The sequence below is a fragment of the Pocillopora damicornis genome, chromosome 5 (genome assembly GCF_964200805.1).
Source record: "Pocillopora damicornis chromosome 5, jaPocDami1.2, whole genome shotgun sequence".
In the NCBI taxonomy this organism is placed as follows: domain Eukaryota; kingdom Metazoa; phylum Cnidaria; class Anthozoa; order Scleractinia; family Pocilloporidae; genus Pocillopora; species Pocillopora damicornis.
The window spans coordinates 25,994,145-26,136,571 of NC_142674.1; the positions used below are offsets into that span (position 1 = coordinate 25,994,145).

The 142,427-nt window shown below is 38.2% G+C and overlaps 10 protein-coding genes, 3 long non-coding RNA genes and 1 pseudogene across 15 annotated transcripts; 9 read left to right on the forward strand and 5 right to left on the reverse strand.

The window, feature by feature from the left end:
• Positions 1-1,108: 1,108 nt before the first annotated feature.
• Positions 1,109-8,339, forward strand: LOC149046186 (neural cell adhesion molecule 1-like). The gene is made up of 8 exons (XM_089206025.1): positions 1,109-1,175; positions 1,451-1,624; positions 2,342-2,611; positions 3,404-3,727; positions 5,338-5,601; positions 5,736-6,017; positions 7,253-7,501; positions 8,029-8,339. The coding sequence occupies exons 1-8, from the start codon at positions 1,109-1,111 to the stop codon at positions 8,337-8,339; spliced, it is 1,941 nt and encodes a 646-aa protein (XP_089062151.1).
• LOC113677754 (vascular endothelial growth factor receptor 1) lies at positions 7,966-20,300 on the forward strand. Its single transcript, XM_089206957.1, has 15 exons — positions 7,966-8,274; positions 10,548-10,820; positions 11,004-11,285; positions 11,608-11,730; positions 12,271-12,298; positions 13,076-13,263; positions 14,761-14,877; positions 15,391-15,575; positions 15,819-15,938; positions 16,407-16,483; positions 16,877-16,917; positions 17,341-17,437; positions 17,746-17,842; positions 18,335-18,935; positions 19,413-20,300. Exons 2-15 carry the CDS (start codon positions 10,745-10,747, stop codon positions 19,796-19,798), a joined length of 2,418 nt encoding a protein of 805 aa, XP_089063083.1. The 5' UTR covers positions 7,966-8,274; positions 10,548-10,744; the 3' UTR covers positions 19,799-20,300.
• A 1,673-nt stretch (positions 20,301-21,973) lies between these two features.
• LOC149046187 (melanocortin receptor 4-like) lies at positions 21,974-24,716 on the forward strand. Its single transcript, XM_089206961.1, has one exon. It carries the CDS (start codon positions 22,054-22,056, stop codon positions 22,993-22,995), a length of 942 nt encoding a protein of 313 aa, XP_089063087.1. The 5' UTR covers positions 21,974-22,053; the 3' UTR covers positions 22,996-24,716.
• Positions 24,717-26,408: 1,692 nt separating this feature from the next.
• On the forward strand, positions 26,409-28,620 carry LOC149046188 (uncharacterized). The gene is made up of 2 exons (XR_016186751.1): positions 26,409-26,586; positions 27,886-28,620. It is a non-coding gene; the product is annotated as an uncharacterized LOC149046188 (long non-coding RNA).
• A 678-nt stretch (positions 28,621-29,298) lies between these two features.
• On the forward strand, positions 29,299-36,682 carry LOC149046189 (uncharacterized). 2 transcript variants are annotated; one of them, XM_089206964.1, is made up of 6 exons: positions 29,299-29,616; positions 30,259-30,476; positions 32,120-32,457; positions 33,506-33,908; positions 35,211-35,439; positions 36,321-36,682. In XM_089206964.1, the coding sequence occupies exons 1-6, from the start codon at positions 29,412-29,414 to the stop codon at positions 36,491-36,493; spliced, it is 1,566 nt and encodes a 521-aa protein (XP_089063090.1). In that variant the 5' UTR covers positions 29,299-29,411; the 3' UTR covers positions 36,494-36,682. The 2 variants fall into 2 exon arrangements, with proteins under 2 accessions (XP_089063090.1, XP_089063091.1); XM_089206965.1 differs by having other exon boundaries at positions 35,211-35,456; positions 36,321-36,438.
• Positions 36,683-36,823: 141 nt separating this feature from the next.
• On the forward strand, positions 36,824-40,045 carry LOC149046190 (uncharacterized). The gene is made up of 5 exons (XM_089206966.1): positions 36,824-37,537; positions 37,880-38,004; positions 38,135-38,537; positions 39,314-39,576; positions 39,816-40,045. Exons 1-5 carry the CDS (start codon positions 37,352-37,354, stop codon positions 40,024-40,026), a joined length of 1,188 nt encoding a protein of 395 aa, XP_089063092.1. The 5' UTR covers positions 36,824-37,351; the 3' UTR covers positions 40,027-40,045.
• A 1,462-nt stretch (positions 40,046-41,507) lies between these two features.
• LOC149046191 (von Willebrand factor A domain-containing protein 7-like) lies at positions 41,508-47,184 on the forward strand. The gene is made up of 5 exons (XM_089206967.1): positions 41,508-42,989; positions 43,623-43,892; positions 45,066-45,344; positions 45,940-46,191; positions 46,334-47,184. Exons 1-5 carry the CDS (start codon positions 42,167-42,169, stop codon positions 46,903-46,905), a joined length of 2,196 nt encoding a protein of 731 aa, XP_089063093.1. The 5' UTR covers positions 41,508-42,166; the 3' UTR covers positions 46,906-47,184.
• Positions 47,185-47,916: 732 nt separating this feature from the next.
• Positions 47,917-48,597, reverse strand: LOC149046192 (uncharacterized). Its single transcript, XR_016186837.1, has 2 exons — positions 48,464-48,597; positions 47,917-48,065 (listed from the first exon to the last, which is right to left on the reverse strand). It is a non-coding gene; the product is annotated as an uncharacterized LOC149046192 (long non-coding RNA).
• A 2,992-nt stretch (positions 48,598-51,589) lies between these two features.
• On the forward strand, positions 51,590-55,919 carry LOC149046193 (von Willebrand factor A domain-containing protein 7-like). The gene is made up of 5 exons (XM_089206969.1): positions 51,590-52,464; positions 53,098-53,367; positions 53,788-54,066; positions 54,675-54,926; positions 55,069-55,919. Exons 1-5 carry the CDS (start codon positions 51,630-51,632, stop codon positions 55,638-55,640), a joined length of 2,208 nt encoding a protein of 735 aa, XP_089063095.1. The 5' UTR covers positions 51,590-51,629; the 3' UTR covers positions 55,641-55,919.
• A 732-nt stretch (positions 55,920-56,651) lies between these two features.
• On the reverse strand, positions 56,652-57,354 carry LOC149046194 (uncharacterized). Its single transcript, XR_016186758.1, has 2 exons — positions 57,200-57,354; positions 56,652-56,800 (listed from the first exon to the last, which is right to left on the reverse strand). It is a non-coding gene; the product is annotated as an uncharacterized LOC149046194 (long non-coding RNA).
• Positions 57,355-58,055: 701 nt separating this feature from the next.
• Positions 58,056-68,381, forward strand: LOC149046195 (uncharacterized). Its single transcript, XM_089206026.1, has 10 exons — positions 58,056-58,131; positions 58,887-59,168; positions 59,574-59,726; positions 60,096-60,123; positions 60,947-61,134; positions 63,251-63,435; positions 63,683-63,802; positions 64,276-64,352; positions 65,647-65,743; positions 66,215-68,381. The coding sequence occupies exons 1-10, from the start codon at positions 58,056-58,058 to the stop codon at positions 67,802-67,804; spliced, it is 2,796 nt and encodes a 931-aa protein (XP_089062152.1). The 3' UTR covers positions 67,805-68,381.
• Positions 68,382-70,449: 2,068 nt separating this feature from the next.
• LOC149046196 (uncharacterized) lies at positions 70,450-72,976 on the reverse strand. Its single transcript, XM_089206972.1, has one exon. The coding sequence runs from the start codon at positions 71,863-71,865 to the stop codon at positions 70,816-70,818; it is 1,050 nt and encodes a 349-aa protein (XP_089063098.1). The 5' UTR covers positions 71,866-72,976; the 3' UTR covers positions 70,450-70,815.
• A 148-nt stretch (positions 72,977-73,124) lies between these two features.
• LOC149046197 (DDB1- and CUL4-associated factor 1-like) lies at positions 73,125-92,625 on the reverse strand (annotated as a pseudogene). The gene is made up of 27 exons (XR_016186759.1): positions 92,466-92,625; positions 91,728-91,804; positions 90,908-91,098; positions 89,997-90,066; positions 89,339-89,406; positions 88,515-88,776; positions 88,173-88,369; positions 87,465-87,578; positions 86,520-86,678; positions 85,770-85,949; positions 84,810-85,016; positions 84,077-84,166; positions 83,113-83,192; positions 82,717-82,857; positions 82,417-82,519; positions 81,617-81,881; positions 80,916-81,058; positions 80,227-80,308; positions 79,591-79,685; positions 78,402-78,515; positions 77,987-78,129; positions 77,239-77,314; positions 76,994-77,055; positions 76,462-76,528; positions 75,462-75,533; positions 74,108-74,188; positions 73,125-73,810 (listed from the first exon to the last, which is right to left on the reverse strand). The product of XR_016186759.1 is annotated as a DDB1- and CUL4-associated factor 1-like (transcript).
• A 1,296-nt stretch (positions 92,626-93,921) lies between these two features.
• Positions 93,922-97,008, reverse strand: LOC149046198 (uncharacterized). The gene has a single exon (XM_089206027.1). It carries the CDS (start codon positions 97,006-97,008, stop codon positions 94,069-94,071), a length of 2,940 nt encoding a protein of 979 aa, XP_089062153.1. The 3' UTR covers positions 93,922-94,068.
• Between the last annotated feature and the right edge of the window lie 45,419 nt (positions 97,009-142,427).

The window sequence follows — 142,427 nt, forward strand, 5'->3', positions numbered from 1 at the left end:
GTTGTTTAACAGACAATGACCCGAAAGCCAAAAAAGTTTAATAACAACGAACTTTAGAAAGTAGGTTAACAGAGTACAACCTCACAAGAGCACTCCATATCCTCAGTGCCTTCCTTTTGGGACATTTTTCTTCTTTTTCTTGTTATTATCTTGTTATTATTGAACAATGGGTCACACTAATTTTGTCTTGGACTTCGGAGACACTATTTGTTTGTATTTGCATATCTCTCTCTCTCTATTTTTTTTTTTTGACGAGGGGAGATGTCATGTCACCGTTACGTCACTCGCGCATGATTGCATCACATTCTAAAGTTCCCGTATCAACGCGTGCTCGGGGGTGTGAATAAACTAGTTCATAATGTCTGCCCACGTGTTTACGCATCATCAATCTAGATAGTATACTGCTTAACAAGCACACCTATATTTTCCACCTATTTTATTTGCAAGTGTATAAATAAGCTCTTTAAAGTCAGAAATCTCATTCCTTTATTTGGCTATTTTGTCACTGTTATATTTTATAATGTTCGCCGAGTGCTTTCCTTTGAGCGGTTGCCTATTCACATGTTTTTCTCTTGAGATGTCGTTTTCGTCTTCTTCACCAAGACTTTGTGTTAGGTATTCCGGTAGAGAATTGTCAAAGGCGGAAATTGGTGCAACTGTTTATAGTGGCTACAACAATATCGACGGTTTCGACTCTTTATGAGTCTCTTCGGCAGTTGTTTGAAGATGGTGTTGCAGTAACAAGGTTTTTCAGGGAAAGGTAGAGTGGTGTTCTCAGTTCCGTTCCCGAGTGGAAATTGCTTCTGTGCCCTTTTTATACGTAGATCGTTAGGCTTGAGGATCGAGTTTTCATTATTCCTATTGGTCCTTGATGTTGATCAGGGAACCAATAAGGAGCAGGCCATCTTACACGATCCGAAGGTGAGAGTGAGTTTTTTAGGAAGGCCTTTTCTGCTGCATAATTCGCTTGAAAAGCTACCTAGACTCATAATTGAAATTTGTTACGGTTTCCCGTAGTGTTTGTTTCCGTTCCTCTTAAAAAGGAGGGGCTTAAAATGTTGTTTTTAAGCTATAGTTTATGTATTGTGCATTTGTACATTAACTGATCATGCACTCCAGAGTGTTTGCACATCAAGGACGGGGTCTGTCTGGAAACTATCAACATGGGAATAAAGGTAAAGACAGACTGGCACGGATTCCCATCGCATTATTGCCTTCAAATTATGTTTTTGCTCTCATAAGCGTGTCTCGATACGTTCATTGCAAACCCTACGGCATCGCGCCAAATACCAACTTAATGAGATGACCGTAACCAAATGTTGACATAAACATTCAAAGTAATTATAGAGAAAGGTAGAAATATAGACTGCACCACTTTCCTACGTACTTTATTTCGTTAAATGATCCAAATATGTCGTTTATCAATTGTTTTTGTTTACTGCATTGTCAGTGGATGGTGGCTGGAGTGAGTGGAACTCCTGGAGTATCTGTACCAAGACAGTTGGTGGTATACAAACAAGAAAGAGAGACTGCACCAACCCAGAACCAGGACGTTGTGGGAAACACTGCGATGGGACCGGAGCGCTGTTAAGAGTATGTAGCAACATGTCCAGTTGCCAAGAAGGTAACATACAAATTTTAGCCTTTCTGATTTCAGTTGATGAAAACTTCTTTGTTGAAACAAAACTGAACAAATTTAGGAACAAAAGCTAGAATAACAACAAATGAATGGAACTGCTGAGTTTGAACTTTAATCACATAATCATCCAGGCGAAGTATGTGAAATGCACAATTTATCAAAAGTCAGGAGTTCATTTTAAGTCAGTAATCCTTCATAAATGGACAAACTCTGTACATGTACGGAATTCACCATGCTTTCTTGAAAGAAATAAAACAAATCTCCACTATCATTAGCACTGAAATATAGGTACTAAAAGATTTCCCCAAGCTTTCCCTGATATTTGTGGTTGCTCTGTAAGAAGTCTGCTCTATCTGCGCAATGGCGATTACGAATTTCGTTGGACTGCCCGTAAGCAATACCTTCTTAGCTAATCCGGTAATGCTAACTATCATCTAATGATAAGAAACATGTTCAAAAATGCAAGGGCCTCAGTTACTATATAACGTTTTGGCATTGACCTGCTGGCAAAGAAAATCATGTTAGCTAAACAGGAAATTCTTCCACCATAAACTGAAAAGAAATTTTTCAACGATGCAAGGACTACTGTTACTAGGTAATTATATGAGGGCATCATCAACACAATAATTTACCTATGCTGGAGTAGTTCATGTTGTTTATCGTTATTCTTATTTATCAATTCTTTTTTTTGGATATTTGAAGAATTTCCCCTGCGTTTTGAAACAGAGAAGAACCCATCTGTCGGTACAATGGAGATATTCTCAAAGAGCAGCTGGCAAAAGCTTTGTACCAGTCAATGGGATGAAGCAGATGAAAATTCAACCTGCATGGCCATGGGCTACTATAACAACGGTGCTAATGACACATGGTACGCAGAACGTGGCAATGCTACAGAGATGTCCACCCACTACAACTGCACCATTCCCACCAGATGTCAAAACGACTTGGAAAAGAAACAACAATTTTGCAAAGGTAATAATGAATTGCACTCATGTAATATCCATATGATCTCCAGAGATGGTAACTTGAGAGATTTACTTACACTTCAGATATGAAAACTTTTCCGAGATCAATGATTGTTCATCTTCGGGTGTCTTTTACGTTCGGAAAAGGTGTCTATCGCTAAAAATCTTGCGGGTTTCTACTATTTTCACCCTAAGACGATTATAGTTGAATTACTGCCGAAAGAAGAACCTAGCTGCGCAGTTATGCATTTGGGTTTCATGAACTTCATAACCTCCAAACCCTTCACCAGGTCTCCTTAAAACTATTGCATCCTTCTAGTTTCCTTTTTCTCTCTCTTTCGTGTAACTAGGGAACTTCACGATTTTTCACTCTACTTATACTCAACTAAACGCCTTTTTCTTGATTATTCCGTGGGAAATGCTTCAAAATGACTTTCTAGTTTAAAATGTAAATCACCCTTCAGTGTTCTCCGAAAGCAAAACGTTTTCAGGAAAAGAAAACACGTCTTGAATGTTCCAAAATTATGGAAAAAACATCTACTTTTACAATTTAAAACGCAGTCACAAATCAATGCAAAAGAGGTTTGTCGTAAAACATTGCAGCAAAGAAACCACTTTGTGACAACGAACGATGCGGCCAACGTTCGAATACTGAATAATTTGCACCCAGAATTTCCCTTAAAACAAAACACTTAGACTGGCATGAACTATTTATCATTTCGTGATTTATAGGCATTCTTGATTCTTGATAATTAGTGTTTTCTATCTTAACGGATTGAACTTTTTGTAATTTCATAAGTTCCTGTTCGCTTGAATGGCGCAAATGTGGAGTATGGAGGAAGAGTGGAAGTGTTTTACAAGGGGAAATGGGCAAAGATATGTAGGAATAAATGGGACTTTGACGACGTCAAAGTTATTTGTCGTCAACTTGGCTTTGAAGAGGCTTTGGCGGAATTCATTGGGTCAGACATAAAGGCTGAGGGAATACCTTTTGCAATGTCCGATGTCTCTTGCACCGGAGAAGAGTTTGAACTTGCATCATGCGATCGCATTGATGGAAAGTTAAATATTCCACCTCAATGTCAATCGGATGACAAGGGTTCTCAAGCGTTGTGTCAACCAAGTAAGCAACTAAATTTTTTGGTCTGATTAGTGATTCTGGTTTTCGTGAGCTGTCTTTCTTCTTCCTATGGACATTCGAAATCAGAGTAAATTGAGATACACAGATGACCAGAAAACATTCTGCTAAAGTATGACTCGCGGACAAGCATATACCTGTTCTCAGATTTTACGCTCAAAATGGCGACATGACTTCGACTGGGGATGAAATGACTTAGTTTAGTTTAGGATAAAAATGTCTCGGATGATTTTGATTTTATCAATCGAGTTGATAATGTAAATTTGCCCCCGTAAAGAGTTTCAAAGCTGAATTTCGACGGTTAGCCCTTCGTCATGGCGGGTATTATACTCCCCCACCGACGCAGCACCACAGTTTCTTAAGAGAGGATGTCGGCATCCATCGAACAAATTTGAAATATTAAGGCAAGTCGCCCAAAATTCGTTTTCTCCCCTATTATCATATTTTTTAGCCTAAATTTGAAATATTATGGCAAGTCGCCCAAATCATTTCTCGAAACTAAAATACATTTTCACAAATGATTTTTTTAATTTTTCGTTCGACCGCTCAAATATGCAAATTTTCACCGTGAATATTACCCGAGTTGTGTGACCTCATGTAACGAATTTATTTGACCTCCGATATTTCTGTCAACATAATCCTTTGTTTTATTATCTAAACTTAATCCCCTGTCATTATTGAAGCTAGAAAAGAAATACTTATTTTTTTGGTGAATATTGTTGTCCGACATGCTTTTCTATGTCGAAAAGTAGCACCACAAAGATTTTAACAATGACCACTATAACAGAATGGTTAAAAAGTTGCTGTAAAAATGTCCTTGTGTATTTGCGTTGTTCTATCGTGAGGACGAACTCAAAGTCACTAAATTTAGTGTCTGTTTACATGGAGGTGGAGGGCCTCAGGTCGCCTGTCAATATAATTTCTTATTTTTATTTTGATCACGTTTACATGATCATCATCATTTCATTGACAGAAATATCGGAGGTTAAGTAAATTCGTTGCATGAGGTCACACAACTCGGGTAATATCCACGGTGAAAATTTGCATATTTAAGCGGTCGAACGAAAAAAATAATTTCTCGAAAACTAAAATACATTTTCACAAAAAAACTACACCAAAATTATTAAGACATATTGGGCTACAAAATATGAAAGTAAAAGTGAAAGGAAATTTCGGGTGACTTGCCGTTGTTTGTCTAATGCATGTTGACATTAAGTCTCACGAAACATACCCTCATCATTGATGATTCAGCTTGGCATATCTTTCATGAATGTAATCTGACTGCTCATAAGATCACTTGACTTCAGTTAAGGGTAACCTAATTTCTTTTAACTAATTTCTTTTATTTTCTTTTTTTTTTTTGAAATGCGATAAAATTCTATCGAAAGGTTACATTACTTTAATAATGCCTGACACGACTTTCTTTGGAGTAATGTAACTTAGTTTTAAGTACGACAAAGTTAAAAAATTTCTCAAGTTAAGCTTTAGTGCAAATAAATATATTCAACTTTTTTATCTCTTCTTGTGGTGTTAATTAAACAAAATTTGACTTATTTGGACAACATCTTCCAAACCGAACCATTTTTTTTTTGCAGAGAACAAGAATGTGTTGGAAAGAGTTGAACTCTATTTTGATGTTGGTAGCGGAGAAAAGCTTCGCTGCTCTATACACAATAAAACCAATCATGCTAGATGGGTCATCAATGGGGAAAAGCTTGAAATAACAAACTCTACTTCTCAAAGGATCAGGGCTGGAGACAATGGTGATCTGTTCATCGATGATGTACAGCTGTCTGATGGAGGAACATATGAATGCCAGAGATTGGAATATGTTCAATATTACATTGTCTATATTAATGGTATGAAAACAAATCTTTTTAGAATGTAGAAATAGGCTTAACATGCATAACAATGTCATGTAAGACAAGTACACCTCTGACTTTTCAAAAAGTGTAGCTATGATATAAGTACTTTTCATTACTCCTTTCAACAGCAAGATTTACTGAGAAGACGTTGGACCAACAAACCGTTATTGCGTACGAGTCTGGCATTATAAGCTGCAGTGCTGATGGAACACCAAGTCCACAGATTTCTTGGAGTAAAAAAGGAAGAAAGTCCTTAGACCCGAAGCGATTCACTCAAGTATCAAACGACAGCTTGCGTATTGGTTTTGTAAAGCCTGAAGACGATGGAACATTCACTTGTACCATGAAACAAACTAAAGGAGCGAAGAGGGTCACAAGCAAAGATAAAGACATACGAGTGAGAGTTATAAGTGAGTGACCAATGAGATAATATATAGAAAGTCATAAACGCAGTTCTTTAAATGTGATTAATTTAATTTACTCAATTTCAAAACCTTTTCGCTGTTCATATTCGCAGCCATGTGAGGCGACATTTTATCGTTAATATGTTTGTTGATTACAGTTGTTTGAAAGTAGGGTATCATGTTAAAAGAAATTATACTTAGGTTATTTATCAACAATGTAGTTTCCTCGTCATAACTCAAAGTGAGTGCCCTTTGATGAAGTTTATAGTTTCTTTTCAAACTGGTAATGAGCTTAAATCGACTTCGGTTGGTCGTGGTGACAAATTCACTTTCTGAATGCAGTATAATAGTTTGTCTCGCCATGAAGGCATTGGCTGGAATCCCACAAAGGCTTCGATTGGCACACTTTGACCAAATGTTCATCCGGAGTCCACTGTTGCAAAGTTATCCTGTTTTTGTGGTTCTTGTGGTCAGCATCCATGTTTCTGGGATGTCTATCCCAATGTCCAATTTATGCTGTAACAGGCAAAGTCTTATGTGGATGGCTTCTTTTACCCTGCGTTTATAATAATAGGATCACTATCAATATACTCTACTTCAGTCCAGAGCAGGTGGTTTCCAGGTGTCTTCTGAAACTGCAGAGGCCTTTGTCTTAGCATGTCGTTTCTCGATCTGCCATATCCCTCGTTTAACCTTACTTCCATAGGTCTGCCTGTTATCTAAACTTTGCCGCACTCACATGGAATCTTGAAAACCATGGGCTCTTGTTTTAAAGATGCAGTGCCATGGATGGCGGGTGTGGTGTTACTATTTGTAACATCAGTGAAGTGAATGGAATGCTTTCGGTTCTTCAAATGCTGTAGGAAGCTATCAGCGTTTTCGCGAACCAAGATTGTGAATGTGTCATATACATAGCGTTTCCAGATCCTTCGCTGGTAAGATGATAAGGTTATCGATTGCTCCTATAACTCTATATGTGGAGATTAGCAATAACGGCGGAGACCAGACTCCCCATGGCCGCGCCTTCTGTCTTACGTAAACTGGTGGTCCGAGATAATAGGAGTACGTAGACCTCAATACGAAGTTCGAAAGGTTCGCGATCTGACAAACGATTATACTTCATATTAAGCGCTACTGTCATCGTCAAATGTTCATTTAGTTACGGCGTCTAATGCGTTCAATGTAAATGATAAAGGAATACCTCCAATTTTCCTGTAATATGTTACTTATTTACCTTTTAGTTCGACCAGATGTTTATATTTCTGGAGCAAGCAATCTCATCATAGAAGGAAGCAGTGTAAACTTGACGTGTGAAGTTGTGGCAGGTCAGCCTGAACCACGGATCACCTGGCTCAAGAATATTACATTGCAAAGAGAGAGTTCGCCTCTTTTCTTTTCTGAGATAACAAAGGAGGACGAAGGATGGTACACTTGTAAGGCAGAGAATGAAGCAGGCATTTCTACCAAAGACATTAAAATTTCTGTAAAAGGTGTGTTTGTAAAGCTCAACTGTATTATAAATCAATCATGCATTTGATATGCCTACGGAAAGCGAATCAATAGCCAGTGGACCTGACTCTAGATCAAGGTTTCTGGGTCTGAGCTAAGGGTAAGGTAATTGTAGAAAACTATCAGAAAAATTTTAAAAATGCAAGGGCTTTCAGCTATATATTATCTGCAACTGATTCACCGGTGAGGACCAGGTCCTCGATGAAAAATTTTTTTCAGAACGCTTCATTAGTTATTTATTGCGAAGAACTGGAAAGTCTCTACAATTGTTCCTTTGTTCCCGCTATAACAATTTGATGATATCATGGCTAAGTTAGTAAAATAGCCTGACCGACATGGTTTTGGAAGGATATGTTTGATATGGTAAAAAAAGTGGCTCATTGTCTTCTCCTTCTTTTTTATTGTTATTTACTATTGTTTTTTTTTTCTTTTTGCGGGTGGGGGAGGGGGGGGGGAAGGTTGGGTAGCTTCTTATTTTGTAATTTGTGTTTACCTGCTTACTTTGCAGTTCCACCCCATGTTCGTAGTGAGTCTAGAAATCTCACCATTGCGTTTGACTACCCATGTATTAGAGAGTGTTATTTCAGAGGTGACCCACAAGTATCTGTCAACTGGACCAAGGATGGAGTGCTAATTAGTAAAAACAACACCTTGGTTATAAGAAAAGCGACGTTTAAAGATAAAGGCTATTATGAATGTACTGCTAAAAATGATTATGGCGAAGCAAAATCTTCCTTCTGGATCGATGTCACAGGTAAACCCAAAATTGTAGTTTATGTCATTTATCAAACTTGTAACTCAACAGAACGTTTGTTTTAAAGTTTAAGCCAAATTTAAAAACACCAATTTTTTCCTCTTTTCACCCATTTCCTGGTCACTTAGAGTTGATTCTGACTTACAGACACCCAGATTGTAAATGAAGATAAATCCGTAACCAAAGAAATAATTAAAAACACCTCCCGCTATTAAGGAATTCCAAATCCTGTGGTCCACTCTAACATTTTTATCCGTGGACGCATGTTAAAATACTCAATTTGGAGACGTCAAATGACAGATATCTTTTTTTTTTATCACAGAATGCCAATGTTTTACCTTGTTTTGGTCATCATTACCTAAAAAATTTTTCAAATTCGATATATACTGCTAAAAAATAAAACTGAAAGTCATTAAACATATATGTTTTTAACATCACACTCAACAACCAGAAAGAAAAAAGTGAAGGTTATTGGCACAACTGGGACAACTTACGGCTAAACAATATCTTTTTATGCTGAACGCGAAGAAAACCTTTGAAAATATATTTCCAAATAGATTAAAACTATTTTTCAGTTAAAGACGAAACAAATATGGGTCACCTGACCATCTACATGAAAATACTCAATACTCAATTTGGAGACGTCAAATGACAGATTTCCTTTTTTTTTATCACAGAATGCAAATGTTTTACCTTGTTTTGATCATCATTACCTAAAAACTTTTTCAAATTCAATATATACTGCTAAAAAAATAAAGCTGATAGTCATTAAACATATAGGTTTTTAACATCACACTCAACAACCAGAAAGATCAAAGTGCTCTGTGAGCAAACTCGGGAATTGACACATGATTTTTTGGATTATGTTATCTGGTTTAGGGAATTTTGTGGTTGATTGTCATATCTAGAGTACGAGCAGTAGTTCAGTGTTCGCTAATGTAGCAAAGAAACAAAGTAACGTTGGGATAAGAAGGCATTACAGTTGAAATGATCATGCTATTACATTTGACAAGGGTGGATGATGTCATGTGTTTTAAACGTATATCATTTTTTTTCTGGTTCAAAAGAAAAGGTTGGAAGTAAATGTGGCTGAAAAGTGAAATTTACTGTCTATCATTGTAAATATTAGAAAATCAAGGCAATACTGTCTTAATGAAAACATTAACGATTCCCACTTTATCAAATGAGACAAACGGGAACGAGTTTTTGAGTGACAGTCTTGGCTTAGTTTGATATAACTAAGCCAAGACTGTCACCGTCATTTTGGATCTACGCCTGGGTAGATTTTAGTCACGTGCTAGGCAACGTATAATCAATAACAAGATAGAATTTCATTTCAGGCCTGTTTATCAATTTTGTGGTGTATAACTTTCACATTTTAGTTCGTAAAATGTATTTTGAATCTTCAAATTGTCTTGAAACTTAAAAGAAAATTGTTCTTTAAAAATTCACTGAAAATCGGTAGCTAAAATTTTTTGTTTAGGTGTTATTTGATTTTCGTGTTAACTTGTAATTTCGTCAGTCGCCGGCACCTTTTGTTGCTTCACACAGGAAAAACACACGATAAGAAACGTAATGATCAATTTTGTCCTCAACTCACGCCATAACAGAAAAAGCTTTTGAACATCTGTAAACTCCGAGCGCTTCGCAGTAAGTGATATTTTCAATGAATCTTCGGATTGTTTTCAAGTTCAACGATTATAAATTACAATTTTAAGAAAAACGAAGGTTGTCTGTTATTTCAGGGTAAATCCTTGCATGCCTGCCAGTCGCTGGCGCCGCTTGTTGAAACTAAAACGAAAAAAAAAACTCCTTAAAGATTATCATTGGCTTCTTTTTCACCCCACCACTATTCTTAGCAACAAAGGTCGCCATTCCGTTTGTTTATTGCTCGCAAAAAACTATCAAATGCACTCAAAAGCCTAAAATCGAAAACAAGTTTACAGGAATCGACCAATCGAGCGAGCGAGTGCCATTCTCCACATCGTATCTACAACTCACTCTTGCGCATACGCGCAATTCACGAGTTAAAAAAAATGAAGGTTATTGGCACAACTGGGGCAACTTAAGGCAAAACAATATCTTTTAATTCTGAACGCGAAGAAAACCTTTGGAAAAAAGTTGACCTTGGTTAAAAATAGACTTGAACATCGCGTTTCTTGTCTTGATTTTGTTGTTGTTGTTGTTTCGTCGTTTTATCAAAGGTTAGATAAATGGGGTTAAAGTGGATTATACAAACCTTATTAATTTTGGATTTTTTTTTTTTATTGAAGTATTTCCACAGATTATAAAGCCTCCAATAAACCAGTCTGTTACTGAGGGAAACTCTGTGAACTTTAGTTGCCGAGCCACAGGTGTGCCAACACCAACATTAGTCTGGGTTTTTAATAATGGTGACCTGCCATCTGGTATCAATCAATTCAATGACAAAGGAGAATCATTCCTGGAATTTTTAAGCGTCACAAAAGGGATGGAAGGGACTTACAAGTGTGAAGCGAAAAATAAAGCAAATACAACTAGTTCCTCTGCAACACTGCGTGTATACGGTAAGTTTAATGATAATGACGATAATGATGACGATAACGATAACGATGACGCTGACTTTGACGATGACGCCGACGATATCCATGGCGATGAAGATGATGTGACGCCAACGCTGAACTGATGCTGATGATGAGGGTGACAAATGTGGACCAGGATTTTAATCAGTTGCCTTTTTCTTAACGCAGGAAAAGCCTCTGTTCAAGTTTTTCCAGATCAGTATCCAGCAATCACAGCAGGAGACAACCTCACGTTGACCTGCAACGTCAACGAAGAAACAATAAATGTAACTTGGAAAAAAGATGGAGACTCACCACCTGAAAGAGCAAAGATTGATACACGATTCGATGACAAAAAGAGTACATTTGCTGTAACTGAAGTTGTGAAGGAGGACAGTGGTGTGTATTCTTGCGAGGGACGTAACAAGCTCGGTTTTGTTGACCGTTCCTTTGTAAAAATAAACATCAAAGGTAAGCTGGTGTTACTGTTGTGTCCTTAAAAGGCATAAAACTTTGCTAATTGAAAAATATATTTCCAAACAGATTAAAACTATTTTTCAGTTAAAGACGAAACAAATGTGGGTCACCTGGCCCATTTGCATGAAATTACCTTGCATCGCTCTGTGAATTTCAGTTATTTTGCTTCTAAGAGCAGGCGTCAATCAAGGGTTAAAGAATGTGCTAAGCTATTTCAAAGCTATTCCAAAGCTATTCCAAACAACTCGAATTTTATCAGTACTTTTACTACCGTCGAGATTTGTCTAATGGCCATATATTTATCTTACACAATTAGCGAAGCAAGTGCCACGAGCTATGCAAAGTTTCAACACTTTGTGGTTTTACATTGGTGGATCAGTGGCGGCAGCGATTGTCATTTTGCTAATTGCCTGGTATTTCTGCAAGCTTCGAAGAGCAGGTGACGTCCATTTTTCTGTGTTATTTCAGAGAACCCTGAGCTTAGAGTCTAAGAGTAGAGATATTTTTATAAGAATTATTCGTGTCCGGCCAAAAAATGCTAAATTGTAGAGTTTTTTTCACATCTGTATATGTTTTGATAACAATTACAAATTCAGAAAATATCACGTCACCCTTCATTTGTGCAAATCCAAATTATACTGCCATTACACAGAAATTTTATTAGAATTTTATGTCAGTGTTTTGGGGTACGAAAGAGCTATCATAGCAGGTCATATTGTGCATTTCCAGCACTGATTTTGAAGGTCCTTCTTTAGTCCCGGAAGGTCCATTAACCAATCAAATTACAAAAAGGTTAAAAATTATATCCAGCTGATCACCATGACAACCAGCCATATTCCTTCTCTCGTTGTTGACAACAGAGTCAAATATATGATACACGTGGTTTCTGAGTCGCAAGCTTTCACTAAGTTAATGATGTCGTTCTTACTTACAACGAAGCTATTTCTTCGATCTTTTTCCACATATCCTTTGATAATAGCCCCACCTGAGGTGCCACCTAGGTTGAAGTAAGTAAATTCTCTCTTTTTGTGAATGCTCGCTGTTTCAACGTGTCGCTATATCCGAAGTTTCTAACTGTTGAATAGTCTCAGTAGAATAGTAATAAGCGCCATTGCTGAGCAAATACGTCTTTTCTCCAGTTTGGACCTATCATATTCACCATCAAGAGCTCACAGGCCAAAAAGGGGTTTTTTTCTTTCGAAGCAGCGGCATTCTTCGAAGCCGTTCTTATGGCAGTCAAATGTTTCCTGATGTTCTTTCTGTTTTGGTTTCATCCGTCTTTTACTTGTCTTGACACCTTGTTTAATATATATATATATATATATATAGGTCGATTTAAAATGCCAGTCGATATATCGACTGTAGACAATACTTCGGATGCTTTCAGTTAGTATTTCATTTCTCGCGTGGGAGAAACGATATTTGTATGAGGTAAAATGCCGAAAAACGCAGTCGGCGCAAGGTTATCTTCATGCGAGGTTAAATCAATCCTCTTTTTTTTTTTCAATAAAATCTCCTCTTCTGGGGCGATGCGTCAACAAACGGGTTCAGCAGATTAGTATCCAAATTTCACCTATCTCAGTAATTTTTTCATTGGCAAGTAATAATTTTCTGACGTACTCTGAAAAAAAATTATCTTTAAATAAAAAAAAAAGAGAAAAAACTCTTAAAGTGAAGATATAGAGAATATATTTACCACGTTACGTTTAAACAGATTCACAGAAAGAAAAGATAGATAGGTAACAAAGATAGTTAAAGTCCTGTTTTCGTCTGCAATTATTCAGTGAAGGGGAAGATGAAGTTGAGATGGATCAGCTGAACTTAAACACAGATGGATGGGAGATTGCAGTTGACCGCCTGATCCTTCGCGAGCATATTGGCAGAGGGGCATTTGGTTCAGTGTGGCGAGCGCTACTGGGTCGTTCCCGTGGTAGACCTGGAAATCGTACAGTTGCTGCCAAGTGCTACTTACGTAAGTACTTTTTTTTTGTCTTTCTTTCATACAAAGCTTGATCAAACTATTCTTTATTAATTTTTTGTGTTTCATCTTAATAGAGAGCATTTTTCTTAAAACACGCTTCATTAACCTATTTGATACATAACAATTATAGCTTAAAGCTATGCGCTGTTAAAATGAATTATCAGCTGGCATGTCAAATAGTTAGCGGATGGTTCTCCGAGAGACCAGTCGTTAAGTCTTTTGTCATACAACGCCACAAACATTCAACAGAACACGAGTATCATTTGGAGTACTAGAAGCTGTAGAGGCAAACGAAAATTTATTGATCAAATTGCATTCAAGGGTATAAAAGCGGAAAATACTACAATATTAAAAATTTTGGTCCACTTTCGCGCCACCTCCAATCACCCGCTGTTCACCTGTAACCTGATGTCGCATATTTTGCAAAGTTGCCCGCTTAGAAACTTTTGATGTGAAATCATGACTAGTGACCTCAGAGAAACCTAGAGAGGGTGAGCCTTAAGCGAAAAAATTGGAGCCATATGCCCATCTGGTGGTGGTAGTATGATCTTCTTCCGTTGGAAAAAGCTGGAAATCATAATGCAGTCGAACCTGCATCAAGCGGCACCGTATTAAGCGGTTACCCTGTGATAAGGGGTCGGTTTTCAATGCCCCAAAATTTTCTTCACTACTCGTAGTACTTTTTATACCAAGCGATTTTGGTCACCCATTACTATGTCCCAACAGCCTATTTGTAATGTTCCCTACCTGCACTGAACGGTCAATAAAGCGGAAGTACTCAAATAAAATTAAGAATAATTTTTCAAGTAAAATTTAATCCAAGTTAATCTCCCGAAATCAATGTTAGAAGTATTTTGGAGCGAGGTCATGTATGTTAAGTGGTCCGTGATGGCATAGAATGGCGATTTTTAATTTTTATCAATAATACTCCTATTCCGTGGAACCTTTATTAAACGGTCGACCCATGCATGACCGCTAAATACAGGTTGGACTGTCTCAAGTTTACAGAGTCAAATGAATTTACAATAACTCTGGAAATGCTTATGAGTCTATGTAACATTTAATATGATAAAAGCAAGGATTATGTACCATATGAACAGTAGGGAACAAGAAGGCGCAAATGGAGGATATTCTAAAAAAACCAATGGTCTCAAATGTCTATTCGACCGATTAGGTATTATAACAGGTGCGATTTCTAGGCTTAATTGCGTCTCTATTTTTGTCAGTTGTCTGTAAAATAATTGCGCGGTTCTATGAGCTTGCCAGATGATAACAATTGCTCGGGATTTTCGGTAAGTATGGATTTTATGGGGTTTAGAAAACGAAATTTAATTTGTCTTATGCAGACCAAATGCATTGTAATTTGGGCAGATAGTTTAACACCAAGTATACAATACTTGCAAAAGTGGATGTTCACCACATAAACAATTGTGGCTCTCATGACATGCAAATTTTTTTTTGTATATTTTATTTTTCGTGGTTTCTTAGCAATCTCCGGAGAGAAAGGAAGGAAGGCCCTGCTGAGAGAGATCGAGTTATTAAAACTCTTTGGAAGGGAGGGCCATGAAAATGTTGTTAAGTTCATTGGTTGTGTTACAGTTGGAGGTAATCAGCTATTGTTATGATTATAATCAGCTAATTCACAGTAACGATAAAAACATATCTGACGTCAACCAGTATTGCTTAGATGGTGCACTAATTCAAGGGTTATTTCCAGTTTTTGTCTCATCTTAAGAAATTTACTTCGCACTGTATGTAGGCCATTTTACTTGGAAGATTTAATCTCTAAAATGTACATGCTAATTGTGATAATAGCTTTAACTTACGATGGCAAGTCTCTGTCTTTTTATCTGCCATCCCTATTTTTTTGTCTTTCTGTTTATCTGTCTGTCTGTCTGTCTGTCCATCTGTCTATGCGTTTGTCTCTATTTCTCTCTCTGCTGTGTGTCCATCCGTTTTCTATCTGCGTTTTTTCTTCTCTGAATTTCCCTCTCTGTCTCAGATATAACCTAATGTAAATGTAAAATGTAAAACTAGATAAACCATGTACATTTCAAACACATTTTGGAACTTCTGCACTGCTTGCCATATAACAATTTTCTTGTTTTTCCCTCTTAGCTCAGCCAATACTTATCATGGAGTACCTGTGGCGAGGTGACTTGCTGGGCTATCTCAGAAAATCCAGGGGTGTTTTCGACCAATATCATCATGGAGTCGGAAGGGTCGACCACTTGACAACGTATGACATGGTGCTGTTTGCTAAACAGATCGCACATGGTATGACTTTCCTCGCGTCCAGAGGGGTAAGTGCTCGAACTCTTCCGGGTTGTGGTCCTGCATGTGTTAAAATGGCATGACTTGCAAATCGTGAGTAGAATACGCTGTACGGCTAAAAAGATCCAGCAGATTAGAATCACTATTCCACAGAGAAATGGTCTGACATTAGCATGATGTTAAACTTTCTACCTATATTTAATTTTTTTATTCTATGTAGTTTATCAAAGTCCCTTTTATCAGATCATATCATTTTTTTTTTTCGATTTCAGATAATTCATCGCGATCTTGCAGCTCGTAACATCCTTCTTGATGAGCATCGTGTCTGCAAGTTGACTGACTTTGGGCTCTCTTATCAGGATTTCAAATACGGCCCAGGAAATGCCAAGGGGGTAATTTTCAGAATTTCTTCATCATTCTGTCAATTTGTTTTGGGGCTGCTGGTATGGAAGATAAAAATGTGAAGAATTAAAATATTACTGTCCTCACAAACCTTTCTTTTCAGTTATACAGTTTTACTGCAAAAAAATATTTCCCTTCAATGGGAAGCCGTTCTAAGCGTATCGAAACTTTCACAGAAAAAAAAATTGTGCCCAGGGAGTGAACACAGGAAATAAGAAAGCCGGAAGAGATATTCTTCTCTGAATAGCAAAGATACAAACTCGAAGAAACACAGGAGATTTAAAGGAAAAGGAGTGTGTAAATTATTTATACAGAATTTGTACAGAGGTGTCTACTGCTCTTGACTTTCTCATGAATCCTCACATCACAGTTTTAATCTTATATGCAAAATATTTTAGAAGTTGTATACAAGCCTCTTTAGATTTCAGATGTTTATAGTATTTTGGTTACTCATCTAGGGCTGTATCCCAATCAAATGGACTGCACCCGAGATTCTCTTTGGACATGTGGAACAGCTGTCAACCAAAAGCGATGTGTACGTACTATATTGGTTAATATCTACATATATTCCAAGAGAGAACATTTTTTACGATTCTACCTTAACTTAGCGAGGAAAACTAGAATATTCAGTGCTCTATTGATTGGAGGGTCATTAGGAAACGTCAAGCTGGGGAACAGCTGAGGTTACGGCTGTAGTAGGAGACTTTACATGAATATTAAGTTTAACGAGCAATATCCAAAATCTGATTAGGATAAGAACAGACGGATGAAAGGATCAGTAGATAATCAAACAAATAAATATGGCGTTTTCTGTTAAGGAGGTTGCCTACGTCTTGATGGCATGTTTTTAAACATCCCAAGTATCTGAGTGATTATTATCTTTCTACCCTTGTTGAGATATATCATCATCCTTTTATTTCTTTGACAGGTGGTCCTACGGCATCGTCCTGTATGAAATCTTCACTGTCGGTACTTAACTTGTTTGTTACTTTACATTCAGGAAATATACCTGCCGAGATTTCACGCACAATTACTAATTGATGGGTGGTACCGAGCGGACAAAAGAGCATTGTGCGATAGAGAAGTTGAAGCAATACTCAATGTCGCTGATAAATAAGATCATGACGATGCATAACAACTTGACATAAAACTTAAGTTTAAGTAGAACCGAAAGTATTTAGTACATTATTGAAAAAACTTAAACCATCGCTACACTTAAATTTATTTTTTTTACAGTACTCTTTCATCTGATGTAAAACCGAAATGAATTTCAGTAATTAATTGTCATTTTCACAGAAGAATCATTTCGATCGCGCTGAGAGGAATGAAAGTGATTACAACAAAAAAGTGTGCTTTTTTGGGGAACAGAAAAAAAACATTATTTTTCCACAGGAGGCATTCCTTACGAAGGATGGTCTCAGTCCACGACAATGAAAAAAATCGAAGAAGGTTATCGTCTGCCAAAGCCTGAACATATCGACGACAGTTTGTAAGTGTTGCTTCCTCTGTGCGGAATGTTATTTAAGTCAAGAGCAATATCGATTGCTGCTGTGGTCAGGTGTTTTTGATGCACTCGGTCTGAATAAGAAGCCTTCCTAAAAAATTAATTTTATCTTGTCAATACACGAATTAAAATGAAAAGTTGTTGAGTCAAGTAAAGAATACGGTGGGTTTTCGTCCCAGAATTCGTTTGAGCTGCGATGTAGTGAGATAAAATTAGCATTTCAGGTATTTTTGTAACTAGTCGTATCCTATCGCGGAATTACTGTGATCATATGTCCCTCTGTTTTTCTGTAGATACGCGGTGATGTTAAACTGCTGGAAATACGAAAGCGCCAGCCGGCCACACTTTGTGAAGCTCTACCAAACAATGGATACGTATATTAAAACAAAGGTATGCCATACAGCGTCTAATTCAGGATATACTTCAGCAATTGAAATCGGTATCCTAACAAGTCAATTGCGAATTTATTTTCACGTCAATGTGATGTCAAAACGCATTAACTACCCAGCCGCTAACAATTTGTGAATTCAGTTTCATCATGAACCAATGTTACTTTTAGACATATGTAAGTGTGGTTACGTTATGTCAGTCTGGATCATCCTTCTTTTCCCATTGTTGTCTACACACAAGAAAGAACGGAACGGATCTTAAAATAACACTTTTGGAAAACTTTGACAGAAAGGAAGACCTTACCTGACTTTTATTCTTATCAATTCATGCAAGTACTCATGGTTCTTGTCTTTGTGATCGATATCTGATCTGCTCTTTATTTGTCTTTTAAGTGACTTGTTTTTGGAATTTCTTTATTGAATTTTTGAAATTCATTCGTTCAAGATTTTTTAACTCATGCGGTTCCTGATTACCTTCTAATCTTTTTCATAGACATATGTAGATATCTTTGACGATGACAAGTATGATCAGGATAAGTACAACTTTGTCGATGACCGTGGAGCTGTTGCAAACCCAGAAGATGCAGGAGCGGACGAGCTAGGAGCAGCTGCAGCAAATCCCATTGGTGAAAAGGGTGAACACGGTGCTACGGCACATTCCTTTGTGACTGCAATAGACGATGGTGCCCAAGCTTTCCCTTTCGCTATTAACGTACCGGAGAAAGGGGCAGCTGCAGCAAATCTCGCCCATGAAGTGGGTAAGCACGGTGCTGCTGCACATCCCTTTGTGGTTGCAATTGACGATGGTGCTACAGCTTTCCCCTTCGCTATTAACTTACAAGACAAAGGGGCAGCTGCAGGAAATCTCGCTTGTGAAGTGGGTAAGCACGGTGCTGCTGCACATCCCTTTGTGGTTGCAATTGACGATGGTGCTACAGCTTTCCCCTTCGCTATTAACTTACAAGACAAAGGGGCAGCTGCAGGAAATCTCGCTTGTGAAGTGGGTAAGTACGGTGCTATGGCACATCCCTCTATGGCTGGAATTGACGATGGTGCTACAGCTTTCCCTCTCGGAATCAAAGTAGAAGAAGGAGGTTGCGCAGCATACCCTTTTGAGAGTGATAAGAAAGATATGGATGCCCAAGCGTACCTTTTGGAGAGTGATACTTTACCATACCTTAGCGAGAGCGAGGAAGAAGATGTTGATGACTCTGAGTGCCCTCTTGCGATTGAGGAAGAAGAAATTGACGACTCCAAGTGCCCTCTTGCGATTGAGGAAGAAGAAAATGACCCTTTACCATCCTCCCTGGTGATGGACGAAAACGGTCTAGCTGCTTCAGCATGTCCTCTTGTGACTGACGAAGAAAATTCTGATTCTTTAGCATGCCCCCTTGTGGTTGAGGAAGAAGATTCCAATAACTCAGCATGCTCCCCTGTACCCGGGGAAGAAGATTTGGAAGCCACAGGATGCCTTTCTGTTACTGAAAAAGAAGATCCTACCTCTTTCGCACGCTCTGCAAATGAGGTGAACAAACCCGATGCCTCACCATTCCCTTGTGTGATCGAAGAAGATCTTAATTCTTTAGAATACAATCCTCTGATCGAAAAAGAAGGCCTCAGTGATTCCGTCTTCCCTCCAGAAATTCAAACTGATGACGAAGAAGGTGTAACAAGTGAACCTGAAAATACCGTTGGTTATGAAGGTGCTGTAGCAGTTCAATCTGAAAAGGAGGCAGTAGAAGAAGAACCTAAGACCTGCCAACTAGAGTACACGAAGGATAAACAAGACGATCTTGGAAACTATATGGACGACCAAAGTGATGCTGTAGACCTTCTTGACGGTGAGGCTAGCGTACAAGAGTATGATGGTAATCAACTTACTGCTGCGGATACAGACGAAACCGGAAGGGACGAAGACGAGGAGTCATCTGAAGCAACTCCTCTTGTGCAGGACTGAGGCTTTACAGCAGAATTGCTGAACCTCTAAGGTTGTTCTCTTATAACACTCTGTGGTAATTTGTAGTTAGATTTCGAGAACTTTTGCCTCAACATTTCATACTTTTTGATTTTAAGACGTTGGTTTTATCGTACTTTTACTTTAGTAATGCTTTGGTAGTGGTGATAACCATTTTCATAGTTTATAAATGGAGGTTAAGTGGAATTTCCTTCAAAGAAAAACTTGTTTATTTACTTCACTTTTGCATTTCTTAGTTTACCGTTTATTCACTTTGTGCACTTGTCAGTGCTTTGTTGATGTTATTGACTGTAGGCTGGTAGAGACAAAAAAAAAAACAAAAAAAAAAGAAATTGCTGTTAACATAATTTTTATAACTGATCAAGTCAGAAATGCTGCGTAAGTTTGTGAGTGTTGTTCCTAGTATAAGTAATATTTCCTAATCTAATTAAGAATAATTTACTTGTTGTAAAGCACTCCCTAAATGCTTCAATAAACTTATATAAGCTAAACTCGTTTCGTTTACTCCATTCATTGCAGCAAAATTGCTGGTCTGGATCTAACTGTAGATTTGAAGGACACCATAAACTAAAATGACATTTAATTAGGCTCCTTCAAAGAGTAAGATTGACGAAGATCCAGTAGCGCTGCGTTAGTTCTGATTAGTGTATATATTTTTCTATCCCCAGCTTACGCTCGCTTAGCAACCAAAAGTAGCATATTTTTAGCGTATTATTAACCCAATACATTTTATCTTTTTTGTAGACAGCTACTGACTCACGGGCCTTTTCAATCGAGTTCTCTACTCCAATTTGTTGATTAGATGGGCGGTAGTAAGCTGATTAGTCTTGAATGTTAAAATTTCACATCACTGCTTCTAATCATTGCCTGAGAAAGTGTTTTAAAAAGTTTGAAACATAGATGAACCCATTCTGATGATACTGCAGAAGTTGGCCTAAAGAGATATTTCAAGTGCCAGGATAGCATTCTTTTCTATTTGAATGTTGTTGATACTAATCATGCCTTTCTGGTGCACTTCGGCGGCAAATCTGTCGTGGTTAATCGAGCAATGGATTGCGTTTTCGAGAAACAGTCTAGCTAGTATAATAATGGATTCTCATTTAATCATTTTTCAATTTTGTTTTTGCCGCGGGAACTTACATATAAAGCTAAGATCGACCAACCCATTATTTAAACTTTCATCGTGAAAAGTACTGTGCTATGATTCTACGAAACTCGTTTTTAGAGAAATAGGCAACGGTGGTTATTTTCTTATTGTCCGTTGTTGTGTTTCTTGACACGAGCAAAACCTTTGAGAAAATAAACGAAGGCATTTTGAATGAGAAAATCATGGAAAATTAAGTCTGGCCTTCCGGCGTGGCTTTGTTCATCATTAATCTATCTGATAGACAACAAGTAGTGCTCATGAATTCCGAGTTCTCTGACCCTCTGCTCTTTGAATCCGGAGTGCCACAAGCCGGTATTCCACGACTTGTTTTATCCAGAATTTATGTAATAGACTAGTCATATGCTCATCAGTCTTGTTTAACTGAACATTATTGGATGATACTAAACTTCAGATTTCTTTCCCAGTTCGGCATTTATCTTTTTGACTGTTCAATATACGTAGTAGTAAGCATTTATCGTTAAAATAGGGTTTTGAAATTTCTGCACACGAAATTAAAGTGCAGGTGCAGGTGGCTAGAGGTGAATATTTACATCTCCGCTTCGCAGCTTGTTAAATATCCACCATAGCCAATTCCACTTCGATGAATAGTTAAGAAATAATCATTTGATAAACTTCCAATGGAGCGATTAGCACCGAAATTTATCGTGATAATACAAACATTTCACAGATGATAACAATAGTAAATGGATCATTTTTCTATCCATATCTTGTAAAATTAATGTCAATGAAGTAAATTTAAATAAACTTGAAAGGTCTTGGTTGGCCATCAAACACCACCACGTGCACAACAATAACTTAAGTGCGTCAATAATCATATATTGTTGCCCTTTGTGCTATCAAAACAAGCAAGCTGACATATCTGTTAACCAAAAACGGGTTATTTATGCGACCAAGAATAAAGTATTTGAAAGCCTGATGACCCAATTTGCAAGTCGTTGGCTAAATACTATAACAGGTACTGATAAGTAAACACGTAAAAAACCGTCAGGAGAAGGAGACAGATTGTGCTTTTTTGAGTGAGCGAGACCGAGATTGCGATCCTCCCAAACTCTAATTCTTAGGCTGAGCAATGGAGGGCTTTGCTATGGGAAAAAATTTCACAAGAGAGCTCACGCTAAACATAACAAGCACAGCCTTGTCAGCGTTGGGGAAACAACGTCACGTTTTCATTCCAGTTTTGAACATTGTTCTCTCCATAACAGCAACACTCGGAAACGTTTTGATTCTTGTGGCACTCCGTAAAGTTTCTTCTCTTCACCCTCCAACAAAGCTTCTGTTTCGATGTCTGGCTTTCACTGATCTTTGTGTTGGCCTCATCTCACAGCCTCTCTACGCTGTGGCTGTGATGCCTCGGTCAACAAAAATGAACAGAGATCTTCTGAGCTATTTCATCTTAGGAAATTATGTTTCAAGTTACATCTTATGCGGAGTATCAGCTTTAACATCCACCGCTATAAGCCTAGACAGGCTTCTTGCTCTCTTATTGGGGCTTAGGTACAGACAAGTTGTTACCCTGAAACGTGTCCGTGTAGTTCTGTTATGTCTTTGGTCAGTAAGCGTCTTTGGTGGATCAATGTATCTTTGGAGTATTCGTGTGACGTGGATTGTAGTTGCTTTTTTTCTGATACTTTGCCTTCTTACTTCTATTTTCTCTTACATAAAGATTTATATCAAGTTGCTGGAGCATCAAACACGAGTCCGAGACAGCGTCAATCATGGGCTGCCCAACGGGGGAGGAATTCCGCTAAATGACATGACAAGGTACAAGAAGACAGTTTTTAGCATATCATGGGTGCAGTTGGCACAGATTTTTTGCTATGCTCCTTATGGGATTGAATCTATATTATGGATACAAGGAGTGACATCCGAAGGCGCGGTTAGCTGGCTTTCCACAGCAACTTTGGTTTATTTAAATTCGTCTCTGAATCCCATTCTTTACTGCTGGAAGATGAGAGAAGTAAGACAAGCAGCAAAGGACACAGTAAAACAATTGTGTAGTTTCTTGAATTAAAAACTATCCAAACTACGCAAACTACAGAAATTTTTCTCTTCTCTTCGTTATTGAGATTTAACGCCTAAAGGTACAGAAAACTTAAAGGCAAGAGAAGATGCTTCATTATGTTTAAAAGAACTTCACAGATGTCATGGCATAGAGCTCTCTAATTTTTTTTTTCACCACAAAAGGACAAAGTGAAAAATATCATCGGAGAACAAAGAGGATTTCTGCCTTCTGATTCCCCGCAAGCAGCCTTAAAACTGAGCTCCAAAGAATTTGCTAGAGTCAGTTGATCCTGAGGTTGAAAGCACATTTGCAGCCTTATGAGACTGAGAAAATCATTGGCAAATGAGGTCATAATGAAAAAACGAGCTTGTTATATAGTTATCAATTCCACAACCTCAGAAACGTTTGACTCCGCACACGAAGCAAAGCTAAGCAACCCACCTGAAACAGCAAGAAAGGGGGTAAATTTCTAAAGAAACTGTGGTGCTGCGTCTGTGAGAGAGTATAACAGGGTAATTTAATATTATCAACTGATTTGATAACGTAAATTGGCCACCGTAAAGGGTTTCAAAGCTGAAGCTTCGAGCGTTAGCCCTTCGTCAAAGCAAATGATTCCTCTGATATTACGTTAGCAACTTGAAATGTAACCTGGATACTGTAAAGGCAGTACACTAAAAGTTACTGTTGACAACCAGGCATGTGGCCTAGCGGCGCCCGGTCGCCAGAGGCGACTAACGTTTGGATTCGGGCGACTGAAAAAAATTGCTGTGCTCGGTCAGGCACTCTTGTCTCTCGGTTCAGTTCTTTAGTATTCAAGACGGCGGAAAAGTGTGACGCGCTGTTGTCCGTTTATAATTATTGTGTTGATGACACATCCCTAAAATTTCGTTTGACACTAGACACGCAAGCTTGTTTACTCTCGCACGCTCGGATCTGAAGTTTCGTCGTACATGAATTAACAAATATCAACCACTATAATCTCCGACAAAAGACGTGAACGTTCTGAATCTTAGTACCATTTCCCGAAATATCATCTCAGTTTTCCATTTGGATGTTTCATCATCGTTTTCGCAATTGTTTCAAATAGTTATTTTGAAAAATGCAAATTTATCGCGTTTTCTGGTCGGCGTAATTTGATAGCTTGTTTGCACAGAGTGCGCAGCTTTGGATGATTAGTTTCATTTCTTCAGAATTCACATCTTGACAATGAAATGGTCAATGCCATTTTCATTCATCGAAAGCTTTTGCTGAACGAAATGCCTGGTATCTGCCTATTCCTTTTTTAAGCACACCATCTAATGGATCTGAACGGTGCTATTTCGCTAATTCCACTCACTTCCTACAACTTGGTTTGGGCGAGAGAGGTTATTACCACATATAACGAATGATTTCTTACTGTTTTTATCATAGCACTAGTTGAAATTTTTTTGCATTGTTCTTTTAATAGTCCTTCGTCTGCTAGTTTCCTCTTATGCATAACAAAAAAATGAATTATTTTGCCGCGAGTGTGTTCCCTAAATTTAGAACTCATTAGCTAGAGTCAATTTGCCGGCACGTCGTCAAAATATGTTAGTGAGTGGTGGTACTCTTAAACTTATCAAGAAACATAAGTGCAAGGCTGAAAAATCTTTGTGAAAATCTTAGCTCGATATTAATTTTTCCTCGGAATGAATACGATTAGGAACTGAAGAGGAAACACAACTTTAAAAATTAATGAAAATTGCTTTGCAACGAAGAGGCTATAGCGTGCGGGAAAACAATGTTACCACCCCAATTAGCCAGCTGAAAAGAAAAAATTACCTCTATATTTCGTTGAAGTAAAATGAAAAAATAAGCCACAGGAAATATTGGAAAATCACCATATGAAAAGATTACCCGAAAAATAAATGATATTGACCGAAAACGCTTAAACTAGATTTTTGTTTTTTGAACAGAAAACCCCCCTTCCGCATTTGAAAGTCTTGCACTGCTCGAGAGACTTACACATAATCGCTTGGTCATTTCGGAAACTAGATTCGTTCTTTGAATGTTCAGTTTGGTGTTCAAGTATTCAAAAAGGGAGTTCTCGACGCCTTCAACAGTGAGAGAGTGGTAACTGCAATAAACCAACATAGAGAACCTAACAGGAAATACGAACCAAATCAGAATTGTTCAATTTCGTTGCTTCACGGGCGTATATGATCGAAGTCTGCTGATCAGTTTGTTTCATTACGTGATCTTGTAATTTCCATTGCAGCCATTGTGGGAAATGGTCTCATTCTTTTCCCTCTCTGCAAGATTTCTTCCCTTCATCCACCATCAAAATGTCTGTTCAGTAATCTTGCATGCACTGATGTTAGCGTTGGACTCATTTTCCAGCCGTTTCATCTTGCTTACATAATTTCCCAAGAACACTCTTCAATTTGTTATTGTGCCTCACCCATGAACCGAGCCTTGGGGGTCATTTGTGGCGTGTCTGTCCTCACACTAACTGCAAAATGAGTATAGAGACGGACTTTTAGATGTTTCAGTTGGGCTAAGATATCGACAAGTGGTAACTCTGTGGCGAGTAAGAGTAACTTTAGTCATTTGCTGGCTTGTTTGTATTACAAGAGGAATAAGAAATCATTTCATCCTTCCTTTCGAAAATTCGAGAAATAAGACAAGCCGTAAAGGAGAAGATTAAACCGTTTTACTGCAGATCGGATTGGATTCAGAATGACTCGACCTATGTGATTTCCTGCTGCAAGACGAAATAGTGAAACAATGAAATGTAAAAGATAAAAGCGTTGACAACAAGTAATAATGATATAACAATTAATTGTGAATCTCGCGAAAACAACGGCAAATGAGTTTTTCTATGGCACTGAACAAACCGGGATCGCTTCTTCAATTCGTGTACAACCATCTGATCCCACGAGAAGAAAGAAAAAAACTAAACAAGCAAACAAACAAGCAATTTTATCTCAAGGGATTAATAATTAATGATACTTTCATAGGATGATTCATAAAATTTTCTTATTATACAGACGGTATAGATATAATTAGCGAACAACTCAGAGAAGATACTAATTGTCAACTGAAATTCATTAAAAATTTCTGAATCGGTTTTATAAAATGAAATAAAGATTACAGATATCACATAGTATCGTGAAACATTTAGAGAAGATGGAGCACTCGAAAGACATAATTTCACAGTCAGGACATAAATGTAATAAGATTTGCTTTTACAGTCAGGTTGCTTTTTCAGTGAAAACTAATAACTGCTGTCTGAATGATACGCGACTTTTTAAGCGAAACGTACGCTCAAATTAAAGGTAGTGTGTACTTAAGTCTTAACAATAATACCCTCTTTCGCTCCTTTTGTCATAAAACAATGAAACAGTTGACTTTCGCTCGATAACAGTATTTTTCCATGCAAATTCATTCTTCATTCGACTGACTAAATGAATACCGCCGTTGCTAAGATTATCTGCTGTAATCTGCATTGGCTGCGCTTCAAAAGATTTGTTCATATCGAAGTGAGAGATTTCCCGGCCTTCTTTTCGCAGATATAAGCTTCTACATATAGTCTTAAATTACTTGGAAAAATTAATTTCGCCAGGCTAGAAACTACAACAGGTTTGTAAAGATTTTATTTCCTCGCGTAGAGGTTATCTCAAAAACGAGATTAGTATGTTTAAAATCATATACGTAAACCGTTCCTCACTGTCCTTAACCCTTAAAATTCTAGACCCAGTTTATGCCTATACGCTATTCTTAAATAATTTTGGCAAATTTCGCTTACTTCCCCCAAATTTTCTTAGATAATTATCCATCTAAAGGCCAATGACAAGAAAACTAATGTTAATGGCGCCGTTTCACGCGGTGGAGCTGTCTGTTTGTTTCGGCATTTTAACAGTGCATGCGCCGTTAACATGCATTTTGGTGTGTACGAAAAACAAAAAATTTAGCAACTTTTCAAGATGTTTTCCGACGATACTGATTTATACCATCGGATAGTCAAAATTAATTTTGGCTGAGATAGATAACGTCCTTTGAGGAAAGCGGAACACAAAGATCGATCGCCGATCTAAAGAATCGAATCGTGTTTAATTTTTTTGTTTTGGTCTTTCTAGTAAATTGTCTAAGGTACCCAGTAGGAAGCATTTCTGATCGGTTTGAATAGATTTTACATTTTCTGCAAAAATTTCCCAAAAACATAAAAAATTCAATCGAATTCAAAATGACTAAAAGTCGCCCAAAAGTGACTACTAAATGTTTCATGAAGCCGGCATCAAATTATTTATGTATCCTTTGTTTTTCTTCGGAACGAGTCTGTAAAATTTAATGGCACGCTCCAAAACATCTTCAAAATACAGTAAAGATTCATTTCAAGATCTATATTGTGAAATGAAAGCAGAATAGAATAAATGGGATGATGAATAAGACATAAGGTGATAAAATTCGCTATTCTTTGATCCCCAATGAAATTCAATCGACGTGATTTTCTTCTTTACAGCTGGCCTCGATATAATATGGTAGCATCACACAAATACGTTCATAGCATAGTGCAGATTGATAATCAATTTTTTGTTCTTATCATCAAACGCCCTAGTATTTGTCTAGTTCCTAATGAAAGTATGAAAAAGCTCTCAACTCAAACTGCAGCAAGGTTCTCTCATCTTTTATTTTTGCCAGAGTTCACGATAATTCTCGTCTTGCGAAGCCATTGCCCTAGGAATCGGACTATTCTGTGGTAAATAAGGAGGAAAAAAAGAGGCTCAAGTTGCTATTTGCACTAAACAAATTTTAATTATTATTGTTATTTAAAATTTAGATCTACTGGTCGACAAGTAAATCTAAATTTTCGATACCCTTAATCTGAACGCTGATTACGGTGTCTTGAAACCACTGATTAAACCTTCTTTTCATATTTAGGACATTTTCTCGACATTACGCGACTCTTCTCACCCAGACTTCTCCAATGTACTTGGCAGCGGAGGGTCTGGGCAAGAAAACATACCTGAGAAGCCTGTATGTTTCGTCATTTTTTAGGCGATTATTATGTGCAAATTCTTACAGTTTTCCTTTCTTAACTACTTTGCTTGGGTGTTGTTCCAGTCAGTCTTACAAACCACAAGATGACGAGCGAGAAAAGAGTTGAAGTTGAAGAAATGCTGGAACGCATCCAGTCTCATAAAGGAGTTGTAGGACTTGTCATTGTTAGCGAGGATGGAAATCCGATCAGGTCTACACTGGACAACTCGACCACCCTTCAATATGTGTCCATGTGTAACACGCTCTGCGGGATTGCGCGCGGGATCGTGAGGGACACAGACCCGCGAAACGATCTGAAAATTTTGCGCGTGCGCACCAAGAAGCATGAAATCATCATGGCGCCCGAAGGAGGGAAACATTTGATCGTGATTCAAACAGGAGAACAAACGCAGCAAACGTTAAAAACCCTAATGGACTAGTTTTTATTATTATTGTTATTATCATTATGATATTATTAATATTGTTATTGTTGTTATTATTATTATTATTATTATTACTTTTAAATTATATCTTGTTCAGAATCATTATGTGTGTTTGCTTGTTTGTACGAAATATTGTGCTTGTAACCGAGGACGGACATCGACAATACCAAATAAATAATTTGACTTACTGTTATTAAGTGAAAAAATGATGAATTGTCGTTCCATAATAGCACTTGGTATCAAATATCGCTGCGCCACGAATAACCGCCGCTATTTAAAAAAATTAGAGGCTGCTGTGGTCATTGCGATGATAAAGGAGTCTATGATAGGTTATAAATGTTTATCTGAAAAAAAAATACGTAACGTAAGCTGACGCGACAGCCAGGTCTCTAAATTAAAACAGTGATTTTAAATGCGACGGAGCAAAAACTGTTAATCCTCTACATATTGATTAGCCGAAAGATTCATTTTCATAAATAAACTCTGTTTTCCACTGCCCTGGTTTACGACATCGGCCTTAAACAATTATAGCTTATCTAGCATTTCATCAAATACTGCTTGCAGCTTAGTTCAAGGGCGTGAACTGAAGCAGAGTTCCATGTGGACCCTCAAGCTTATCGATCAAAAATTTCCCTCGACCTCGAGCTAGTCCGATATCTTAGTTTGGATTTCAAAATTGAAAGAAAAAAAGGTAACTCAGTTTTTCAATGCTATTTCTTTGAAAAGGTCGTGACTTAGCGAAGAGCACCCTAATAGAATCCTCCGAAGTCTTGACTTGAAGACGCTGGTCTAAACAGAAGGCCTGCGCGTTAAACAACAGTGATATATTGGGGAGGGGAGGGACAGATCACACAAAGCGTCCATAGCAACACGTAACAACAGTTACTCACAAAGTTTCCAAGATGGCGGACAACATTGACTTAAAGACTATCTAGGTTTAGGGCCTGGAGCACTTTTATTTATGTTATCTATGTATCGTAGCCAATGATTATGAAAGCAACAGGTTCCGAACAATACGAAGAGCATGGAATTAAACCGCTAAAGGTTCGAAATCTCTTACCTTCGAAGAAATTCCGTGACAACGTTAGGAAATGGGGCGAATCGTCGGAGTTGAGTAGAAGACGAGTTATAATTGTGCCCAGCATAAAATGTGCGGCTAGAGAAGTGAATGTGACAGCAGAAGATAAAGGTAAGGACATGGATGATACAGGATATTTGGTCAGTCTTACGCACATAAATGCATCATTTCTCTAAAGAAGCTTTTAAAAACATTATCTGTACATGTGCATGCATACGTGCTTCTTTTTGAGAAAGTTCAAGGAAGGCAATTAAATTTTCTACGAACTCGATGAACACAGTTTTTAAGAAAAGACTGTAGATAAGTAACGGGTCCCTCATTGTAAGTGTCTGATCAGGCGAACGATTATTACTGCGTGCTATATTAAGGTAAAAATCTTAGTGTGTTCCCTTGAAATCTGAGTTGAATTGGTCAAGTTACGATTCGCCTTCAAAGTTCATCCCATCAACCAGGTAGGATTGTTTATATGGGAAAATATCTGAACCAGCCAGTCTTGCCAATCCGCTCTAGTCTGTCGATTACTTTATGGAGTAATTGAATTGTATAAAAACCAGTAAAGTGTTAAGGCTAAATCTCTGAAATCAACCGGTCGGCTTTAAGCTCAGATGAAGAAGCTATGGCATAATTTTTGTTCACACTGATGATTCATTGAATTTACAAAACATATCAGTATCTTTATTATTACTGTATTACTAAAAATAAGAAAGTTTTTTCCCCGCAAGATTAATTTACTTTGACTATTAAACCATTCAGACAAGAATGTTTATCAAGATTCTGAAGATGACATATTCGCTCGGCAAGTTGAAAGATACAAGAAGCAGTTGCAGGAACGGAAAAAGACCAGGGAAATTTTAAACAACTGTGGGCTTAGACAAGACTGGCTTAAAAACAAGACTGGTAAAACTGAACTTGAAAGAAGAGTTTTGAAAAGAATACTGTTGAAAGGAAAACCTGAGATTACAATCAAAAAGGTGTGTTACTTAACCCTTTAACTCCCACGATCAGATTGTTAATTCTCCCCTCTAGCTGCTACTCATTTCTTTGTAAATAAGTTAGGAGAATTTGGTGTCATCGAGATAACAACTTCAACCAGATAAGTTTGAATATTCTCATGACCTGTTTGCTGGATAATGTTTGGATATTATAGTGAGAAGTAACTTGTTAATCACTCCTGGGAGTTGAGGGGTTTAAGAATATGTTGTAAATCATGTGAGAGCTTTCCTTGTTGAGTAACTAAGAACAAAAACTGAATAAGTCAAAACATGCCATAAGGATGTGGGTCAAGCCTCAGGCACAGAAATTTAATGTGAGAAAAAAGAAAGTTTGTTCAAGCAACATTGTTAGGGCTGATAATTCATTCAAAAACATGCAACAGATCAGTTTCTCTTATAAAACATCTTTTCAGGAGCAGCCCAGACATAAGATTATGGAATCTATGGAAAAGTCATTCTGTTTACTCTTGGTGAAAATATTTGAAGGATCTTCCTATGTTGTAGATCCTCAAAGATTTTCATAATGACCTTTGAGGATCCTATTGAGATGCTAATCCGAGTAACTCTCTTAAGTGACCAAGACAAAATTTCTCTTTACAATATCAATACAATATCAAGCAGGCAAGTGACAAGAATAAAGAAAAATATCAATAAGGGGATTATAAGTTGATTCAATGCCAAATTCTCAAAACTAACATCATAAGAACTGTATGGCAGACAGTAAGGAGAATTATTACTGAGATCTTGGGATTTAAAGGGTTAAAGATCTCTGAGAAATCTTTGAGGATCCTCTACCTCTAAATTCTTTTTGAGATCGATTTTCAATTACCTTTCATATTCCTGTCAAGTTCTTCAAGGATCTTTTATTTCCTCACCAAGATCTTCAAGAATCTTTTATATTCCTGCCAAGATCTTTAAGCATATTTTTATTCTTGACAAGATCTTCAAGGATATTCTGAGCTCTTACAAGTTGTTATCTACTTGTAATAGTGTGAGCAGAAAGGCTAATAATGATGAAGATTATGCTCGCACAATCACCTCTACATGTTTCTTGGCTTTCCGTGATGTTTTTTCAGATACATTATACATGTAAACAAGTAATAACATGATTTCTCTAGCAATTTGTTGAAAAGCACTTGTAAATTTTTCAAAGACTAAAAATTAAACTTGCCCCACCAGCTTGTACAATTTTGTTGTCTATGAAAACTTTACTCCTGCTTATTAACACCAAATTGCTAGAGAAATCATGTTATTACCTATACTTCTACCATTTCTCAGAGAATTAAAGGAAATGTAGAAACAGGGCTGGGCTGAGCTCCAAATTTTCAATACAAGTTTTAACAAAGGATGGCTGTGGAGGTCAATCACCCCTCCCCTACTTATACCACCAACAAAATGAGAAACTTTGTGTCAGTTTTTTCAACTATTGTGTTGATGCATGATTATTGTTTTTAATATCATGGATCTACCATAGTTACTGGCACAGTGGGTTCATACTATGAAACAGCTTTTACTGATTTTAAAGCTGCCACAAGTCCTTTTATCAGTTATCTTTGAGGCTCATGCTACTGTAATAACGCATTCATGTTCTTGTAATAAATTTTCATTTTGTTACTCACCAGGCTCCCACTCCTCCCCCAGAGACTGAAGAGGACACAACAGTAACTGGTGAAGACAGGGGGGTACCTACCATTCACCATCCCTCCCCAGCTGCCTTAGCTATCATTCAAAAATACTTAGATCGCAAAAGGATGCGCCTTTTGGATCTGTTTGCTCAAGCTGACAAAGACAAGAACTGGGTGGTGTCACGGCAGGAGTTCAGGAACATTATCCGATCATGGCGGATTCCACTCACAGATGTTGATTTGGAGGATTTGATATTGGCTCTGGACAGAGATAACAGTGATGCATTAGACTACAGAGAACTGGCAGTTGGTAGACAGTCGTATCTGGAGGAGAGGTGGGCATACATGTACAATATTCTGTTTCAATTTGCAAATCTGAAATACTTTTTGTGGCTCATATCCAGGGCTGTTACAATTTTTTGGGTTTGTCCTGTTTGGCTTTGTTTGAGTGCTCTTATATTGGACATTTACAGTTTTGTACAAACAAAATCAAAGATGCAATAGCCAATGAAAACAAAGAGCAATATCAGAAGGGGAAATGAGAACTAAGAAATAAACACTTTGATGAGGTAACTGGCTGCCAGCTTAAGCCAATACCAGTGACAAAGTCACAATTGGTTTTGGGTTTGCATGTGATTAACCCTTTAACTCCCATTAGTGATTAGCATGAAACTTCTCCCAATAATATCCAATAACATTATCCAGCAAACAGGTTATGAGAATACTCAAACTTATCAGGTAGAGGTTGTTATCGTGATCTAACACCAAATTCTCTTAACTAAATTACAAGGAAATGTGTAGAAGCTAGAAGGGAGAATTATGCATCAGATCTTGGGAGTTAAAGGGTTGGGTTATGGCTGGGTACTATGTGTTTTCTTTAATATGGCCAGTCACAGATCATACCAAATCAAATATTCAAATATTACAATGTTCTTTGAACTTCTAAAATTAATGTGTAAAGCTTTTATGTCAAGAGGCTGGAAGTCATTGAATGTCCCCCAGCACACAAGTATTAGAAGTTAGACTAAGAAAGCAGTGGTCAGTACCTGGCCACTTTGCGGACATGTCAACTTGCCAAAACCAACTGGCTGACACCATTAGTTATCTACATGTGGTGTGGTATATTGGGGTCAGCAAGTTGACATGGCCTCAAAGTGACTTGTTACTGGTCAGTTACAACACTGAATTTCACAGGTACATGAACAAAATTCCAAAAACGTAGGTGTTGGGTGACATAGGCTCCACAACAGCAAAAAAAAAAAGGAAAAAGAAAGGAATAAAGAACAATAAAAAAATAACCTTACACAGCCTTGATTTAGATGAGATTATGGTATGAACTGGCAAATTGGGTGCATTAATTTTTAACCTTCATTTCTTTTGAAGGGTCACTAAACAAGCGGCAGAGATTGTCCAAATTGCTAACACTAAAACTTCCAAAAGACCTGAAACCATTTTTGAGGAGCCTGAACCTGCTTATGACCCCTCTAACGAAAAATGGTCTGGCACTGGAACACAAAGACCTCCATCACCTCAAAGACCACCCTCACCACGAGCCAACCCTCAAAAAAGACCCTCATCCTCACCACAGAGACCCTTAACCCCTTCATCTGCTCCTGTACAACCAGTGGCCTTTATAGCACAGCAGCCAGGGTCTGAGCCCCAGTTGCGGCACTCTCGGCCTGTGTCACCCACAAGTAGTGGAAGTATTGAGAGCTTATCACCCACCCTGTTGGAGATACCACCTGTTCAGTTATCAGAGAAAGTGGACCAGTTGACTCAAGATGAGGTATGGGACTGTTCCCCTGGAAGGAAGGGGAGGGGAGGTTGCGGGTGTCTGAGGATTCTGGTTGTGTCTCGGTAAAAATGACCCGACCCCTACCCTCAGTATCCTTCTTTTTTCATAGTCCTCCCTTTATACTTTGTTAACGACGACTAATGATTCCCCCTGAAAACCATGTGATCTGAACAAAATCAGTGAAAATAATAGCCAATCAGAAGAAGAAGGAAAATACCTTAAAGAGCCAATGAGAACTCAAGGTTAAAAACAATCCGACTGCCTAAAGCGCGGGAAAACGCGGGCGACCAAGTCGTGTTCGGTTTTTAGTTTTGCAGCTAATTGGTTGAGAGAGTGGCGTGAGTTTTCTGGACCAATCACAAAGCGAAGTAAAGCAAAAACAAGGCATTCCGGACTAATTTTGGCACTTAATTAAAAATTGCTCTTACTTGATCATATTATTAATCCTTGTTAGTCTGGTTGTTGTTTTTTTCACTCAATTTATTGCCCTCAAATGATGGAGAAGTCGACGATGAGTCTTGTTATCCAATATAAAGACTTACATGTATCTAATTATGCGAACTAAACTTTTAGCATGCTCCACCAGGATGCATTGCGGGGGTAATGACCATTCTCAGTGCTTTCTGTCATACAGAAAGGGAAAGTTTACCGTGTTTGACATATTATTGTCTTGGGAATTCTTCAATTTTTTCTTTCGTTCTGTCCCATAGACAGAAAAGAGGTCCTCAATGGGGTTAACCGATAGCAGTAAAACGGCCACAAAATTTAGTCGCTAGGCGTAAAAATTTACAAATTTTAACCGTTAGTCGTAAAAAAAGGTAACCGTAAAAAACATTTCTAGTGGAAACAACGGAAAGATGTTAACCATTAGCCATAAAAGCCATCACCTCATTGAGACCCTCAGAAAACGTCATCAGTATGCCTCTACTAAAGTGGCGATTTAGTTATACTCTTGGTCATAATACCCTTCTTTTATTTGTGCAATGAAAACATTGGCACAAGGTATTGCTGTTGTGGCATTCTTTGCCGTTACCGTTCGGTTTGTGAGAAAAAGTATGGAGTTCCTGGATAATAACAATAACAGTGGCGCACAAAGCACACTGTTTGAGCGCGGTGCTTTGAGATACTGAAAGATCCGTCGCTTTTTATGTATGCGAACACGGTTCATTGAAGTCTAGATGTATGATGGAAAATAAAGTGACATAAAATTTAAAGTAAAGAGCTTATTTCTTCATTGGCAGCCCTCAGCCACCATACAGAGGCACAACGTAACCTTTTTTTGTGGTATTTCAGATAAAAGACAGACGCATGAAAAAACAACAAAAACGGAAAGAAAAAGAAAAAGCCAAACAGAAAAAGAGAACTGCGCCAGAAAAAGTGTCTGTGGCTCCATCCACCCTAGGGGGTAGGGTGGGGGAGATGGTGGATCGCTACCGAAAGATGACCATGAAGGAGTATAATGATGTCGTGGAACTTTGCCATATGCACGGAGTGCAGCTGAGTAAGGATCTTCTGGAGCGAGGTTAGATTGTGTCGGAGGTTATTAATTTTATTTGTATCTATGTAGGGTTGAATGTATCTATGAAGGGTTGAATTTTTAACATTTAATTGTAATGCGCAATTGAAAAATCTTACATTGATGATTGCGCAATATAAGTCTATAAATTATTGTTATTATTTATTTTTTTATGGTGAGGCATTCTTGAGGTAAATCCGAGTGTTCTGATGGGTTCTTGCTTGGCCAGGATTTTGGCATACGAACCTTTCCGGTGAAAATGGTCTTGAGCCGTGTATTTTGGCTCTCGAAAGCCGAAAAATTAAAAATAAACAAGTTTAGTGCAAATGCCATATAACACACTATTTACTGACCGCGCTTGCTCGAGCGGTACCGGGGAATATTGGCGCCTGGTCGTTTTTATACGGACCCCGCTTTGCTCTCTTTTTTCGGAGTTTGAGTAGCCACTCAGAGTCCCCCATCAGAGCGCGCCTTCAATGCTATCCACTGTTTAAGCATATAGTGGCACAGAGTACAAATTACTTTTAGTCAGTGTCTGGAGCGCTTCACAAGAGTATGTCGCTGGCCGAAAAGCAGGGAAATCGCAACAGCGAATCAAATCTGCGGAAAATATCACTAGGAGCTAATAATGAATCTCAAAATGAAACAAAATACCTTAAACGAGGGGAAGGGCAACAAACTAGGCAGCGAATTGTGGTTAGCGAGAGAAGGCAAAGCTACAACCATTCCACATAACCCTCATTCAGTTGACAATGTGTCCATGATGCTTGCTATTTAACATTTAAGCTGTGTATTATAGTTGAACGATATACATTAGTTTTTCTAGCTTGACTCATCTTTCTAATCCCTATTTTTGTTATTTATATGTTTATAATTTTTTTTTTCAGTTCTCCTTCAACCAGAAGATAAACCGCTGTCACAGATAAAGCTAACCGCGCGAAAACCTGGACTCTTTTCAATCTCAACTAGGCATCACATACCACAAGTTAAGTTCCAGTCCTCCACAGCTGGAAGCAACAAGCGGCGGCCGAATTTTAGAAACCCGGGTCCAAACACGTGACAAATGACTTTCAATATCAAGCGGCCAAGGTTATTTTTGTAGCGACAGTACATAAAAAGCTAAATTGGAGAGACAAAAATAAAGACTTACTCGTTAGATCGAAAACCATACGCTACTTTTTTTGTTACATTGTAAATCAAAGTACTCGAAGGATAATTACTGTAATAAAAACGTTTATCAGGTTGAGAAGAACGCTTGCTAGTAAGTTTGTTTCAGTCGAAATTTATTGGGAATTAAATTTCTTTGGTTATCCTCATCCGTGGGGATGGTATTAAAGAGGTTACTGGTACGCATTGCATTACTGGCAGTGTGCTTTCTTAGTACATAATTCAGTCCGGGCCATATCCATTTCTGGATACTTGATGACGTCACCAATATGGATGTCGTAGTGGGACCTCGAGGAAACCCATTCATTACTTTAATTCGAGCCCTAGCGACTTTGTTTCCAAGGCATATCCCATGAAACCTTGCAAAAGTACAGAAGACAAGTAATCACACACAACAAGCATAGAATGGATGGCGGTCGCGTTGACAAGACAGAAAAATTCAGTTGAAAAGTCGGGTGGAGGTGCTTGTTGCGGAGGGCTCGATCAAGGAGTAACACCTCTTTTGTTGAGGTTTTCAGATATGCAACATTTTTTTTGATTCCTAAAAAAAATCTTTTCAAAAACTAGAATAAATTTGCTTTCAATTTGTCAAAATTCCAATCGAGTGCACGAGGTTTTTGCTCGAGTGCACGGATGTTGAAAGTCTGTTAGTGTGCTAACTACCAGGCGGATTCCTTTGTTGAGATCCATCGGAGTATCGTGTAAACCATAAATTTTAACCATACTTTGTGGCCGGGCAATTTAAAGTAAAATGACAATTATTTATCGGACCTTTATAAGCCTACATTGTGAATTTCAGATCAGGCCAACGGCATGGATGAACACATTCAGTATCTGCCTTGAGGAGAAAAACAAGGAGTCAAAAGTGTGGCAGCATGGCACCATGACTGCATTGGATTGGCTGAGGATTTTCAGAAATCTTGGAAATCTTAGCAAGGTATAGTGTATGCAAACATTTGTTTGTTTCACTTTTTGGTGTATTTTGAAACAGGCACAAATGATATACATGTACTTAATTTATAGTTACTTCAACATTTAAAAGCTATTAAAGAAGGGCAAAAAAGATCTTTGTAGCTCATTACCTTTTGTACATAACATTGTGAATCATTGCTAAGAGTTAGTAAAAGCATTTATCTCCAGGTTACTTGGTTTTCTTCTCTCCTAAAATCCTAAAAATTTTTAAACACAAATTTGGTCTGATTCAGAAGACCTGCTTGAAACTATCTGTGAGTAGTTTGGATTCCTCTTTAAATACCTCATTTATTTTATTTATATTTAGGTGAGAAATTGGCTTTTCTCCCTGCTTGGATTGCATAATCCCAAGGATGAAGCATTGGACTCAAGAAGAAAGCATGATTTTGTAGATGAAGTGCTAGCATGGTGCATAAAGTTACGAAAAGAGAAGTAAATGACACAATACATTTTAGTATAAGCTATTCAGCTCCAGTATGTAATAGTAGTGGTGTAAATTAAAGAGCAATTCTCAATGCAATAGTTGGTTCAATAAGTTTATTTCACTGCTTTTCCTTCAAAGGTATTTGCAAGGAGGGTTGTCAAATGTTGTAACATCCTTGGAAGGCCCTGAACTGGACAGTGATTTGAAAAATTATGAGGAAATTCTTAGAAGGAACAGAAGCAACTTGCTTCATACACACTTCATTGATGGCAAAAAAAGAGCAGATACCCAGTTGCAAGTGCTATATGTAACTACAGAAGACAGAGCTTTGGTAGAAGACATAAGGAATGCATCCAAAGATGAAATCTTCAGGAGAATAGCTGAAAAGCTTCTGCTGCTCACTGATGAGGAGACAAGGGAGCCTCTGTCAAGCAGATTTGGAGCTATCAAAGCACAGCCCAGCAAAGTTAAAAAGGAAACTCTTGTTTTGTTGTACAATGAGATTGTGGAAGAGCTACAGAACCAAGAGACACAGGAAGAGGTGTGTATCCTTGACACCATTGAGGAAGATAGAGAAGCTGATTGCAGCACGAACTGATTTATTTCTATGTCAGTTAATGTTAGTTGACATTTACGTGTAGGTCTGGTACAATTTCATATTTATTTTATTGTACCCCATGAAAACCCTGGGTAAGATTGTTTGTAAGGTGAATTTCAATGCCCAAGCTCTGCCACTGATTTTACAGTGGTAAGTCAACAGTGCACTGATTTGAATAATAAGGATTTGGTAAGATTGTTCCTTTTCACATAACTGTAGGTGACTCAAAATCTAACTGGCTAGGTAATGTAGCAGTTTTCAGTTTTTGACTGAGTTAAATTAGAAACTCTGCGAGCTGGCAATTTCAGGAAACCCAGTATTTGTGAGAGTATGAGACATGAGAAAACATTTTAAGGGTTGGTTTCATGTAGAAAAGGAGAAAACAAAGAACAAAATTTTACTTGTGCTTTTCTTGTGCTACCATCTATATGCATATAATGTACAAACAGTACATGGCTGTATTTCATGCAAATAGGTTTAAATATACATCCTGTAAGAGGTGTAATTTTTAATGTCAAGAATTAAGGAAAGCATAAAAAAATACTTAGTAGGCTCAGATGTAAATAATAATTATATTAAATGTAAATCGTGTACAAAAGACATTTCATGTGCTCAGTATTATTTTCAATATTTTGCAGTGTGGTATTTATAATATAATATAATAATTCTGACCTAATTAAATTGATTGATTTTATTGACTTGATTATCATCATTTCAAGATCAAAGCTCCACGTGGAACACCGCTTGTTGTTCAAACTGAAGACAACAACAAGTATGACCCGCATGCACTGGCTTGTCTTCTTCCACGAGAAATGGAACGCATTCCAGAGGCTCTACGAGAAGTCCAGATTTTCAGCAAATCGCAGAGGAAGAAATACACCTTAGAAGATGTCAAAGGGCAGCAGATCGGCAGGATTCAGCACTTCCTAAACGTACAGCTGCATGGTTTGCTCCGATGTGGCAAAATAACCAGGATTGAAGGGTAAGTTACTGTTTTCTTGCCTTACTGTTACTTTTTTGTAAAGGCTTGATGGACTGAAATTGATACATGTCTATTTAAAAAATCGGAGAGAAGCAAGATAGTGTCTTTTCTCGATCTATACTGGAGACAAATGAAATTGTCCCGATTCCGCGATCTCACACCTTTCTCGTCCCTATTGTTATCAGTGCGCGTTATATGGTTCAGCCTTATTAATTTGGTTTTCTTGTAACCCAAAATAGGGAAATCAACGGAGAACCAACGATAACATCGAGGCCAAGCTCTACCCAGAAGTTCTCCAGATACAAACAGGCTGGCGGAGGAGCTTTTATTCCCGCGACGCTCTTGGTGGAAGGACCACAGCGTTACAAAGAATTTGTGCTGGAAAGAATCCGCTGTACTCTACCAGAATGCGAGAATGTCCAAGACATGCATGTTGAATGTTTGAAATAAATGAATATGTTTAATGTTATCTTACGTCCAGTCTTTATTAGCGAATTTTGTTTCGGCTTACTACCGCATTACAACATGGCCGCCACAAAAAAAAATAATCACCTTCTTCTCGTTTCCAGTACCTCTCGGCCAAATTTGCTTTGTTTTGGTTTTGATCTCACCCAATCACAAAGCTCGAAACCGATATCCAGAAATGGATATGGCCCGGACTGTAATTTAATCATATCATTTGAGGCATAACAGTAAAATAATAGGTTTGGCTGAAGGTGTTTAGTTTCCTGTGCAAAAATTTCGGGCATTAGTTGTATTGTTTATACCCATGTAGCCAGGGCTTTTAAGGATAATTTGATTTTGTTTTTTGATGTTCGTATGTATGTCGCGTTTCGAAGCTTGGAAAAAAAAATAATAGTATTACTAAAAACAATAATAACAATACTGATGATAATGATGGCAATGATAACAATATTTAAAAAAAGAATGTATATAAAATATTCTAAAATTGGATTTTGGACTAGAGCCAGCTGTAAGCATCAAATTTGAGAGAAGGAAGCAGGCTGAAGCAAAGTAACACAGGTGTCACGAGAACTCATCCCGTAATTTGAGAATGAATTTTCTTAAAATGGCCATCAAAACAAGGAAGCACTAATGGATAGTCGAACGTGCCTGCTACACGTAGTTTACGCTGAAACAGAACATTGATTCCACCGTAGCTGATACGTAAGTTCATAGATTTTATGTGGTGTAAATAAGGTACATGACGAATAGTTTGAAGCCAATTGAGCCATTTTACCCTATGCTGTGGTTCTCGGTCAAGAAGAGGAGGCGTAAGAACTCACAAGTTCATTACAAAGCACATGGAACAGAACTAAACTAAGGAAACCAAATCACATGCAAGTGAACAATTATTAGCTGCCTAATTTTTGTATATGGTGGCCTGTGATAACTGCTGGCCGGAATCTAGGCAAGATCACGACACTATCCTAGAACGCGTAAATCGTCCAAGTCCTCTTCCATGGCTGAGATTAAAAATATTTGTTTTGTTTTGTATTGTTTTCATTTTTTACCCTCATCTAATCGATGTTCTTGTGCCTTAGACCCAGTTCTCAGTGTGATCAAACGTCGTATACATACATAAGCATTTGGAAAACGAGCTAGAAATCTCCGTGAAGCGAGATTTTAATCGGGAGATATTGTGGGTTCAGGCGGCAGGATGTAACGCAACACTTGCCATACAAAAGCTTTGCGTGACATCCCAGAGAATACCTGGCAAGGAAATCACCTGGCCGCCTCGCAGTTTGGTAAATATCTACCATTTGTTCATCTCCAATTCGTTTGGTTGTTATTTGATATTGCACGATTAAAACATCTCCTTTCGAACACTTTCAAGATTTTACCTGTACGTGAATTTGTAAAGTCATGGGTACAATAAAACTTCGAAGAAAACACGGAAGACGTAACATGACACAACGATGACGGCAACAAGGTCATGGCAAAATAAGAGATCTTCTGGTCGGATCAATCGCTCAGCACGTGTGGTTTAAAATGTGTACAATGTACATCTCACAACTGTCCTCTTTAAAAGAGGAACGTTAAATCACCAAAATTTGAGTGGTGTGAGAGCAGAAAGCCCTGGAAAATTATCTAAGTTTCCATTTGGAACTCAACGCTGCCATTCGCAAAGTAGCGGGCTGTTCGCGAGATACTAAAGCAGTCGGCACTGTTGGCCTTGGATTCTCAGAACAGTTGGACATCATTGGTTTCAACTGGTTAGCTTACGACTTTGGCGGTTAACCATTTGTACACAACATCAACATGTCTATATCTTATGTACTCTTGGTGTCCTTGAATCAACGAAAGACATGCTATAGATCTCTATGGGATCTAGGGCCCACTCACTCTAGCAAAGCATCAGTCAAAGGCATCAATCGCTTTTCGAAAAAAAACAAACCGAAACAGAGCAAAAAAAAAACATAACAATCGTTAATTGAAGCACGTAAACTGATTCCTCAGATGCTCAGAGGTAAGTAAGCACGTAAACTGGTTCCTCAAATGCTCAAGCAAGTTAACTGAAATTTAGCCTATAAAAATCTCTCAAAAAAAGGTTCATGATTTAAGTTTTGAGCAGCACAAAGAGAACATCATGATCATAAAGGGCGAAGCTCTTTCGCTTCTTGCAACGAGCGCTTTTGTCTTCTTATTAGCTGTAGGAACTTGTAGGGCCAGTTTCCTCTCCACATCGCTGCAGTTCACTCGCGATGCCTTGATGGGCTTCTCACACGGATCGCAGAGGAGCGTGGAAATACTTACACCGAAGAAGACGAAAAGGATTATTAGTCCCACAGAGCAATTGCTAGAGATGTTAAAAGGAGAACTTAATAAGAGGACTAAATCCATGCGAAATTTCACCATTCCAACGAAAAACATTACTCGAGAAGAAATTACCTATACAAAGGAAAGCAGGACTTACAAACCGCGCTTATCACCATCGAACAAGTTCCTCGAGGCCATCAACGACATTGAACGGGCTGTGGCTAAAGCAAAGGCTTCAGGATTCCGTTACAGGAAAGAAACCTTCAATAAATTGAAAGGACTCCTAGCGCGAGCGATAAGAAGTAAGAGCTACAAATATGCGCGCGAAGTTCTGGGCAAGATCATGTATCTTTTAAGCACCAAGTCGTTGGCACCGCGACGAAGCAAGAGAACCACCTCAGGGAACAAAACCACCCCTGAAACGGAAGGAGGCAATTTCCTTCAAGATCTACGGAGGCAACTCGGCGCCTCGGTGTTTGATAGCTTCATGGCTGTCCAAGGAGACGTGTCACTGATGTTTGCCATTGATAACACCGGAAGCATGCGTGAAGAAATTCAAGCAGCAAAAAATATCGCCATAGACATCATAAATTATCCTCGTAATTCCAGTGTGAAGAAATACATTTTGTCGCCTTTTAACGACCCCTACCCTGGTGCGTACAAAACATTTTATTTTTATATTATGTTTGTCAGTTTGTTTGCTTTTTTCAATTAGGAAGGGGAGGTGTGAAGGATTTTGGGTGCACAGCATGGTTTTCAGGGTGAAGGGAGGGAAGATCAGTCATTGCTAACAGAGTATAAAGGGAGGGTAGGGGAACAACTATAGACAATTGACTGCCAATTAGCATCTAATTAAAGGGAGAGTCAAACAAAATCCTCCATCCCTTCATCCCTACATCCCCCTCCCCCCTCCCCCCTCGCTTCTCTCACAAGCAATGGTCTCGCCTGCCTAATCAAGGCACTCAAGCTCTCTCCATGCCTCCCGATTAATATTTAAAAACCTTTTTACTCTAAAATACGCTTGAGTGCCATGCAATTCGGCCCTAAAGGCTTTATTTAATCTTATACGCAGATCTTAACGTGTAACTGAAACTGAAATGTACTGCTTGGCCGTGAAAGATCTGGATATGAGACTACCCTTTACTGTCAATGACTGATCGTTCTTCTGAAAGGTAATCGAAAACGAACAGGGAAACAAGGGTGGTGGGGAAGGAGATATCATTCTGACCCTTCGCCAATTCCAGAAGAAGTCAAACTATTCAAATTTGCACTTCAATATTTTGCAGTGAAATCGGCCACCATAGTCAAAGAGGAAAGCGACGCTGGTGAGTTCGTGAAAGCTATTAATGCTCTTACAGCAAACGGTGGTGGGGATTGTCCGGAGTATACATTCACAGGGATGCTGGAAGCAATCTACCAATGGCCAGAATGGGGATCCCCTATGTACGTCTTTACGGACGCGGGCCCAAAAGATGCATCAGACGCAAACATTGCCGAGCTTCAGTTCCTAGCTAGCTCTGATCAGTTAGGGGTAACAATTAATTTTCTTACCACAGGTAAGAGATCTAATCATCTGTAAAGTATTTACATTCTTGTTCGCATACTATTTAGCAGGCGGTATGTCTGACTGACAAACCGGTAGAGAGGATAAGGTCTCATCTTTTGCAGACTGACAGATTTACAGACCTACAGTTTGACAGACTAACAGACCGACAGACTAAGAGACCAACAGACCGACAGTCCGACAAAGTGACAGATAGAAAGAACGACAGACTTACAGACTAAAGGACCGGCAGTCCAACAGACTGACAGACCAACAACTATTTCATTCAAACGTGACAAAAACATAGGCAACTTTTTAGTCAGGAGTTCATTTCAAACCAATGACCAATCTGGAACTTTTAAATGCGCTTGCTCACGATGCAAAACTTGTCCTTTCATTCACAACGTAGAGAAAATATCGGGACCCAAAAGATCCATTAAGATCATTGATCACTTTACGTGTACTTCCGCCAATGTTATTTACTGCATAACTTGCACTTATTGCAATAAGTTATACATCGGCGAGACAGGAAGACGACTGGGTGACCGATTCCGAGAACACCTTCGCGATGTGGAAATAAATGACAAGGACGCACCCAAGCCAGTCGCTAGACACTTTAATCTTCCTTATCATTCTAAACAGCATATGGCAGTTTGCGGCCTTTCCTTACATCTAGGCAGTTCGGAAAGCCGTAAAACACTAGAACACTAGAAAAAAAATTTATATTTCAAATCGGCACCCTTAATCCCCACAGAATCAACGAGCGCTTTTCATTCAACTAATTTATTCCTGTTTTTTCGTCACCATATTCCCACCAATGGCGTAGCTCCACTTTCTACATATAAATCCATACACAACCCACAATTCCTCTAATCGCTCTGACGCAGGGCTAACGCTCGAAACGTCAGCTTTTTTACTCTTTACGGTGGCTAATTTACGTTTTCAACCCAGTTGTTAACACTAAATTACCTGCTATACTCTCCCACCGACGCAGCACCACAGTTTCTTTGGGAACTTACCCCTTCAACAGACTAGCAGACTGATAGAGCGTCTGACTGACCAATTTGAGTGATAGGCTGACTAACAAACTTCTGACAGACAGATTAGTCAATCTGTCTGACTTATCTATCGAATGATCAATTGATTAGTTGACCAGTGTCACGAATTTATCGATTGTTTGGTGTAGGTTTCTGTTACACTCATCTCCACCCAGCCTTCAAAGATCTCGCCGAGCGTACCTCAGGTCAGACTATTTCTCTTAGAAAAGACGGAGAACTGGAAAAGCTTAATAATCTGACAGCGGGTGTGCTTGATGGGACGAGTACTCTTAGTATCGGTTCAAGCCCAGGACACAAGAGGAAGCGAAGCGTAAAAAATACAACACCCCGTCGATATAACTTTTCAGTTGATGAATCCATTGAAAAATTAACTATAACAGTAAGCACCACACGCCAGGGAACAAATGGTCTGTACTTTTTATTTTTTTGATTATATCTATGTTGTAGTGGGTGAGGCTTAATGTGATCTTAGGCTGCTATCTTTGACTTTTACAGCCGGAAAACGCTGGGAGAGAGAGAAATTTGGGTGAGCGACGGCCAAGAAGAAGGAGAGGGGAGGGGGGGGGGCAAATGCGTTCGCTAGCTTCTTAGCGTTTACTCGCCTATATAAGACGCCTGCACTGCAGGCTAACCGCTCATGGATACAGATGCTATTTCCATATCATATTTTACAAAAGGAGAGGTAGTTCCCAAATAGTCAACTAACAGCCACAAGGAAACTTTGCAAGAAATCTTTTTCTTTTTTTTTTGGGTTCGTTTGACTTTTTTTTAATTAATATCTTCATTTTTTGGAGATTAAGAAGGATTAAATTGAATAAATGAAATCGATGGAAATATATTAAAATCAACAAAGTTGCTAGCTGCCTACCTCTTTAACCTTCAAGTGTCACAATTTATCATTTCTAACACCCCTATTTATCTTTTTGCTTAGTTATTTCTTTTTTTATAATCTGTAAACTTACTGTATCAATTTTTGCATACTTGCTTTTAAACTTTTTTTAGGGCAAGGCATTACCTTGACAGACCCCGATGACATCGTGATCTCAGCTGAAAAACTTAGTCTGTCACAGGTCTCTGTCTATCAGATCGACCGCCCCAAGATAGGAGGCTGGACCCTAGTTGTGTCGGGTGAACACGAGTTTCAAGCTAAGTCAAGCAGTGAAACGAATGTCAACTTCGGAGTATATTTCATCATTCCAATGCGGGGACGCAGGAGACAGATAACAGAAGTGCCTATTTCCAATCCAGTTACAGGTAAGTTTCGCATATAATCAGGGCAATTTTTAAGTAAGTGTCAAATGTAATCCGGGATTTTATTTCGGTCTGTGATTGGTCAAAAAAACTCGTCCCATTCTGGACTTCAAATTAATTACAAGTGATTCTGTATTTCTTAAAGGTAAACTGAACAAGATGCTAATCACTGTCGCTGGTTCTGAGAGGCTCAACACAAGCTCCCTACGCTTGGAACTCATTACCCCTGAAGGAGCTAGGATTACTGACGTCACGTTGCAGACAACTGACAACGTCCATTTCACCGCAAGTTTTACGCCTCGCACGAGCCAACCATTCAAACTCAGGCTCAGTGGTATCACTCGTGGCCGCAACACTTTTGAGAGAATTTCTCGCCAGAAGATCAAACCCTCCAGGGCCCTGCTCAGAGTAAGATACGCCAGTAATGATTATACACTTCCCTTAGGACGAGTCACGTTTGTTCATTTTGAGATCTGCAACTTTGGCGCCACTGAGTATTTTGACGTTACAGTCGTGAAAGATCGAATGGGTTTGATTATTACCCCACAAATTTCATCCAAACGTGTCATTAAAGGCCACTGCGCGATTATATCTGTCCGCGCCAGAGCTACGCGGCCCGAGGACGTGGACAAGACCGACATCTTATTCTTGATAGTAAAGGGCCGCACATCTAAAGTTCTTGCCTCACAGGGGGTGCGTCTTTTTGTTGTGCCATAAGCAGAGATTTGTGGATCAATCTGTTATTCCGTTGCCACAAATTCATAATATTCTACTAAAATTTTAGGCGACCGAGTGAATTCAAGAGACTTTCAAGAGATCACAAGGATTATCATTGATTAGCTATAGAGGCACAGCTTTCGAGAAAAATAAGAATTTTATCTGTAGGTTATTTCGCATAGTCTGTAACAGTAATAACAGCAATGAGATTTTAGCTCTAACGTCATGTACCTGATTAATTTTTTAGTCTTGAAGATTAATAAAAAAAGAGGTGGTTTATTTTGAGGCTTCAGAATCAAGTTGTCTTACAGCAGTCATAAACAGTCACACATGTCAGTCAGTTACGGCGTTGTAAATCAGAGTATATGTCATAAGAAAGCTCAAAATGAGAAAAACAAAATGATAAATTTACAGGATACCCGTTCTAAGTAACCCTTGTGCTTGGTAAATCTAGAGTTTCCGTTCACTGCTCTTGTTTCTTTTCACAGATTTCTAGGACGGTTTCAATTCTCTCGCATATCATTCCTAATAGGGCTGATTTCTTATTTAAAACTGTATGCGAAAATCGATGCGGCCGGTCAAACGTAATGTCATTGCACATGCCTGATATTTTGCGAAATAAGGTAATGGTTTGTAAGTAAAGTTGTCACGCCATCTTTGAGCGAATTGCGTTACAAGAGCAAACAATGACTGCCGTAGAGGTTTAAGGTTTGTCTTTATAGAGTGCGTAGTGCGAGGGTAATGGGAAAGAGGGAGGAGGGGAAAGAAAGAGATCATGGGAAGGGGAACAAGAATAGGTCTACCTTACTCGCGCGCGTTATGGAAACGCCGACTGGGACGAGTTAGCGATTATGTGCCAAATCACGTGACACCTGCTTGATCGTGTGGTGAAGTCGAAGTCTTTCATAAGTTCGACGTTTACGAATGTGATTTAAAACATGACCCCTTCTTGTTCAAACTTTGTCGTAAAGCAAGAGACTCAGGAGAAAGTAAAGAAAGTAAATCATTAAATTAGTTTGTTTCGAATTTTTAAATTATCTTCTTCCAGAGTTACATTTTTTTCCATAAAAATGACCAACGCTACATCTCGGTCGAGGCTCTCTTTTAGTACTTTGTGCTTCATTTTCTATATGGGAACTGATTTCTTTCGCCTGCAATTCCTAACATGAAAATTCATTGATTAAACATCTCAAAGTATACTTTTCTCTTTCATATAAAAACAACATAGCTACGAAGTATAGAAAATGGTGCGGGCGGGAAGGGAGGGGCAAGACAGTTGTTCCAGCACAGGTTTAGACCTTGTAGTATTCTGTCCCCCACCCTCCCTCTCAAATGCCAAATACCTTAGTTTCAAAAGAAGGGTCTTTACTGGACCTTTGATACGATATTCTTTATCACTTTCGTGTGAACAAAGTTCTTTTTCACTTATCTTTGCCTTATTCTACGAATAACCCCTCTCTATTACTTATATCAGGATTTATTACTATTCGAGACCCTAAGAATAATTTTCCCATCTTGATGATAAATGATATATAATTTATCTTAAATATTCATTCACCTCATCTGAGAGAAGCTGCAGCCGATTTAATACCTCGTCTGCTCTCCTTTGTCTTGGCTTGGCGGACACTGAAGTTGTTCCAAGAAAAAGGAACAAACCCAAAAGCAATATTTTATAGTTCATTTAAATTCGAATCACGTTGTTGAAATACGCCTGTGCAAAGAGAGAACAGATTCATGCTAATACGTTGAACAAATGTGTAAAGCTGGTGCAACTCGCCTTCTGCATAACGGAAACGTTTACTGTCTCCTGATGTAAGTTTTTAGCATAATCTGTTGGGAAGCTACAGCTGAAACCGCTTTAATCTATAAGTACAGTCATTAAATTTTTCCCCCAGTCAGTTGGTCGGTCAGTCATCCAGTTATTAATGATCAATCATCTAGTTCGTCAGTCATTCATGACCAGTCATTCATGATCAGTCACTCAATGACTCTGTCATTCTATTACGTCTTTCAGTCGTTCAGATGTTCATTTATTTATTCCGTCAGACTTTCAGCCCTTCAGTCAGTCAGTGGACCATTCGTTAAGCGCATTTCGATTGAGTGTCTCAAACCAAAGTAATCGGAAGAATTAAAAATACTTTCAAGAGCCAATGAGAATTCTAAATAATTGGTTTTACTTTTGCTTCTGATTGGGTGAAAAAGTGCTCGTGTATTCAGGACCAATCACAGAGCGACTCAAGCCAAGCAAAAGCAAAGCAATCCCGGATCAAATTTCTCGACATTCGGTTGAATACCCCTCTACCATCAATCAACCATTTAATCAGTCATAAATTTATTTAATTAATTAAGCCCTAAGACAATCATAATGTCTCAAGGTCAGTGCCGGATTACATTAACCCCAACAATAATGATTAATTCATTAGTTTTCCAACTATATATGTTTTCATTCCTCTCTAAATGTTATTCAGTGGTTTTACGGTGGTCCATCAGCTTTTTTCTTCATTTTTTGGCATCGCTAGTTTGGCTTTCAAATAAATCCTTTCATGACTAGAAGCATTTTACGATGCTTCATTATTGATTCGTCAAAAGCAATATCAATCATTCGATAGCACTGTTTTCGACATGTTTGTCTCAAGCTAGTGTAAATGAAGTTCTCTCCTTCACAAAAATGTCCGTAATGTTTTACCTCTAGATTTCGACGGAAAATGACAATGTATCCATGATACTGCTATTCTATGAGTAAGCTGTGAGTTATAGTTGAACGATGGACATTATTTTTTTTTTCTGGCTTAACTCGATCGTCTTACCTGTGGGGATGGTTTTATTGAGGTTACTAATACGTATTGCATTGCTGGAAGTGTGATTTCTCATTACATTACTTAATCATATCATTTGAGTCGTAAAAGCAAAATAACAGGTTTGAATAAAGGTGTTCGGTTTTTTGTGAAAAAATTTCGGGCAATAGTTGTATTATTTATACCCTTGTAGCCAAGGCTTTAAAGGATAATTTGATTTTGTTTTTTGATATACGTATGTATGTCGCGTTTCGAAGCGTGGAAAAAATAAGAATAGTATTACTAAAAAAAATAATAACAATACTGATGATAATGATGGCAGTGATAATAATATTTAAAGAAAGAAATGTATAAAAAATTATAAAATTAAACTTCACTTAATTTCGGCCCCCAGCCAGCTGTAAGCATCAAATTTGAGAGACGGAAGCAGGCTAAAACGAGGCAAGTGTCACGAGAACTCATCCTATAATTTGAGAATGAATTTTTTTAAAATGGTCATCAAACAAGGAAGCATTAATAGAACGTCGAACGTGCCTAATGCACGTAGTATACAAAACCTTGATTCCGCCGTAGCTGATACGTAAGTCCATAAAATTTATGTGGTGTAATTAACGTGCATGACAAATAGTTTGAAGCCAACTGAGCCATTTTACCCTCTGCTGTAGTTCTCGACCAAGAACAGGAGGCGTAAGAACACACTCGTTTGTTACAAAGTACACGAACACGTTAATCGTCCAATTCCTGTTTCATGATCACGATAAAAAACAGTTTTTTTTTTGTTTTGTTTTGTATTGTTTTAATTTTTTATCATAAGCTAATCGATGTTCTTGTGCCTTAGACCCAGTTCTCAGTGTGATCAAACGTCGTATAATTACATAAGCATTTGGAAAACGAGCTAGAAATACGAAAGTCACAAATGTCTTGTAAAGCGAGTTTTTAATGGGGAGATATTGTGGGTTCAGGCGGCAGGATATAGGATGTAACGCAACAATTGTCATACGAAAGATTTGCGTGACATCCCAGGGATTAGCTGGGAGGGAAATTACCTCGCTACCTCGCAGTTTGTTAGATATGTACCATTTGTTCATCTCCGGTTCGTTGGGTTGTTATTAGATATTGCACAATAAAAACACCACCTTTCGAACACTTTCAAGATTTTACCTGTACATGAATTTGTAAAGTCGTTGGTATAATAAAAATTTGAAGAAAACACGGCAGACGTAACATGACACAACGGCGACGACGAGGTCATGGCAAAATAACAAATCTTGTGGTCACATCAATCGTTCAGCTCGTGCGTTTTAAAATGTATACACTGTACATCTCAAAACTGTCCTCTTTAAAAGAGGAACGTTGAATCACCAAAATTTGAGTGGGGTGAGAGCAGAAATCCCGACGGCAAATTATCTAAGTCAACGCTGCCATTCGCGAAGTAGCGGGCTGTTCGGGAGATACTATTGCAGTCGGCACTGTTGGCCTTGGATTCCCCAAACAGTTGGACATCATCGGCTTCCACTGGTTATCTTAGGCTTTGGCGGTCGACCGTTTGTACACAACGTTAACATGTCTTTATTTTTTGTACTCTTGGTGTCTTTGAATCAACGAAAGACATGCTAGAGATCTCTATGGGATCAAGGGCCCATTAACTCTAGCAAAGTATCAGTCATAGGCATCAATCGGTTTTGAAAAAAAAAACAAAACAAAACAAAAAAACTAACGATAGCAATCTGTAATTGAAGCACGTAAACTGGTTCCTCAGATGCTCAAGGGTAAGTAAGCATGTAAACTGGTTCCTTAGATGCTAAGAGGTAAGTAAGCACCTAAACTGGTTCCTCAAATGCTCAAGCAAGTTAACTGAGACTCAGCCTATAAAATCTTTCAAAAGAGTTTCAATACTTTAAAAGTTTTGAGCAGCACAAAGAGAACATCATGATCATAAAGGGCGAACTTCTTTCGCTTCTTGCAACGAGCGCTTTTGTCTTCTTATTAGCTGTAGGACCTGGTAGGGGCAGTCTCCTCTCCACATCGCTCCAGTTCACTCGCGATTCCTTGATGGGTTTCTCACACGGATCTCAGAGGAGCGTGGAAATACTTACACCGAAGAAAACGAAAAGGATTATTACTCCCTTTGAGCAAGTGAGAGAGATGTTTAAAGGGCAACTTAATAAGCAGGCTAAATCCGGACACGGATTCCTCCCTAAACTCACTATCCCAACGAAAAACATTACTCGGGAAGAGATCACCTATACAAAGGAAAGCAGGACTTACAGACCGCGCTTATCACCATCGAACAAGTTCCTCGAGGCCATCAACGACATTGAACGGGCTGTGGCTAAAGCAAAGGCTTCAAGATTCCGTTACAGGAAAGGAACCTTCAATAAATTGAAAGGACTCCTAGTACGAGCGATAAGAAGTAAGAGCTACAAATATGCGCGCGAAGTTCTGGGCAAGATCATGTATCTTTTAAGCACCAAGTCGTCGGCACCGCGACGAAACAAGAGAACCACCTCTGGGAACAAAACCACCCCTGGAATGGAAGGAGGCAATTTCCTTCAAGATCTACGGAGGCAACTCGGCGCCTCGGTGTTTGATAGCTTCATGGCTGTCCAAGGAGACGTGTCACTGATGTTTGCCATTGATAACACCGGAAGCATGCGTGAAGAAATTCAAGCAGCAAAAAATATCGCCATAGACATCATAAATTATCCTCGTAATTCCAGTGTGAAGAAATACATTTTGTCGCCTTTTAACGACCCCTACCCTGGTACGTACAAAACATTTTATTTTTGTATTATGTTTGTCAGTTTGTTTGCTTTTTTCAATTAGGAAGGGGAGGTGTGAAGGATTTTGGGGGCACAGCATGGTTTTCAGGGTGAAGGGAGGGAAGATCAGTCATTGCTAACAGAGTATAAAGGGAGGGTAGGGGAACAACTATAGACAATTGACTGCCAATTAGCATCTAATTAAAGGGAGAGTCAAACAAAATCCTCCATCCCTTCATCCCTACATCCCCCTCCCCCCTCCCCCCTCGCTTCTCTCACAAGCAATGGTCCCGCCTGCCTAATCAAGGCACTCAAGCTCTCTCCATGCCTCCCGATTAATATTTAAAAACCTTTTTACTCTAAAATATGCTTGAGTGCCATGCAATTCGGCCCTACAGGCTTTATTTAATCTTATACCCAGATCTTAACGTGTAACTGAAACTGAAATGTACCTCTTGGCCGTGAAAGATCTGGATATGAGACTACCCTTTACCGTCAATGACTGATCGTTCTTCTGAAAGGTAATCGAAAACGAACAGGGAAACAAGGGTGGTGGGGAGGGGGATATCATTCTGACCCTTCGCCAATTCCAGAAGAAGTCAAACTATTCAAATTTGCACTTCAATATTTTGCAGTGAAATCGGCCACCATAGTCAAAGAGGAAAGCGACGCTGGTGAGTTCGTGAAAGCTATTAATGCTCTTACAGCAAACGGTGGTGGGGATTGTCCGGAGTATACATTCACAGGGATGCTGGAAGCAATCTACCAATGGCCAGAATGGGGATCCCCTATGTACGTCTTTACGGACGCGGGCCCAAAAGATGCATCAGACGCAAACATTGCCGAGCTTCAGTTCCTAGCTAGCTCTGATCAGTTAGGGGTAACAATTAATTTTCTTACCACAGGTAAGAGATCTAATCATCTGTAAAGTATTTACATTCTTGTTCGCATACTATTTAGCAGGCTGTATGTCTGACTGACAAACCGGTAGAGAGGATAAGGTCTCGTCTTTTGCAGACTGACAGATTTACAGACCTACAGTTTGACAGACTAACAGACCGACAGACTAAGAGACCAACAGACCGACAGTCCGACAAAGTGACAGATAGAAAGAACGACAGACTTACAGACTAAAGGACCGGCAGTCCAACAGACTGACAGACCAACAGACTAGCAGACTGATAGAGCGTCTGACTGACCAATTTGAGTGATAGGCTGACTAACAAACTTCTGACAGACAGATTAGTCAATCTGTCTGACTTATCTATCGAATGATCAATTGATTAGTTGACCAGTGTCACGAATTTATCGATTGTTTGGTGTAGGTTTCTGTTACACTCATCTCCACCCAGCCTTCAAAGATCTCGCCGAGCGTACCTCAGGTCAGACTATTTCTCTTAGAAAAGACGGAGAACTGGAAAAGCTTAATAATCTGACAGCGGGTGTGCTTGATGGGACGAGTACTCTTAGTATCGGTTCAAGCCCAGGACTCAAGAGGAAGCGAAGCGTAAAAAATACAACACCCCGTCGATATAACTTTTCAGTTGATGAATCCATTGAAAAATTGACCATAACAGTAAGCACCACACGCCAGGGAACAAATGGTCTGTACTTTTTATTTTTTTGATTATATCTATGTTGTAGTGGGTGAGGCTTAATGTGATCTTAGGCTGCTATCTTTGACTTTTACATCAGGAAAAGGCTAAGTGAGAGAGAAATTTGTATCAAGGGGGTGAGCGACGGCCAAGAAGAAGGAGAGGGGAGGGGGGGGGGCAAATGCGTTCGCTAGCTTCTTGGCGTTTACTCGCCTATATAAGACGCCTGCACTGCAGGCGAACCGCTCATGGATACAGATGCTATTTCCATATCATATTTTACAAAAGGAGAGGTAGTTCCCAAATAGTCAATTAACAGCCACAAGGAAACTTTGCAAGAAATCTTTTTCTTTTTTTTTTTTGGCTTCGTTTGACTTTTTTTTTTAGTTAATATCTTCGTTTTTTGGAGATTAAGAAGGATTAAATTGAATAACTGAAATCGATGGAAATATATTAAAATCAACAAAGTTGCTAGCTGCCTACCTCTTTAACCTTCGAGTGTCACAATTTATTATTTCTAACACCCTTGTTTATCTTTTTGTTTAGTTATTTCTTTTTTTATAATCTGTAAACTTACTGTATCAATTTTTGCATACTTGCTTTTAAACTTTTTTTAGGGCAAGGCATTACCTTGACAGACCCCGATGACATCGTGATCTCAGCTGAAAAACTTAGTCTGTCACAGGTCTCTGTCTATCAGATCGACCGCCCCAAGATAGGAGGCTGGACCCTAGTTGTGTCGGGTGAACACGAGTTTCAAGCTAAGTCGAGCAGTGAAACGAATGTCAACTTCGGAGTATATTTCATCATTCCAATGCGGGGACGCAGGAGACAGATAACAGAAGTGCCTATTTCCAATCCAGTTACAGGTAAGTTTCGCATATAATCAGGGCAATTTTTAAGTAAGTGTCAAATGTAATCCGGGATTTTATTTCGGTCTGTGATTGGTCAAAAAAACTCGTCCCATTCTGGACTTCAAATTAATTACAAGTGATTCTGTATTTCTTAAAGGTAAACTGAACAAGATGCTCATCACTGTCGCTGGTTCTGAGAGGCTCAACACAAGCTCCCTACGCTTGGAACTCATTACCCCTGAAGGAGCTAGGATTACTGACGTCACGTTGCAGACAACTGACAACGTCCATTTCACCGCAAGTTTTACGCCTCGCACGAGTCAACCATTCAAACTCAGGCTCAGTGGTATCACTCGTGGCCGCAACACTTTTGAGAGAATTTCTCGCCAGAAGATCAAACCCTCCAGGGCCCTGCTCAGAGTAAGATACGCCAGTAATGATTATACACTTCCCTTAGGACGAGTCACGTTTGTTCATTTTGAGATCTGCAACTTTGGCGCCACTGAGTATTTTGACGTTACAGTCGTGAAAGATCGAATGGGTTTGATTATTACCCCACAAATTTCATCCAAACGTGTCATTAAAGGCCACTGCGCGATCATATCTGTCCGCGCCAGAGCTACGCGGCCCGAGGACGTGGACAAGACCGACATCTTATTCTTGATAGTAAAGGGCCGCACATCTAAAGTTCTTGCCTCACAGGGGGTGCGTCTTTTTGTTGTGCCATAAGCAGAGATTTGTGGATCAATCTGTTATTCCGTTGTCACAAATTCATAATATTCTACTAAAATTTTAGGCGACCGAGTGAATTCAAGAAACTTTCAAGAGATCACAAGGATTATCATTGATTAGCTATAGAGGCACAGCTTTCGAGAAAAATAAGAATTTTATCAGTAGGTTATTTCGCATAGTCTGTAACAGCAATAACAGCAATGAGATTTTAGCTCTAACGTCATGTACCTGATTAATTTTTTAGTCTTGAAGATTAATAAAAAAAGAGGTGGTTTATTTTGAGGCTTCAGAATCAAGTTGTCTCACAGCAGTCATAAACAGTCACACATGTCAGTGAGTTACGGCGTTGTAAATCAGAGTATATGTCATAAGAAAGCTCAAAATGAGAAAAACAAAATGATAAATTTACAGGATACCCGTTCTAAGTAACCCTTGCGCTTGGTAAGTCTAGAGTTTCCTTTCACTGCTCTTGTTTCCTGTCATAGATTTCTAGGACGGTTTCAATTCTCTCGCATATCATTCCTTATAGGGCTGAATTCTTATTTAAAACTGTATGCGAAAATCGATGCGGCCGGTCAAACGTAATGTCATTGCACATACCTGACGCTTTGCGAAATAAGTTAATGGTTTGTAGGTAAAGTTATCACGCCATCTTTGAGAGGATTGCGTGACAAGAGCTAACAATGGCTGCCGTAGAGATTTAAGGTTTGTCTTTATAGAGTACGTAGTGCGAGGGTAATGGGAAAGAGGGAGGAGGGGAAAGAAAGAGATCATGGGAAGGGGAACAAGAATAGGTCTACCTTACTCGCGCGCGTTATGGAAACGCCGACTGGGACGAGTTAGCGATTATGTGCCAAATCACGTGACACCTGCTTAATCGTGTGGTGAAGTCGAAGTCTTTCATAAGTTCGACGTTTACGAATGTGATTTGAAACATGACCCCTTCTTGTTCAAACTTTGTCGTAACGCAAGAGACTCAGGAGAAAGTAAAGAAAGTAAATCATTAAATTAGTTTGTTTCAAATTTTTAAATTATCTTCTTCCAGAGTTACATTTTTTTCCATAAAAATGACCAACGCTACATCTCGGTCGAGGCTCTCTTTTAGTACTTTGTGCTTCATTTTCTATATGGGAACTGATTTCTTTCGCCTGCAATTCCTAACATGAAAATTCAATGATTAAACATCTCAAAGTATGCTTTTCTCTTTCATATAGAGAAAACATAGCTACGAAGTATAGAAAATGGTGCGGGCGGGAAGGGAGGGGCAAGACAGTTGTTCCAGCACAGGTTTAGACCTTGTAGTATTCTGTCCCCCACCCTCCCTCTCAAATGCCAAATACCTTAGTTTCAAAAGAAGGGTATTTACTGGACCTTTGATACGATATTCTTTATCACTCTCGTGTGAACAAAGTTCTTTTTCACTTATCTTTGCCTTATTCTGCGAATAACCCCTCTATTACTTATGTCAGGATTTATTACTATTCGAGACCCTAAGAATAATTTTTTCCCCACCTTGATGAGAAATAATATATAATTTATCTTAAATATTTATTTACCTCATCTGAGAGAAGCTGCAGCCGATTTAATACCTCGTCTGCTCTCCTTTGTCTTGGCTTGGCGGACACTGAAGTTGTTCCAAGAAAAAGGAACAAACCCAAAAGCAATATTTTATAGTTCATTTAAATTCGAAGCACGTTGTTGAAATACGCCTGTGCAAAGAGAGAACAGATTCATGCTAATACGTTGAACAAATGTGTGAGGCTGATGCAACTAACCTTCTGCATAACGGAAACGTTTACTGTCTCCTGATGTAAGTTTTTAGCATAATCTGTTGGGAAGCTACAGCTGAAACCGCTTTAATCAAAGAGTAGTCACTAAATTTTTTCACCAATCAGTCGGTCGGTCAGTCTTCCAGTTATTCATGATCAATCATTTAGTTCGTCAGCCATTCATGATTAGTTATTCATGATCAGTCACTCACTCCATTTAGTCATTTAGTCACTCAATGACTCTGTCATTCTATTGCGTCTTTCAGTCATTCAGATATTCGTTTATTTATTCAGTCAGTCTTTCAGTCAGTCAGTTGGTCATTCATTTAGCGCTCTTCGATTGAGTGTCTCAAAACCAAACCAAAGTGATCAGAAAAATTAAAATACTTTTAAGAGCCAATGAGACGGATTTACACGCTGAAAAAGCATTAAGAAAAATTTTCTTCCCAAGCTGGTCCAAGAAGCCGAGAGGCAATCAAATGGCGCACATCGCTTTTTTTACGTATGAGGAACCGCGTATCGTGTTTTTTCACCCATAAAGCGTATGTTATTCTTATTAATCTTTCACTGGCATAGTTTCCGTCTGTAACATTATAAAAATCGGCTCTCAGGACTGTTTATTAAATCAAATTCCTTACAAAAGATGACTGAGGAAACTCTGTGGAGAGTTAAGCGGAATAGGAAGTATGCAGAGCAAAAAGAGAAAGACAAAACAGCGAGTCGGTTTGTACCAGAAATCTCATCGGTTCGCTGCGCACACCTGTTCGATTTCCGATACTACCAACTCGTGCGTAAAATACCATACGGACAGACTTTCCATGGGGTATTCTCTATCGATTGAATTGTCATAACAGCTCTTAGTTCTAGTTCCGTCTACGATATCCACAATTTTTCCATGGAAATTTAACAGTGTCAGCTTGAGAAAATATTTTAAGTTCACTCGAGAAAATGTAGTAAGTCCACCCTCCTCAGGAAGTGATGGAAAACCACCTCATGAAGTTGTTGTAATACTTTAGAATTTAGACGGACGATCATCTACTTGAAATCAGACCCGCTACCGCTGTGCTGGAAAAGAAAGAAACTTCGTGTTGCATGACTCACTTGTGGTGTCCTTTTGACACAAGGGTGCAGAAAAAAGAACAAGAGAAGATGGAACATTATCAAGACCTTAATTTAGAAGTTAGCGGAGGATCTGGGGCGGCTGAAACAGTAACCAGAAAATTTAAAACATAAGAGCTTCAAGCTTGTTCTGAAACTCTTTCGAAACCTCACGAAACTCACAAGGAAACACTTTTTCTTTTTTTTTTCATTTAAAGCAATCTGTTCGAAGCATTCCAATAAAAGATCGCATTTGACTCGTTTCGTTTCCATGTTTTTTTTGTTTGTTTTGTTTTGTTTTTTGGAGTGTTTCTAATGCAGTTGGAGTTTTAGTGTGACACTAGCATTCTTACGAATTGCCCCTTTTTCAACGCAGGAAAAGCCTCTGCTCAAATTGTTACAGTGACAAACACAATACTCACCAAAGGAGATGCCCTCATATTGACTTGCAAAGTCAACGAAGAAACAATAAGTATAAAATGGAAAAAAGATGGAGAACCAATAACAGAAAGAGCAATTTTAAATACACTATTAGATGAGAAAAAGAGTAAACTGGCTCTTATTAGTGTTGTGGAAGAGGACAGTGGGGAATATTCTTGTGAAGCACGTAACAAGCTGAGAACTGTGGCTCGCTCTGTTGTGACAGTAAATGTCAAAGGTAAGCTGCTTAAGGAACTACATACAATTTCAGTAATTAACTATGTAAGGTTATTATTATAAAATACACGTCCACCTTTTATTTTCCTCACAAACTTTTCCAGCGGTTTTTTGGTCTTCTGGGAACAAGAAATTTGAAAGAAATTCGAAAAAAAATGTTTCAAAACGAGTTTGAAACAGTAGCAGCATGTTATACACATTCTCTAATTCTTTCACCAATCTTCTCTTTCTGTCTGCCTGTTTTTTGTAAATTAACAGATCTGCGTCTGTTTTTCCAAAGGTTATTCCCGGTCACCCAACGTGAGCAATGAACAACGTAAATTGTTGGAACAAAAAAATAGCTCTCTATCTGGATAATTGGTGATATTAATTCTTATTTTTAATGCCGACCACATTCCTGTTTCAGGAAATTCAGAGGCTCCCTCCAGCAGCTCACCTCCCTCCGACAGCTCATCTTCCTCAAGCAGCTCACTAGAGTGGTACTACATTGGGGGACCTTTGGCTGCTGTCGTTTTTCTACTGGCGCTCATTTTATACATTAAAAAACGGCGTGAGACAGGTAAAATGTTACCATACGAAAATAAAATGTCTTCATATGGCAGATTGTGGCTTTTAATATGTCAGTGTTTTGGAGCAGGAAGGAGTTATTTAAAGCAGGTCATATTGTACATTTCCAGCGCTGATTTTGAAGGTCCCTCTACAGTCCCGGCAAAGGCCATTACTAATCAAATTACAAAAACGTTACAAATTATATGAAACTAATTACCATGATAACCCACCTTATTCCTTCTCCTGCTGTTTGACAACAGAGTCAAATATAAGTTACACGTGGTTTCTGAGTCGCAAGCTTTAATTTAGTTAATTATGTCATTCTTACTCAAAACGAAGCGATTTCTTTCATCTGTTTCCACACATCCTTTGACAATAGCCCCACCTGAGGTGCCACTTAGGCTGCGGTAAGTGAATTCCCTTTTTAATGCTCAATGTCTGAACGTCTGGTTATTTCCGAAGTTTCTAACTCTTGAATAAGTCTCAGTAGAGTAGTGATAAGCGCCACTGCTGAGTAAATACGTCTTTTTTTTTCTGTTCGGACTGACTATGTTCCCCATTAAGAGCACACTGGCCAAAATAAAAGGTTTCTTATTTCGAACCAGCAGCAGTTTTCGAAGCCGTTCTCATCAAATGGTAATCAAATGTTTCCTAACATCCTGTCTGTTTTGGATTCGTCCGTCCTTCACTTGTTTTGACATCTTGTTTAGTACCTTTTTTTTTTTGTTACCAGTACGCTAGGTTGTGGGTGGCGTACTTTTAAAGAAGAAGAGAAGCTTTGACCCTTCGTCACTCTTTGTTACAGAAACTACAGTTGAAATACACTCGGAGTCTTGTAGACCGATTTATAATAATATTACTCGATGTATCGATTGTGGACAATACTTCGGATGGTTTTAATTAGTATTTCATTTCTCGCGTAGGAGGCACGATATTTATATGACGTAAAATGCCGAAAAACACAGTCGGCGCTAAGTTTATTCAATAAAATCTCCTTTCTGGGTCGATGCGTTCAGTAAATTAGTATCTAAATTTCACCTATTTCAATAATTTTTTCATTGGCAAGTGATAATTTTCTGAAGCACCCGGAAATAAAAACGAAAAGAAAAAAATTAAAGTGAAAATAAAGAGGATATCTTTACCACGTTACGTTAAACCAGATTCAAAGAAGGAAAAGATAGATAGGTAACACAGATAGTTAAAGTCTTCTTTTCATCTGCAATTATTCAGTGAAGGGGACGATGAAGTTGAGATGGATCAGCTGAACGTAAACACAGATGGATGGGAGATTGCAGTTGACCGCCTGATCCTTCGCGAGCATATTGGCAGAGGGGCATTCGGTTCAGTGTGGCGAGCGCTACTGGGTCGTTCTCGAGGCAGACTTGGAAATCGCACGGTTGCTGCGAAATGCTTCCTACGTAAGTACTTACTTACAAAGCTTGATTAAACTATCCTTTATTAATTTTTTGAGTAATATATCTTAATAAAGGGCATTCACTTAGAATATGCTTTATTAACGTACTTGATACATAACATGGATAGCTTAAAAACTGTGCGCTGTTAAAATGATTTACCAGCTGGCATGTCAAATTGTTAGTGGATGGTTCCCCGGGGGATCGGTTGTTAAGTCTTTTGTCATACAACGCTACTACCATACAACAGAACACGAATATCATTTGAAGTATTAGAAGCTGTGGAGAAAAATGAAAATTTATTGATTAAATTGCATTCAAGCGAATAAAAGCGGAAAATACCATAATACTGAAAATGTCACTCCGTGGTGTATTTTGTAAAATTGCTCGCTTAGAAACTTTTGATGGGAAATAATGTCATGTGACCTCAAAGAAACCTGGAGGGGGTGAGTCTGGCGCAAAAAGCTCAGAGCCATTTGCCAGTCTAGTGGTGGTAGTATGATCTTCTTCCGCTGGAAAAGCTGAACGTCATAATGCAATAGAACTTGTATGAAGCGGTCACCTTGTAATAAGCGGTCGGTTTTCAAAGTATCGAAACTTTCCTCCTTTGCTTATAGTGCTTTTTATATCAAGCAGTTGTGGTCACCCTTTTCTAAGTCCCAACAGCCTATTTTTAATGTTCCTTACCTGTATTGAACGGTCACTAAAGCGGAAGTACTCAAATAAAATTAAGAATAATCTTTCAAGTAAAATTGAATCCAGGTTTATCTCCCGAAATCAATGTTCGTAATATTTTTGAGCGAGGTTGTGTATCTTAAGTGGTCCGTGATGGCATAGAGTGGCGTTTTTAAACTTTTATCAATAGTAGCCCTATTCCGTGGAGCCTATATTAAACGGTCAACCATTTCCCGTGCGTGACCGCTAAATACAGGTTCGACTGTAACAAGCTTATAGAGTCAAACGAATTTAGAATAATTCTGGAAATGCTAAGGAATTATTGTAGTTTTTAGTAAGATAAAAGCAAGGATTATGTACCATATGAACGGTAGGAAACAAGAGGGCGCAAACAGAGCATATCTTTAATAAAAATTGTCTCAAATATCTATTCGACCGACTATTAGGCATTATAACAGGTGCAATTTCAAGGCTTAATTGCGTCTCTACTTTTGTAAGTTGTCTGTAAACAATTGCGCGGTCCAATGAGCTTGCCTAGTTAACAACAATGCTCGAGATGTGCAGCGTTTTCTTAGCAAATAATTTTTTCAACAAGGATGAATCTACTTTTGAAATTTCATGTTCAATATAACTGAACAAGACGGCTAACTGACATTTTTGTGGCAAGTATGGATTATATGGGGTTTAGAAAACTAACTTTTTTTTATGTAGACCAAATTTATTAGAAGTTGCGCTGGTAATATAGCACTTAGTATACAAAAATGTTTACCACATAATTGTGTCTCTCTTGACATGCAAAGTTTGTTTGTTTATCTAATTTTTGTGTGGTTTCCCAGCAATCTCCGGAGAGAAAGGAAGGAAGGCCCTGCTGAGAGAGATCGAGTTATTAAAACTCTTTGGAAGGGAGGGCCATGAAAATGTTGTTAAGTTCATTGGTTGTGTTACAGTTGGAGGTAATCAGCTATTGTTATGAATATTATCAACTAATTCACAGTAACGATAAAAACATATCCGACGTCAACCAGTATTGCTTAGATGGTGTACTAATTCAAGGGTTATTTCCATTTTTTGTCTAATCTAAAGAAATTTACTTCGCACTGTATGTAGGCCATTTTACTTGGAAGATTTAAGCTCTAAAATTTATACGCTAATTGTGATAATAGTTTTAACTTACGATGGGAAGTCTCTGTCTATTTATCTGCCATCCCTATTTTTCTGCCTTTCTGTTTATCTGTCTGTCTGTCCATCTCTCTGTGTGTCTGTCTGTATTTCTGTATCTGCTGTATGTGTCCATCCGTTTTCTATCTGCGTTTTTCCCTCTTTGACTTTCCCTCTCTTTCTTAGATATAACCAAATGTATAAGTAGATAAAGCATGTACAATTCAAACACATTTTGCAACTTCTGCACTGCTTGCCGTAAAAGAATTTTCTTGTTTTTCCCTTTTAGCTCAGCCAATACTTATCATGGAGTACCTGTGGCGAGGTGACTTGCTGGGTTATCTCAGAAAATCCTGGGGGGTTTTCGACCAATATCATCATGGGGTCGGAGGGGTCGACCACTTGACAACATATGACATGGTGCTGTTTTCTAAACAGATCGCACATGGCATGACTTTTCTCGCGTCCAGAGGGGTAAGTGCTCAAACTCTTTCTGGTTAGTATGTGATCCTGCATGTGTTAAAAAGGCGTGACTTGCAAATCGTCAAAAGAATATTCTGTACAGATAAAAAGGTCCGGCACATTAGAATCACTATTTCACCGAGAAATGGTTTGACATTAGCATGATGTTAAACTTTCTACCTATATTTTATTTTTTATTTTATGTAGTTTATAAAAGTCCCTTTTGGCAGATCATATCATTTTTTGATTTCGATTTCAGATAATTCATCGCGATCTTGCAGCTCGTAACATCCTTCTTGATGAGCATCGTGTCTGCAAGTTGACTGACTTTGGGCTCTCTTATCAGGATTTCAAATACGGCCCAGGAAATGCGAAGAAGGTAATTTTCAGAATTTTTTCATCATTTAGTCAATTGGTTTTGGGGCAGCTAGTATGGAAGATAAAAATGTGAAGAATTTAAATATTATTGTCCTCACAAACCTTTCTTTTCAGTTATACAGTTTTACTGCAAAACACATTTCCCTTCAATGGGAAGCCGTTCTAAGCGTATCGAAACTTTCACAGAAAAAAAAAATTGTACCTAAGGAGTGAACACAGGAAATAAGAAAGCCGGAAGAGATATCGTTCTCTGAATAGCAAAGATACAAACTCGAAGGGCAAAGAAACAGGAGATTTAAAGGAAAAGGAGTGTGTGAATTGTTTCCATAGAATTTGTACAAAGGTGTCTACTGCTCTTGACATTATCGTAAGTCCTCACATCACGGTTTTAATCTTATATGCAAAATATTTTAGAAGTTGTATACAAGGCTCTTTAGATGTCAGATGTCTATAGTATTTTGGTTACTCATCCAGGGATGTATCCCAATCAAATGGACTGCACCCGAGATTCTCTTTGGACATGTGGAACAACTGTCAACCAAAAGCGATGTGTACGTACTGTATTGGTTATTATCAACATATATTCCAAGAGTGAACATTTTTACGATTCTACCTTAACTTAGCGAGGAAAACTAGAATATTCAGTGCTCTATTGATTAGAGGGTCATTAAGAAACGTCAAGCTGGGAAACAGCTGAGGTTACAGCTGTAGTATGAGACTTTACATGAATATTAAGTTTAACGAGCAATATCCAAAATCTGATTAGGATAAGAACAGACGGATGAAAGGATGAGTGGATAATGAAACAAATAAATATGGCGTTTTCTGTTAAGGAGGTTGCTTATGTCCTGATGGCATGTTTTTAAACATCCCAAGTATCTGAGTGATTATAATCTTTCTACCCCAGTTGAGATATATCGTCATCCTTCTATTTCTTTGACAGGTGGTCCTACGGCATCGTCCTGTATGAAATCTTCACTGTCGGTACTTAACTTGTTTGTTACTTTACATTCAGGAAATATACCTGCCGAGATTGCACGCACAATTACTAATTGATGAGTGATACCGAGCGAACAAAAGAGCATTGTACGATAGAGAAGTTGAAGCAGTACTCAATGTTGCTGATAAGTAAAATTATGACGATGCATAACAACTTGACATAAAACTTAAGTTTAATTAGAACTGAAAGTATTTAGTACATTATTGAAAAACCTTAAATCCATCGCTACACTTAAATTTGTTTTTTTTACAGTACTCTATCATCTGATGTAAAACCGAAATCTATTTCAGCAATTAATTGTCGTTTTCACAGAAGAATCATTTCGATCGCCCTGAGAGGAATGAAAGTGATTACAACAAAAAGAGTGTGCTTTTTTGGCGAACAGAAAAAAACATAATTTTTCCACAGGAGGCATCCCTTACGAAGGATGGTCTCAATCCACGACAATGAAAAAAATCGAAGAAGGTTATCGCCTGCCAAAGCCTGAACATATCGACGACAGTTTGTAAGTGTTGCTTCCTCTGTGTGGAATGTTATATAAGTCAAAAGCAATATCGATTGCTGCTGTGGTCAGGTGTTTTTGATACTCTTGGTCTGAATAAGAAGTCTTCCTAAGAAATTGATCTTATCTTGTCAATACAAAAATTTAAATGAAAAGTTGTTGAGTCAAATAAAGAATACGGTGGGTTTTTCATCACAGAATTCCTTTGAGCTGCAATGTAATGAGACAAACTTAGCATTTCAGTTATTTTTGTAACTAGTTGTGGTTTCTCGACTTTGCTACTTGCAATATTAGTGCCTATCGCGGAATTACTGTGATCATATGTCCCTGCGTTTTTCTATAGATACGCGGTGATGTTAAACTGCTGGAAATACGAAAGCGCCAGCCGGCCACACTTTGTGAAGCTCTACCAAACAATGGATACATATATTAAAACAAAGGTTTGCCATACAGCGTCTAATTCAGGATATACTTTAGCAATTGAAATTGGTATCCTATCAAGTCAATTGCGAATTTCTTTTCACGTCAATGTGATGTCAAAACGCATTAACTATCCAGCCGCTAACAATTTGTGAATTCAGTTTCATCATGAACCAATGTTACTTTTTGAACATATGGAAGTGTGGTTACGTCATGTCAGTCTGGATCATCCTTATTTTCCCTCTGTTGTCTACACACAAGAAAGAACGGAACAGATCTTAAAATTACACTTTTGGAAAACTTTGACAGAAAGGGAGACCTTTCCCGAATTTTTTCCTTATCAATTCATGCAAGTACTAATGGTTCTTGTCTTTGTGACCGATATCTGATCTGCTCTTTTTTTGTCTTTTTAGTGACTCATTTTTGAAATTCCTTCGTTCAAGATTTTTTAACTCATGCAGTTCCTGATTAACTTCTAATCTTTTTCATAGACATATGTAGATATCTTTGACGATGACAAGTATGATCAGGATAAGTACAACTTTGTCGATGACCGTGGAGCTGTTGCAAACCCAGAAGATGCAGGAGCGGACGAGCTAGGAGCAGCTGTAGCAAATCCCATCTGTGGAGTGGGTGAACACGGTGCTATAGCACATCCCTTTCTGGTTGCAATGGACGATGGGGCTACAGCTTTCCCTCTCGGAATTAACGTAGGAGACGAAGGAGCACCTGCAACAGATCCCGACCGTGAAGTGGGTGAACACGGTGCTACGGCACATCCCTTTGTGATTGCAATAGACTATGGTGCTACAGCTTTCCCTTTCGCTATCAACGTACAAGATACAGGGGCAGCTGCAGCAAATCTTGCCCATGAAGTGGGTAAGCACGGTGATGCTGCACATTCCTTTGTGGTTGCAATTGACGATGGTGCTACAGCTTTCCCCTTCGCTATTAACTTACAAGACAAAGGGGCAGCTGCAGCAAATCTCGCCCATGAAGTGGGTAAGCACGGTGCCACTGCACATCCCTTTGTGTTTGCAATTGACGATGGTGCTACAGCCTTCCCCTTCGCTATTAACTTACAAGACAAAGAGGCAGCCGCAGGAAATCTCGCCCGTGAAGTGGGTAAGCACGGTGCTACGGCACATCCCTCTATGGTTGGAATTGACGATGGTGCTACAGCTTTCCCTCTCGGAATCAAAGTAGAAGAAGAAGGTTGCGCAGCATACACTTTTGAGAGTGATAAGAAAGATATGGATGCCCAAGCGTACCCTTTGGAGAGTGATACTTTACCATATCTTAGCAAGAACGAAGAAAAAGATGTTGAAGACTCCGAATGCCCTCTTGCGATTGAGGAAGAAGAAATTGATGACTACGAGTGCCCTCTTGCGATTGAGGAAGAAGAAATTGATCCTTTACCATCCTCCCTGGTGATGGACCAAAACGGTCTAGATGCTTCAGTATGTCCCCTTGTGACTGACGAAGAAAATTCTGATTCTTTAGCATGCCCCCTTATGGGCGAGGAAGAAGATTCCAATAACTCAGCATGCTCCCCTGTAGCTGGGGAAGAAGATTTCGAAGCCACAGGAAGCCTTTCTGTTACTGAAAAAGAAGATCCTAACTCTTTAGCACGCTCCGCAAATGAGGTGAACAAACCTGATACCTCACCATTCCCTTGTGTGATGGAGGAAGAAGATCTTGATTCTTTAGAATACAATCCCCTGATCGAAAAAGAAGGCCACAGTGATTCCGTCTTCCCTCCAGATATTCAAATTGATGACGAAGAAGGTGTAACAAGTGAACCTGAAAGTAACGTTGGTTATGAAGGTGCTGTAGCAGTTCAATCTGAAAAGGAGGCAGTAGAAGAAGAACCTGAGACTTGCCAACTAAAGTACACGAAGGATGAACAGGACGACCTTGGAAACTATATGGACGACCAAAGTGATGCTGTAGACCTTCTTGACGGGGAGGCTGGCGTACAAGAGTATGATGGTAATCAACTTACTGCTGCAGATAAAGACGAAACTGGAAGTGACGAAGACGAGGAGTCATCTGAAGTAACTCCTCTTGTGCAGGACTGAGGCTTAATAGCAGAATTGCTGAACCTCCAAGGTTGTAGTCTTATAACACTCTGTGGTAATTTGTAGTTTAGATTTCGAGAACTTCAGCCTCAATATTTCATAGCTTTTGATTTTAAGATGTAGTTTCTATCGTACTTTTACTTTATTAATGCTTTGGTAGTGATGATAACCATTTTCATAGTTTATAAATGGAGGTTAGATGGAATTTTCTTGGAAAAAAAAACTTGTTTATTTACTTCACTTTTGCATTTCTTAGTTTACCGTTTATTCGCTTGGTGCACTTGTCAGTGCTTTGTTCTTGTTATTGACTGTAGGCTGATAGAGACAAGAAAAAAAAAAGAAAAAGAAATTGCTGTTAAGATAATTTTTATAACTGATCTAGTTAGAAATGCTGCGTAAATTTGTGAGTGTTGTTCCTAGTATTAGTAATATTTCTTAATTTTTTTGTAAGTGCATTGAAGAGAAGAACAATAATGGACATGTTGATCTCTCCCAAGTAACAATGAATATTTACCCTGTTAGGAATAATTAAATTGTTGTAAAGCACTCTCTAAATGCTTCAGTAAACTTATATAAGCTAAACTCGTTTTGTTTACTCCATTCGTTGCAGCAAAATTGCTGGTTCGGATCAGACCACTTTAAGCAAAACAAAGGCATATGCGCATAAGATTAACGATGGCATTTCGGTGTGGCTTAGTTCATCATTAATCCATCTGATAGACAACAAGTAGTGCTCATAAATTCTGAGTTCTCTGACCCTCTGGTCTTTGAATCCAGAGTGCCACAAGCGGTTGTTCCATGACTTGTCTTATTCAGAATATATGTAAATGACTTTTCACATGCCCCTCAATCTTGTTTTACTGAATATTATTGGATGATGCTAAACTTCAGATTTCTTTCCCAGTTCAAGGCTGGGCGAAGACAATAATTTTTTCTGAGACTTGGAGTGTCCTTTAAATTAAAGTGAAGTAAAACCACGATCGTCGATAAAAGATCAGTAGGGACTCTGACGTCGATCTATACAATTTTGGTTCATGTCTTTTATTTCGGTATTTGTCTATTTGGCTGTTGAGGATACGTTGTAGGAAGTATTTATCGTTTAGATAGGGTTTTGAAATTTTTGTACACGAAATTAAATTTAAGTATGTTTTTATTTGAACCTCCCGAAAATCTGACATATTTCGACCCACTCAAAATGAATATAAAGAACCCAAAAGTAATCACTAAAACGTAACTTCGCTCATCCTTCTCCATTCACCTCCACGGGATTTGCGCCCAAAAAAGTTGAGACTGTTGCAGGAATAAATTAATCAAAATCATCTTTTTGCATCATTTTATCTCATAGAGTTAAAGTATACACTAAAACAAATAGTCATTTAAGTGCGGTGGCAAGAGGTGGGTGTTTACATCTCCGCTTCGCAGCTTGGTAAATATCCACTTCTAGTTAAATCTACCTCGGTGAAGAGTTAAGAAATAATAAACATTTGATAAATTTCCAGTGTAGCGATTAGCATCGATAATGCAAACATTTCAGAAAAGACAACATTGGAAAATGAATCATTTTTCTATCCATATCTTGTAAAATTAATGTCAATAAAGGAAATATAAATAAATTTGAAAGGTCTTGGCTGACCACCAAACACCAGCACACGCACAACAATAACTAAATTGTGTCAGTAATCATATATTATTACCCTTGGTGTTATCAAAACAAGCAGGCTGACATATCTGTCAACCAAAAACGGTCTATTTATGCGACTAAGAATAAAGTATTTGAAAGCCTGATGACTCAATTTGCTAGTCTCTGGCTAAATACTATAACAGGTACTGATAAGTAAACACGTAATACCTCTTGAAAACCGTCAGGAGACGGATTGTGCCTTTCTGTGTGAGCGTAACCGGTTTTCATGACTAAGCTATTGAGTCATTCATCACGCCCTTAAAACCAAGACTATTGCCGAAATGGCCTAGAGTATATTCTAGAGCTCGTGTGAATGATTTATTCGTGATACATCATTACACATTCCACGCTTTGTTTTTGGAAGCAGATGTAAACTGTTTGTGGAAAAAAAAAATTTTGTTGAACATTGATAAGGGCTGAGACGCGCGCTTGTGTTTTCATCATAAAGTTAAAGTTCAAGAGAACTTAAAGTTTGGCTAAATCTCGTTTTTTATTATTCTCGAATTTACTAATACCAAAATATAAGCCATTTAATCAGCCATTTTTGTGGCTTCCTCAATTTGCGAGGTGTTTAATTTAGTCTTATTTGATATTCTAGCATGACGCATTTTAAAATAAAGGTTAGACATATTCATCTTGAGGTTTTTCCTCCCGATTGTGGGGAAAAGTCAGCTGAAAGAGGCCAAAAATGCAAAAGAAAGCAGTGGTTCACTGTGACTGTATGTATAGAGAAGTCAGCAATAACTGAGGCGGCGAAAAAGGAAAAGAAAATAACAACCTTACTTGTTTAAAAGCGCCGCCGGCAATAGGACTAAAGGGGCCGCACAAATGTACGGGGTAGACTCTTTTAAGGTTTTATTCGACAAAGTTGCTTCGCACTTCGCTGAAAACGGTTTGTTCAGTCAATATGCGAGTTATTAGATTTACGTATGAGAGAACAGGGCATATCGAGCAAAGACAAGTCCACAATTAACGTTTATTTATTAATTTTGTTTATGCATGGGCGATCTTTAAATAAATATTAGAAACCCGTCCAAAATAGATAGAAAGAATCAATTCTCAATCAATATCTCATTGTGTTTCATGACAAAAAAAAGAGACTAATTGATGTTATGTCTTCCTCTTCTTCTTATTCTCCTTCCTGTAAAGAAAACATGGAAAAGAAAAAGAAATTTGTATTCCTCCTCATATTGCAATAGAGTTTTCGACTCTGTAAGTGCAATTGCTTGTCAGCATTCAATGATTCCTTATTGATTAATATAAAAATTCGAAAAAAATTATTTCTTTAAGGACACGGAAGTTTTTCCACATAAATACAGGCGACCTCGAATCACGAACAACAACAAAACGCCCTGGCTGTGTCCTTTACTGCCTTTCTCACTTCTGTGATTTTCCAACAGTAAAGAAAGGGATTCAGAGATGAGTTCAGATAAACTAAAGTTTTCGTAAAGAGCCACAGAGCATGAATTGCTGATCCACTAAGTACTGTATGTCTTAATATCGACACAATTATAAAAGGGGTGTAGCATGCCACTAAAGCCAACTGCACCCAAAATATGCTGGAAACTGTTTTCTGATACTGTTTGATGTTTAGTTGAACTCTTCCGTTTAATCTTTGTTTTGATGAACCTTTTGCTGTCGATGCACGTACTCTTCCCCTTCCTGTACCTTTTACTCCTGCTCCTTCTTCTGTGGCTGTTCTTGTCCCTGTTATTGCGCCTGCTTCATCTTTTCCTACACCTATATCTTCTCCTGCATTTGACCGTCCTTCGCCAGGGTTGTCTTCTACTTCAGCCTGGTACCGCTGTAATCTCAGGTGGATCTTTACGTAGCAAAACACGGAAGTAACCAGAGATACCACAACGGCCACAAAAGCAACAATCTCCGAAACCGTTTGACTCCAGACACGAACCAATCCGCATAAAACAGCAATTATCCAGCATAAAAGTATAACAGCTTGAGTTCGCTTTAGTGTCACAACTTGTCTGTATCTCAGCCTCAATAACAGAACAAGAAGTCTGTCAACACTGATGGCTGTTGATATCAGTACAGTCACCCCAAACAAAACATAGTTGGATATACAAACAACCTCTTCGACGTAATACAAAATATCTATGTCGGTGTTACCAAGATCAATGTAAAGAAATAAAACAGTCACGAACAGAGGTTGTGAAAAAAGACCCACACAAAGATCGGTAGCGGCTAGACATTCAAACAAGACCTTTGCAGCGTGATGCAAAGAGGACACTTTATAAAATGTTAATAGAAGCAGAGCATTACCAAGAGATGCAGTGAAGGAGAGGACAATGTTGAAAGCGAGGAGAAATGCTACTACTCCAATTGGTAATTGTGAAGATAACTGGCTTGTGAGGGTCGCCATTGGCGCTCACGTTCAGACTTGTGGCTCTGTCTTTCCCTCTTTTGGCAGCAAATGAACGTTTATTGGGCGATCCCTATTCGATATAAGAGTATTATTGTTTTGTTGAGAATTTTAACAGTTTCTATTGGATAAAAAATTCCTCCTGTTGTCTGATTTTCCGATGACAATGTCACAGCTATAATTAGACTTGTTTTTAACTCTTTCGTGTTTTATTCATATTCTTTGAATTTTCATCATGTTTAGTAAGCAGGTGCCACATTAATTTAACATACTAAATGACGTAGAATCTGTGAATTATTTTTCGCCAATACTTTGTAGAGCTTTCTCAACAAGTCAGCTTTTCTTTTCAGTTCCTGACCCATGTGTGTCTTTGCCCTTCTTGGCTATGCTCGTTTTATTTTCAAGGTAACATATTTGTGGTTCTTTTATGATAAGCAAATGTTTTTTAAATGAAAAAAATTTGCATAATATACTTATGCTAAGGAACATCGTGGTGAATTCTCATAAATAAAGACATCATTGAGCTACAAACAAGAACAAAACGCTCTGATTGTCTTCTTTACTGCAATTCTCACTTCTCTGAAAAATTACTTTGCCACGAGTGTGTTCCCTAAATTCAGAATTCATTAGCCAGAGCCAATTTGCCGGAACGTCAGGATATGTTAGTGAGTAGAGGTACTCTTTAACTTCGCGAAAAACATAAGCGCAAGGCTAAAAAATATTTGTGAAAATCTTAGCTCGATATTACTTTTTCCTCTGAATGAATTCGATTAAGGTTTAAGTTTAAAAGAGAAAACACAACTTTAAAATTAATTAAATTTGCTTTGAAACGAGTTGGGTGTGGTGTGCGGAAAAAAAGTGTTACCACCGCAAATAGCCTGCTGAAAAGAAACAACTACCTCCATGCTTCTTTTGATGTAAAAACGAAGAAATAAGCCACACGAAATATTGGAAAATCACCGCAGGAAAAGAAAACAAAATGGTATTGACCGAAAACCCTTCAACTCTGTTTTTCTTGAATATAGAAAACCCCCCTTCTGCAGTTGAAAGTCTTACATGGCTAGAGAGACTTAAACATCACCAGCTGCTCATTTCGGAAACTAGATTCGTTCTTTGGATGTTCAGTGTGGTGTTCAAGAGGAGAGTTCTCAACGCCTTTAGCAATGAAAGAGTGGTAACTGCTATAAAATAACATGGAGAACCTAACGGAAAATACAAACCAAACAAGAATTAATCAATTTCATTGCTTCACGGGCGTATATGATCGAAGTCTTATTATGTTTGTTTCGTCATTGATCTTATAATTTCCATTGCAGCCATTGTGGGAAATGGTCTCATTCTTTTCCCTCTCTGCAAGATTTCTTCCCTTCATCAACCATCAAAATGTTTGTTCAGTAATCTTGCATGCACTGATATCACTGTTGGACTCAGTTTCCAGCCGTTTCATCGCCCTTACATAATTTCCCAGGAACACTCTGCAATTTGTTACCATGGCTCGCTCATCAACCGAACCTTGGGGGTCATTTTCTGTGGCGTCTCTGTCCTCACACTGACTACATAATCAGTAACATGGGTGTAATTTTTTCGATGATGACTTCTACTTTCTGCTACATAGCATTTTACATAAAAAAAACTCCACCGTCAAGAAGCTCAACTCCAAGCTTAAATTATCATTCCCAAATTGTGTGATACAAGTACATTTTTCAAAGATAAAAACATAGCAGAATGACGTGCTCATTGTTGAGTTGAATTAACAACTGAAAGATGGAAACTTAAAAGCCGCGCTTCAAAAAATTGCAATATCACTGTCATCATCCGAATCATCATCGCCAGATATCGTGATTTCAATTTCGTCGTCATCATCATCATCGTCATCGTCATCATCATCATTTTCATCATCATCGTCATCGACATCGTCATCTTCCTCGCCACCTTCGTCGGATTCCTAAGAGAAAAAAGGCATGGAGTCGTTATTTTATTGACCTACATCAAACACGTGTTGCACTAAGTGACGTGTTTTTGAAGTATGTTCCAAAAGTAATTTAAAGTTCATCTCTGCTTTAGTGCCAGGGGGCGCCAGGGGGCGCTATAGTCCACAACATAACAAAGTGCAGGATTTTGTATGCAAATAAGGCACGAACCAATCACATAACCGAATTCGCATCCAAGATGGCGGTTTCACTTCTCTTTGATTGTTCCGTTCCTACGAATATTGATGTGAAAGTCCTTAAGATTCTCATACCTGCTCGTCCTCGTCATTAGCCCTACGCAGCCGCCCGACTTCGTACACCCGGCAAACGCTTTCGTCGGTGCTGGCCTGATTCTAAAAAAGAACGTTACCGAATTTATGATATGAAATAATTCACGTGAACTGTTATGACATGATGACAAGATCTTTACGATGATAGTTTGCAACTTATGCAATCATGAAATGACAAGTAAAGCCAGTCAGATGGTTCGCATTGCCAAAGTTTCTCCCACATGTCGTGGCATGAGGTAGCTGGGATAACTGCTACCTCCTGAGCTTGCGGTGCAGGCGTTATATTAGGGCGAGTTAACGTTAAGAAGTTCGCGATCGATTATTTCACCGGCCATGTTTGACTTAGAGTTTGAGTGGAAAGTGGAAGGAGGGGGCAGTGAAAGGCGAAAAGACGCTTGCTCGAAGAGGCTGTTAAAAAGCGAAACACCCCATGACTAAATGTGCCTCACCGCATTTTCGGAATTGAGCAAGTAACCGTAACCACAAGAAAAAGAAAAAAGAAGAAAAAAAAAAGCGTAGAGCGGATGAGTGAAACTGTGAGGCAGTTTTTTTTCAGCGCAGAGACAAATGGCTTCGACGTAACCTTTTCCGAGGACACAGATATGAGCTGATATTCGCTGCATCCTATGTTCTTTGAGTGTAGCTTCCGTTAATCCCTTTGGCGATGTTTCTTCCATTTGATCGTAAACGGTGCTTTGAAGCAGACACACTTCTGCACTCGAAGGTTTGTTTTATAATTAGTTTTAAAGCTAACCAGCATCTGAAATAGAAAGCTTTTCCTAAAAAAACCAGTGGGTAACACTGCCAGCAGATCTTTTCCAGTGACCAGTGTGGAAATTAAGACTTTTTGCTACCCGCGTAATGCGCGAGACACTCCATGTTCTGATGAACACTTGAGAGATTCCCTAAATCTGTCTACAGCCGCTTCCTGCTCTAAAAAATTCGGTTTTTCTAGGCAGCTTCCTCGTGAATGAAATCGGAATTGTCAACTACGCCTTCGAAAGAGTTTACCCTCTTTTGTTTTTCCCGCAAGATAATCATGAAGCAGTTTGGCTAGTGATTGACAAGTAGAGCTAAACCGCACCAATCGGCTCAGGTCTTACGATCAAGATAAATTGAATTTAATGTTTCATAGAAATCACAAGAATCCTCTAACCTCTGAAGAAGTGTCGGAGAAGAGGGAGAAAAAAAGAGAAGAGAGGAAGTTAAGCAGGAGCGGGAGAGGAAGAGGATGGGAATGAAAGAAGAAGGATGGAAGGGAGGAAAACAAAACAGCTATTTCAAGAAAAATTTGGAGTTTGACTTGAAATCAAAAGGTGTAAATTGAGTTTTGTACCTGTCCAGTTATTAAGTTGTATTCCTTCAACTCGCCTATTTGTGTTCCAAGTAAAACAGACTTGCCATCGGGCTGAGGAGAAAAAGTAAAAACTTAGGTACTACGTTTACATGACCTCACAAAAGCCACTACTTTTTTTAAAAACTATAGTAAGGATACTTCTTACGGGTAGAAAAAAAAAAAGAAAAAAAAAGGAAACACAAAATCATAATTTCCATTTTACTACGAATCAGCCAAATGTAAACGACACAAACAAGAGGTTCAAACCGTTTGACTTCTAAGAGTGACCAGCGTCTAAGTTCTCTCTACAATATCACTCCTTGAATCAAACATTAGGATCACGAGAATAAAGAAAATGATCACCAAATAAGAAGCTCTTGATTTTTAAACAAATTCTCTTTGTCAGCACTTTAGGGATTACATAGAGAACAGTACGGAGAATATGCATACTGATGTTAGCATGTAAAGGGTCAAGCCCTGAAGATACATTTTTGAAGAGTAAATTTGATGTCTGAAGAAGTATTACGTTTCGTTCATCGTAAAAAAAAAAAAAATTAAAAAATCGGTTTTCAGTTTCAATTGGTTTTAATTTTCTTCACTCTCGGGAACCAGCCTTTATTAAACACTTGGTGGGAGGGGTAGGTAAATTTTTGGGGATCCCACGGTTTTTAGGGGGCGAGCGGAGGGGGATAAGTCGTCTTTAACAGAGCTTAGAGGAGCAACTATAGAATTGACTGCCAATGAGGTGGGATCATTACAATACTACAGAACTTTAAGGGGGGATCAGGTGTATTTTATGGTGAAACAAAAAGAATACTCCGATCCCCCGCCCCACTCCCTTGGAGGAAAATTGACAGGCCCCTTCTTAAGTTTACTTCAACTGTTTCGTGTTTGCCAAATTTAGCCAACCAGGATCTTTTCTATCCTTGGGAGTGGTTAGTCCTCGAAATCAGTTTTAGATCTTAAAAATCTCATTGAATGAAGTAGCAGAAAGACTTACTGCAAAACATGCACATGTAAAGAAGCTGTTTTCTTCAGTATCGCGAATGGCCCTGAGCGGTTTAAATCTAGTGGAGAACAACACAGTTAGACACAACAGAGAACTAAACTGGACACAATCAACGACTAATTGTGAAACTTCGTCGGCAAAATACGTCAGAATTCTGTAGAGGAACATTATCTTGAACATTATCTTAAGTAAACTTGGCATATTCGAATCGTTTCCTTGAGTCCACACCTCTCTGCTAATAAAACTGAAAATAAAAGACTTCAAAAGGAGATCAACTTCTGTCACGTCCTTGCACGTGAAAAATTCCACTTTTTTTGGCCGACGCGAAGATGATAAGCCGGCGCTTTTGAAAAACACGAAAAATCCACTCTGTTCAGAGATTATGGAAACCTCCGTCACCTGTGTTCAGAAATGCCGTTTACGTGTGGACAGGGGTCTGAGAATCAGGTTACAATGATTCTGTTAAGAGAACATTAAGAATTTCTAATAAAGCGATACGAAGTACAAATAAGGCATCTCCTACCTTCCGTACACAAACCGTCTGTTTAGTCTGGCGCCGTTAAATCCGCCATGACGCGGAATCACCTTCAGGTGGGAAAACATTTTTCAAGATTGAGTACAGATAAATGTTGAGGGAGATCACTCTGGAATAAGAGCTGACACGAGTATCAGAACGACCTATTATGATGATGAGATAAATGTTTCCTTTGTCCGCCACCGTGGCAAAATAGTTTTGTTTGAAGCTAAGAACAATAGCAATATACATACTTCTCTTCGCTTTAACCTCGTAGTCATGTTCGATGGTGCGTAATATCTGTACTTTGGTTCAGGGCATTTGTGGGGTCTGACGATAGACAAATCGGAATAAGTTGATTGTTTTAAATAAACGGGCAAACATTCGGAGAAACAGTTAAAAAAAAGGAAACAAATACATAAAAACAGTAAGGGAGTGTGAATAAAAATCAAACAAAACAAGAGAAAGTCTATTCGTATAGTGACCTAGAAAACCTTGTAGGCAAGAAATATTTCTTACTCACCTACCGGTCTACCAGGAGGAGTTTAGGGTTTCACAAACCTTTCATATAAGTAGCTACCGTTAAAGAGATAGGCGGTGGTGATTACTTAGGGGTCGTACAAAATTCGTAAAAAATCTCAACGAGGTCATTTGATATTATAAGTCGAGTTGATCACCACTTCAGTCAACGTTAGCCCTTCGTCATCGCTCTGACGAAGGGCTAACGCTCGAAACGTTAACTTCGGAACTATAAACGGTGGCAAATTTTCATTATCTACTCAGTTTATAATACCAAATTACCTTTTTAAACTCTCCAACCAACAAAGCACCACAGTTCTTTAGAAACTTTCCACCTTTAAAATCTTAACAGAAGGCATTACGAGGCCATATTTAAGCGAGAGTGGAATGCGGATAAGAAACTCTTAATGAAACTACTTGCAATCCTCCAAACAAGCTGAAATACTTTTTTAGATGTTTTTGGCTCTGGCATACATGACTTACCGTATTAAGGAGAATGGAGGACCAGCGGACACAGGATTGTTACACTGCGCATGCTGTTCGCGAAGATACCGCGTCACGATCATATCCAACGTAGGAGGTGACGGTGGGCGTGCAGGGCGAGAAAGATCGGAAGGTAGAAGCCGCTGACCAAAACAAACATGCAGACAAAGAAATTGATCGACGTTCCATAAACAATGTTGTTACTCAAAACATTGACAAAATAATCATATCGTAATAATCAACAAATTATTATCCTTTTCGACAAATACATTTACACGAGATTAAAAAAAAATATTTTTTTTTGCATTAATTTCTTTGTTCTTATGGCGGGGGTGGGATGAGCACACGCCAAAATTATGATCAGCATTCAGATACATTTATCTTGACCGCTCAATCATCTAAACATTGTTATTACCTTTCCTGTTGGTGTTCCAGGGTCGTTGAATCGGTACCGCGTCAGGGATGGAGTCCCGGGAGTGCTCACACCGGAGGAGGCCGTAGAAAGGCTTGAGGAGTGATTGAATCGAACCTGTGTAGAGTGACATGGGACATGGCAGTAAGCATACGGTTAGTCTTGTACGAAGAGATACGATCCACATTAGGAGCCTGACTGCTTGCCCGCCTGATTCACTTGATCAACCGATCGAGCACTAACCTACTGAACGATTTACTAGTTGATTAGCTGATGGACGGACAAGCTGACTGACTGATGGACGAACAGGCTGAATGACTGACGGATAGCCGCAGTGACAGACTAACTGACTAACAAATTAACTGAGTGACGGGCTAATTGACTTCCTGACTGACGGACAGACGCAATGACAGACAGACTAACTAACAAACTAACTGACTGACGGGCTGATTGACTGACCGATGGACAGACGGAATGACTGACAGACTGACTGTTAGAATAATTGACTGACTGCCTGACAGAGACGGAGTAACTAACAGAATGACAAACAAACTAACTGACTGACGGGCTGATTGACTGACAGACTAATAAAGGGGGCAGGTTTCTAAAGAAGCGCTGTGGTGCTGCGTCGGTGGGAGAGTATAACGAGGTAATTCAGTATTACCAACTGCGTTGATAACGTAAAATGGCCACCGTAAAGAGATTAAAAGCTCATGTTTCGGGCGTTAACCCTACATCAGTCGCTCTGACGAAGAGCTAACGCTCGAAATGTCAGCTTTACCCTTTATGGTGGCCAATTTACGTTATCAACTCAGTTGATAATACTTAACTGACCGACAGACTGTCAAACGGATGGGCTGATTGACTGACTGACTGGCTGACAGATTGACAAGCTCAATCACTTACTAACGGCTGACTAACTGATGGACTGGTGGACTAAGGAACGGAATGATGAACTGAAGGACAGATGGACTGACTTAATTTGTCGATTCTTTTTCCTGTAAAAGAATTTTACAAAGGAATTTCAGAAAAAAAAAGACAAATTTGGTCAATTTCATCATAACCCGTTCACGTAGACTCATGCCATTATTACATGACTTTAGAAAATGCGATCGTGATCGTATTTTCCTCATGAATCAAGGGACCTTGTGATCACAGAATACCCTTAATAACGACAACACGCACCACATACTTTCCTATTAGTAGGCGTATAAAGCAGATTTGATTCAGGTTTTGGGTCAGGTACATTGGCTTCTCTCCGTAAAACCTCTGCAGTCTCATGAAGTCCTGGTCCAAAACAACCACACCTTTGATTAACAAATGAGCCAAACACCCTCAAGACTAGAACAAATTTAATTCGAGTGTCCAAAGTAATCTGGGACGCTTCGCTTTTGCTCTACTAAGGGCTGTTATTGGTCTAGAAAACTCACGCCACCTTAACCAATCAGATTCAAAACTAAAACCAGTTGCGATTTGTCGCCCGCGTTTTTCCGCGCTTCAGAAGGTTGCTTGTTTTTACTTTAAATTCTTGTTGGCTCCACGTGATATTTTTCTTCGTTCTGATTGGTTGTTTTGATTGCTTTACGACACTCAAAATAAGAAGCAGAGACTTAACAACAAAGATTATTCCTATTAAATTATAGAAATAATCCAGCTCTGCATAATTGTTGGACTGTCGGATGACTTGGGACTTTCGTTTCTAAATTTCAAGAGTGTGTTATGAAGCGGGGTGTGATCTAAAAATAGGTTTAAAGGGAAATTCTTCAGTTTCTGATTCCGCCCCTTGACCTGATTTTCTCTTAATGCTCCTCGACGCTCCACAACAAACTTTGGGTTGTGAGGTGACTGTGAACCAGTTGTAAAAGCTCTTTTGCCGGATATGAAATATGAGTCTGTGCAACAACATCAGCCTAAGAAAGTAAAGGCTGATATTTAGTTATTGGGCTGTACAGGGTTTGAAAGTGTCCTACTTAAGAGAACGTCGAAATAAGTAAGAAAACCGACCCCACAGAAGCTATTGGGTAAGAGAAGTAAAAGGACAATTCAAACTCTAAAACTGTTAAATTTACATATGATTTCTTACTGGGCTGTCCTAATAATGCTCTAGAAAGCATTAATTTCTTAATTTCCTCTTAACTTAAAAGTATTTAGATGAAACCCGATAGTGTGACCATCTTACCTACGATCAAATGTTTCCTTTTGGGAGGGGATGGTAGGGAAACTGAGGATGTCCCTCCTCCCCTCCTCTGAAAAACAGAGAAAGCCTGAAGGCAGTCTCGATGACCATCCATTTTTAAACAAGAAATACAAAGAAGTAGATTCTGATAAATTCTTCAAATCAAAATCATCGATTGTTCATTATTTAAGCAAAACTTTAATAATCGAAATTAGACTTTACCGTACGTTTGCCGTTCAAACAAAAGTTAATGAGCTGTAAACTGTCGAGTAAAGACGTTGTTGAAGGTCTCCGCCCTCCCCTGTGTGAGACGATAGGTTGTGTCAATTACAAGTTCATACCTTGTTTATTCTAGACAGGGACGGGACTGCAGAGGACGTAGCCAGGGATTTACCAGTGACTCTCTCAAGTAGCTCGGCAGCATATTTGCAGAAAAGGGCGTGGTCAGAAGCATTATCCTCAATGATCGGCTCTCGCATCAAAACTGTCAACAAATTCAAGACAAACGACATTGAGTCAACGTAAACGAAAGAAATGAAATGATTTTTAGAAGGTCAACATGGCTGTAAATACGTCAAGATAGCTTGATATTTGGCGAGCTCTTTTTGGCGCTTTTGTGAACTGAGACGAAGAGTCTTGAACTAGACAAAAGCTCTTGACTGATTGAGTTGTTCAATGAAGGAATTACTACATAGCAAAATTATTCTGCTTATATAATAATCAAGAATGACTTGTTTTCTTTTAAGCGCTGGAAAAGAAAGCCATCTGTGATGGTGAGTGCTCGTTTACATTTGAAAAAGTGTTTTGACCGTCCTCTATCGCTTTTTACGACTTCTTTGCCAACGTTGGCTAAACATTACAAACTTTGAAAGTCTTCGCAACGCAACCTTTTATCTTGCCCGAGATAAAAGCGTGATACCCCAAGCGGATAAGAGCTCAGGTATCTATCAGAACACAGGACTCGCTTCATCTTGCCCACGGGCACGCCCAGTTGTATGATATACATGGTTGGAAAAGTGTGAAGAAAGCACTGCGCAGTGACTTTGTAACTGGCCGCTGTTAAACAGCTGTAGTTTTCCAATGACTTGTCTAATCTTGTCGCTCCTCGATAAACCACATAACGCTTTACAAGCCAGAGCACGAATACAATCTGCATCAACCAATGGCGTTTTCACCATCAGTAAGGAGAGCAGAACCTTGATGCCATTACTGGCCCTGACACATCCCCACATCTTGGATAAGATGTCGTCGCTGCTTTTGAAAGCCGGCTTGGATTTCGACTGAAATTTTGCAACAGCTCCGCTAATCTGCAAACAATGACGACAAAAGTAATCATCGCGGTGACGCCAAACACTACTTAAGCAGTTGAAAAAAACACTGAAAAAAAATCAGGCCTGTACAGTAGTTAAACGAAAAAATGGAAAAAAGGAACAACGCACTCGGCCTGGTAGCTTAACACCTTAAACACTAAGTACTTTTAAATTCAACAAATATCCCTAACGTTTGAGTAGCAATTCTTTAATGAACTTTAATCAGCCTAAGATTGGGAGGGGAGCAGCGTTGAGGGAGGGGAGGGAGGGGGTTGAGGAACCGTGCAGAGGTAAGCAAAGATTATCGTGTTGACTCCGATATTGACTCAACTTTAAGCGACTTTATCATTACCAAGTCAGTTACAAAATGAAGAATTTTCGCCTGCTCTACCAACAAACTACGCCTGTAACTCTGTTTCTTATTTGTTTTTGCTTGTTCCTTTTTGTTGTTGTTTTTTTCTGTCGCTAAAATACTTTGAGAAATTCATGCGAGAGGGAGGGAACTAAATCTAAATGCGCACTAACCACTTACCCTGACTCGAGGACCGCACACACAGTTACAAATGACGTGGAGAGCGGCTTTCTGTACCTCAGAGTCATTGAGTAAACTCCCTTCAGCGCAACGCAGCAGAAGCCTGGAAAAAATATTTCTTAACATGACTGAATAGAGTATATAAGCCTTCTGGCCTCTTGCTACCAAATGTTTCCACATTTGATGGCAAATATAAAGTGACTAAGAACACTTCTACTCCTTCTGATGATCACGAAGGACCTTTGATGGGAATTTTTCGAGTCTTCACGTCTAAATTAATTCTCTTCCCGTAGATCATACCTCATTCCTTTCTGTTGTTCTCCTGACGGTAGTTGCACTTCTTCACACAACGCCATCTGAGCCTTAGGACCGACTGTCAACACAAACAACATCTCTAAAGCAAGGCGGGTCACGTCGGCTGCTAATCGGATGGCGTCCGCTCTTGAATGGAGCAAAGAAAAATTGTAATATCTTTAGTCGACAATACTAAAAAGCTTCTTGTACCTTTTTGAAGGCAGTAGAATATCATTACATCTAATGTTCTGCTAAATGAATTATCAAAAACTTCAATTCCTTGAGTTGAAACGATTTCCGAGAATTTCAAAGTCCAGTAATACAGTCCTACAAGTAGACCTTTCCTGATTTTCCTGGACTCGTATTAACTCTGGAGAAATGATAGCAAAACCAATGACTTACCTATTACTGGTCACTCCCCAGTCTGACGATAGGGAGATCAACTGAAGCAGCAGGGTGAAGCCTTGAAGTCTGTTCATCATCTTTAGGAGAAAAAGAAAATTGTAGCGAACTTGAGCAGTCAGGAAGGCAACGTCAAGGAAGACGTCGACTGAAATGATGAATTTTTACTATTGGTTAGAATTTCGCGAGTGGCTGAATGTGTTTATCGTCTCTTCAAGGGCCACAACTTCAGCATAACATATGTAAGCAGGGTTGAGTTCCAAATGTAAGTTTTACTAATTTGCAATCGGTGTTTCCGTTCTCAGACCACGCAACGTTGGGTGATTTCACGTTTTTGTTTTGCAGAGAGCATCTACGGAGATGTACAAAGTTCTAAAACGCACGTGCTAAGCAGTTAGATCTTTTGTTTGGCCGCGTCCTCGATTCAGGCCGTTGTGATTTGCCACAAATCCCCAATAAAAGGTGTGGCAAGGTGTGTCTATGCTTATGAACACTGGTTAATAAAATGAAAAAATAAAAACAAAACAAAACAAAACAAGAAACGAACAAACACACAAATGAATGAAATTACTTCTCCACTCTATTCCTGAGAGCGAACCGTATATGTAAACTAGGAAACTTATGAATATAATAATAGTAATAACAATTATGATGATGATGACAATAATAATAACAATGATAATAATAATGATAATAATAATATTAAAACCGAAGAGAATAACGACTAACAACAACAAAGCAATGGAAGTAGGTGTTATGGTGTCCATCGAGGGGTTTCATAAGCTACGAGTTTGAAGCTGGACATTGTATCATGTCCCTGTGAAAAATACTATAACACTCTACATAGGAGTTCAATGCTACTATGTGCCCTCCACTTAATAAACCAAGATACGCCTCTGCGAAATAATCAACCACGACCATGTGACGCTTTTTTTTTCCTTTTGCTTTATATCTCAGTTATTACCTCAACAGGCTCCCAACGCAGTGTTGTTGGAGCATACTCTAACATCAACTGACAGTTCTCCATTACACTGCTGTGAGACAGGGATGCAGCCTGAAAGAGAACAGTTGCTCATCAATATCAGTTGAACAAGATGATGCTTGGCTACCAAAGACAAAACTGCGGAAAAAACAAACAAACAAACAAAACCTAGCAGACAGACAAACAGACAAAAGCAGTATCTACAACTGGGTTGAGAACGTAAATTACCCACCGTAAAGGGTAAAAAAGCTGACGTTTCGAGCGTTAGCCCTTCGTCATCGCTCTGACGAAGGGCTAACGCTCGAAACGTCAGCTTTTTTACCCTTTACGGTGGCTAATTTACGTTTTCAACCCAGTTGTTAACACTAAATTAACTGCTATACTCTCCCACCGACGCAGCACCACAGTTTCTTTAGAAACTTACCCCTTTATTCAAAAACAGTATCTTCTGCGTAAATATTTAAGACGATTTGGAGTGTTTGTTAGGCGAGGTTCATAAACTTTCGTGGTAAAAGTGAAAATTTACAAGGATGGGATTAAATGTTAAGCAGAATACTGCCAAAAACCTTTGCCAGGTTTAAGTTAACTTCCAACCTCTCTGAACTAAAACAGCCGAGCAGGCGTAGCCCTTTTACATAACATAACATACTGAATTTGCCCATCTGACGATATACAAATTTTCTCCTAGAATTAGGGAGTAGGCTTGGAAATTCACCTTATACGCTGGAACTGGAACTGGTGGTGTTCCACCCTCGTTCCTTGCAATAGATCTCCTCAGCGCATCTGCCCTGATGTGAAGATGGGCATCAAAGTATCTCCGTAGAGCCATGCAAGTGTGTTTTGCTGTCTGCCGGCTACCAAACACCTCATCATCACTCAGTAGTTCTGCCTCATCGGGACGAAGGATTGAAAGCGTACTTAGCTGCCAGACAAGGTTAAACAAAAAAAGATTCTTTTAGAATGGTTTGCAGCCAGTAATATTCGTTGTTTTCAAGATGCAAACGCAAGTGGAATAGGACCGTAAAATGGCTTGAAAAAATTTAAACGAGACTGCGCAGTCTGGAAAATGCAAACAAGGCGTGCACTAAAAATACTTGTTAATTCATAGCGGTCGGCATGTCTCTAAACTACGTTTCAAAAGTAACAAACCGTGATTTATTGAAGTGGAGGTGGCTGGCTATTGGTGGATATTCACTGAGTCTCGAAGCCGCGAGGTGATTATCCACCGCCAGCCATCGGCACTGAGGTGAATATTTGTTTTAGTATATACTTAAAGAGTAAGATAATATAGCAAAAAGGGATGATTTTAACTCATTTATTCCCGCGATGATTGCAATATTTCTGTGCGCAAATCACGCACGAGTTTCTTGGAGGTGAACAGTAACGGATATTCGGAGTTTAAGTAGCCAATCAGAATGGGCCTTCAACGTTATCCACTATTTTCTTAATTAAATTATCATTATTTACCTTAGTCGTTCTTTTATTTCTTTACGTATTGCAAAATATTTCGAATGAGTGTTATTAAGAGAAATTGCTACTCCTACTAGAACGGAAAGGTCACAGAACAAATAGACTTCGTGGTGTGATCCTACTCCAGGCGATTGAACTACACGATCCACGTTTGTCTGGGGTCCAAACCGTGTCGTGTAATTAAGAAATAAAACTGACTAATTACCTGGTTCACAAGCTTCCGCAGACCATCATTACTGTCGAACAATTCCAGCACTGCTCGAAATGAACACGTGAGCGAGAAAAAGAGTGTTGCGTGACACCTGCCAGAGTCGTGAGAACATTCTAGTAGCCACAATGCATACTTGACCAGGTCACTCAGCACAGGGTTTGGTAGGAGGGACACCTGAAACAAGTTACTTGAAACAGTTAAGGAGGCTCCGTCGACATATTCTGTTTGTTAATTTCATGATCCTCTGGCCCATGTAGAAAAAAGAGCACCAAGAATTTAATTACTCGAAGTTTTTTTTGTGGAATTAATGGTAGTTTTGTAAGATAAAATTTTTTGAGTGATTATTTCTATGTTTCTTATCTTTATCTTTTTCGATCTCCTCGTCTGCAATTCTCTTTATCCATTTAACCAGTTTTTCTTTAATTCCTTTTTTATCTCTCTTCATGCAGCAATAAGTGCTGTTAAGTTTTTTCTACCTGTGGTTTATATGTTATACATAAATAAGCTTTTTTTTTGGGGGGGGGAGGGGGGGAGGGAGATTGATGAAAAATAAGCAGAGATGTGTTATTCATTGTTATTTCATGTCTAACGGAACGATACTCGTTACCTCTTTCTTTTAGACAATACTGGTCTGCTCATAACTCACAAATCATTGGTAAGTTAAATCTGCACTAAATATTGCATTTCTTACAACTACAAATCAGAAAACTTCAAACATTTTTTAAAATTGGAAAAATGTCTTACCCTCTCCATGGCGTCCTCATTGTAAGCGAGATAATACAGACACATAGAACATCCTGTAGCAGCCACTGATGGGCGTGGCAGTTCTAGTAACCGCTGGACACCGTTATGAGTCACAAATTCTGTGGCAAACTTTTTATGACAAAGAAGGGATGCCAAATACTAAAAAGACAATAAAAGGAAATAGCTTTTAAATTTTGAGGCTTTTTTTTGTCAGATCTCAGTCGGTACAATGTATTATTGTCTTAACCTTTAACTTCCACGAGTGACCAAGACAGAATTTCTCCTTACAATATCAATACAATATCAACCAGATAAGTAATGAGAATAAAGAAAATTATCAATTCGGGCAGGATTAGCTGATCCAATACTAAGTTATCCGAACTAACATTATAAGAATTCTATGGTTGACAGTAAGGAGAATTACAAATTTGATCTGGGAGTTGAAGAGTTAAAGTAGTGTTTTTCAAGAGGGATGAATGTGGTAGGGTGTCTAAAGGTTCGTTTACACAAAAGACAGAATTGGAGTCGAATTGTTCATTAGTTGTAGGAGTGCCAGCCACCCAGAGAAAATCGAGAGTTGGAGTCGTAAGTGGAGCCAAAAGCTTGACGAAATCGGAGTCGGAATATTCCGAACAATTTCTTTACTTCCGATTCCACTAATAACTCTAACGATTATGATCCGGCGAAAACTCGATTTTCTGAATCACAGACAATTCCAGTTCTTAACTGAGCTAACCGATGGCTGAAAACTCCAGCAATTTATTTTTCACATATCATTAGCGAAGGAGTCATAAGTGGAATCAGTATTTTGCTTCTGATTCTATCGGTTTGATTTTCACAGGATCATATCGCTGTACGCTTTTTGTAAGTACACCGGCGAGGGTGAAAACCAACCATAACTGCATGAAATTCTAGACGTACAACACGAAAGCAAGACGTCACTACCTCCTTCCTACCTTGAGGAGCTTCAAAGACAAGTTGTAGGTCCACCTGGCCTTTAAATGTAATGTAGTGCATTACAAGATCCAGGGCTTTAGATTCAAACACTGTCGGCAACAGCTGAATTGAAATGTTCAAAGAAAAATGTGTCAAGATAAATCAATGGCCAAGCAATGCTCCAGGCTCTGCTACGACTGTTCTAGTTGCCATAGCAACTGATAAAATTTGCTACGGCTCAACTAGAAACTCTTCATTCAGAGCTGAGTGCATTTACTTTTGACCAAGGCCAATGCATGTCCCTTCATCCAAAAAATATTTCTTACTCGCGCCAATTAGTTAAAGCGCCTCACAATCAAAAATCCTTGACCCAAGTGAATTATCGTCTGACCAAGGCCAATTTATGTCCCTTCATCCAAAAAGTATTTCTTGCTTGCATACGTTCAGTTAAAGCGCATCAGATGATCAAGAATTCTCGATCCGAGTGCGTTTTCTCTTGACCAAGGCCAATGTATGTCCCTTCCTCCAAAAAATAATTCTTGCTCGCACACGACTAGTTAAAACGGTCCAAACTCAAATTTTCAAGTTGTGTGACATTTCCAATTTATCCTTGATTCAGAGCCCTTTTCCCACAAGCTTCCCACATACTTCAGTGGAGAGACTCTCTCTGTTCTTCATGTATCATTAAATGCTCCAGTGCCTAATTACAGCACATACCTCCTGATAATCCCCCAAGGGAGTCAGATACTGTAGGATTAGTCTCTGCTGCATGCCAAGAGTCAGGGGGGAGAGGGAAAAGGACATAGGGACTATGTGGTACCCTCCCTTAGGTGCACAAATTACATTTCCAGTGGAACGGAAACCCTTGCTTGTCTTAACTAGCAACGGATGTTTTGCTTGTAGACAACTTTTGCCTGAAAAAAAAAAAGGAAAATATTTACAAATTTTAAGGAAACTGAGTTAGCTTGTGCAGGGCAAACCTACTTGGCATACTACACGGTACTTGGCATACTTCCTCCTCCCCCCTCCCCCCAATACAATACTCAAAAGTGAACTAACCCTTTCCATTGTAGCTATTCACTTCTTCCACTTCTCCATTACACAAACCGGATAATTCGCCATTCTGTGGCACAGTGCATGATGGTCCTGGCTCAGCAAGATTCACCTTCTTTATCTTGTTACTCATGCTGTTACTGTTTTCACTCTTGTTCGTGTTTGTCTTTGCTTTCAGGATAATCCTGTTTGACAGGTCTGTCACAGCGGGCTGTGCAAGGTCTGACGAGTCCTTTAAAATGTGCAGCCGTCGCAGCATAGAGGGAACCTAAACATGTGAAATTCAACATTTAATCCTCAGCTTATAGTTTACAAGAGTTTTTCAAACAAAAAATGCAGTGACTGACAATAGACAATTCCTGAGATGTGACATGCCAACTTTGCACTCAGACGTTTGAAACACAAATGCTGTTAACCACAAAGCTAAAAACAAAAAACCCTCAGCACCCTAACATCAATAGTCATGTTCTTCATACTGTTCTCTTGCATTTCTTAAGTTGCTGACAAGGAGAATTTAGATTCTTTAATAGGTGATCATTTCCTTTATTCTTGCAACCTTAGTGGTCACTCTTAAAAATTACTATATCCAACATATTGACCAGCTCCCTGTTGGCTTGTTAGCTCAGCTGGTAGAGGGCTGCACTGTTATCACAGAGGTCATGGGTTCAAATCCCATACGGGCCTGAAAATTTTTTTCAGGTCTTATTTCAACTACCAGTTCAATTGTGTTCTTGGCTGCAAGGATCTCTTGTAAATACTTATTTCTTCACCACAGTGCAACTATATGAATTTCATATATCTAAAATCAAATTATTGCTATGCTGACTTACCAAGGTGGAGTTTTCTTCTCTGAATACTGCAGCAATATCCTAGCTCTCCATGGCAAATGCTAAAAGACCTGTTAATAAATAATAATTATTATTAACAAATTAAAAATGCAACTGCAGCAATACACATAAAAATAAACAAAAAGGAATATTAGAATCCTCAATCAAACCATGACTATCTATATCTTAACTCTTTACACCCTAACATCAGTATGCATATTCTCCATACTGTTCTCTATACATTTCCTAATGCACTGACAAGGAGAATTTGTTAAACAATCAAGAGTTTCTTCAGTTGCGTATCATTTCCTTTGTTCTCGCAATCTTAATGTTTCATTCAGGGGTGATATTGAAAGAAGAAATTAGATGCTAGTCACTCTCAAGGGTTAAACTAATGTAAATAACCTTGGATCACCAAACTAAAACACCCTTCTACTTGCACCCAGTTTATAAAGGTGTAAACAAAATTGAGTTAGCTCAGAAACTCAGAAGCTGTACAGGAATTAGGTAAATCTAATTTTCCCAAGGAGAGCACTAGATGCTAAATATTTAGTCAATTCAATTTTCCTTTTTTTTTCCTTTTGTTTTTGGTATGGTGACCAAAATGTCCAAGGCCTGAAGTACTGTGAAAAGTAAGACCAGTAAACTATGCTATAAATACCTGTAGCATATGATCTCAGGGGTTCTGAGGCTTCTCTGGCCCACTTGCATAAACGATTAAGCATTGCTTCCTACATGGACATGATTGACATTAAATTTATTGATAGGAAATATGTAGAGAAAGATGTTTTTTGTCTTTTCACAAGTGTGGGACAAAGAAAAAAAAGAAAAGGAAAAGAGATCTTATTTGTTGTGGCTCATTGGTAGAGCATTGGACCCCAGAATCTGAAGGTATAAGGTTCAATTCAACCTGGGGATTCAGAATTTTTTTCTTTGTCACATGCTCGTGACAAGACAAAAAACATCTTTCTCTATTTCTTTAGTGAGCTTAAACCTTACCATCTCTCTTGTTCTATTTAAGAAATATGTAGTTATGAATTAAGGAACAATGAAAGTGGATCTGAAAAGTTTGCATTTTTTTAAAGTTCTTTTGCACTAAAGTGAGGTGACTGAGAGCAACAAATAAGATCTCTTTTCCTTTTCTGTTTTTCATGATGTAACTACATGAAATTCATGTTTTTTATCTATAATTTGATGGAATAGCAATTGTATGAGTTAATTCTGAGTATTTTTTCTGGAAAGGACAAGGGGTGCCATGCCACAGAAACTGGACACATTGATCTGGATTTTTACATAGAACTCAAGCTGCAGAAAACAAGTCACATCTTAAGATTACTAAGTTAAACCCTTTAACCCCCAGAAGTGATTAACAGATAACTTCTCCCCATAATATCCATACATTATCCAGCCAAAGGTAATGAGAATACTCAGACTTATCAGGTAGAAGTTGTCATCTTGATTTAACACCAAATTCTCGTAACTAATTCACAAGGAAATGTGTTGCAGCTAGAGCAGAGAATTAACAATCAGATCTTAGGAGTTAAAGGATTAAGAATACCTTTCTAAACTTACCATATCCTGAAAAACTGCAGCACTTTCCAGCCCAGGCATGGCATTTAACAACACTCTGGCTACAGTGCAGTTCAGATTAAACTGTTCCACAGTGCTCATGATATAGGAGTTCACTAGTTTGTCCATAAATTCATCATTTCTGAACAGTGTCTTCAAAAGATGGCCTAATGCACAGTCTGGGTCAGCTCTACCTGAAATGTTCATGATGGAGAAAACAAGAGCTGATTTTATTTTGAATAATTTAATACAATCAAGACCTCTTATTGACTGAGAGCGAGATCTGCACTGTTAAAATTACAGACCAAGTTTTTTTCCCTTGGGACATACATCTGAGCCAAAAAAAAAAAAAAAGGTTCTGTCACTTAAGAGTATGGACTGAGAAAATGAGGCTCATATGATTTTTAATAATCAGGGTCCAATAAAAGGAGAAGATTCTAATTAAAGCCAAAATTTAAAATTTTTCAAGCTTTTCAGTGAAATACAACCCACTATCATATTTCTTATCAGCTTGCTGTTAATGGAAGAGGTTTACACAACAAACACTCTGACAAAGGGCTAATGCTTGAAATGTTTTGAAACTCTTTATGGTGGCCAATTAACATTATCAACTCAGTTAATAAAGCAAATTATCTTGTTAAACTCCACCACTGATGCAGCATTACAGTTTTTTCAAAGAAACTTACCCCCTTTAGGTCTGTAGCTATCCTTCCTAGTATCTGAGAATACCTTACACTACATTACCTAATGTATTTGTAATAGATGTTATAATGTATAAAACACAAATAGTGTGTAATGTGAAAAGGTAGCTTTGCACTTTTACCTGGATGCCAATCATCAAAAGGATCTGGATCTAGTTTATGATATGCCTCATTCTCACGTTCCACAAGCTCTGCTATCCTGCATGAGTGATTTTAAAATGTAAAATACTTTTGAATCTACTTTTTGCCAAATCGTTTGTTCACTTTTTGTAGAGCCCAACATGAACAATGTTACTGATCTTACAGTTCCAGTAAGTAGTCATACACACTGAGTGTGTATCACACAATTATCACGGCCAAGGCTTGAAACTAAAAACTCCCCTCCAGAATCTAGCACACAAATCATTCGTCCATTGTCTTTCCCATTTATTTTCTACCTTTCCATGCTATGTTTTATACGTTCTGAGAGAGGAAAAGGAATTTTTTTCGGTGTGTAATGACAGCGACATGCTGACCCAACAACAGTTTTATCATTGGTAGACCACCATGAGCCTCGCTAGGTGGAAGGTATCTGTTGACATGTAAGATGAACTGGAGAAACCAGTCAATCATTGTGTAATTCATAAAATAATTTCAAAGCGTATTAACGAATGAAACCAATTGCATTGAGGCAGCTACTTGAAAGCTTTCAGAGGTTATTATCATCGTCTTTTTTTTTTGTTTGATTTTTTTGCAAATTTAAAAAAAGATACAACTTCTAATACACTTCACCAACCTTTGTAGAGTTTGATTCTGATCTTCCTTTCGCCAAGTATCCAAAAGGGTACTGAGTTCAGAGGTGCTACAAATAGACAATTTACCTCAACATGCAGAGTTTCGAAGATCGAAAAGCCCGCCATTTTGATCCGAAAGATATGATACAAGATTACATGGTCTTCCTCTTCGAAAGTGATGTCACTTTTCTCGGCATAATTACTCTGATATTACTGCGAGTGATTTTGTTGACTGTGTCAAGATCAGATGCAATTCCTTTGAGTAAGCTATATTTACGACGAAGTTTAGTCACATGGCGAGTTCCAACACAACACGCGCTAAGTCCCAGGCTATTATCAAATTTCGCGTGGAATGCCTAGTTGTTATTGACCTCTAACCAGTCTTTTTTATCTTGCAACTCGGTCGGCTGTGATCTTATTTGGAATGGTTCACCTTTAACGACCAAAAATAATCATGACAAATGAATGACCTCCATTGTATTTTGCCCCACATAACTTTTGATTATAGTGTAAATGCGTGACTTTCAAACTTGCGTGACATTTGCGTTACAGTTGGCCTTTGTGCCATTTGATTCCTTTAAATAGTTTTTCTCTCCTGCTTTCATTAATCGCCTGTTCATGTTCGGTGTTCATCCAAAGTTAATTTATAAAGTGTGATTTCAAGCCACCGGCGTATAGGGACTGATATGTAAGTTGTTTTCGCTTGTTTTGTTGTTTATCTTGTTTCGAGCAAGCTCTTTCGTCTTTATTTGTATATATATATATATCTTGTGTTTGCCTTAGCTCTTGGTTCATTTATTAGTTCCTTTATTATGTTAGATTCATTTACGCTGTTAAGTTGCCACATGTTTAATTGAATACAATCTATTATATAAGTCCCTTTTTTAATTCGCTTACAGTTTACGAGATTGATTAAAATTATGTCCCTGTAACATATCCCCTGGATTTGGTTGGCATTTTTCTCCAGTCACGATTTTCTTGGCATTTCATCGAGCCTTGATGTTCGTTTGCCGCAACATATAGTTTGATAAATTTTTGAAGTGCTTAAGAGGAAATTAGAGTACCACAACTGAAGTTCAGAAAGGTACACACAAGTTACTTAAACAGTTTATGTTATGAGTTTACGTTTTCTTCTTTGAAGGCTCATCACCAGATGATTACTTGGACAAGTTGAGGCAGTTTTTCTGTGTAGGGTATGGAGTAGCATGGGGATCTGGTTTTCATACAATGTTTACCCCAATTTTCGTTTCTGAATTTTACAGTAAATGTCTTACTTTTTTGGTCCATCACTTTCTGTCATTTGTCCTGACTTTCTCCGATACTTTTCTTCTGAATTTTTCAAACGGTTCATTAACAGAACAAACCTGCAAAAATTTTCCCCGGCATCTGAACCTTGGAATATATTGACCGATCAGCTTGACAGGTATGAAACCATCGTTTGGATTCTGCTATATTTACTCAGTAGTAGGGGAAGGGCCGGTTCTGGCTCATTTTCTGGCTCATTTTCGTGAATATACTATTAATTTATGGCAAACCTTCGATAAATAGTACCTCTTTAAACAACATTATCAATATTTCACGTGCATATACTATTAATTTATGGCAAACTTTCGATAAATAGTACCTCTTTAAACAACATTATCAATATTTCACGTGCATACACTATTAAATTATGGCAAACTTTCGATAATTAGTACCCGATTGCGTGTGTGTTCACGCCGTCTGGTAGAATGACTCGCTTATCATCATTGGCAGATAATGCGACTTTATTGATCTCTTCCATGAAAATATCATGATTCCGACTTCGAAGGGTGTTCATTTTCCGATACTGATTTCCACCATCAAACAGACATCTCTTATAGTCATCGAAGCTGATGGTACTCTCCACTACCCCCTTTTTGACTCCCTTACACTTCTTCATCTCACCTCCTCCATCAAACATCCTGTAACTATAAAGCTTTGCCCTCAAACCGACAAACTCCTCAATGATTTTTCCACCCGCCTCATCTTTGAACTTTCCAATAACTTTCTTGTTCACTTGCGGTAATCCAGAAGAATGATCTTTCGGAATGTTACTTGTGTCAAAAAGACAATCTACATCATCAATTATATCTTTGTAAAAATCTTCAGTCTGAATCTCATAGCAAAGACTGTCTGTATCAGCGAAAAGAAGCTTTGCTCTATCTCCATACTTAGATTTTACATAGTTGTAATGAAAGTCATACATCAAAACCTTGCTGAGATCGAGGATACACATTCCGAGATAGACAGGTTTGTTGAAATAAACCTCTGTCTTTCTCATCTCTATTGCACAAAGATTCTCAGAAAATATGGTGCAATGTTTGAAGTTGGGTCTCTTTGCCAACATTTTCCCCTTCTCTTCTGAATTGACAAGTCTGACATCAACCCGTTTCCGAATGTTCTCCATCGTCTTGCCGTAGACAGAGTTGTTCATTAGTTTGAAAAAGTCTTTCTCGAAATCATTGTCAGCTTTGGTTCTCAACTCTGTATTGAGATCGATATATCTCTTCATCCACTCCCGCTCTTCAAACCTGATGATGCGATGAATCTTTCCAATCTCTATTCCAAGACTCATGTAAAGTTTCAATGTCTCATGATGGATGATGTATTTTTTCTTTTCATTCAAGGTGCAGAGCAGTTTCTTTACTTTCCCAACCAACAAATTCTCAGGAGCGAGAGGATAGTCGTCAAAGTGATCTTTTGACTCTTCCTTGACTTCCAAATCGACTTCGAGAATGCAAGGAAAACTCCTCCACTCGTCAAAGTCTTTCTCATCAACCCATCTGAAACCATGTGTTGGTAGACTCTTACTCATCGCCCAACCGTAGAGGTTGTTTGCGTCAAGATATGTGATGAACTTTGAAGGTTCAGAGGGATCAAACTTCTCACCCATGTATCTATTGTTCGCTTTTGAGTGCCTTGTTGGAATCATGGAAATCCCACCACGAATACCTTTCTCAAACATATGTAACATGTTCGGATCACTCAACAACTCAAGCTCTATCTTTGTCAACTTGAGACATGCATCCCAAGCCAATCCAGGCGCGGTGTAGTACCAGCAGGGGTCGAGATCGTAGTTCTCTTTGCAAACGTTTCGAAAGTTTTCAAAAACATCACACAACAATAGAACATCACTTCGATTATAAAGATTGTGATAGTCTCGCATCGTCTTCATTCCGAAGGTTTTCCACACCCTCTGCGCATGCTCATACTCTTCTTTAGTTATTCCACTACCACTGAGAATAGAGAAGAAAGCTTCGATCGGTGGAAGTTCAGTTTCATCTAATTTATCGATAGAATCTAACCACTCGTAAGGATAGACACCCTTTCTCTTCAAAATATCAAGCTTCTCTCCATCAAAGTATCTTTTTGTATTCTCAAAAGAGTCACCCTTTTTGACGAGGTTGTTGACAAGCTTTGCAAGGCTGGAAGCCATGAATTTGAAGCTGTCAATAAATCTCAACTCTCTCTTGACAACAACGTCTTTGTTTTCTTTCTCGTTGAAAAACTTGTCTACTTCAATGCTCTTTGTGAAGTTGATGTATTTTTCTGTGTTGTTGGGAATGCAATTGATATCACCTTCTGAAACACCGAGATTTCTGACAAAGAGATGTGCGTCATAGTTTGCCAAGTTGTGGAAGACAACAGGAGTGAATTTTGGTCGTCTAAATCTCAGGTTACAAATATCATGTGCAGCTCCTCGAAATTTGCCGGTATAATGACAATGATCACGAACTTTTTCATCTCCCATCTCGAAAGCTCTTCCGCATAACCAACAACACTTTGCCTTTTCAAAGACCTCAACATCCTTGTTCGTGAAGATCATCTCTTTTGGGGGATGGTTTTTGTATATTTCCTTAACCTCCTCTTCAAGCATGTCAACAAATATCTGCGCAACATCTTCATCCTCAGACTTTGCTGTATATTCAACCAGTTTCGAATGTCTGTCATCGAAAGAACATTTGACAAAGTAACAAAAACTCACCGGGATATGTTTCTGCTTCTTCTCGGTATAACAATTCATTGGATTCGGTTGAACGGTGTGTAAAGGTTTGATGATCGACTCAAAGTCAGCATAGATAACGAACGGCATATCCATCTTCTTGTGGTAGTTCTTGAAAGAGAGAAAAGTTCCATCTTTCGGCATTTTTTCTCTCACAGCCTCATGATCTTGACAGAGTTCACTGTGTGCGTCAAGCAGTTTCTGAGTTCCGAAATAATTGAGACATCTCTCACAGATAAACTTCTTATGTTCCTTTTTCGATATATCACTCGATACAAGCCTACTCAAATCTTTGATAAGACAGTAATGCTGTTTCTCACCATCACATAACAGAAGAAGATGAATACGAGGCTTGTTGCTCTCAACATTGCTCACTCTCAAGGGTTTGAGCCCTCCTTCGTACATGTAAACGTTAACAGCAAGACCTGGATTCAAAATTTCGAAACGGTGAATATCCTTTACGGTGAGTGGAAACTTTAGTTTACTCCAATCCAATCTCTTTGCCTGCTCTCTCAAAATTTTTGTCACACGCTCAGCATTTTTCACAACAGGATTCAAAGCTCTCGTAACACACCATTTGAAACACTCATCATCTTCATTCTTCATGTTTATGATAGCCTTTTTTCTCGCAAGATTATTTGGTAGCTTAATGTATGATGAACCATTCAAAGGAACGTATTTCACCGTATGCAAATCTAAACCCTCAATCGAATGGAGAACCCATCCACTTCCCTCTCTTGTAAACTTAGTCATACTCTCTCTCATTTTGTCAACACTTTTCTCATAGATCTCTTCTCTATCGGTCTCTTCAAATACAATCTCTGCGAAAGATTTAAAATATGCAAGCTGTACCATAGTCTCACCTGTCACAATGTTTGTCTTTGACATGTTACACCTCAGAACGAACTCTATCTTGATATTCTTCTGCGTTTGCAGAAAGTTGATAACAATCGGTTTCACAGCCTGAAGAAATTCCAACACCCCATAACCTTTCACCCCATCAATCGTATATTTTTTTGTAAATTGTTTCAATGCAGACTTGCTCTCAACAAGTGTGAAACTGGGTTTATCACTTTCTTTCAAATTATCATCATCCACAACTTTTGGTTCATCATTCTTCTTCATCCATTGACTCCACTTGTTCTTAAAAAATGAGAAAACGGGTTTAACACTGTCTTCATAAAGTTTATTGACACCGTCTTTGATCTCTTTTATTTTGTCATTAACTACAACTAACGGTGAAGCCAACTTCTTCTTCATCCATTGACCCCAACCCTCTGCTTCTCTCTTTACATCATCTACAGTTTTATCAATCTTTTTTATGAGTTCTTGTTTTTGATTTTTTGGTATCTCCTTTTTAGGAATAGGAGCATCGAGTGAATCTTCTCCCGATGGTGTTGATCGATTTATGAATTCAATAAGCTCCGCTTTTCGAAGCTTTGAGTATCCACGAAGACCTCTCTCTTTTGCAATCTGACGAAGTTGTACAACAGTATTTTTCTCCATCTCTACTATTAAAAAATATTTTGTTTAAGACATTTTTTTAATTTTTTTCATCACTCGTTTCAAGTGATGAAAAACACATTTTCCCTTACACTTCTTCAAATCTAATCTTATATTTCACACCATCAATATCTATTGTTTTTTTTGTCTCTTCTTTTCTTGCAACGACTTTCCAACCAAATCTTCCAGGATTCACGTTGAAGTGTTTTGCAACAGCATATATTGAGGGAAAAACAAGTTCTTCTCCTTCTGACTCAACAGGTTGAAGTATCACTTTTCTCTTCACACCTTTTGGTTTTGTATTGGAGCTGGGAGGGTTTCTGATTAGCTCAATCAATTGTTTGTTTTTTAATCCATAACGGCCTCGCAAACCAATCTCTTTCGCTCTTTCCAACAGTGCAGGCCTCGGAAGTGAATCAAGATCATCATCCATCTTCGGTGGAGGATTTTCAATCAACTCAATCAATTGTGCTTTTTTGAGATTATGAAAACCTTTCAAACCCATCTCTTTTACTCGTTTAATGAGTTCAGGCTTTGAAAAAGACTTGAGATCATCCATCATTTTATTTATCTTAAAGATTCCTTTAAAACTTTTTTTCATTTTTTTATAACCCTTGAAGTTCACTCTCATCAACCCATGAGTTGAATTTTTCTGGGTAACCACTCCACTTTACGAGAGCTTTCCCTTTACTCTTTCGAATAACCTTCTCAATTCGGAAAACATCTTGCTTTGCTCTCAACATCTCTTGTTCGTAGAAAGTACCTTTGATCTCTTCTCCAAGCAGATCCTTCAACTTGTAAGTGATCGGGTTGGAATATTGAATCTCGTCAACAACAAAAATCTCCTCTGTCCAATTCGGGGTGAATCCTTTGTCGAACACTTTTCGTTTGAATTTGGTGATACGAACATGATCACCAACAGCAAATTTTGGCTCAGCCAATTTTTGGCTGACTTGTTTCAAATCACCAAAGAGATTCATAAAAACTTCATCCTCATTCTTTTTCTTGGAAGCCTCAACAGGTGACATCTTAATCGATCTATGTTTTCGATTGTTGTACTTCTCGACAATGTGTGGGAGGATGTCGAGATACTGTGTGTTGTTCTGAATGGTAAACTGCTTCCACATCTCGGTTTTGATCGTACGATTCCACCTCTCACAGACAGATGATTTCTCTTCATTCTCTGTCGAGTACATCTCAACACCTTTGCTCTTCATCAAGTTTTTGACATGACTGTTGTAATACTCTGATCCTTTATCAACCCAGAGCCTCTTCGGTATCCGCCCCTCTGTGAATATCTTTTTGAACCCCTCAGCCACACTCTCACCCTTTTTATTCTTCAACGGAACAATCCAACCGTATTTACTGAAGACATCCAAAACCATCAGCAGATAACGATAACCTTTGTTCCACTTTGCAAACTTTTGCATCTCGACGAGATCAGAACACCAAATCTCATCAATTCCCTTGACATTAACCTGTCGTTTTCTAAAGTTTCGTCTCACCGGTCTGTGCAACTCATCTGCTAATTCTTCTTGCCACCTTTGACTACTTTTTTTTTCCCCAACCCCAGACCAAGCTTCTGTTTTGTGTTGATAATGTTTCTCGCAGCCCAATGACCCCACTGCCTGTCGGAGAATGGTATCTCATCGAGAGCTTTGACCATCTTTCTATGAGCCGCATTCTTACACTTCTTCGGATTACTGCTGTTTGCACAGACACTATAATCAACATCATGTTGCATGGAGACAGCGTCGGTCAGACCTGTGGGTGGGTCATAGATCTCCAAAATCTCTCCTGTCGTTGGATCGTATCGAACCTGTTTTTGAAGGGGGTTGTACGGCCCTGTATAGTTATGCCCTGGAAGAGTCCAACCACGTTCCGGTTTTGGCAGTTTTCCGATAGCTTTGTGAATATCAATAAATCCCCCTGTCATATCAGATCTGGCGGTTCCACTGATAAACCTTACCTTTGTACTACCACACTCTGCACACGTCGATTTGATCATTGGACGACCGTTTTTTGCAATCTCTCGTCTTTCACTCCCAGGTACGGAATCGATCTTTTTTCTCTGTTTGATACAATAAGTCTTCATCTTTTGAATATAATCAATTTAATTTTGCTAAATTTTTTCATTGAAATTTTTCATACATGTTTCTTTTATTTTGTCGAGGAAAAGAAATTCAAAAGGTTTAAGTCTTGAGAACAGATCTGGTTCAAAACTATTCTCACTAGCGATTAAACCTCGATGACGAGTCATTGTAGGTTTGTACACAATCAGATGAGAACAGTTCAATCTGATGTCGACAGGAGTCTTGTGATATGATTGACTCAGATACACCGGTGAGATCAAATGATGTCTTCCATCAATGAAATGCTTCAAGATCTTTTTCTGTACGTCATTAGATGCGGCCATAAGATCGTCAAAAATCACAACCTTTCTGTTCCCTATTGGATACTCTGTTGTGTCAAGAATTTCATCAGGATTCATCACATGCAACACCTCATACCCAAGGTTCTGTGAGTGTTGATGCATAATCTTTTGAAGATCTTGTATCAACTCTTGATGAGTGTTCGGTGTGTAGAGGTAAATCTCATCGTAAATGACAAGCGGTTCTCTCAACATAAACATTAGGGTGTTTGTCTTTCCACTTCCACTCGGACCAGCTATCAGCATCCTATACTCTTCATCAAGAAAGTCAACACCAGGTACACTTCTCTTTCGAGTTGCGCTTGAAGAATGTGTATTTAATTTTGGAATTTTAACCATAATAGCTATATTGTAGTAGTTATACAAAGAAAATAACTGATAAAAATGTAAAAAAGCAAAAAGAACACTTATCTCAAAAGATAAGTGACAAAGTTGCAAAAAGCGAAAAGAACACTTATCTCAAAAGATAAGTGACAAAGTTGCAAAAGCAGAAAGGAACACTTATCTCAAAAGATAAGTGACAAAGTTGCAAAAAGCGAAAAGAACACTTATCTCAAAAGATAAGTGACAAAGTTGTAAAAAGCGAAAAGAACACTTATCTCAAAAAGAAAAAAAATGTTTTAAAGAAATGTTTAAGAAGATAATAAGATAGAAGATAATATTTAAGAATGCAAATCACAAGTCTCAATAAGCTCAGCAAGAAGAATGTCATCTTCCACGATGCTGTTGTTAACAAATATGGTAATAAAAGTATCAAGATTGAGGTGAAGACTCCTGGAGGAGAACGAGGACCGTTGGTGATTGAATCTCCTCTTCTCTTCTCTTTCGGTGTGCAAAAGAGTGTGGATGAAGTTGAAAATCTCATCGGTTACTCAATTTCCACCTGTCTCTGGAGTGAGCACAAAGAAACATCACAAAAAGAGCTTGACTTTTATAATGGATTGAAAAAGATTGAAGAGCTGTGTTATGCACATCTTGAGAAGGAGTGTGGGATTGAAACTGCAGAAATGTTGAAAATGCCTTTGATGGAGAAAGATGAAAGACCGCCCCTTCTTTATTCAAAGCTCGTTTTCTCCAAGAAGACAGAGAAGATATACACACTTTTTCACTCAAGAGGAATTGATAAAGTGAATCCACTTGATTATCTTGATCAATATTGCAAAGTGAAGATGTCGTTGATGATCGAATCGATCTATATCGGTGATAAAACTGTAACATTACAGATCAAGGTGAATGACATCTTTGTCAAACCGCTAGCTATGTCAAGACAAGTTTTGGTTACCCTTTCCCCATCTGATGATGAAGAAGAAGATTGAAGATAAGACAAAATCTGTTTTCCTCTTTCAAAACGAAAGAGGAAAGTATTAATATTTTATGCTCCAAAACGTTTTGTGTACTGCTTAAGTACTTTACTCGATTGAAAGATTGGGCATAGATCTGTGATTGTATCATCGATGAGTCTTACCTCATTGAGAAACACTGCACTGTCGAACGGGGTTCCTCTCAGATAGGATCTCAGTTCGGTTAAGATCTTCTCATAGGTTGTAAAGGCGAATTTGCACATATCAATCTTTCTGTCAAACTTCTTCACATCGGTGTAGGCCTTCAGAAAGAGACCAGCACCTGTTATTACACCAAGCGGGATCGGGTTCATAGTCACCCCACCAACAAGTGACCCGATAATAATGAGTGAGGTGCTTCCCAAACTACAGAAAAGACTCTTTCGTTTGAATTCTATGAAGGTCTTCCTCGAACACCACCACTTCTTGTGATAGTATTTGTAAAGAGCTTTGAGTTTATCGATCGTTTCCTCTCCGATTGAGTAATCGATATGGTTGAAGTTGAAAATAGTTGCGTCAGTCATTTATTATAGATAATAAATTATCAATCTTGTTTTGATAACATGATGTAACTGTATCCCAACCCATCAAGCTGTGTATTGGCATGGTCTGTCTCTATTTTTAGTGATGTATTTGCTTGGAAATAAAACATTACTGTGTTCATTGTTGTCTTCCACATGGTGGAAGTGTTTTCAAGTGGAAGTGTAAGACCGCCACTATTAGTATTTGTTGCCACAAATTCATTACCTAAAGTGAACTTGAGATTTGATGCTTGTGTACTTGCCAGACCATCGATGTATGTGATAAGATACAGACCAGCATTATTGACAATCAGTTTTGTTTTATCACTTGAATTCACCGTGAAATCGGCATTATCACTCTGTGAAACGTTGGTGTTATGTTGTAGTGTTCCATTCACATAAAACTCTACAGTTGTTTTATTATTATGTGCTAGGCCTCCTCTGTACCAAATCTTTCTCGTTCTTTCGTCAACATATTTCTTGGTTGTTGGATTCTCATCGGCCGTCGGCTCATTTTTCAGAACTGTTATCGGGTAAATGTTAAGTTTATCATTTTCTATTGACCACCATCGATCGTAAACTTGAACCGGTATGTTGTTATGATAACCCTTTGTACCATAGAGCACAGCCCACACAGTTAATTTTTGATCATATGCCTGACCTTGTTTGTATTTGAATACAAGATCCCACATCAAATAATTTGGTGTTGCACTACTGTATTTTGTTAGATGTACAAGAGTTCGAATGTGATTTGAAAATTTATTTGATCGTTGTGCACCTATAGACTCAACAGAACTTGCAGCAGACACAGTGGATGAATTATAGTCAATTTTGCTGGATTCCCACCACACTTCACAGACAACCGTGTATTCTGATCTTGCTGCAGAATACATATTGACACCGAATCTGCTTGAATAATAACCTTTTGACGAATCGAGCGACAATTCAAAAGGCTTTACTTTCTTATTGAATTCATGAAAGTCTTTTGTACCCATCGCTTTTCCAACGAGATTGTCTTCATCAGTAAATTGACTATCGTCCATCATGTAATCCAGATCATTTTTCAACTTGGTACTAACACTATGAGATAATTGCTTGTTCACATGTGCGTCTACATATGTTTTATTACAAAGATCACTTCCACTTGACGGTGCAGCTGAATTGATCACTTTGTTGTTTCCTAGGTCAAGATTGCCGGTCATAGATTGAGTACCATTTCTTAAAATAACAGCATTTGAATCTGACTTTTTTACTATACTTGTGTTGAATGTTGTTGTGTCAACCTTTTTATTGAGTTCAGTGTTCAACTTATTCAAATTGATAACACTGGTTCCATTAGCTGGTTGATCTGAAATACCTGTTATCTGTCTGTCAAAACGATCAGAACCTATGAAATTTAAAGCTTTATGAATGCTACCACCTTTTGTTCTGTCGAGATAGTTTGAAAGATTAACTGCTGACCCTCTAGGACCTGCAAGACCTCTGGGGCCTGTAAGACCTCTAGGACCTGTGTCACCCTTTGGACCAGTATCACCTTTGGATCCAGCAGGACCCGCATCTCCCTTTGGACCTTGTGGCCCTGCGTCTCCTTTTTGTCCTGTATCCCCCTTTGGTCCTTGTGAGCCTGTATCTCCCTTTGGACCTGCTGGTCCGGTATCCCCCTTTGGTCCTGTATCTCCCTTTGAACCTGTATCTCCCTTTGGACCTGCTGGTCCTGCGTCACCTTTTTGCCCTTTTGGACCTGGTGGACCTTCAGGCCCTTCTTTACCTTCACCTTTTTGTTTGTGAGTAATTTGATGATAACCGTCAGAGAAACCCATTGTTTTATAATATATCACAAGTTTTTTTTGTGATATATTTTTTTGAAGATTTATACCTCTTTGAAATATTTTTTGATAAAACGTTCGTTCGAAAAGGTGTCACTGTATGATAGCGGTTCTGTCACTTCGTTGAAGACAGAGTACAAACTTTGATGTGCGAGATGTGGTTTCATCCTTCGACTTATTTCATTCAAAAAGAAGAGACAATAGTAACCACACAAGACACTTGTAAACTCTTGATAATGTGTGTTGTTGAATGTGTAACCAACTCGATGTTTTTCGCAAAGCATCAACACCTCTTGTGGTGGAGCAAGACCGAAACTGTCAAAGTACAAGATGAGATCAGAACCGAAAAACATCGCCACCCAGTGTGAACCAGGCTCATCTGCCTCGTTCAGATTGATAACAAAAGAGTGTCGTGGAATGCAATCTTTTATTTGATCCCTGGATATCACCCCACCGAAGTTTGGAATCTTGAGATACTCTACCCAGTTTTGAATGTCAAGGTTTGTGATTGGTATATTTTTGAAGGGTGGCCTTTTCACAATATGTCTCCGAGGAGTGGTATTCCGTTGAAGGGAGAGTTTTTTCCCAGCAACAGACCTTGTCCTTTCTGCTTCCCTTTTTTTCCCCCTCTTCCGATTGTTGGTACAGGAGCATCCATCATAGTCGGTGGAAACCAAATTGGTCTGTTTTGCATTCCCATGCCAGTCGTACCCGGTGCATATCCGTTCATATGCATGCCTCTTCCGGTTCCACTTCCAGTCAACGCTCTTAGAAGTATTGGCACACCGATTGAAGCGAGAAGAGTGCCGAGAAAACCACCACTTTGTCTCTTTGTCGGTTTTATTTTCAAATCATTACCACTCTGAAGAGCAATTGCAAGGTCTCGTTTCTGCATTTCGGTGAGATGGTTTCCAAAAGGTAAAAGCTGTGGAATGTTTGAATGTGGAACAATCATACCAGCGCCGTGACCAGCGCCGTGACCAGCGCTGTGACCGGCGCCGAGAATCTTGTCAGTATCGAAATTGCCCACACTTGAAAGTGCTCCTGTCGCGAGGGATGGGAGAATTTTTGAGGCGATATTCATTGCTTTTGGTAAAAGCTTTGTACCAATATTCAGGAGTGAAGTAAAGAGGCTGCCACCTTTTTGTGCAATCTTTGTTATCTGCGTCTTGCTGATTTTTAGGTCCACCCCTTTTCCAAGCCCTTTCGCTTTATGAATCTTCTTTATCTGTGTCTGTGTCAACATCATCTCATCAGAACCAGTCAGTTCGTTGTGTGAGAGACGTAGAGTGATGGGCGATTTTTCTTTGTAAGCCTTGGCAAGTTTCGTTCTCTGATTATCTGAAAGTGTTACACCATATGCAATGTAATGAGTCGTCATCTTTTATTATGTGTGTCACATAATAAAAATCAAAAAAAGACAAAGTCAACTTACTTCCTGATGAGTGCTTTTCCACCCATAACTTCAACACTGATTTCCTCCTCATGGAGAATCAATGCATAGATGTGATAGTCTGCGTTGGGAGTGTCGTTGAGACTGTACTCGAAATCAAGACCTGTTGTGAATTTTTGAATATCTTCTTCTTTTCGTGTCAGATCAAAGTAAAGTATTCCATAGAGATCTTGAAACCGTTTCAAATCAATTGTTGAACCGAACAGATTATTACCTACAAACTTTACATAGTCTAAAAGATCTCTCCATGCTCTTGTCAGCTCGCTGTTTGGATCAAGCTGTTGATCAGGATACTTTTCACCACCCTGTAGTTGAAGTTGAGCCTTTGTAAAGTACCTCGCATTTGCGATGTTGAACGTGTTGAACACAAACATATTCTGTTCCTGATCGCTAAGCTTGGTTCCATTCAGTGCCCAAATAAAAACATGTTTTGGTCTTTCGACAGCTCTTGTAATTCTAAATGTTCCATTTTTCTGTCGAAGTGGGCCTGAATCGACAATCTGTTCTTTCAGATAAGACCATCTGTACGGTTTGAGAAACTTTTCTATATATGTCTTCTCTCCAAGATCATTCAATTTAATGAACGGTACCCACAAACGAAATTTTGTCACGATGTATCTACCGGCCGCAGCAGCATTTGCTCTGAACAACACATTTGCGTCATCTTCAAGTCTTACCTCAATAGTAACCTTTGCATTGGGTGGAATGCGCTCTTCCAAAGATTCAAAGAATCCAAATCGGTTGAGTGGTAGATGGATGTTGTTCTCTGCACCTGCGGTGAGAAGAGTCTTTCTTTTTGTAAACCCTTTGTTGTAATTAGTGTTGTCTGTTGGTATTATGTTTCCAGCATTCCCATCAACAGCAATCGTTGTATATTTTTGTATGACTGCGCCGGTGGCTGTGTCGGGGTAGTAAAATTGACGAGGACCTACTCTTTTAGAATGTTCTTCTGAAAACTCGGTGAGATTCTTTACATTAGCAACATGATTTGCATTTGATAGATCGAGAACTCTCGCACTCTCAAAATTAGCTTTGATGTCATTTATCAGACCAAAACCACCATTGATTATTCCTGCTGCATCAGCCGCAGCGAAGGTTGTGTTGTCCATCTTTGTGATTTTAAAATCCATTTCAAAATAAGCATTGTACCAGTCAGCAACAGTGTCTGATGATGTTATTGCGTCAACAGTAAACTTGTATGCATCCTTCTTTTGATATGTGTTATTCGCTGGCGCAGCTTGGAGTGGAGTATCAAGATCATATGAATAATATTCATACCTCTTGGAAAGTTTTGCACTTCGTAACGACGACATTTTAAAATTAGGAGAGATTTTTTTTTTTATAAAAAAAGTTCTTCAAAGTCGTCGAAGAGATCTTCTTTTTTACTTTTATGGTGAAGGTTCACTGGTGGTGAAAGTGTTGACCATTTTGACTTTGACTTTTTATCTTTCTGTAATTCCTTCATAAGCTATTCTCCTTTGTCTTCTTTGTGTGATTGTATTGCACTTTGTGTGACTTGTGGTTTGTCTGTTTTTGTGAACTTGTTGTAAATCTTTTCACCGATTAACTGTCCCGTCTTTTCACCGATTTGTTCTGCTCCTTTCTCAAACGCTTTCGTAGCTGCTTTTTTAGCTATCTCCTTTGCCGCTTTCCCTGTAAGCTTTTCGGCTATTTTAGTTCCAACATTTTTGAGAGTGTCAAATATTCCTTCACCCTCTTGAAGTGTTTGATCGTTATCGAGATTGTATAAGGTGTATTTTCCATCAGCATCTTTTTTCATTTGCTTTCGACCCATTTTATTTCAAGTGTATGAAATAAAATATCTGTTTATTTTTATTTTATAAGAAGCGTTAACGAGACAGAAATTCCGTTGAGATCGATCGGTCTGTTCAGTGAATCAGTGATGTAGATTCGCAAATCTTTGATAGCTCCTGTATTTATTTTGCTATACTTTTTCTTTCTTGGTTCGATATGAAAAGGGTAAGAGAGTGGGATATTATCAATGCTAAATCGAAACAACACATCTGATTCTTTACCACCGACAACACTCTCTGAAATGATATTTGTGCGAATGTATATGTCATCGACAGATCTTATTATGTCTGGTAAATTTTCACCATAGCTAGTTGATGTGACTATCTTTTTTGTAAAACCGAGGAGACTGGCAAAATTTCCGGTTTGCAGATCGACTTGAAACCCATTTTCTAACTCCATCAAAACTTTGAAAAGCGCTGGTATAAATCTTATTGTTATACCTGTCTTTGAATGTTTTGCTCCCTCGAGTATTCTCTGAACATAAGCGTTCAGTTCAGTGTATGAAAAATTTCCATCTGGGAGTTCAATGGTGTGCCACGTCGTGCCCGAATCGTGACTATATTTCAGTGTGTTATTTTCATAGCTTTTGCTCACATTGTACCAGCTGTATGACATCGCGATTTCATCGAGAGCAACAAAATAATCTCTGTTTGAGTCAAATCTCATCACAGGATTAAATCGTGTTGTAAAGTCATGACTCGGCCCTTTATCTGAATTGAAAGAGCTGAGATATATTGGTGTATCCATCATGTAAAATATTTCTGAATATAGGCACTATATTCTTCTTTCGAAATTTTATTCTTTTTGAGGAGGTGATCTAATATTTCTATCACTTCATTTCTCAACTGAATACTCGAATTACCGGCACTGATACTTCCTGTCAATTTAATGAGTCTGTCTTTCAAATCTTTGAAATCAGAAAATATAGTTCCTCCTGCCAGTTTGCTTTTTCCAGACGATTTATGAATAGGAATATTTGCGAGCTTGCTGAGATCATTGAATATTTGTATTGCATTAGGTGAATAGTTTCCTTTGGGATTGTATCTCTTTGTCAACAGATCAACAATCCCTTTGTCACCCTGTCTTTCATAAACAACAGCACCGGTCGAAGGGTCGCTCGCTTCGACAACCATCTCTTTTCGTAATCTTAAGGGGTTTATCAAGAGACCACCGTACTGTCCTTTATCGATTTTGTAAGCATTTCGCTTCTTCTGTGTATATTTACGTTTTGAGTGACCCTTACCCTTTTGCGTGACAAGAATATCCGCGCCCTCCGCGAGCAGATTTATGCGGTCAATATATTTTTTCAACGTATCAATTTGACGCGTAAGATCTTCTATTTCATCTTTATTTTTTATCTTATTCTTCGAAAGACCGGCCTTGACATGATTTCCTCTCTTGATTTGATCATTCACAGCGATTTCCAATCCATAAAGATCAAATGTTTCATCAAGCAACTGATTGTATGCTTCATTCGGTGTGGGATAGCCGCTTTTTTGAATATAAGTAAGTTCGTCTTGGCTAAACCCGGTGTGTGGATCAGGTATTTTAAATTTCGGTTTTGGTGGAGGTTCAAGAGCGGTGGGTGACTCGGGTGGGCTTTCAAAAGTGTCGAGCTCTTTGAGAAGAGATAGATCTTCAGTAAGAGCTTTTTGATTCTCGTCCAATTTCTGAATCAATCTGTCTTGTTTCTCGTCAATTGTCTCTTTGACCTGTTTGACCTCGTCTACAATAGGTTTGAATTGTTCTTCACGTTGGATAGCAAGACCTTGTTTGACATCTTTATAGTCTTGTATTTTCTTTCTGATTTCTTGCTTCTTTCGACGGTTTTCCAATTTCAGGTCAATGTTTTTTCTAAATGCCGCAATATCCATATTTATATTAGCAAGCATTATTTTTTTTGAATAAATCATGTGATCATGCAAATCACGAGGTGATACTTTACACAAACAATAAAATATCACATGAATCACGTGATTTGCGTGAAAGACAATAGAAACATTCTTGAGTTCCCTAGTAACTGAGGAGGATGGTTTCAGCCACCTCAGTTACTAGGGAACTCAAGAATGTTTCTATTGTCTTTCACGTGATCATCCTATTGTCTTTGGTTATGCAAATGAGGTGATCACGTGAAACATGAGACAGACCTTCACGTCTTATGATTACATCATCAGACCGAAATTTGCATAAAACCGCAAGCCTTGAGTCACACAGTCACGCAATCGGGTTTGTCACAGCTACAATGAATTTAATGCTATGTGCATGCAAATATTGTTTACCATCAGCTTCGATGACTATAAGAGATGTCTGTTTGATGGTGGAAATCAGTATCGGAAAATGAACACCCTTCGAAGTCGGAATCATGATATTTTCATGGAAGAGATCAATAAAGTCGCATTATCTGCCAATGATGATAAGCGAGTCATTCTACCAGACGGCGTGAACACACACGCAATCGGGTACTAATTATCGAAAGTTTGCCATAATTTAATAGTGTATGCACGTGAAATATTGATAATGTTGTTTAAAGAGGTACTATTTATCGAAAGTTTGCCATAAATTAATAGTATATGCACGTGAAATATTGATAATGTTGTTTAAAGAGGTACTATTTATCGAAGGTTTGCCATAAATTAATAGTATATTCACGAAAATGAGCCAGAAAATGAGCCAGAACCGGCCCTTCCCCTACTACTTTACTCCCCTGGTCTGGGAACCAGATGATCTTTACGTAAGGACATTAAGGTCCGCCAAAACATTGAGGTCCGCCAAAACAAAGCAAAGTACTCATTACCAGCCACAAAATCAACAAATAGCTAATCACACAAGTAAACAGACAATCAGGCAATCGAGCAATCAGAATTATGGACAATTCCAAACCGTTAAACGTGGAAGTCGTTATTGGTATTTTACTTGGTTCTCGGGGCAAGTTTTGTTTGCCAATCGCACTGCAAAGCAATGCAAAACCAAAAAAATAATTCCAATCAATTTTTTGGTTTCTCCACTGTTTTCCTTTCTGCTGGTAATAGGTTGGATCAACAGCTAAAGAACCTTGAGGGCGGCCGGCCAACCCAGATGGTCTCCTGACAGCAGAATGTATATTGCCTACCTCTGCGATTTGCAAGAGAAGCGTCGAAAAGACTTGCAATTATCCATGCATGTCAAGTGCTAAGAACAGTCGTTTCTCTTACAACTAATGAAGAAATATGCAGGTAATTCATTGATATGTTTGGGTGCTAACAGTCGTCGATAAGACGCCCGATTAGAGCTAACCAACATATCGTAATGAAATGATTGTAGTGTAGGCTTTCTACAATATCATTTTGACTCATGTCGTGTTAATCATTCTTTAGATGGACAAGCCATTGCAAAACGGTTTTGTGCGCAAATCACGAAGGCAACGGGAGCCATTAAACGGCTGTTCAAGGAGTACACAGGACAAAACGTTGACATGGGGGGTTGTAAATACCCCTCCATAATTGCGGTTGAAGACGCGTTAAGCATCGACAGTCCACTGTGGAGTGTACTAAGCGATGATATCCAACCGCAGTCTACTGTTCCCTATTGTTCAAAGAGGCAACTCATTGATTCGGTTCACACACGCAAAAGATGCTCAGAGGAAATAGCCAGCACCAAAGAAGAAATGGCTCGGATGTTCAGTCATTTCGAGGGAAAGTTGAAGGTATTGGACACCTGGATGTACTTCCTTCTCGCGTTGCTCTTCGCTAGATATTCGTCTTTTTACTTATGTCTTTTCTTGTTCTCTTTCGCGTTCCTTTCACCGTATTCTGCATATTTTGGTGTCCTCTCTAACTTTTTTGGGCGTTTTTCTCGACTTGCTTTACGTAATTACTTCTTGTTTTTTTTGGTCTCTCAGTCTCTTTCTTTTCATCCTGTTTTCACGCAAAACCCTCTCTCCACAAACTTGAATCATAACAATTTTTCTCTCGTTGACAAAGCTTTAGCTCTGCTGGTATTGTTGCTTTGCGAGTTGTTCAACTTCAACCTCACCAGTCTGATTTGGCGCTCAAAACGCGGGTTGCAAATTATTTGCTTACGCGGCTTCACAGCTATCAGCCCACGTGAAGCCCTCGTGCAATGCCTAGTTGTGTACCTGCGGTACGCTACACTGAAGCTCGACACTCGGGTATGCGCACTTCATTGTCATCTGCCGGTGTTTCCTTGCGCACACCTCGATGAGCGAGGTCTATTACAAAGTTCTATCCACAAACATTACGCTATTGACATTGTTAATCCTCACAGTATGCAGGACGCGTGTCATATGAACTTCGTAAGAGACTTCACTCACCATGGAGTCTCTGTGGCTCAGTAGTAGAGCATCAGAGAGCAGAATCCGAAGGTCTGAAGTTCGATTCCTCATGGGGACTCAGAAGTTTTCTTTGTCCCACGCTCGTCACAAGACTAAAATCATCTTCATTTCTTAACCGAGATCAAAACTTACCATCTCTCTTATTTCTCCCTAACTGCCTGTTTATGAAATTGCAACTCTTCGTAAGCGCTTATATCAATGCATTATGAATTCACTCAAAAAATTGTTGTAAATTAATGACACATACATATGCATGCATAGGGAGCCCTGAACGAAAAAAATCTACAGATATATGTATATAATTTATTCGCCCGTCGGGAGGTCCGTATTGGGAAAAACTGTGCCCTCTGTCTTGAGTACTCAAGAAAGAGGGCACCGTTTTTTTCCAATACGGACCGACCCCAGGCTGGTGAATAACATATTACATTTTACTACATAAATGAGCCCTCACATACATTCATAAAGTAGTCTGGAACATACCAGAAGCTTACAAAAGAACTATTTTAGTAGTATTACTTAATAACTGTGTCATCAACTGCGTCACTTGATGTCAACATGAATAAGCAGTCTGGGGATTTCTAGAAGCTTATATTTACAACAACAATTACTCATAACAATAGATTCTTACCGAACGAAGTCGAAAGTCGCTAAATATAAGTATTCCTTTCGCGATGACAAAAACCGAAAAAAGGAAGAAGGTGCCGTTAACTTTGCATAAAGATGCATTTCTGAATCAAAAAGCCATTCAAAAATTGTTTTCAGGGGAAGTGGGATTGGTTAGCCTTTCACTCCCAGTGGTGATCACTATGAATCTTCTTCCTATGATATCCATACATTATTCAGCAGACAGGTGATGAGAATATTCAAACTTATCAGGTAAAGGTTGTCATCTTGATCTAACATCAAATTCTTGTATCCAATTAAAAAGGAAATGTGTAGCACAAAGAGGGGAGAATTAACAGTCAGATCTTGAAAGTTAAAGGTTTAACCTCCCCCCAGTCCACCCCTGTTTGCCTATTATCTTTCCTAAGAGTAAGCCAGCCAACATATTACATCCGCTCGCTCACGCGATTCTCTTCTTGAAAAAAAAAATAGAAACAAGGAAGCATTTTTGTCTCAAAAGACAGTACATCATAAGAAAATAGAAACAACGAAAAAAAAGAGAAAATAAAATAAGAAACATTTTGAAATTCTACGGTGTCCCTTTTTGTCGCCAAGAGATGGAAACAAACAGTGCCTTAGTATACATATTTATATAGGAGACTATATATGTTGGACATTTTTCTTCTCGGCACCTGTCGGTGGAGTGAACTAATTATGTATTTTGGTTCATTTGCATTGTGGGCGTTAAAATTTAAATTTTTTGTCGGCCGCCTGATCGCAAATAAACATTTGCCAATTACTGATAACTGTCAAAAACTGAAACAAAAACGTTATAGAAAAAAGCAAGACGAATCAATACACACTTGGAAAACAAAAGGAGACCAAACTAAAACGAAAAACAAAAAAACAAAAAAAAACAAACGAAGAAAGACAAAGCGAAAGGAAATTAGAAACTGTTGGAAATGGGAAAATTGCTTGACAGCTGACGGTTGAAACAGTCTTATGCCGTCACTAAACTTTATTTGTCACCAGATGGCTTCAAGCTTCAAGGATCTCTCACTTGATTGGCTGATTCAAAACAATAATGATGTCATGATTGTAATCTTTGATCAACAAAGAGAATATTATGCTAATTTGCCGATCAGCAACGGCATTCGAAAACATTAAAGCTAAATGAGAATTTACCCCTCTCTAGATTATCGTTGTCTATTTTATCAGTATGGTTATTAGTATTTTTATTATTTACAGGTATCATCATCGTCATTATTGCAATTGTCATTGTTATTCTCGCCTTTTCTATCCCAACAGAGCAGTGTTTACCTATCTCACGACTATCTATCTTTTACGGAGTGTTTCTCCTCAGAATTATTCGCGTCAAAGGTGTTTGCTCATTTAAAACGCCTTGAACGTTTTATTCTTAACAGTGTTATAAAAAATTTCATAATAACCATAAGATGCCTCAGTTACTCTCGATCTGAATTTTCTAATGTGTTGGATTGATTATCATGACGGAACCAAGTGATAATAAATTTCTAATTATAGGAACCCGTTTATTCAGAAGTTAATTGAATTCTCCAGATGGTTGAAAGCTTATAATTTTCTTGCCCTCTTACTTGCTCTGTTCGAGGTGAGGTCATCAACATTTAAAGAGAATGATTATTGGATTCTGAAATACATCTTTATGCAAAGTTAACGGCACCGTCTTCCTTTTTCTTTTTCTTTTTTTATTTTTTGCTATCACGGAAGGAATATTTATATTAAGCGACTTTCGACTTTGTTCGGCAGGAATCTATTTATTCTCAGAGAGACACCTCAGAGAAAGGTAATTTTTTCTAGGCTATTGTTGTACCGTGTGGAACATTGAAAACATGGTAATTCTAAATATTATATAATTCAGTTGTTACCTGCTGACGATGTGCCGTGTATAATTGATCATCGCCGATGATCATCATCCCTATTATTTCGACTCGGTTGTTATATAGTTATTTTAAAGCTGATGGTTTTTAGTACCGTACGAGTACTGATTCTAATTCTGATCACGGGGCGACTTCGACAGACATAAGATTATTGTTGTGTTAACACCATTATCGCAGTATACTACGCATTTTTGGGCCAATATTTTTTAGAGTACTTTGCTTCTGTATGTTTTATCTCTGATAAAGTGTTTGTTAAATAAGCGTTGCTTTTATAGTTCTAGATCTAAGTGGTCGTTATAACTTATATTTGCACATTCACCTGTTTTCCTCCTAACGAAAAAGGAAAAACTGCTGAAGTATTTTGTCTTAAAATAGTACATTAAATAGGAAGAAAACAAGACAACACTGGAGGGGAAAAAAATCCGTGGGAGAGGTCATGCAATTCTGAGGTAATCCACTTATTGTTATCAACGGACGGGAAACGCACCGTGCGCTAGAATATCTAAAAAAAAGATTTGTCGGACATTTTCCTTCACAGCACCTATCGGTTAAATTAGCTATTATATTTTGGTTAATTTACATTATTTGTTCTTGGCCGCTCGTTCTAAAGAAAACGGCTAACTACTAATAACTTGAAGAAAAATAAAGGATAAAATGATGGTGATAATAGATAATAATTATTCGGCATTAAAGAAAACATAATAATATTATGACTGGTATTTGTTTTTCTACAATTACAAGTATCATTGTCATTATTATCGTATATACTATTATAATTTTGTTTTCTATCTCAAGAGAACGTTCTTTTTCCCACGAGTAACTGTGTATTTTCACAAAGGCTTTCTCTCTAAAACACTTTGCATCCAAGGTAATTGCTCACTTGAAACGTGTTGAGGGTTGATGCTTAACAGTGCTCAACCAAATTTCATATCAAGAAGTCTCGGTTTTTGTCTAATTCAGTTTCTTTTACCGTGTTGGAATGAGTATCTGTAAGGAGCAGATTAGTAGCAAAATTCTCGTTAAGCTTGCCTATTCAGAAGTCACTTCAAGTGGCTTCAGGAATGGTGTGACAAACAAGTAACATAGTTACGAATGATTAATTTCTATTCTTTAGTTTTCACAGTTCTTAATTGATTATGTTTTACTTTTTCAGATTGTACGAACGTTTTGAGTCAGATCACTGCCAAGGGGCAAGAAAGGTAAAGTGTTCCTCTTTTTGCTCCCTTACAAGTTTATTAGAAATGCCACAATATTATTATACAGGTGTAAGTGACCAGAAATTGCAATACAACAAAATAGAATACAAAAATAAATAAATAAAAGTCATATTTTTATCATATGACAGATATATTTCACACGATAGCTTTCATCGACGTTTTCATAATTATTTTCCCCATTTCATGCTAGCAGCCGCGCTTTTGCAGTACCATCTCTTTTCTTTGTACAACTCAACACCACTCAAAGCACAGGTAGAGCAATGAATAACAAAGGCCCAGACGAGAAGGACATAATCGTATTTATGTGAGTATGTCGACGTATGTCGATTGATACGTGCGCATGGTACTTCTATACAATGTCCCCTTATCTTTGATCTACACTGTGTATATCAGAACATTTCATTGTTGCTAATGTCAACATAAAATCTTCATTTCAAGTTCTAATGGTGAGATATCAAATTGCACAACAAGTTTTCAAACGCAATTTCGATCGTTTCTCAATGGCTTGTGACCATAGTAGCATCATTATCATTATTATAATTACTACAACAACAACAACAAGTCTTTATTTCTCACAAAAATGGAATAACAATGAAATAAGAAAAATGATGATAATGAACAGGCAAAATAAACATAGTTGTATCATTTTGGAGCCTAGAGGCTGGAAGAACCGTTAGGTTTTCAAGCTGGCCCTCTATGAATTATTATCACTATTGCTATCATAGTTATTATTTATATGATTATTTGTTACCTTTGAATTATTGGTTGAAAGTCAATTGATCACTGTGCTGTATCAGTAGCTTTATCAGTAGCCACATGCATTCTCAGACTGCCTATTGTTCCTTTATCGGTGGGAGAACTTAACTCGGCAGTACAACAATCAGCGGATTGCTTACTTTCCTACCAAAAGAGGAACAATTTGACTCATTACATTCGATTTTGATTATTTTTTACCTTTTTTTTTGTTTCCACAAAGATTGTCATGAATCCCCAGGTTGTTCTACTGCTCCTGCTGGTAGCCGTCCCCTGCACATCTGCAGGTATGTTGCTACTGCCATTTTGTAATGTTTAACTTCTAGTCAACCGAGTGATTCCCTATGAAACCTTATAATCAAAAGAAGTTTAGCATGATAAACGCATTACAAATTCCAACCCTATTCTGAAAAGGCTTTTCTGTATCTGAAGGAGACCTTTGAGGACTTAACCCGTTACTCAAAATTTTGACAGAACTGATACATTAAGTACTTGTAACAACCGGTCTAAAACCAATCAACATCTCATGCTGGCTTTTCATTTAAAAAAATAACGAGAAAAGCTTTAAATCTCAAGTAAGAAGCTCGACGTGATTGGGGCGTGTCTTACTGGTATTTGCGACATTCCATCGAAAACTCGCCATCTTGAAACGTTTCCATGAAAATTTCATCGGACAATAAATGTTTATTTTTAATGATGGTAATAATAACAATAATGGTTAAAGTAAATCTCATCACCTACAGTCGAGTAAGTGAACTTCCGAATTGCGTATGATATAGCCAATTTGTACTCCAATCGTTTCGTGAGAGTTTCAGTAAATTGGAAGGCTTTATCTCTCATTCAGAACGAAGGGAAACTAACCTCAGGAGTTTGTTGCCATCAAGAATTTGTATCCGGCTACGTTCGGAACAGAGTCAGACCTTCTTAGGCGCCTTCCGGAGAAAAAATTCGCACGGGCTGTATTTCAGTAAACTTTCAGAAACTATAAATCGACGAAAAGGTTATTAAGTACAGAATTCGATAAAATCATAACGATAAACTGAAAAAAAGGAAAGTAGAAGTTGATGCTTATCAAACTTTGTCTTTTCTTTGTCTTTCAATTGAGTAACTTTTCCTTTTCTTTCATGTTTTTCCTGCGCTAATCAGCTAACGGTAAGTATCATAAATCTCAATCTATCTTTATGTCGTCTCCTTGTAATATTGCTCCGATAACCGCATTAAAGGAATGGCATATTTTGAACACGTCGCTTGTATTTATTTGATTTACATGTAACTATCAATACAAAATCTAAGGTTGAGGATCATTGAAGTATTAAAAAAGATGATTTCAAGAGATGGATTGAAACAACAAAAACTGAACAAAAACCAAAGTTAGCTGGTCACCTCCTGCGTGATAGTGAGGCTGTATGAGATATGGAGGAAAGAAACCGATCAAACATGTTCACTGATTTCAGTTTATCTTTTTTCCATATATGTTTACAAAGCCTTCCTGTCAAGACAACTAAAATTCACGGATATTCAAAAACTATGAATCGATGAAAAGGTTATTAAAAACAGAACTCGATAAAATGATAACGACAAACTGAAAAAATATGAAGTGGAAGTTGACGGTTATCAAACTTTGTCTTTGATGAAAAGTCACTGCAAAATGTCAATCAGAAAAGATCAATCATTAAAAGTAAGCTGCTCAATTCATGAAGTAGCCTTTAATATTTATTATATATTTTTGGTAAGAAATGTACAAGAAGTGCCAACGTTTTGTCACGGTTCATGCGTTTCTTTTAATCATCTCCTAGTAACTTGTGAAGACTATCAGTTTGCTTGTGTAAATCAACAACAGTGTATCTACGCGTCTTGGCGCTGCGATGGGGACACTGACTGTAGTGATGGATCAGACGAACAATGCAGTAAGTACTGATGTTGATAGGTAACTTCTACTTCTGTACATCTTCTTGTTCTTTATATGGGCTTAGCGTAAAAATGCTATTCTCAAAAAGTAATATTAAATTGGAAGGCTCACTCTCTTTTCAAAAATATACAAAAAAAGCTATATTTTTCAAGAACCCCTCATTTGCAAGAACACCTCAAACACAGCGAAATAAAGCTGTGAGGTAAATCACATGCAGAGGTAGTTTTCCAAAACTGAACTGGCTATTGGTTGAATGCCGTCACATTGGGCCATCTTTAGATTAAGAACTTTAATGGCATGAAGACGGTTCTTGGGATGGCCAAAGTCATTTTAAAATCGCATGAAATAAACTGCAACTACTTGAATGAGATAGCGGCAATTTCATATACGATATGAACTCCTTTTGTATCTTATCGTTAGAAAAAAATAAAATGCATTAGTTGGGAGACCAGAAATGATGATTTGTACTTTGCGACGTAAAATGCTCTACATAATAAATTTTTAAAGCAACCATTATTACGCATGCATGCAATGAATGAACACTTCGAGATTTCTCGAGTATATTGAGTTCCCCAAACGTTAGCATATTAATTTGAAAAAAGCTTTTCTAGAAATATAGTCATGCACCTATCGGCATTGCCTTAACTGACTGTATTAATTGACCGCGAAAAAAGGCAAAAAGGCGAAAACGCGAACGGTCCCAACACAGGGGATATTAAATTGCTCATGTAGAGCTTACGAATGAATTTTTCTTTTACACGTAAACTTTTGTCACCAGTGCGCCATAACCAAAATTTCATGGAGCTTAACAGTATCGTAATAATACTAATAGATCAATTGAGTAACTTTTACTTTTCTTTCATGTTTTACCTGCGCCAATCAGCTAACGGTAAGTATCATAAATCTAAATCTATCTTTATGTCGTCTTCTTGTAATATTGCTCGGATAACCGCATTAAAGGAATGGCATATTTCGAACACGTCGCTTGTATTTATTTGATTTACATGTAACTATCAATAAAAAGTCTAAGGTTGAGGATCATTGAAGTATTAAAAAAGATGATTTCAAGAGATGGATTGAAACAACAAAAACCGAACGAAAACCAAAGTTAGCTGGTCACCTCCTGCTTGATAGTGAGGCTCTATGAGATATGGAGGGAAGAAACTGATCAAACATGTTTACTGATTTCAGTTTATCTTTTTTCCACATATGTTTACAAAGCCTTCCTGTCAAGACAACTAAAATTCACGGATATTCAAAAACTATGAATCGATGAAAAGGTTATTAAAAACAGAACTCGATAAAATGATAACGATAAACTGAAAAAATATAAAGTGGAAGTTGACGGTTATCAAACTTTGTCTTTGATGAAAAGTCACTGCAAAATGTCAGTCACAAAAGATCAATCACTAAAAGTAAGCTGCTCAAGTCATGAAGTAGCCCTTAATATTTATTATATATTTTTGGTAAGAAATGTACAAGAAGTGCCAACGTTTTGTCACGGTTCATGCGTTTCTTTTAATCATCTGCTAGTAACTTGTCGAGACGATCATTTTGCTTGTGTAAATCAACAACAGTGTTTCCCAGCGTCTTACCGCTGCAATGGGGACACTGACTGTAGTGATGGATCAGACGAACAATGCCGTAAGTACTGTAGTTGATAGGTAACTTATACTTCTGTACATCTTCTTATTTTTTGTATGGGCTTAGCGTAAAAATGCTATTCTCAAAAAGTAATATTAAATTGGAAGGCTAACTCTCTTTTCAAAAATATACAAAAAAAAGCTATATTTTTCAAGAACCCCTCATTTGCAAGAACACCTCCAACACAGCGAAATAAAGCTGTGAGGTAAATCACATGCATTGGTAGTTTTACAAAACTGAACTGGCTATTGGTTGAATGCCGTCACATTGGGCCATCTTTAGATTAAGAACTTTTATGGCATGAAGACGGTTCTTGTGATGGCCAAAGTCATTTTAAAATCGCATGAAATAAACTGCAACTACTTGAATGAGATAGCGGCGATTTCATATACGATATGAACTCCTTTTGTATCTTATCGTTAGAAAAAATAAAATGCATTAGTTGGGAGACCAGAAATGATGATTTGTACTTTGCGACGTAAAATGCTCTACATGATAAATTTTTAAAGCAACCATTATTACGCATGCATGCAGTGAATGAACACTTCGAGATTTCTCGAGTATATTGAGTTCCCCAAGCGTTAGCATATTCATTTGAAAAAGCTTTTCTAGAAATATAGTCATGCACCTATTGGCATTGCCTTAACTGACTGTATTAATTGACCGCGGAAAGGCGAAAAGGCGAAAACGCGAACGGTCCCAACACAGGGGATATTAAATTGCTCATGTAGAGCTTACGAATGATTCTTTCTTTTACACGTAAACTTTTGTCACCAGTGCGCCATAACCAAAATTTCATGGAGCTTAACAGTATCGTAATGATACTAATAGATCAATTGAGTAACTTTTCCTTTTCTTTCATGTTTTACCTGCGCCAATCAGCTAACGGTAAGTATCATAAATCTAAATCTATCTTTTTTTTTTCTTCTTGTAATATTTCTCGGATAACCGCATTAAAGGAATGACATATTTTGAACACGTCGCTTGTATTTATTTGATTTACATGTAACTATCAATAAAAAAATCTAAGGTTGAGGATCATTGAAGTATTAAAAAAAAAACGATTTCAAGAGTTTGATTGAAACAACAAAAACCGAACAAAAACCAAAGTTAGCTGGTCACCTCCTGCTTGATAGTGAGGCTCTATGAGATATGGAGGAAAGAAACTGATCAAACATGTTCACTGATTTCAGTTTATCTTTTTTCCATATATGTTTGCAAAGCCTTCCTGTCAAGACAACTAAAATTCACGGATATTCAAAAACTATGAATCGATGAAAAGGTTATTAAAAACAGAACTCGATAAAATGATAACGATAAACTGAAAAAATATAAAGTGGAAGTTGACGGTTATCAAACTTTGTCTTTGATGAAAAGTCACTGCAAAATGTCAATCACAAAAGATCAATCACTAGAAGTAAGCTGCTCAAGTCGTGAAGTAGCCCTTAATGTTCATTATATATTTTTGGTAAGAAATGTACAAGAAGTGCCAACGTTTTGTCACGGTTCATGCGTTTCTTTTAATCATCTCCTAGTAACTTGTCGAGACTATCTGTTTGCTTGTGCAAATCAACAACAGTGTATCCACGCGTCTGCACGCTGCAATGGGTTCACTGACTGTAGTGATGGATCAGACGAACAATGCAGTAAGTACTGCAGTTGATAGGTAACTTCTACTTCTGTACATCTTCTTATTCTTTATATGGGCTTAGCGTAAACATGCTATTCTCAAAAAGTAATATTAAATTGGAAGGCTCACTCTCTTTTTAAAAATATACAAAAAAAGCTATATTTTTCAAGAACCCCTCATTTGCAAGAACACCTTCAAGACGGCGAAATAAAGCTTTGACGTAAATAATATGCAGAGGTAGTTTTACAAAACTGAACTGGCTATTGGTTGAATGCCGTCACATTGGGCCATATTTAGATTAAAAACTTTAATGGCATGAAGACGGTTCTTGTGATGGTCAAAGTCATTTTAAAATCTCACGAAATAAACTGCAACTACTTGAATGAGATTATCGTTGGAAAAAATCAAACGCATTAGTTGGGAGACCAGAAATGATGATTTGTACTTTGCGACGTAAAATGCTCTACATGATAAATTTTTAAAGCAACCATTATTACGCATGCATGCAGTGAATGAACACTTCGAGATTTCTCGAGTATATTGAGTTCCCCAAGCGTTAGCATATTCATTTGAAAAAGCTTTTCTAGAAATATAGTCATGCACCCAGCGGCATTGCCTTAACTGACTGTATTAATTGACCGCGGAAAGGCGAAAAGGCGAAAACGCGAACGGTCGCAACACAGACGATATTAAATTGCTAATGTGGAGCTTAAGAATAAATTTTTCTTTTACACGTAAAACTTTTGTCGCCAGTGCGCCAGGCACAAAATTTCATAGAGCTTAACGGTATTGTAATGATGCTAATAGACTAATTGATTTACTTTTCCTTTTCTTTCATGCTTTACCTGCGCCAATCAGCTGACCGTGAGTATCATAAATCTAAATCTATCTTTGTAAATCTATCTTTGTAACTGCCACTAGTGACTAATACTAGCGCAAAAGAAATACTAATTCTAGCGCAATTTTAAACGCGGAACGAAACGACACGGTACGGGTAAAACTGCAAATAAAACAGCGAACGAAAACTATTACAATATAAACTAGACTAAATGCACAAGGAAAGCTACAACAAAAACAACGAAAAAAACTACATGATAGAAAACTTACATTTGTTGCGACGTTATAGATCCTGCTTAGTGGCGAACAAACTGCACGAAGCGAAAAGAACAAATATACGAAACTACCCTCGACGAAACTTCACTGCAAAACTGCACCAAACTACGATGAACAATACGGTTAAATATATGGTACGTTACGCAACGTTACGCAATGACACAAAGAAAGCGCACACAAAATTTTACTACAATTAGCACTCTTGCACAAGAACAATAAACAAACGAAAAAGAATGTAAGGCGTTGCGATCTACAATCTTTGTGTCGTCCCCTTGTAATATTGCTCGGATAACCGCATTAAAGAAATGACATATTTTGAACACGTCGCTTGTATTTATTTGATTTACATGTAACTATCTATAAAAAAATCTAAGGTTGAGGATCTTTGAAGTATTAAAAAATGATTTCAAGAGATGGATTGAAACAAGAAAAACGGAACAAAAACCAAAGTTAGCTGGTCACTTCCTGCTTGATAGCGAGGCTGTATGAGATATAGAGGAAAGGAACTGATCGAACATGTTCATCGATTTCAGTTTATTTTTTTTCCATATATATTTACAAAGCCTTTCTGTCAAGACAGCTGAAATTCACGGATATTCATGATATCAAAAATTCTAGGATGTCGAGTCCTCGTCCCTTTTTTTAAAATCAATCAAAAAGTAAAAGAAGAAAAAAATGACACAGAGAGACCAAGGTTCAGCGGCAACTTTCTCCTTTTTGAAGACGACAGGGATTAAGATTTATCAAGGTAAATTGTGGTAGCAAGAGCTCGCAAGTGGCTTGTTTGTCTGCTTATCGGCTCAAACATACTTAGCAGAGGAGAATTTTGAGACAAAGGCATAACCTCGGAATGAACATAACTGTCCTGCGGTTTTTGACTTCAGAGCTAAGAAGTATGTCTAAATTGTTTGGATTATTTCAGGTTTTGTTTGTTCTTTTCCTTTTCTTAAATACACAGGCTCAATGTTTTGCCTTTGAATTGAAGTTATTGTATTATCATACAGGAAAGTGTGCAAACTACGAGTTCACTTGTGATAATGGAAAGTGTCTCAGTAAATGGAATCGTTGCAATGGCAGAGATGACTGTGGTGATGGTTCAGATGAACAGCAGTGTCGTAAGTTTGTTATCACTGTCACCGTTGTGCAAATACTGCAGTCACCTTTCCTATGGGCTGATGGCTAACTATTCAAGTTGTGCTGTAGTAATCAGGTCGAGATACAAACAAATATTGGGAGCTGTCTCTCCGCCTTCTCTCTCTATCTCTATCTTTTCCTTTATTTAATAAATCGAATAATTAATAACAATTACTATAGCATAGACCGAATAGGCAGAATTGGGCTTGTTATTATTGTTGTTACTACTGACGATGTAGTATGCTTTTCTTCAGTTTCCATTACTTATTTGTTTGCTGTTGCTATTTTTTTTCTTTCAACTGCAAATGCAATAAACAAATCCTGGTTACTACATAATTTGAGATTGTTTTCTTTTCTCTCAATGTACGAAATATTTTCATGGAAATATTAGCTCAACGTAAGTAATATTTTGGATATTTTATTAATTTCTTAACTTTTAAGTGCAAAACAATATGTTCAGTTATTTAATCACTTACTTATTCTATGTCATCTTTACTTTTCTGTAATTATTTCAGTGTAATGGTAATCACACTTTTGTCAAAGAGAAGCGTAGCAGCTACCTGTTTGAAGCATTCATGCTTGTGGGCGTGGAATTTTTTAGAAATTTTTTTTTTTTATCAAAACTTACTGTTGACAGTCACTAGTATACAAAACATTTACTTAAATGATTTAATGTGTTTTTATGTTTCCCATTAAGTTTTGAAATGAGGATAGTTTGACGTTTTTCACGTTTCCATGGCGAGACCCCTTGTTTTGTATATATCTCATTACTCTTCCCACTTTTCTATGCTTTGTTAACACGGGGATGTGATAGCCGGTGGTTTTCTTTTCTTTCCTTTCTCTATGTTTTTCATGAACTGCACTTCGGAAACATCAGGAAGTAAGTGCTACTTCAATTTCTTAATGTAGATGTTACTCCTAACATGTCACATGACCAAAAAGCTGCTAACCACTCCCATTCTGTACCCTTTCTATCAGCTGAAAACTAATAACGACAAAAGAAAAGATCAGGAGGCGTTGTACTTCATTCAGAAATCGAGATTTGCGTTTCGGCCTGGAAAATAACCCATGTTTCAAGGTCACACACTGAATCCTAAACCTTAATGAATAATTTACTTTAGCCCCCCTTCAGAACTCACTTAATTTTGCCTTTGCATTGTTTTGAACAACAGATGATTGTTAAAATTAGAAAAATAGATTTATCTTGTGGCATCATATTTAACTTTGAATGCAAGTTAGCGTGGATTTCAGTCCATTCAAGGTTAAGGATTTTTTTTCCTTCTTATTCTCTGCAAAGGAGATACCAAAGCGTCACTATCTTAGACTTAATTAAACTTGTTTTCGGTAAAGGTCTTGAAGAAAGACTTCTCCATACTTCTGTTCCACCGAAAGAAAATCAAAATCGTTTAAAAACAGTATACTTCTTTTTTTTTCTTTTTTTTTTTTTTTTCAGTTACACCACATTGCATTAAACACGTTTCAAAACTAAATGGCTTCGCTTTTCTTTCAGTTATTGATTAATGGGCCGATCAATTTAAGGCTTTAACATTCCCCGTGGGGAAACTATCGTTCGTGCCTAGGGTTGGGAATGTGAGCCTCGCCTGGCTGGGGTGGGAATTTGAACCGGAAGTGTTGAATACAAGTGTTTTAACTTATAATGTGGAGGTGTTTTAAGATAAAGGGTTCACTTTTGGGTACGAATGGCTCCGGAGAAAAGGTCCACAAGGTCTAGCTTATAAGGCTTAGCAAATGTATGGAATGTCAGGATCGCTCGTTTTGCCTTTTAGAAAAAAATTGACCATCAAGTCCAGCACTTGGGTAGGGTATTGAATCACAATTTTGGCCCCGGGGGCTGAAATTTGAACGAATCAATTTTCAAAAGTTTAAACGCCTGGGGGTTCCCCGTGGGCGATGTTGAGGCTTCGAATCAATCGATGCATAATTAATTTATTGGTTTACTTATTTTTCATCTAATCTTCCTAACTTAATTGTCATTCTGTGCTTTCTCTACTCATGTGCGGCCTTTGTAAAATATACCAGAGTGTAAGTGATTTTTAATTAGATTACTGAAGTTAATAATTTAGTTATAACATCTGTTTCTGCTCCACTTTCCATAACATTCCTAAATGCCGCAAACATGCATGAGTGGCAGAACACAGAATGAGAGGATGAGGATGAGAATTTGATGTTCTAATAGCAGTCGTTGTAATAGCAAAATAAATGACATATCTCGAAAACAGTTGATGAAGAATAACCGAGGCCAGCTCTCAGTCCCATATGATGATTGATGGGAAGTGTGTTAGTATTGCCTACTCTAACTATAACTGTTAGTTGAACTAAACAATGTTTTATAATACTTGAATTCTGCTTATCCCTATCGTTTTCTTTGCTCTCGATATCGCCCTCGGTGGATCAAATACATGTAAATACATCAGGTGGTAAGTGAAAGCTTAGAAATAATTACTTTAAGGATAATGATACGTTGTCATCTCCTTTTGTTTGTTTTTGTTTATTTGTTTGTCTGTTTGTTCAAGAATATTCTTATGATTAAAGCATGAATGACCAGCTGCATTGCGGGCACATCTGCAACGCTGCCTTTCTTGCGTTTAGTGGACAATTAAGAACAACGAGTGCGGAAGATTTTCATAAGAGAAAGAGAAAGGGGTGGGGAGAGAGGGGCACTGGGAGAGACAGAGAGAGAGAGAGAGAGAGAGAGGGGTGGGAGAGGGAGAACAGGGGGAGAGAGAGAGGGGAGAAAGGGAGAGAGAGGGAGAGAGAGAGAGAGAGAGAGAGAGAGAGAGAGCTAGACGAAAAGGCACTTTTGTAACGTTGATGTGGCACTTTCGCAACGTTAAGTGGCACTTTTGCACCCCTCAAGTGACACTTTTGTAACTAGTGGCACAATTCTAACGCACCTTATGGCACTTTTCTAACTTCACGTGGCACTTTGTTAACCTTGCATGGCACTTTTGTACCATTGTGGCACTTTGGCACCTTTATGGCACTTTAGCAACTTTCATGTGCCACTTTGGGAAAGTCAGGGTTACATGTTATTATTTTTGTTATTATTTTCAGAACCTAACCTTCATAGTGTTGTTATAATACACAGTAGGAATATCACAAAATGCTCAAATATAGAGTAAAACACAAGGTGCAGGAGAGAGGTTTGAATACCAAGAATTGGCATCATTTGTATGGCAATTTCACAACTCGTTATCGTTTTTATAACGCGCGCACCAGTGTCGTTTATCGGCGCTCTATTAACTTTGATAGTTGACTTGGGCCTTCTTCCCTTGTCAACTATCAGCAAATAAAAACCACGGGTTTGCCGTCTTATTGTTAAATAGTCATGAATGACATGGAAAGAATACAAGCTGAATTTGATTTTTTCTGGGTTGAGAAACGCGCCAACCACAGAATACAGCATTTTAAATGTGCCATGTTCAATATGAGTTTTAGGAAGAGGCTGGAAAATAGAAAATGATAGAATATGATAGGATAGAAAATGCCCAGCAAATTTCCTAGTTCCAATTACCTCAGGCCCTCACGATTCACGTTGGGGAACGTTTTAATTTGATTGTCATCAGTCGTCAATTTAACTCACGCTATTTCGTTCAGTCGTTATTGAAAACACTGCCTTTGGCAGACAGGCTCAGTCTCAATTCAACATGCAGCACATTCAGTCGTTCGTATATTTTATTTGCTTTCATTTTAGTCATTCTTTATTTCCCGCGCCTGTTTGATTGACGTCTTTAATTTTGCAACGCAGCATATTACATGTCAACGGGAGCATTAGTTTTTAGTCGCGGATTGTATGTCATTGTTATTTCTGCTTTTAATTTCTCCCTCTTTTCTTCCCCTCTACGTCTTAGCCTTGAAATCCTACCCCCGCCACCCTGTAAATCTTCTTTGGGCATCTTTCTGATCGATTTCTCAGTTTGGCTCTTCTCGTGTTCTCGATCCGCCCTTTCGCTTGTTCATTAAGATGGCCGGATTCTCTGGCTTTTGATTCAATCTGTCGAGGTGCAAGGGAGGAATATTAGGGGAATAATTAAAGGAGCTACGTCACGGAAATTTTGTGGATAGTTGGTCTAAACTGCTCTGAAATTATTGGTAGACTACTTAACCCAGAAAAACATCCAGAGAAAAATAATAAAAAATAAATAAATTTGCGGAAAGAAATAAGACCCCTACTATTAATTTCGATTTTTTGATGGCCCGAGGAAACAACTTGAAAAGTTTAGCCTAAATTTTTCACGTTGTAATTCATTTCCATCCAAGCCATTCGCAGCCAAAGACGGTTGTAAGCTGTTTCAGTGCTCTGATATAGCAATTTTTAATAAAAATGGCAGTTATTTTCAGGTTTCCTACGACACCAATACATAATTTGGCTGTTTAAAAATTTGTTAAAATCCTTGACAAAGCCCCTTCAAGTTGTATAGTGTCTATCGCGTGTCCCCTTCGTGCAGAACGTTTACCCTTACGATGCAGTACTTAAAATGTTTCAAAAATTGCTCATGGTGTAAAAAAAATTGCTTCAGTGTGTGGCTGTAGCTGCAGCATTAGTTGTCTTGGAAGCAGCCATCATTTTTATTATTTATGGGCTAGCATACTCAGATAATCTGGAAATGGTGTTCAACCCTGATATTAATCCATCATCCAACAGCGACTGATTCACCTTGGGAATTACTGTGCTCTTGCGATGTTGTACAAGACATTCCACGGTGCCTTCAATGAATTATTTGAGGTTTTAAATCCACGCAAAAAAAAAATGGTTATTAGAAAATTGAACTTTAAGCTCGACGTCATTACTTTGTCGGTAAAAAGAAACGAAAAACGAGCAAAAGCAACAGCCAAAATAAATAGACCTATAGGTAAGCTGAAAACATCTGACTTCTTTTAATTCTGAAGACGTTGTGCAATTTTCTATGCTCGATGAAAAATTCCTTGCCGCCCTTGCCTCTCTGACACAAGTTGTATTATTTTCAGTCTTCAAAGGAATAAAAATTCAGTGAGATTACCTCAAACATTTTAACTACGGCACATTCATGCGAGTGTGCTGAATAATTCGTGCATTTTTCTCTTAAGTGAGGAATTTTATCACGGAACGGAGCTTTTCTGCAGTAGAGATGCCTAGAGGTCATTAACTATTTAACATTCGCTAAAAACCGAATAACTACCTGTTTTATTATAACAAGCAAACTTAACTGAAGTTTGAACCCCTTACTTCCCCCGCTCATCTTTCTTTATATGCATATTTGGCGCTAAAAATAAGCGGCCGATTTCCCGGAGTTTTATACCAGCTCATGGAAATTGGATGACTGGGTATTTTATTATGCTATAAAGTCAGTAGAATTCTAATATTATCAAGTACAAAATATGGTGTTTAAAACTTCCCCTTGACAACAAAATCAGTCGAAACACCAAAAGCATGTGTATTGAGGATGAGCAGGTTTTACCTCTAACTGCAGGAATGGGTTATAAGCTGCTAGCTTGGAATTACTAGCAGAACAAGATATATACAAAGAGAGTTTATGTACAAAATGATTTGAAATCAGGCGCTGTGCAAGGTCATTTCTCCCTTTGTCGCAATTCCTAGCTCTATATTACCAAATGTGGCACTTTTACAACGCGGCTTCGCAACAAGACATGGTTCCAAAAAAGTGGCTGTAATTGCAAAACAACGCAAGCTGAAAAGCTGTAACTTGGTGAACTTAATGCTAAGTAGACAAGGTCAAACATAATAACGTTTCAGACTTTTTCCTCAAACGCCTTGACCGCAGTAAAACATTCAAGTTCAAAGAGTAAACTTTAGGCCTTTTTCGAAACGGTAAACTTGAACGTAGATGAAAGTTTATACTATTACACCCGACTTTCTGCCAATCTCTTCAATACCCTGTTTAAAATTGGCGGGGTAGTCGGGGGAATATACCAGCGTTTATTAGTCTCTCATCTATCTATTTATTCAACATAAAATTGGATTGTTCCCTTCTTTTGTTTGCGAAACCCCGATCACTGGCACTTTTGTACCTTTTTTGATGTAAAAAGCCATCTAAGATAAAAGCACTTTAAGTTGTGGACGTAAAACTCTTGTCAAACATGCACAATACTCTGCTATTGTAACTCCTAGAGTTTCATTGAAAAGGGCAAGATTTCGAAGAAGTTCTAACAAGGGAGAAAAAAGGTGACTAAAGTGCCACACTTTTCGTCTAGAGAGAGAGAGAGAGAGAGAGAGAGAGAGAGCATAATGTCAGCGGAAGATAATGCATTAAATACAACTTTCAGGGAACTGGGTTTAAGTGAACTGACTGAACTGACGGAAAACTGAGATAATTGAAATATCGATGTAGAAAGGGATGATCAAAATACAACATCGACAGTACACCAGAATATTTTTTTAAATTGGCATTTTCCTCCGCTCATGCTGACATTAAGGAAACTTCTAAACAGAAAAAGAGCAAATTAGATAAAAATCTGGCAATTACTGCAAACTTCCTTCCCATTCAGCAAAAATGCCATTGTTGAAAAGTCCGCTTATAAGATCGAAAGCGAATTTCTGGCAAACAACTTTATCCCTCAATGAACAAGCGGAAAGACATGCATGAAACAGTTGCCCATAAATATTATCATATTGTTACCTTTAATTGTTGGTCATTCATCCTCTAAGTCTCCAGCCCAATAAACCATCAAAAGTCTAATACGAGTTCTTATCCCTTGTGTTTAACCTAGTTTCGTTGATTAGTTTTTAACATTACTGCATTCTTTCTTAAATTACTCTTCTCACTTAAACTAACATTTTTTGCTTTCTGCCCCTGGTTACTGCTCAATACAGCATGTGAGTATGATTTTAATCATCTATTCGAATTATGAACTGTTGAACTACAACGATTGTTAATTGAGACACAATTTGCTGATTTATGATTTTACTGTCTTTTCTATTCTCTTTTATTATCTTACCTGACCTTGTGACAATAAGGCCGTAAGTAACCATTATTTTTTATTAACCCTCTTTGGCATTTTTGGTTTGACCGCTTACATAAGTTAACTAAAATTTTATTCCTTTTTTTTATTCAGTCAATTTGATTTAATCGTTCATCGTGACCATTTAAACATATTGAAATATAGGCGATTTTTGGTTGATACGGGTCATATGACGATCAAATTACAATACATGCCTCCAGATGAGTTTCGGGTGTAATTCAGGTAAAGCGTCCGCTTTGAAGGGTCTCAATGGGTTTAACTGTCAGCCATCAAACAGCCCAAAGTGTAATCATCAACCGTCGAAAAAACAGTTCAGTTTTAACCTTCAAACGTTCAAAGACCTTTTAGATCTTTCCACCTCAGACGCTTGCCACGAACAGTTCTAAATGTCGAAGTATTTTGCGAATGGTAGTCTTCAGGTTTCCAAATACATTAACTTCATGACAAGAGATTATATTCTCGTGCTTCGTAATCATTTCCATTTTTAACTTGGTAGTTCAATATTTAAAAATATCTTTCTAACCGATAACTTACTGCCGACTATGTCACACCACGCCTTGTCTTGCCTGTAGAACCAGCCTAATTTCTTTGCGTCTCATCGGCGAACAGAGACAAGCGTTAGGTGAGCGCAAGGGAGCTGCGCAAAAAAATAAATACTTCCCACACTTCCACCGTTCCTATCAAATTGATTAGTGAATATCATGTGATAATCGAATATCTTTCAACAAAAGCGTAGCGTATCATGTTCTATGGACGAAGCTATTTGAGAGGCCCTTCTTTTAATTCCAAACAAGCCAGCTGTAAAGGATAGGCAAAGGAAGTGCATCGCTGCTGTATTTACAAGCACATAGAGAAGTAAATTGGGAATACGAACAAAATTGACCTTAAAAAATAAACAACAACAACTGTAAACAAAGGGATGGGATAAATGTCATTTATGAGATTTCTCCTCCGAAGGTAGCGGACGCACTAGGTTTACAAAACTTGTCCGCATACGCATTTGAAAACACCAAAATAACTGTTAAGATTTATTTACGTTCAAATATATCACCTTCTTGTAGGTGTCGCTCGCATTGAAGAATATGTTTACTTGTAAACGTCATTTCTTTGGAGAAAATGTTGCCTCGACATAATACCATGTTTGTTGTAGTCTCCACCAGTGTCTGGGGGAAAAATAGCTTGAGCAATTGGTGTAGGTACAGGGTACAGCTGGTTTTGCCTTTATTTTTTTGTACCCCTCCTTTCGTGCGTGACTCACTCTTCGTGCTCGCTTCCTGTATGCCTCTGTTTGTTGAAAGAACGCAGAAAATTGCGCCTGTTCTGCGGGGCACAGGTGTTTTTTCGTGTTTTTTTCACTCCTCCTCTCAAACGTGACTCGCACTTCACGGTCGCGTCACGCTTGCTTCCGTTTGACAGAAAAACGCCGAAAAATTGCGCCTTTTCTGCAGATCCAGGCCTCCTCAATGAAACTAATAGTTGTTTTCTTTCTTTACACGAAGGTGTTCAATTTTTATAAAAAAAAAAAAAAGGAAAAGGGCCCTGAGACCGGATTCCTTTCTTTTTCAATGATTCTGACATTTTTTAAAGTATTTTAATTCTAATCATACCCTCCCTAGCTATTCACTATTCTCAAAATGTTTTTCGTGGTTTTTCTATCTTGGTGTGCATAGGGGTACAGGTCTTTTTGCGTGGTTTTTGTCATACTCCTCCTCTCGCGCGTGACTCACCCTCGCGCTCGCTTCGCGCCTGCCTCCGTTTGAACAAAAAACGCTAAAAAATTGCGCCTGTTCTGCAGATCCAGACCTCCTTAATGAAACTAACGGTTCATGGTTTCCTCTTTCTTGTCTTTGTTCATATCAAAACCGATGGTAAAAACAAACTTTTTTTTATAGCGACATCAACATTCAGATAAGGAGGTTTTTCTCGGAGTTAGTAGAGAGTAAAAGCTGTGGAAAATATTGCCTGATAATAATCCGAATTGGAAAGGAACACAGCTTTCCTGACCTTTTCCCTGGGGATGTAAGTTAATGATTACTAAGCTAAAATTATTAACAACACTTCACTGAACAATTGTTGTTTTCTTTCTTTCATGTCAACTGATGCTCAACAGGGAGTAAGTATCTACTTATTGTGCTACGTATGTTTATCCATTCCCTGATCTCGTTGTTTAAGATCAATCCTATTCCTTTTAAAATAGGCCTTTGACTAGTATTTGCATAAAATCCAATTTGAATACTTATCATTTTTTTTAGATGATACGTTATTCAAATTAGATTCATCTTACGTTGTGTTCGTCACTTGTCACATAACTTTCGGGCAGCTGAGTAATTTTGTTGGAGCTAGCTTGGAAGTTACAAGAACAATAAGAAATAATAAGCTACATTTTACATGAGGGTGTTCCATTTTGTTATTAAAAAAAGGAAAAGGGCCCTTAGACCGGATTCCTTTTTTTTTCAATGATTCTGACATTTTTTAAAGTAATTTAATTCTAATCATAACCTCCCTAGCTAGTCACTATTCTCAAAATGTTTTTGGTGGTTTTTCTATCTTGGTGGGCATAGGGGTACAGGTGTGTTTTCGTAGTTTTATTTTTCACTCCTCCTCTCGCGCGTGACTCGCTCTCGCGCTCGCCTAAAGCTTGCCTCCGTTTGACCGAAAAACTCTGAAAAATTACGCCTGTTCTGCAGATCCAGGCCTCCTCAATGAAACTAAGGGTTCATGGTTTCCTCTTTCTTGTCTTTCTTCATATCAAAACAAATGGTCAAAACAAACTTTTTTTAATAACGACATCAACATTTAGATAAGGAGGCTTTTCTCGGAGTTAGTCGAGAGTAAAAGCTGTGGAAAATATTGCCTGATAATAATCCGAATTGGAACGGAACACAGCTTTACTGGCCTTTTTCCTGGGGATGCAAGTTAATGATTACTAATCTAAAATTATTAACAACACTTCACTGAACAATTGTTGTTTTCTTTCTTTCATGTCAACTGATGCTCAACAGGGAGTAAGTATCTACTTATTGTGCTACGTATGTTTATCCATTTCCTGATCTTGTTGTTTAAGATCAATCCTATTTCTTTTAAAATAGGCCTTTGACTAGTATTTGCATAAAATCCAATTTGAATACTTATCATTTTTTTTAAAGATGATACGTTATTCAAATTAGATTCATCTTACGTTGTGTTCGTCACTTGTCACATAACTTTCGGGCAGCTGAGTAATTTTGTTGGAGCTAGCTTGGAAGTTACAAGAACAATAAGAAATAATAAGCTACATTTTACATGAGGGTGTTCCATTTTGTTATTAAAAAAAGGAAAAGGGCCCCTAGACCGGATTCCTTTTTTTTTCAATGATTCTGACATTTTTTAAAGTAATTTAATTCTAATCATAACCTCCCTAGCTAGTCACTATTCTCAAAATGTTTTTGGTGGTTTTTCTATCTTGGTGTGCATAGGGGTACAGGTGTGTTTTCGTAGTTTTATTTTTCACTCCTTCTCTCGCGCGTGACTCGCTCTCGCGCTCGCCTAAAGCTTGCCTCCGTTTGACCGAAAAACTCTGAAAAATTACGCCTGTTCTGCAGATCCAGGCCTCCTCAATGAAACTAAGGGTTCATGGTTTCCTCTTTCTTGTCTTTCTTCATATCAAAACAAATAGTCAAAACAAACTTTTTTTAATAACGACATCAGCATTTAGATAAGGAGGCTTTTCTCGGAGTTAGTCGAGAGTAAAAGCTGTGGAAAATATTGCCTGATAATAATCCGAATTGGAAAGGAACACAGCTTTCCTGACCTTTTTCCTGAGGATGCAAGTTAATGATTACTAATCTAAAATTATTAACAACACTTCACTGAACAATTGTTGTTTTCTTTCTTTCATGTCAACTGATGCTCAACAGGGAGTAAGTATCTACTTATTGTGCTACGTATGTTTATCCATTCCCTGATCTTGTTGTTTAAGATCAATCCTATTTCTTTTAAAATAGGCCTTTGACTAGTATTTGCATAAAATCCAATTTGAATACTTATCATTTTTTTTAAAACTGAAATGTAATTAAAATTGGATTAATCTTGCGTTGTTTTTGTCACTTGTCACATAACTTTCGGGCAGCTGAGTAATTTTGTTGGAGCTAGCTTGGAAGTTACAAGAACAATAAGAAATAATAAGCTACATTTTACATGAGGGGGTGTTCCATTTTGTTATTAAAAAAAGGAAAAAGGCCCTGAGACCGGATTCCTTTTTTTTTCAATAATTCTGACATTTTTTAAAATATTTTAATTCTAATCATAACCTCCCTAGCTATTTACTATTCTCAAAATGTTTTTCGTGGTTTTTCTATCTTAGTGTGCATAAGGGTACAGGTGTGTTTTCGTAGTTTTATTTTTCACTCCTCCTCTCGCGCGAGACTCGCTCTCGCGCTCGCCTCGTGCTTGCCTCCGTTTGACCGAAAAACGCTGAAAAAGTGCGCCTGTTCTGCAGATCCAGGCTTCCTCAATGAAACTAAGGGTTCATGGTCTCCTCTTTCTTGTCGTTCTTAACATCACGACGGATGGTAAAAACTAGACCGTAACGCAGTTTGCCTTGTTCCCTTACGAAAAGTGATATGTTCATTCATTTAGATGTGGATATTATTTAGACGACTGAGTTGAGGATTAAAATTGTGAAAAAATATTATCCATTCGTCGATCTTGCTGTTCAGCTCAATTCAAGGTTTTAACGGGCAAATTTTGAGGCAAAACCTTTTTTCCGATGTGAAATGCCTTAGACCGCTTTTACAGAGATCGCCACTTAAATGTTTCCCCTTTCCCCCTCCCCCCCCCCCAAAAAAAGAAAACATACAAACAAACAAACAAACCTACAGGTCCTTTCTCACTTTAGAAATAAGAAAATAGCCAACGGTTTATTTCATAATTTTTATCTTTTAAGGAGCAGGTGTATTACGCCTTAGTACCAAATGAAGGAGATAAGTTAATGAGCTTAAGCAATATTCTCTGAGAAGGAATGAGCGCGTAATCTTTGACCAATCAAAGCTCTCCAGAATACCTTTCGCCGCTAATGTCTCGGAACAATGGGCATTTTGCGCGATGCACTGTAAAATCAACAACAAAACAAAAAAAACAAAAAAAACAAAAAAACTCCAGCCTGAGTGTAATCCAACTAGACCGTAAAACTAATACGAAATAAATGAATAAATAAACAAACGCTATGAAAACGATTCAATTAAATCAGGTTAGCCTAGGACATCCTCAGTGACAATCATGATCAGTGATTTCCTCGCTCGTATCGTTGAGTAAGATTGTGGTAAAAAAGAGGAAAAAAATAACCTGATAGTAATCCAATTAGAACAGATCGTGGCGTACCACGCTAAAATCATAAAGCAAGAGAGCATTAATTTACTTTTGTATCTTTTCTTTCATTTCACTTGATGCTCAACAGTTTGTAAGTATCTATTTATTATGTTACGTACGTTTATCCACTTGTTGATCTTGCTGTTCAGTTCCAATTTAATTTTATCTAAAATAGGCACTTGGTTAGTACTTGCGCAGAGTTCAACTTGGATATATACATTTTAATCACTTGAATTGAAGAACCTTACGCTACACAAACTTATCAGTGTGAAAGAACCCATTTAATGTTCTACTAAATTCTATTTCATACTTGATCTTGCTGTAAATTGAGCTCAATCCAACTAAATTTATTTTCCTCTGAGTTGTGTTTTCAGAAATTTGAATGTATAGATATAAAATTGAATTTCATCGACTTTCTGTACCGTGTTTCACTTGTGATGTTATATTTAGTTAAGCAAAAGAAAGTTGCTGAACACATCAAGAAATTCTTTGCAATGAAGTCTTTAAATAAAGGTTTTAGTACATCACTATGCAATGTTTCACTGATAAGTCATTGATCTATTTTATGATCAATAACAGAGTATTAATACCTACAAATGGTTCTTGTCACTTAAATTTGTATTATATTGAATTATTATAAAGTTTCCCAATCAATGAAACCATTGGCAGCTTTATTAAAGCAAAATAGCGAACTTCTGAAATGTGGGAAATTAGGTAACTCTAAGAATAGACCATATTGTTCTAGATGGTGCACAAGGAACTTTCATACGTTAAAATTTAGATAAAGCGGTAGTTAGTAAAATGTATTAGCTCATAAGCTTTTGCATTCAATATTAACAATATTTCTATTATCATTATTTCTATCTATTTTCCAAAATGAAATTAATCTCCAGGCAGTAAGTACCCACCATTTTAATTATTTACGCGTATCACAGACATTCTAACGTGCGTACATGCCAAAAATGTTTTGAAGTAAGCTGTAGCCTTAAAACACTAATTCTGCTTTTTTTATTGCCTTTTTCTCCCTCAATCTTACCGGATCGATCAAGGGGGTAAGTGGTTTAACGTTCATTATCAAAACGAGCTTTTATCGATAACACTTTTTACTCAGGCGCTCCGTGGTAGGGTCGGTTCATTTACAAATCGCTGTCAAGAGTGTTAGGAACAAGCGTGAGTGCAAGAATTTCACATTAGGGGTTCAAGAACTAATTAAAAAACGTGTGAAATTACTGTGCTGTGTAGAGGGGATAACTCTTCCCCATACCTTCCACGCCCTTTTCAATTGCCTTATGCAATTCATACATGTTTAATAGATAATGGCAATAGGACTGAGTAGAGTCCAATTCGGTCTGTAACCATACAAGTGATCATAAAAATCGGACGACCGCGCCGCGGGAGTTGCATTTGTTAATTACGAGTATGACTACAGATATAATTGGACGAATTGAATTCCTGTTATCAATTAATCAGACAAATGATGACAAAATAATGACAAAACTTGAGAAAGAAAATAGACATCAGTCGTACGTTTTCATTAAAAAAACAACAATTAACATCGGCGAAATGCACGACAACATCGCTTACTGTCCACTTACACAAGCATAACGCATCTACTGTGTCTTACTGCACTGTCCAGTTACAGGTATGACTCGTACACTGTCCTATTATTGCTGAACTCGGGCTGATGATAACCAATCACATTCGAGAATTTTTTTATAGTTTTGATTAGTGCGAGATTGTGTGAAGATAGTGATCAGAACTCCCCGTTACGAGCGCCTGAGTATACACACAAGTGGAGTAACCCCCTCTTTTGGGGGTTTACAGAATTCAACTGATAAGAACCGTGTCACTTGAATTGAAAAAATACGGGGTGGAAATGGTATTACGGTAAATGTTTGGGAATGGGATCAGATTATCCCCCTCTCAGATACTAACCTAGGTTGTGTTAATTATCACTAGTTTTAATTCCTGGCATTCCGCAAAAAAGTGTATGTATTTTAACATTTCACAGAATGATTATTCTAGATACACTATCGACTGTCTGGACATCAGGGAATAATACAATTTTTAATACGAGCACTGTAATTCCTTAAAAAATTCGTAGGCACTTAATAGGACGCTAGGAGTATTTAGACTATCCCTAAAGTGCCAATGACACGAAATTGTTTTGCTTAAATATTTAGCTTATCATATTACAAACAAATTCCGATTAGAAGACAAGCTTCGGAAAACTTAAAATTCAGTTTTTTTCGGGCCCTAAAGTGCTCTTATTTTGGCCTAAAAGTATCCCGTGGGCTGGTAATGAATTAGCGGGTGATGACGTAGAAAACTGTGAAACCGTAACCGAAGATTTCGATGAAGACTGACAAAGACAGTTTCTCGCCTGCGATATTCAAGTCAAGATTGAACAAAAAAATCTCATTATTGAATGTTTAGTTTTTTGCTTTTGTGTTTTGTTTCTTATGGCGAAATCTATGGAAAGAATGGCTAGCTTTGTTCGTTCCTGTTGTCCTAAATTTTATTTCTTCGAACGAAGCGCGGCGAAGGTTCCCCTTGATCAGTGCTATAGAGTTTCGTTCCCGTGGAGTAATTCCCTTAGCTAACCAAAAGCTAACTTTTGACGAAAGAATCAGTTGTATCGTGAAGCGCGATGATTTTCGCCGAGAAGTCACCGGGCAGTTTCACAGCAAGTTACTCCTTTCGTCAGACATTGCAAAGGCAGAGGCGATCGTTGTCGAGCCCTTCAAATGGAAAACGAGTGTGTTTAGATTCATCTGATTCAAGTTCATCTCAAAAAGGGATTTCAATGGAGAAAACTTCTTTAGTTTAGGTGCATCACTGCCATATGACCCATTTCGTTCGATGGCAATTAATTGACATCAGTGTAAGTTGTAAATTTCGTATGCATCGACTTTCAAACAGCACTGGGATTCGCTACCATTTAATTCAATAATTGGTTAAGAATATATGAAAGTCATATATTTGAACTGCGGATAAGGACAAGAATGAAAGTGATCCTCGCAGTAATGTGCACTACTTGGGCAGTAGTGAAAATAAGGCCTGAAAAAAAAAACCGTTTATTCATCACTTCACGGGTTTATTTGGAACCAACGTTATGACCAGCTCCCAGTTGGCTTGTTAGCTCGGTTGGTAGAGCGCTACACCGGTATCGCAGAGGTCATGGGTTCAAATCCTGTACAAGCCTGAATTTTTTTCAGGCCTTATTTTCACTACTGCCCAAGTAGTGCACATTACTGCGAGGATCACTTTCATTCACGTAATTCAATAATATTTGTGTTTCTTTATTTATCTTTTCTTTTTTGAGGGCAGGGGTGAATTGATGGCTCGTGGAATAGATTTTTGGAAACCTAGGTTAGGAGAATACACGGCCCCTTTGAGCTTGTGTTTGTGCCAGTATCCGCCAGAGCTTTCGTACCGTTCAGGCAACAGGATATCGGTTAGCTCAGGAAAGGGCTTGACCTTTATTACAAATGACATATTTCTGTTATTAAGATACGAGGGAAACTACAGTTAGTAGGGTTTTCATATGAAAAAGAAAGCGCAAATGTAGTCATGTGGAAAGACAAGGATTATGAGTACATCATAAGCGCGTGAAATAAACAACATTAAGGAGCTCACCGTTCTTCGCTCGCGAAATGTCAGCCGAAAAGAATGTTGAACAATCGTGTACAGTGTGAGAACAGGCCCCTTAATCAGCGTTCTCTTCAGCTGAATTCATTGGTTATCTTCCTGTGAATTGACTGGTGATGTATGTCGTAACAGCCGTCTTCGAAGCAGGTACGGAGGATAAGGCCGATCGGCGATCGAAGATCGAAACGCGTCCATTTTGGCCATACAGCTACATCCTTTGGAAAGTAGTGTATAGAAATACACAATATATGTGTATTGTTCTTGTAGCTAACATCATTTGGCGCTCCGGCCGCGCAGTACGTTCGCCCTTTCTTCTAGATTTCTCCTTTCTCCACCATAGTTGCCGACGTGTCTTCACAGTTTTCTACGTCACAGCTTTGATATGTAACATAAACGTTTTGGCCGCGCGCTTAATGGAGACACTGTTTGGCCGCCAAGTGGTACCTCCAATGCGCAAAAAACTGTTCAAGGAGAACTTACTAGGCGGTAATTATTTTAAACAGCTATCAACCAGAAAATACAGAAAAATGAAAAAATCGTGTCATAGGCACTCTAAGGTCAAATTCGTAAAAATTATTTGCCTAGTGGAGTCCTTCACCTAGTTTATCTCGTTAATTTTCCTCATTTAGTAATTTTAGTACCTCTTTTGCATTAATTAGCCTCCTTAGAAAATATTTCTTCCTACAGCTCCTCTGAATGCTTGCCATGTTGATAAACACGTTTTAGATTATCTTTAAGGACTACTCGATAATGATAACTTTCTCTTAATGATTGCAAGTGTACTCAGCAAGTCATAAAATATTGAAATTGTTTCAATTTGCGCAATGTTCAAACCGAAAAGTGCCCCTCGGCAGCTGAAAATTTTTTCGTGGGCAAAAATTAATCAAATGACCACAATTTCTTTATTTTGACTTTTTGGTAACGGTTGAATTATGGATTCGTTTTCTCTAGCGACAGTAACAATTTATGATCTGCTTGTGCACCTCATATAGTTGTGCATATAGTTGTTTGCGTCTTTCTTATTGTTATGGTTCCGAATCAGGCGAAAATATAATAAACAATATTTTTAAGCAGAAAGTCTATTTTTTTTTCTCGAAGTAGGTGGCACAGTCTAAGCGTCCAAGGCGATTTTATTCTCCCTTTTCCTCGTAATTTGAATACATATTAGGAGGAATTATTTCTGCCTTAGTTTTTTGTTATTGTTGTTTTGTTTATTTATTCATTCTTTGTTTTTTTCTTTCTTGTACTTTCATGTACATGATGGAATGATTAGGAGGGGGTAAGTGCCAATCTTTAGCAGTGTTAATATAATTTCGGAGAGAGCTTATGTCCAGTCTTTAGATGCTTTGTACAAACTAAGTTATTTGAACTCGACGGTTCGTCATATTTCTCTTTTATTTCTCGAGGTGGATAGTACAGTCTTATACGTCCAAGAAGATTTCATTCTCGCCTTTTCTCAGATTTTGAATAAATTAGTAGGAATTCCTCTTCAGTTAGTTTGCTGTTTTTCTATTTATCTATTCTTTTTTTTCTCATTCCTGCACAACCATGAATATGATGGACACACCAGGAGGTAAGTTCCAACTGCTGTTGTCTTTTTGTAATGAAAAAGCCAGAACTTGATTTGGTTCATATGGATGTCTTCCTACCCCTAATCCTCCATATATTTTTAAGGGAGTGGCATCTTAAGACGAAAGAAAGGTCATGGTTTGTCATCGGAGTGAAAGCACCGTTTAGACGAACAACTAGTGTTTTTTTTTCCTCTCGATGTTGTCACTGCGACTATGTGTTAGCAAGTTGATCCGTTAGAGTGGAAGTATTTAGATCTCTAGGCTCAATAGGTCCGCGATCTGACCTGGTACTAGTGCCATGAAGTTGAGTGGGCTACGGTCGTTCTCCAGTTTCTGTAAAGCTGTTTATACAGCTGCATCGATTGAAACGCATAATTGTGCTTAGTTTGGTGCCTCTTTATAATTGCGGTAACATTCACCGTACGATCATTGCAGGATGGTCTCTCGCAAAATCTGTATTTTGAAAAGAAAATGGCAGGGTTCAGTGAGCCCTGGGCAATAAATAATGGTAATGGGACTAAGTACAATGAAATAAGAAAGAATACTTCCCATGTGGTACTAATACACCTCGCCTCAAAGGAACGAAGTTCAATTCCCTGTTCTTCATTGATATCTGGGTTTTATTAATTAAATTTAGTCGTTTCGCTTTTTTTACTTTCCATCTTTCGTTTCTTTTTCCTTTTTATTTGATTAAGGCTACCACTTCTCAATTAATATCGTGCATGTTGTGATACAAAACACATAAATAGTGAGATATATCTTCTTCGTGTTGCATTTGATAATTCTATGTTATAAACTAATTGTAGTTTTGCTTTAGAGTGTTTACTTTCTCAATTGGTTTTATTCATATTCCTTTTAATCTGCTGCATTGGCCCCCACTTGTCAAACCAGGATGTAAGTAACGTTTTCGTTGTGTATTAATTTTCTCTTGTCATTAGTAAAGATAATGATTAATGTCTAAGTAAATTGGTGTTTATGGTTTCTATTACGTTTAAATTGCTCGAAGCAAGTGGAATATCTAGATTGACACCGCTCAACAAGTGGAAAGAATTTGTACTCTAGTGCATTTACTTCCTTTTCTTTCTTTTTTTCTGCATTTTCTTTTAAATCTGGCGCATTGACCCAAATTTTGGACATTAGGGTGTAAGTAACATTTTCATTCCTTTGAAATAGTTATAAGTTAAGGTAATGTTTTCTATAGGATTGGAGTTGCTTGAGGCAAGCTAAATATCTAGATTAACATAAATTAACAAGTAAAATGAGGTGCCGAATTTGCTGTCTACCTGTTCGTCACTGATAATTGAGTTTCATTGACTAATTGTAGTTCGTGTTCTAGTT

Coding starts and splice junctions, on each gene's coding strand:
- LOC149046186 (XM_089206025.1), top strand. CDS start 1,109: ATGCACTCCAGAGTGTTTGCACATCAAGGACGGGGTCTGTCTGGAAAC. Junction 1,625..2,341: donor CATGTCCAGTTGCCAAGAAG/GTAACATACAAA, acceptor GGATATTTGAAG/AATTTCCCCTGCGTTTTGAA. Junction 6,018..7,252: donor CATACGAGTGAGAGTTATAA/GTGAGTGACCAA, acceptor TTTACCTTTTAG/TTCGACCAGATGTTTATATT.
- LOC113677754 (XM_089206957.1), top strand. CDS start 10,745: ATGGAAGGGACTTACAAGTGTGAAGCGAAAAATAAAGCAAATACAACT. Junction 10,821..11,003: donor TGCAACACTGCGTGTATACG/GTAAGTTTAATG, acceptor TTCTTAACGCAG/GAAAAGCCTCTGTTCAAGTT. Junction 16,484..16,876: donor CTGTCAACCAAAAGCGATGT/GTACGTACTATA, acceptor TTTCTTTGACAG/GTGGTCCTACGGCATCGTCC.
- LOC149046187 (XM_089206961.1), top strand. CDS start 22,054: ATGGAGGGCTTTGCTATGGGAAAAAATTTCACAAGAGAGCTCACGCTA.
- LOC149046189 (XM_089206964.1), top strand. CDS start 29,412: ATGATTATGAAAGCAACAGGTTCCGAACAATACGAAGAGCATGGAATT. Junction 29,617..30,258: donor TGTGACAGCAGAAGATAAAG/GTAAGGACATGG, acceptor TAAACCATTCAG/ACAAGAATGTTTATCAAGAT. Junction 33,909..35,210: donor ACCAGTTGACTCAAGATGAG/GTATGGGACTGT, acceptor GTGGTATTTCAG/ATAAAAGACAGACGCATGAA.
- LOC149046190 (XM_089206966.1), top strand. CDS start 37,352: ATGACAATTATTTATCGGACCTTTATAAGCCTACATTGTGAATTTCAG. Junction 37,538..37,879: donor ATCTTGGAAATCTTAGCAAG/GTATAGTGTATG, acceptor ATTTATATTTAG/GTGAGAAATTGGCTTTTCTC. Junction 38,538..39,313: donor ACCAAGAGACACAGGAAGAG/GTGTGTATCCTT, acceptor CATCATTTCAAG/ATCAAAGCTCCACGTGGAAC.
- LOC149046191 (XM_089206967.1), top strand. CDS start 42,167: ATGATCATAAAGGGCGAAGCTCTTTCGCTTCTTGCAACGAGCGCTTTT. Junction 42,990..43,622: donor TTTTAACGACCCCTACCCTG/GTGCGTACAAAA, acceptor AATATTTTGCAG/TGAAATCGGCCACCATAGTC. Junction 46,192..46,333: donor TATTTCCAATCCAGTTACAG/GTAAGTTTCGCA, acceptor TATTTCTTAAAG/GTAAACTGAACAAGATGCTA.
- LOC149046193 (XM_089206969.1), top strand. CDS start 51,630: ATGATCATAAAGGGCGAACTTCTTTCGCTTCTTGCAACGAGCGCTTTT. Junction 52,465..53,097: donor TTTTAACGACCCCTACCCTG/GTACGTACAAAA, acceptor AATATTTTGCAG/TGAAATCGGCCACCATAGTC. Junction 54,927..55,068: donor TATTTCCAATCCAGTTACAG/GTAAGTTTCGCA, acceptor TATTTCTTAAAG/GTAAACTGAACAAGATGCTC.
- LOC149046195 (XM_089206026.1), top strand. CDS start 58,056: ATGACTGAGGAAACTCTGTGGAGAGTTAAGCGGAATAGGAAGTATGCA. Junction 63,803..64,275: donor GCCCAGGAAATGCGAAGAAG/GTAATTTTCAGA, acceptor TTACTCATCCAG/GGATGTATCCCAATCAAATG. Junction 65,744..66,214: donor ATACATATATTAAAACAAAG/GTTTGCCATACA, acceptor TCTTTTTCATAG/ACATATGTAGATATCTTTGA.
- LOC149046196 (XM_089206972.1), bottom strand. CDS start 71,865: ATGGCGACCCTCACAAGCCAGTTATCTTCACAATTACCAATTGGAGTA.
- LOC149046198 (XM_089206027.1), bottom strand. CDS start 97,008: ATGAAGAATGAAGATGATGAGTGTTTCAAATGGTGTGTTACGAGAGCT.